This window comes from Carcharodon carcharias, chromosome 17 (genome assembly GCF_017639515.1).
Source record: "Carcharodon carcharias isolate sCarCar2 chromosome 17, sCarCar2.pri, whole genome shotgun sequence".
Taxonomy (NCBI): domain Eukaryota; kingdom Metazoa; phylum Chordata; class Chondrichthyes; order Lamniformes; family Lamnidae; genus Carcharodon; species Carcharodon carcharias.
Window position 1 is genome coordinate 31052646 of NC_054483.1, and position 139709 is coordinate 31192354.

General features: G+C 50.4%; 2 protein-coding genes across 3 annotated transcripts in view; both read left to right on the forward strand.

Annotated features, from left to right (window-relative positions):
• Positions 1-12268: 12268 nt before the first annotated feature.
• Positions 12269-121443, forward strand: sorbs3 (sorbin and SH3 domain containing 3). The gene is made up of 21 exons (XM_041210428.1): positions 12269-12444; positions 30454-30522; positions 31914-32174; positions 35153-35222; positions 35587-35699; positions 36556-36619; positions 37807-37848; positions 39064-39157; positions 39899-40013; positions 71440-71493; positions 72507-72605; positions 74076-74122; positions 103820-103956; positions 107636-107724; positions 109336-109382; positions 111412-111526; positions 111842-111967; positions 116314-117150; positions 118732-118838; positions 119549-119655; positions 121213-121443. The coding sequence occupies exons 2-21, from the start codon at positions 30511-30513 to the stop codon at positions 121272-121274; spliced, it is 2598 nt and encodes an 865-aa protein (XP_041066362.1). The 5' UTR covers positions 12269-12444; positions 30454-30510; the 3' UTR covers positions 121275-121443.
• A 15208-nt stretch (positions 121444-136651) lies between these two features.
• pdlim2 (PDZ and LIM domain 2 (mystique)) overlaps positions 136652-139709 on the forward strand; it is a 34482-nt gene continuing 31424 nt past the window's right edge. The window contains exon 1 of one of the 2 annotated variants that reach the window (XM_041209875.1): positions 136652-136879. In XM_041209875.1, the coding sequence (XP_041065809.1) occupies positions 136772-136879 (108 nt within the window). In that variant the 5' untranslated portion in view covers positions 136652-136771. The remainder of the gene's footprint in view (positions 136880-139709) is intronic. The other variant, XM_041209874.1, reaches the window with a different exon arrangement.

The window sequence follows — 139709 nt, forward strand, 5'->3', positions numbered from 1 at the left end:
TCTGATGCTGCCAGACCTGCTGAGTTTTTCCAGGTACTTTTGTTTTTGTTTTGGATTTCCAGCATCCGCAGTTTTTTTGCTTTTACCATTGGAAAATGAAACCAGCTTTGTAATTCCTCTGTTCCCTGCCACACCAAACTCTCGAACTGCAGCCTGCTGCAGAGTGTGATGTATAGGATAATCCTGAGGTTAAAGTGGCCACTGCGTATTGTGGCAGTGTTTGAGCTCGCAACCGTATGTTCGTATGTTCTTTGGCTGCAGGTCGCTTGGTATTTTCTCACCATTACAACTGCTCACAGTCCCTCAGTGCTCCAGGTATCTATCCCATGAGACATCTACTTTTCGGTTTTTTGATGACAGGTTACACTGAGGCTCTTTCTGCCTGTTCAGCTGAAGGCAAAAGATCCCACAGCTCAGGAAGAGCAAGAGAGATGTCTCCAAGCCAATAAGCTCCATCATTAAAAGCAGATGAGCTGATTGTTTTCACATTACTGTTTGTGGGAGCTTGCTGTGCAAAAGTTGGCTCCCAGATTTGGTGACAGCCCCAGTTCTATATACTACATTCCCAGTGCTTTTTCCTGTACACCCTGTGCTCTACATGATATACTCTGTTGTAAACTATACCCCCGGTGTTTTGCATTTCACAACCTCTGTTTTTAAATATGATGTTTTTTTATTGCCCACATTGTAAAGCTTCTCAGCTGTAAATCAGGTTTGGGCAGCAGAGAAACAAAATGCTATAAAAACACACGGATGCAGTCAATAGGAATTCAACACAGAAGACCCGGGCTCCGTGTCAAAATCTGGGAACCAAAACTGAAGTTTGGAACCACCCAGGGGAAGCCTTGGCCTGTTCACACAATCACAGAACTGTTACAGTGCAGGAGGAGGCCATTTGTCCCTTCATATCTGCAACCAGCTCTCCAAATGAGCGATTCACTTAGTGCCATTCTCCCACCTTCTCCCCGTAACCCTACACATTCTTTCTCTTCAGATAACAGCCTAATTCCCTTTTGAATGCTTCAGTTGAACACGATTCCACCACACTCTCGGTCAGTGCATTCCAGACCTTAACCACTCGCTGTGTGAAAAAGTTTTTCTCATGCCGCTTTTGCTTCTATTTACCAATTACTTTAAATCTGTGCCCACTCGTTCTCGATCCTTTCATGTGTGGGAAGTTTCTCCCTATCTACTCTGTCCAGAGCCTTCGTGATTTTGAATCCAAACCTCCTCTCAACCTTCTCTTCTCCAAGGATAACAGTCCCAACTTTTCCAATCTTTCTAGAAAAACTGAGATTCCTTACGCCTAGAGCCACTTTTGTGTCCCTCCAGTACCTTCGCATCTTTCCGAAATTGTGCTGCCCTGAACTGGATGCAGTACTCCAGCTGAGGCCTTATACAAGCTCAACATAATCTCCTTCTTTTGTACTCTATGCCCCTTTTAATAAAGCCCTGGATACTGTATGCTTTATTAACCGTGCTGTCAACCTGTCCTGTCACCTTCAATGACTGAGGCACATATACGCTCTGCCCCTAGAATTGTGCCTTTTATTTTATTATGTGTCTCCATGTTCTTCCTACCAAAATGAATCACTTCACATTTCTCCGCATTGAACTTCATCTGCCACCTGTCTGCCCATTTCACCAACTTATCCATGTCCTTTTGATGTTCTATGCTATCCTCCTCGGAGTTCACAACGCTTATGTGAAGTTGGTTCCACCTCCAAATCCTCCACAACTCAAAAGTCTGTGGCGGGGAGTTGAGCGAGCAGTATCACAGTGGACTCTGGGTATCAGAGAGCCAGTTAGTGCCCCCTGACAGAAATATGGCTAAAGATATGGGTTAACGGCTGGTTCTGTCATACTCCCTGCCAATGTAGGGCAGTGTGCAAGGGTCACAATCATGTCAGACAGGTGTAGAAAGAGGGAAAGAACCTGTATTTCTGCCTTGAGAGGACGGGGGAGAGAAAACAAATTCAAAATAGAAACAAAAACAAAAGTAGCTGAAAAAACTCAGCAAGTCTGACAGCATCTGTGGAGAGGAAGACAGGGTTAACATTTCGAGTCGGTATGACTCTTCATCAGAACTAAAGAGAAATTGAAATGAGGTGAAATATAAGCTGTTTAAGGAGGGTGGGACAGGTGGATCTGGGTAGAGGGCCAGTGATAGGTAGAGGCAAAGGAGAGATTGCCAAAGATGTCATAGACAAAAGGTCAAAGGGGTGTTGACGGTGGTGATATTAGCTAAAGGATGTGCTAATGGTGACAGTAAGCAGGATGAGCAAGTGACAGATGGCCCTAATGGGGGTGAGGTAGGGGGAAGGGATCGAAATGGGCTAAAAGGTAGAGCTAAAACAATGGATGGGAATAAATTAAAAAATAATAAAAGAAATAGATGAGAAAAGAAAAATACATTTTTAAAAATATAGTAATTATTAGAAAAAAGGGGGTGAGGATGGAGGAGAGAGTTCATGATCTGAAGTTGTTGAACTCAATGTTAAGTACGGAAGGCTGTAAAAGTGCCTAGTCGGAAGATGAGGTGCTGTTCCTCCAGTTTGCATTGAGCTTCACTGGAACATTGCAGCAGGCCAAGGAAGGACATGTGGGCATGAGAGCAGGGTGGTGTGTTGAAATGGCAAGTGACAGGGAGGTCTGGGTAATGCTTGCGGTCAGACCAAAAGTGTTCCACAACATGGTCACCCAGTCTGCGTTTGGTCTCTCCAATGCAGAAGAAACCTCATTGGGAGCAGCGAATGTAGTAGACTAAATTGAGGGGAGTGCAAGTGAAGCGCTGCTTCACTTGAAAGGAGTGTTTGGGCCCTTGGATGGTGAGGAGAGGGGGAAGTAAAGGGGCGAAATAGAAATTGTTCTGTAGTTTGTGAGGGGGAAAAGAATTGTTCTCTAACACCATCCATGACCTCTGAACGTACCAAGGCACTGCGCAGCCAATTACTGTGAACCTTAGAGTGTCATCACTGTTGGAATATTGGAAAGCAGTCACCAATTTTCACACAATATGCTCCCTGACACAGCAATGGAACTATTATCGTGATATTGATTGAGGGTTAAATATGGGCCAGGACATCAAGGAGAACTCCAATATCCTTCCAATAATGCTATGAGATATTTTGCTTCAACCTGAGAAGGCAGAAGGGGATGTAGTTTAACATTTCTGGAAAGATGGCATCTCAAACAATTCCACACTCCCACAGTGCTGCCCCATGGGCAATACAGCACTTGCTCTGTACTGGCTCTCAGACAGTGCAGCAGTGTCTCAGTACTGATGCTCTGACAGTATGGTGCTCCCGCTGTTCTGACACTCTGACAGTGCAGCGCTCCCTCAGTACTGACCCTCTGACAGTGCAGCGCTCCCTCAATCACTGACCTGTGTGCTCAGGCCTCTGGAGTGGGAAGCTCCTTTACTCAAGTCCACTCGCAATGAAGGCCTTCTTAACTGCTTGCTGCACCTGTATGCTTGCTTTCAGTGATTGATGTACAAGGACACCCAGGTCCCTTTATACATAAACATTTCCCAATCTATCACCATTTAAATAATATTCTGCCCTTCTGTTTTTCTTACCGAAGTGGATAACTTCACACTTAACTACACTGCATCTGCCATGTATTTACCCACTCACTCAACCTGTCTAAATCGCCTTGAAGCCCCTTAACACCCTCCTCGTCGCTCACATTCCCACCAAGTTTTGTGTCATCAGCAAACTTGGAAATATTACATTTGGTTCCCTCATCTAAATCATTGATATATATTGTGAATAGCTGGGGTCCAAGCACTGATCCCTGCGGTACCCCACTAGTCACCGTCTGCCACTCCGAAAAAGACCCATTTATTCCTACTCTCTGCTAACCAATTCTCAATCCATGCCAATATATTACCTCCAATCCCATGTGCTTTAATTTTACACACTAACCTCTTACGTGGGACTTTATCAAAAGCTTTCTGAAAATCCATATACACCACATCCGCTGGTTCTCCCTTATCTATTCTGCTAGTTACATTCTCAAAAATAACTCCAGTAGGTTTGTCAAACATGATTTTCCTTTCATAAATCCATGTTGCCTTTGTCTAATCCCGTTGATATTTTCTAAGTGTCCTGTTATCACATCCTTTATAATAGACTCTGGCATTTTCCCTACGATGGATGTTAGGCTAATCAGTCTGTAATTCCCTGTTTTCTCCATCCCTACTTTTTTGTCATCATTCAGACCGCCAATTTCCACTTCCATGATGTTCACCCGTCTTACCTCATTTGTTGTTGAAATCTTCACCCTTACCTTCATTATCTCTAGAATCAACTATTCCAACACACTCCAGGCTGGTCTCCCACATTCTAACCTCCATAAACCTGAGGGCATCCAAAATTACCTGTGTCTTAAGTCACAGCAAGTCCTGTCCCCCTATCGCCACTGTGTTTGCTGACCTACATTGGTTCTGGGTCAAGCAATATCTTGATATTAAAATTCTCATCTTTCTTTTCAAATCCTTCTGTGGCCTCACCCCTCCTTGTTTCTGTAATCTCCTCCAGCCCCACGACCTTCTGCGATAGCTGTGCACTTTCAGCTCTAGCCTCTTGTGCATCCCCAGTTTTAAGCCCTTCACCATTGACAGCCATGTCTTCAGCTGCCTTGGCTCCAAGCTCTGGAATTTCCCCCTTGGAAGGAGAATCTTATGGACTGGAAATGTTAACTCTTTCTCTCTCCACAGATGTGCCCAGACCTGCTGCATTTTTCCAGCATTTTCTACTTTTATTACAGTTCTGTACAGTGACTAATCCTTGACCTGCTGAATAAAGAGTGCCTCTATCGTTACAGCGTGTAACAGTTGAATCATGTGAACCTGCTGTCCTGGGCAGCTGAGTACAAGCAGCTCCTGTCCTAAAGCGGCAGATAGAAGGCATAGTACAGATATCAGGAATTAGAGGGGTAAGTGGGTTCCACCTTCTTCCTTAAGAAAAAATCGACCAGGAGATCAGGCTGAAAGAAAGACTTGCATTTATACAGCGCCTTCCATGACTTCAGGCAATCTGGAAGCGCTTTACAGCCAATCAAGTACTTTTTAAAGTGCCGTCGCTGTTGCAATGTAAGACAAGTAGCAACCGATTTGTGCACAGCAAAACCCCACATACAGAAAAATGCTAATGACCAGATAAACTGTTTTAATGATGTTGGATGAGGGATAAATGTTGTGTGGTGCTGAAAAAAGAGACATGTCTAAGCTTTTCGTCTTACACTCATCAGGACACTCGCAAGAATACCAAATATGAGGGGAAAACAACAGTTTATACCTTATGTGAAGAGGGTGCCGATTGTTTGGTAACTGGCATTACCATGGAAAATGCAGCACTGATGGTGATTGTCAGCTAACTGCCAAGCATTGTTCAAAATTTAAACCAGGCAGTTTGCTAAGAATTACGCTGACAACCAATTTAAGATTGTCATTCAGGCTTACAATATGGCGCACTTGCAGACAAAAGGAACATGTATACACATTGTGCCTGTTTCAGCAAAACAAAAGCCATCCTATGACTCATTCCCCAGGGCAATGCCTTGACCAATCAGGGTCAAACTGCCTGGTTTAAACGTCAAGCAATGTTGGCAGTTAACTGTCAGTCACCATGAATGGTGCATTCTCCATGTCAATGCCACTTGCCAATCAATCAGCACTCTTCACATATAGTGTAAATTATTCGCTTAGCGTCCTGATGATTGCAAGACGAAAAGCATAGACATATCTCTTTCTTCAGCAATGCTCAAGTTCTGTACTACCAAATGACAATTGAATAAATATTGTCCTCAGGACACCAGGGAGAACTCCACTGCTTTTCAAAATGGTGCCATGTGATCTTTTACATTCACCTGAGAGGCAGATGCCTCAGCTAAAAGACAGCACCTGTGCCAGTGCAGCTCTCCCATCAGTACTGCATTGGGAGAATCAGCCTGGATTAAATGCTGCACTTTGGACCAATTATTTGATGTTGAGAGTGCTGCCCCACTGAGCCACGCTTGGCAGCTTTTAATGTGTGAGTCATGAGTGTTGTGCTTTGACTTTGTGACACCTCCCTTTCTCTTATCGATCAAAGGTTTACAACTCTTGCCATCCTGATTGAACTTGACCCGTGTTGGGATGATTCCATTATTTTCTATTTTAATCAGTGACTCCACTTCCTCAATCTTGTTGCTTCGCCCTGCCTATTAATACACATACATTTACTTCTGCTTCCTTCATAGGGCATTTTTTTCCATTTCTGTCTGCCACATCATTCTTTCTAATTCCCATCGGCTCCCACTTTTCAGCCCTTTTACCTTCTTATTCCCTAACAACTGAAACCTCACCCTCCTCCTAGTCTCCTTCTGCATTTCCCTGCTTTGGATTCTTTTGAATTATTCGCCATCCGCCTCTGCACTGTCATCTGCCTGGCTGGAACTGCACTTGCCTGGTTCCATTCTTTTCTATTTCATTATAGCCAGAGAATCACTTGCAATGGCTTCTCTTCCTGATCCCACATGTTAACTCTGGTGTCCCCCAGGGATCAACCCTGGCCCCCCCCACCTCCTATTTCTCATTGAATACTGTCCCTCAGCAACATCCAAAAGCACACAATTGATTTTCACATGGATGCTGACAACGCCTAGCTCTACCTCACCGCCACCTCTGTTGACTTCTCCATGTTTCTAAATAGACAACCTGGTTACTTACCAGCCAGTACTGAACGAGTAGAGAATTCTTGGAATTAAGTATTGGAACTACTGAATCCATTGACACTGGTGACTGTCACAAACACTATTCCTAGCTACCAACTCCATCCCTGTTTGTGGCAACAGTCTGAGACTGAACCAGACTATTTGCAACTCTTTGGGCAAGACAGGAATGAGGAACGTGAGGAAGAACTTTTTCATGTGATGAGTGGTCACAACCTGAACCTTGCTGCCTGCAAGGGTGCTGGAAGCAGAGATGACCAATGATTGCTAAAGAAAATTGCAAGAGAAAAAGGGAAATAAACTTGCAGGGCTGGGGGATAGAACAGGGGAATGGGACTAAATTGGATTGGCCCACTGAGAGCTGGCATAGACCCCGTAGGCAAATAACCTCCTTCTGTGCCTCAAATAACTAAATAAACCTTGGTGTCATACTTGACCCCTACCGGAGCTTATACATCGTCAGTGCTGGAATACTCAGCCTTGTTAAACACATAGGCATGCTAGGACAGACCCAGACATGAGGTATATTTGCTAGCAGGCTACCTATTATGTGTTTACCCCATGCTTGGGTGAAGTAAATATATGGGAAGCTATGACCCAACTTATGTTTCAGCAGCGGCTTCACACATGGAAATCCTCACATCTTTCTTTTGTAGTGACGCGGTTTATACCTCGATCCTGGATCCACATCAACCAAGCTGGATTCAATTTACAATCAGCTTTCTCAGAAGAAACAGCTCTTGTTTGAATTAAGGGTGGTTTATGTATTTGAGATTAACTGTTTCCAGAATGAACCGGATAGCCAAATTGTTCCTGGATCTGATGCGTAAATGTAATGTAAGCATGGGACTGTTCACTAGGCAACAAGAAATTCCTGTCCAGCGGGAAAGCTCTGTCCACTGTGGGACTGAGAGAGTGATAACCCTGTCCAGTGTGGGACTGAGAGCAGGAGAAACTTGTTCAGTGTGGGACTGAGAGAGCAAGATCACTGTCCAGTGTGGGACTGAGAGAGCGAGAACCCTGTCCAGTGTGGGACTGAGAGAGCGAGAACCCTGTCCAGTGTGGGACTGAGAGAGCGAGAACCCTGTCCAGTGTGGGACTGAGAGAGCGAGAACCCTGTCCAGTGTGGGACTGAGAGAGTGAGAACCCTGTCCAGTGTGAGACTGAGAGAGCGAGAACCCTGTCCAGTGTGGGACTGAGATAGCGAGAGCCCGGTCCAGTGTGGGCCTGAGACAGCGAGAACCCTGTCCAGTGTGGGACTGAGAGAGCGAGAACCCTGTCCAGTGTGGGACTGAGAGAGCGATGTCCCTGTCCAGTGTGGGACTGAGAGAGCAAGAACCCTGTCCAGTGTGGGACTGAGAGAGCGAGAAGCCTGTCCACTGTGGGACTGAGAGGGCGAGAAGCCTGTCCTCTGTGGGACTGAGAGAGCGAGAACTCTGTCCACTGTGGGACTGAGAGAGCGAGAACTCTCTCCACTGTGGGACTGAGAGAGCGAGAACTCTGTCCACTGTGGGACTGAGAGAGTGAGACCCCATTCAATGTGGGACTGAGAGAGCAAGAACCCTGTCCAGTGTGGGACTGAGAGAGCGAGAACTCTGTCCAGTGTGGGACTGAGAGAGCGAGAACTCTGTCCAGTGTGGGACTGAGAGAGCGAGAACTCTGTCCAGTGTGGGACTGAGAGGGCGAGAACTCTGTCCAGTGTGGGACTGAAAGAGCAAGAACACTTTCCAGTGTTGGACTGAGAGAGCAAGAACCCTGTCCAGTGTTGGACTGAGAGAGCAAGAACCCTGTCCAGTGTTGGACTGAGAGAGCAAGAACCCTGTCCAGTGTTGGACTGAGAGAGCAAGAACCCTGTCCAGTGTTGGACTGAGAGAGCAAGATCACTGCCCACTGTGGGACTAAGAAAGCTATATCCCAGTACATTGTGGGACTGAGACAGTGAGACCCCTGTCCAGTGTGGGATTGAGAGAGGGAGACCCCTGACCAGTGTGAGAATGAGAGAGGGAGACCCCTGTCCAGTGTGAGAATGAGAGAGGGAGACCCCTGTCCAGTGTGGGAATGAGAGAGCGAGACCCCTGTCCAGTGTGGGAATGAGAGGGCGAGACCCCTGTCCAGTGTGGGAATGAGAGAGCGAGAACCCTGTCCCATGTGGGACTGAGAGAGCGAGAACCCTGTCCAGTGTGGGATTGAGAGAGTGAGAACTCTGTCCAGTGTGGGACTGAGAGAGTGAGACCCCTGTCCAGTGTGGGACTGAGAGGGCGATATCCCTGTCCAGTGTGGGACTGAGAGGGCGATATCCCTGTCCAGTGTGGGACTGAGAGGGCGATATCCCTGTCCAGTGTGGGACTGAGAGAGCGAGAAGCCTGTCCAGTGTGAGACAGAGAGCGAGAACTCTGTCCGGTGTGAGACTGAGAGAGCGAGAATCCTCTCTAGTGTGGGACTGAGAGAGCTAGACCCTTCTCCAGTGTGGGACTGAGAGAGCGAGAACTCTGTCCAGTGTGGGACTGAGAGAGCGAGAAGCCTGTCCAGTGTGAGACTGAGAGAGCAAGAACTCTGTCCAGTGTGAGACTGAGAGAGCGAGAATCCTCTCTAGTGTGGGACTGAGAGAGCAAGTCCCTCTCCAGTGTGGGACTGAGAGAGCGAGAACCTGTCCAGTGTGGGACTGAGAGAGCGAGAACCCTGTCCAGTGTGGGACTGAGATATCAAGAACCCTGTCCTGTGGGACTGAGAGAGCGAGAACCTTGTGCAGTGTGGGACTGAGAGAGCGAGAACCCTGTCCAGTGTGGGACTGAGAGAGCGAGAACCCTGTCCAGTGTGGGACTGAGAGAGCGAGAACCCTGTCCAGTGTGGGACTGAGAGAGCGAGAACCCTGTCTAGTGTGGGACTGAGAGAGCAAGAACTCTGTCCAGTGTGAGACTGTGAGAGTGAGTACTCTCTTCAGAGAAGTACTGAGAGAGCGAGAACCATGTCCATTGTGGGACTGAGAGCGAGAACCCTATCCCATGTGGGACTGAGAGAGTGAGAGCCCTGTCCAGTGTGGGACTGAGAGAGCGAGAACCCTGTCCCATGTGGCACTGAGAGAGCGAGAACCCTGTCCAGTGTGGGATTGAGAGAGCGAGACCCCTGTCCCGTGTGGGACTGAGAGAGCGAGAACCCTGTCCCGTGTGGGACTGAGAGAGCGAGAACCCTGTCCCGTGTGGGACTGAGAGAGCGAGAACCCCGTCCCGTGTGGGACTGAGAGAGCGAGAACCCCGTCCCATGTGGGACTGAGAGAGCGAGAACCCCGTCCCATGTGGGACTGAGAGAGCGAGAACCCCGTCCAGTGTGGGATTGAGAGAGCGAGACCCCTGCCCAGTGTGGGATTGAGACAGTGAGAACTCTGTCCAGTGTGGAACTGAGAGGGCGATATCCCTGTCCAGTGTGGGACTGAGAGAGCAAGAACCCTGTCCAGTGTGAGACTGAGAGAGCGAGAATCCTCTCCAGTGTGGGACTGAGAGAGCGAGACCCTTCTCCAGTGTGGGACTGAGAGAGCGAGAACTCTGTCCAGTGTGGGACTGAGAGAGCAAGTCACTCTCCAGTGTGGGACTGAGAGAGCGAGAATCCTGTCCAGTGTGGGACTAAGAGAGTGAGACCCCTGTCCAGTGTGGCACTGAGAGGGCAATATCCCTGTCCAGTGTGGGACTGAGAGAGAGAGAGAATCCTGTCCAGTGTGGGACTGAAAGAGCGATATCCCTGTCCAGTGTGGGACTGAGAAAGCGAGACCCCTGTCCAGTGTGGGACTGAGAGAGCAAGACCCCTGTCCAGTGTGGGACTGAGAGGGCGATATCCCTGTCCAGTGTGGGACTGAGAGAGCAAGAACCCTGTCCAGTGTGAGACTGAGAGAGCGAGAATCCTCTCCAGTGTGGGACTGAGAGAGCGAGACCCTTCTCCAGTGTGGGACTGAGAGAGCGAGAACCCTGTGCAGTGTGGGACTGAGAGAGCAAGTCTCTGTCCAGTGTGGGACTGAGAGAGAGAGAGAGAATCCTGTCCCGTGTAGGACTGAGAGAGCGAAAACCCAGTCCTGTGTGGGACTGAGAGAGCGAGAACTCTGTCCAGTGTGGGACTGAGCGAGCAAGTCCCTGTCCAGTGTGGGACTGAATGAGCGAGAATTCTGTCCAGTGTGGGACTAAGAGAGTGAGACCCCTGTCCAGTGTGGCACTGAGAGGGCGATATCCCCCCAGTGTAGGACTGAGAGAGAGGGAGAACCCTGACCAGTGTGGGACTGAGAGAGCGAGAACCCTGTCCAGTGTGGGACTGAGAACACGAGAACCCTGTCCAGTGTGGGACTGAGAGCACAAGAACCCTGTCCAGTGTGGGACTGAGAGAGCGAGAACCCTGTCCAGTGTGGGACTGAGAGAGTGAGAGAATCCTGTCCCGTGTGGGACTGAGAGAGCGAGAATCCTGTCCCGTGTCGGACTGAGAGAGCGAAAACCCTATCCAGTGTGGGACTGAGAGAGCGAGAACCCTATCCAGTGTGGGACTGAGAGATCGAGAACCCTATCCAGTGTGGGACTGAGAGAGCGAGAACTCTGTCCAGTGTGGGACTGAGCGAGCGAGAATTCTGTCCAGTGTGGGACTAAGAGAGTGAGACCCCTGTCCAGTGTGGCACTGAGAGGGCGATATCCCCCCAGTGTTGGACTGAGAGAGAGAGAGAACCCTGTCTAGCGTGGGACTGAGAGAGCGATGTCCCTGTCCAGTGTGGGACTGAGAGAGCGATGTCCCTGTCCAGTGTGGGACTGAGAGAGCGAGAACCCTGACCAGTGTGGGACTGAGAGAGAGAATCCTGTCCAGTGTGGGACTGAGAGAGCGATGTCCCTGACCAGTGTGGGACTGAGAGAGAGAGAGAGAGAATCCTGTCCAGTGTGGGACTGAGAGAGTGAGAAACCTGTCCAGTGTGGGACTGAGAGTGCGAGAACCCTGACCAGTGTAGGACTGAGAGAGCGAGAACCCTGTGCATTGTGGGACTGAGTGAGTGAGACCCCTGTCCAGTGTGGGACTGAGAACGGGCAAACAATGTACAGCGTGGCCATGAAAGTGGATGAACTCCATTCAGTGTGATTCGGACATCATAGCGCATAACCCCAAGGGGCAGTGCTGAGTTGCGGGAATCGCTATGAAGTGAAGAACTTGGTGCGAGTTGAAATTCAAACCTTCGATATCCCTTTTGTGTTTTCGCGAATGGTAAATCAAGTTAGCTATGATTTGCTCTCTGAGGGAGCTGATGCCCTCTCTGGTGCAGTTGACTTACTGATGCCGACTGCAGCGACTCCCACAGCGAATGGAGTCCTTAGAGCAGTGCAAAGAGCCTGGATCAACGCTAGCTTAGAGAAGAGGCCACAGACCCAAGGGGATCATAAGGAGCAGCCCGTGTCAACTGGGCCCTGAGAGGCACAGAGTGAGTTAATGTCCAGCTCATTGCCCTGAACATGGGCCAGATTGTATGCAAATAACTCCCCAAGCCTCTGTGCCTGCTCTCGCTAGTTGCTACGGATGCGATGTGCCTTACACACTCACATCCACTCACACGCAAACACACACACTCATTGACCTTCACAAGTAACAGGAAATAGCTCCAGTCAAAACCTGATCTTGAGAAGAGGACTTTAGACCAGCTGTTGAAGAGAGAGAGGGAGAGTCACACAGTCACCAACAGCAGTGCAGCTCATCTGAAACACGGCCAGATCGACAGTAAGTTCATTTTTAAACTGAATTCTTGTTCAGGGGAAATGTCTTTCTGGTTTCCACAGCTGCTTTGGGATAGACAATGTTTTTCAGGAGCCACCTCTGCTGCTTCCAGTGACTTTGTGCGAGTCTCGTGAACAAATGGTGTCTGATCAAACATCAAGCTGCTCTGTGGGTGTCTATGACCAAGCAACAGTGTGACTTGGAAGTGTGTTTCTGTCTGTGTCTCAGCATCAGTGTGTCTGAAAGTGTGTGACAGTGTGTGTTTGAGTCTGTGTTTTGTGTGTTAGTGTCTCTGAAAGTATGTGTCAGTGTGTCAGTGTCTGTTTCTACCTATATCACTGTGTTTGAAAGTGTCAGAGTGTCTGAAAATGTGTGTCAGTGTGTGTTTTGGTCTGTGTCAGTGTGTGTCTCTGTCTGTATCTTAATGTCACTGTCTGAAAGTGTGTGTCAGTATGTGTTTCGGTCAGTTTCTGTGTGTCAGTGTGTGTTGCGGTCTGTGTCAGTGTGTTCGGAAGTGTGTATCAGAGTGTGTTTCTGTCTGTGTCAGTGTCACTATGTCTGAAAGTGTCAATATGTGTTTCGGTCAGTTTATGTGTGTCAGTGTGTTGCTGTCTGTCAGTGTGTCTGGAAATGTGTGACAGTGTCACTGTGTCTGAAAGCGTGTGTCAGTGTGTTTCTGTCTCAGTGCGTGTCTGAGAGCATGGGGTCAGTGTGTGTTTCTGTCTGTGTCAGTATGTGTTTCTGTCTGTCTCAGTGTCAGTGTGTCTGAAAGTGTGTCAGTGGGTGTTTCTGTATGTCAGTGTGTCTGAAAGTGTGTGTTTCGGTGTGTGTTCATGTGTGTTTCTGTCTGTCAATTTGTCTGTAAGTGTGTCAGTGTATGTTTTGTTCTGTGTCAGTGTCATTGCGTCTTTGTCAGTGTATCTGAAAATGTGTGTCATTGTGTGTTTCTGACTGTGTCAGTGTGCCTGAAGCCCAAAAGACGTAGGAGCAGAAGTAGGCCATTTGGCCCATCGAATCTACTCCTCCATTCAATGAGATCCTGGCTGATCTGATAATCCTCAACTCCACTTTCCTGCCTTTTCCCCATAACCCTTGATTCCCTTACTGATTAAAAAAACCTGTCTATCTCAGCCTTGAATATACTTAACGACCCAGCCACTACAGCCCTCTGCGGTGAAGAATTCCACAGATTCACTACCCTCTGAATGAAGAAATTCCTTCTCACCTCTGTCTTAAATGGGCGACCGCTTACTCTGAGATTATGTCCTCTGGTCCTAGACTCTCCCACAAGGGGAAACAACCTCACAGCATCTACCCTGTTAAGCCCCCTAAGAATCTTATATGTTTCAATAAGGTCGCCTCTCATTCTTCTCGATCCCAATGAGTACAGGCCCAACCTACTCAACCTCTCCTCATAAGAAAATCCCTCCATACCCGGGATCAACTTAGTGAACCTTCTCTGCACTGCCTCCAATGTCAGTATATCTTTCCTTAGACAGGGGCTCCAAAACTGTCACAGTATTCTAGGTGTGGTATAACTAGTGCCTTGTATAGTTTTAGCAAGACTTCCGTATTTTTATACTCTATTCCCTTTGAAATAAAGGCCAACATTCCATTTGCCTTCCCTATTACCTGCTGAAATTGTATGCTAGCTTTTTGGGATTCATGCACAAGGACTCCCAAATCCCTCTGTGTTATTACTTTCTTCAGTCTTCCTCCATTTAAATAATATTCAGCTCTATTCTTCCTGCCAAAGTGCATAACCTCACATTTTCCCACATTATATTCCATCCGCCAAGTTTTTGCCCACTCACTTAACCTGTCTATATCCCTCTGTAGACTCTTTGTGTCATCCTCACCACTTGTCTTCCCACCTACCTTTGTGACATTTGCAAACTTCACGATAGTACATTTATTTCCTTCATCTAAGGCATTAATATATACAGTATATAACTGTGGCCCCAGCATTGATCCCTGCAACACTCCACTAGTTACAGGTTGCCATCCTGAAAATGCGCCCATTATCCCAACTCCCTGTCTTCTATTAGTTAACTAATCCTCTCTCCATCCCAATATACAGCCCCCAACACTACGGGCTCTTACCTTATTAAGTTATGTGCCGTACTTTATCAAACACCTTTCAGAAATCCAAATATATTACATCTACTGGTTCTCCTTTATCTGTTCTGCTTGTTACCTCCTCAAAGTTTTCTAATAAATTTGTCAGGTATGATTTCCCCTTCATGACGCCATCCTGACTCTGCTTGATTATATTATGTATTTCTAAATGCTCTGCTATTACATCCTTCATAATAGACTCTAACATTTTCCCAATGACAGATGTTATACTAACTGGCCTATTGTTACCTGTTTTTTGTCTGCCTCCCTTTTTGAATAAGGGTGTTACATTGGCAGTTTTCCAGTCTTCTGGGACTTTTCTAGAATCTAAGGATCCTCTATTTGCGTAGCTACTTCCTTTAATATCCTAAGATGCAACCCATCAGGTCCAGGAGACTTATCAGCCTTTAGCCCCATTAGTTTCCCTAGTACTTTTTCTCTAGTGATAGTTATTGTAGTTATTTCCCTCCCCCAATGAATACTTTGTGTCGGTGTTCACAAGTGAGAGGGACAACATGGGTATGGAAATCAGGCAGAAGGACTGTGATACAATTTAAAAATTAGCATAGAAGGGGAGGAGGCTCTAAGTGGCCTAGCAGGCTTAAAAGTAGATAAATCTCTAGGCCTGGATGAAATGTATCCCAGGCAGTTGAGTGAAGCAAGGGAGAAATAGCAGGGGCGCTGGCAATAATTTTCAATACCTCTCTGGGCACAGGAGAGGTCCCAGAGGACAGCCATTGTGGTACCGTTATTCAAGTAGGGAGGAAAGGATTAACCAGGGAACTACAGGCCAGTGAGTCTAACCTCAGTGGTGGAGAAACTATTGGAAGCAATTCTGAGGGACAGAATTAAACTACACTTGGAGATGCAGGGATTAATCGAGGACAGTCAGCATGGTTTTGTTAAGGGGAGGTCACGTCTGACCAATTTGATTGAATTTTTGGAAAAAGTGACCAGGTGTGTAGATGAGGGCAAAGCATTTGACATAGTCTACTTGGACTTCAGCAAGGCTTTTGATAAGGTCCCACATGGGAGACTGATAACGAAGGTAAGAGCCCATGGGATCCAAGGCAAATTGGATCCAGAATTGGCTGAGTGGCAGGATGCAGAGGGTGATGGTTGTGGGGTGTTTTACTGACTGGATGCCTGTGTCCAGTGGGGTTCCACAGGGATCGGTGTTGAGTCCCTTGCTGTTCGTGGTATATATAAACAATTTAGACTTGAAAGTAGGAGGGCTGTTCAGTAAATTCGAGGATGACACGAAAATTGGTGGGGTGGTAAATAATGAGGAGGATAGCCTTATATTACAGGAGGATATAAACGGGCTGGTCAGATGGGCTGATCAGTGGCAAATATAACAATCCAGATAAGTGTGAGGTGATGCACTTGAGCAGGACAAACAAGGCATGGGAATACATGATAAATGGTAGGGCCCTGGGAAGTACAGAGGATCAGAAGGACATTGGCGTGAATGTCCATCGGTCACTTAAGGTAGCGGGACAGATAGATTAGGTGATTAAGAAGGCACAAGGGATACTTGCCTTTATTAGCTGAGGCATAGAACATAAGAGCAGGGTGGTTATGCTGGAACTGTATAAAACACTGGTTAGGCCACAGCTAGAGTATTGTGTAAAGTTCTGGAATCTGCATTATAGAAAGGATGTGATTGCACTAGAGAGAATGCAGAGGAGATTTACCAGGATGCTTAGGTATGTGGAGAGATTGGATAGACTGGGGCTATTTTCTCTGGAGCAGAGGAGATTGAGGGGGGACATGATTGAGGTGTATAAAATCATAAGGAGCATAGATAGGGTAGACAGGAAGTAACTTTTCCCCTTGGTGGAGGGATCAATAACCAGGGGGCATAGATTTAAGGTCAGGGGCAGGAGGTTCAGAGGGGACGTGAGGAAGAATTTTTTCACCCAGAGGATGGTGGGAATCTGGAACTCACTGCCTGAAAGGGTGGTAGAGGCAGAAACCCTCATAACACTTAAGAAGTATTTGGATGTGTACTTGCAATGCCATGGCATACAAGGCTATGGGCCTAGTGCTGGAAAATGGGATTAGAATAGTTAGATTCTTGTTTGACCGGTGCAGACCTTTTTCTGTGCTGTAGACCCCTATGACTATGATCTCCCCCCCCACCCCCACCAACTTTTTCCCCTTGATTATTTAGTACTTTTGGAATGCTATTAGTGCCTTCTACTGTGAAGACTGATGAAAAGTATTTATGCAACTCCTCTGCCATTTCCTGGTTCCCCATTATTATTTCTCCAGCCTCATTCTCTAAGGGGCCTATGTTCACTTTGGCCTCTCTCTTCCCTTTTATATATTTAAAGAAGCTCTTACTGTCCGTTTTTTTAATTATTTGTTCGTTTATCCTCAAAGTTTATTTTCTCCTTTATTATGTGTCTGTGTGTTTCTATCTGTGTCAGTGTCAGTGTGCCAGAAACTGTGTCAGTGTGTGTTTCAGTCTGTCTCTGTGCCACTGTGTCTGAATGTGTGTGCCATTGTGTGCCCTGTCTGTGTCTCAGCATCAGTGTGTGTCTCTGTCTGTGTCTCTGGAAGTGTGTGTCAGTGTGTGTTTCGGTCTGTGTCAGCATGCCTGGAAGCCTATGTTCTAGTCAGTGCGACTGAAAGTGTGTGCTAGTGTGTGTTTCTGTCTGTGCTTCAGTGTCAGCACGTCTAGAAGTGTATGTCAGTGTGCGTTCTGGTCAGTATGTCTGAAAATGTGTGTCAGTGTGTGTTTCTGTTTATGTCTCAGTGTCAGTGTGTCTCAAAGTGTGTCAGTGTACCTGAAAGTGTGTGTTTCTGTCTGTGTCTCAGTGTCAATGTGCCTGAAAGTATGTGTCAGTATGTATCTAATAGTGGGTGTGATTGTCTGAGTCTGTTTATTCAGATGTGTGTAAGCATTAATGTCAGTCTGCATATGTATATTGTGTACACCTGCTTGTGGATGTACCACTGTGTATCTGTTTTTGTGTATGTGCATATGTCTGCCTGTGCTTCTGTGCGTTTGTGTGATCCTGTTGGTGTGTTGATGCATTTGTATGCATTTAGCTGTGTGTTTATTTATGTGTGCATGTTGCTGTTCTGTGTGGGTGTGTACTTATGCATGTGCCTGCCTGTTTGTGTCATGTGTCAGTCCATCTGTTTGTGCTAAATGAGTGGGCACATGTACATATGTGTGTGTGTGTGCATATACGTGCAATGGGATTTGTGCATGATTGTGTGTATGTGTTTGTGTGTCTCTGTGTGTGCTTGTATATTCACTGGCATGTGTTCATGCTTTTATCTGCATTTGTGTGCGCACTCGTGTGTTGCATGTGGATTTGTGTGTGATTATGCGAATGTGTGTTCATTAGTGTGCATTCAGGCATGTGTCTGCATTTGTATGTGTTTTTGTGTATGTGTTTCCATGTTGGCATGCTTTTGTTTGCATTTGTGCATTGTGCGTTGCATGTTTGTGTGTGCATGTATTATACAAAATGTCCAGTTCACGCCATCCCATTTTGTTTCTGTCCTTCTCATTAGTGTGTTTACCTTGTCTGGGATTAGTGATGTGAGACGAGAAGTTTGTGGTGGCTCACCACCACCTTCTCCAGGCCAATTAGGGGTGGGCAATAAATATACTGGTCTAGCCAGTGATACCTTTGTCCCTTGACAGAATAAAAAGAAAGGCAAAGTTGTCAGATTAGTGATAGATCCTTAACCAGTGTTTGTTTCAGATTAACTTTGGTGAGAAAGTAGTGGTGAGCAGAAACAGCCCACAGCATTTCTGGATCTGTAAGTAGCCTGCCCATTGAGGTAATGGTGCCTGGGTATCCTTGTCAATGTTTGGGGGAAGGGGAAAGCAACAATTGAAATAATTGTGGAGCAGATTTGTAAACTGTGTTGGTGAAGCTCAAAGCAAAATACTGCAGATGCTGGAAATGTGAAAGAGAAACAGAAAATGCTGGAAAAACTCAGCAGGCCTGACAGCATTTGTGGAGAGAAAAATAGAGTTAACATTTCGAATCCGTATGACTCCTCTTCAGAGCTACAAAGAAGAAAGTGGTGTATGCACTCGAAATGTTAACTCTGTTTTTCTCTCTCCACAGATGCTGTCAGACCTGCTGAGTTTTTCCAGCTTTTACTGTTTTTGTTGGTGAAGCTGAAGCTGTTTGAACTCTGAGTGCAAACAGGTTTCATTGGAGGGAATTTGCAGGTGGCACTGACAGATTCCAAGAAAGAGAGAAAGAAAGCAGAAACTGCATTTCTCTAGAGCCTTTCACAGCCATAAGACATACTGTAACCCAGAGCCATTGACAGACAATGAAATACTTGTGAAGTGCAGTCATAGTTATAATTCAGAAAATATGGAAGCCAATTTACACACAGTACAATTCCAAATAAAACAGTGTGATAACGGACAGATAATCTGTTTAAGTGATGTTGTTTGAGGGGTAAATATTGGCCAGGACACCAGGGAAAACTTTCTGCTCCTCTTCAAAATAGTACCATGGGATCTTTTACAACCACCTAAGAAAGAAGATGGCGCCTCGGTTTGATGTCTCATCCAATGGACAACACTTCTGACAGTGCAGCACTCCTTCAGTACTGAACCCCTGATAATGCAGCACTGCCTCAGTACTGACTCTCTGACAGTGCAGCACCCCCCTCAGTACTGACCCATGGACAGTGCAGCACTCCCTCAGTATTGACCCCCTGACAGTGCAGTGCACCCTCAACGCTGACCCTCTGACAGTGCAGCACTCCCTCAGTACTGACCCTTTGATAGTGCAGCACCCCCCTCAGTACTGATCCTCTGACAGTAGTGCGCTCCCTCAGTACTGACATTAGTAGTGTCCACCTGCATTATATGCTCAAGTCTCTTATGTGGGACTTGTACCCATAAGTGTTCAACTCTGGGTTCTCGCTGAGCCATAACTGACACCCTTTTGGATATGACTTCCAAATCACAGCACTGGATGGAACAGCAGAGAGAGAAGGAGAGCCTCTACCTGCTCCATTAAACCTGTTCCATAAAAGGATTTTCTTCTCCCAAGGTAGTACTTTGACAGCTTCTCCCCAATCCACCAGCTCATATAACCATCTTTATCAAGCGCCTTGATTTTGGATATTGGACTTCTAGAGAGGCAGCACATTAGGTGTCCAATCCTGTCTTCCCTTGGTCTGCATTCCAGTAGTAATCAGGAACAGGAGAATTTCAGCTCTGAAGAGGGGTCATACAGACTCGAAACGCTGATTCTGTTTCTCTCTCCTCAGATGCTGCTAGACCTGCTGAGTTTTTCCAGCATTTTCTGTTTTTGTTGCAGGTGAGTCCCTGTTCATCCCTCAGACCAACCCACCTACTCCACTCCCCAGCACACTCTCTCCACTCCTCGTCCATCTCTTCCCCACCCCATTCATTGTGCCATTCCACCCCCTCGGTACTGCCATCATCCTGCCTTGATTGATGTCACACACACTTCAGTGCCTGTGTAAAGATTAAACCCGATGCTCTTTTTATAAGGAGCCTCTTGCATGCAGCTTACGTGAGCCCCATACAATAAGACCAGTTATGCAGCTAACAACTGTCCATGAATTACACTCCTGCCCTTTGCCTAATTCTCCCTCTCACTACTACCCGCATCTATCAATAGTAGTGCTGGGGCCTGAGGACCTGCCTTATTCTCGATCCCACTCACAGCCACGGCTCTCTCCAACAAAGCGGGGACTTCACACTTTGTGAAGTTTGAGTGGAGTTGTTGCCAGGAACAGCTCAGAGGCTGCACAGGAACTGAGAGTGAGTCACTGATCCCTCGAGCTACAGCAGCACAACATTGAGTGGACACACAAATCCCAGTGAACTGGCAGTCTCTGCTTTAACTCTTAACTAGCCCAAGGGTACAGAGAGAGTTTGGAAGTGAGTTACAGACTGGAACCTAATTCGTGGGGAGTGTAGTGGTAGGTTGGGGGATTTTATATATACAATAACAGATACCCAGGAGTGAGTTACAGACTGGAATCTAATTGGGGAGTTTTGGGTAGTTTATATATAGAATAACAGATACCCACGAGTGAGTGAGTGGAATCTAATTAAGAGGTTCGGGTCGACGGGGTGTTTAGGGGGGCAGCGGTTTAAACATAGAATAACAGATTCCCGGAGTGAGTGACAGGCTGGAATCTAATCAAGGTGTTTGGTGAGGGTTAATATAAAAAATAACAGATACCCAGAAATGAGCTACAGTCTGGAATCTGATTGAGGATTTTGCTGGTTTTTTTCTATAGAATAACAGATATCTAGGAGTGAGTTACAGGCTGGAAAGTAAGGCGTGATTTTGGATGGGTTATCTGTGGAATAACATACCTGTGCGTGAGTTACAGACTGGAATTTAATCAAGGGGTTCAGGGGTGGGGGGCATGGAGTTGGGGTTTATATTTAGAATAATACAGACCCCAGAGTGAGTTACAGACTGCGATCTAATAGTCTCAGGGGGTTTGATTGTAAATATTTCAGTGTGTGCAAAAAAATGCTCAGTAATGACTCTTAGTCTGATGCTGTTAAACAAATATAAATACGATTCAGCAAAGGAGTAGGCCATTCAGCTCCTCGAGTATGCCCTGCTATTTGACAAGATCATAGATAATCTGATTTGTGGTCTTAACTCCACTTTCCTGTCTACCTCCGAAACCCTTTGTCAATCAGTAATCTATCTAACTCAGCCTTAAAAATGTTCAATGACCCAGCCTCCATTGCTCTTTCGGGGAAAAAAGAGTTTCACAGACTAATGACCCTCTGAGAGAAAAAAATCCCCCTCATCTCTGTCTTTACTGGGAGACCCCTTACTTTTAAAGCGAACATTCTGTGAACTGCTTCAAATGCAATTAGATCCTTCCTTAAGTAAGGAGACCAAAACTGTACACAGTACTCCAGATGTGGTCTCACCAACACCCTGTATAACTGTAGCAAAACTTCTCTACTTTTATATTCCATTCCCCTTGCAATAAACACCAACATCCCATTTGCCTTCTAATGATTTACTCTACCTGCATATTAACTTTTTGTGATTTGTGTACCAGGACAGTCAGATCCCTCTGTACTTCAGAGTTCTACAATCTCTCTCTATTTAAATATCACATTATTTTTCTATTATTCCTGACAAAGTGGACAAGTTCACATTTTCCCACATTATACTCCATTTGTCTAATTTCTGCCCACTCATTTAACCTGTCTATGTCCATTTCCAGACTCCTTATGTCCTCCTTGCAACTTTCTCTTCTACCTATCTTTGCGTCATTTGCAAATTTACCTACAATACATATAGTTTTCTCATCCAGGTCATTCATGTAGATCATAAATAGTTCAGCACTGTTCCATGTGGAACTCCAGGAGTTACAGCTTGCTAACCTGGAAAAGATGCATTTATCCTTCTTCTTTGCTCCCTGTTAGCTAACCAATCCTTTATCCATGTTAGTATGTTACCCCCTCCACCTTAGTTTGTGCAGTAATCTTTGATGTGGCACCTTGTTAAATGCCTTCTGGAAATCTAAGTATGCCACATCTACAAGTTCCCCTTTATCAATTGTCAATGCCTTCATGAGATATCAGCTGTTTAGTGGGCAATGATGTGGTGATAAGTTAATATAGATTAATTAGTTACCTAGTTTGCAAGATTGGGATTGCTGTGGGCTGAAGACACTTTTTGGTTAACTGTGTGCCAATAACTTGAACTAATAATCAAATTGCAGTTTGAGCTGTGAATTGTTTGAAGTGTGGCAGGACAGCAAAGTGTGGCCTCGCACCTGCTAGCTGATGCATCTCCCAACATCGTTTCTGGATTGTAGGCAGTTGCAGCTAATCAACTGTGTCAGGCATAATGATCAAGACCAGTCGAATCCTCACTCTAAGGTCATGGCTTCAAGTCCCACACAAGAAACTTAAGCACCTAATCTTGACTGACACTCCCAGTGCAGTTCTGAGGGAACACTGCACTGTCAGAGGGTCAGTACTGAGGGAGTGCTGCACTGTCAGAGGGTCAGGACTGAGGGAGTGCTGCACTGTCAGAGGGTCAGGACTGAGGGAGTGCTGCACTGTCAGAGGGTCAGGACTGAGGGAGTGCTGCACTGTCAGAGGGTCAGGACTGAGGGAGTGCTGCACTGTCAGAGGGTCAGGACTGAGGGAGTGCTGCACTGTCAGAGGGTCAGGACTGAGGGAGTGCTGCACTGTCAGAGGGTCAGTACTGAGGGAGTGCTGCACTGTCAGAGGGTCAGGACTGAGGGAGTGCTGCACTGTCGGAGGATCAGTGCTAAGGGAGTGCTGCAGGGTCAGAGGTTCAGGACTGAGGGGGTGCTGCACTGCCAGAGGTTCAGTGCTGAGGGAGTGCTGCACTGCCAGAGGGTCAGTGCTGAGGGAGTGCTGCACTGCCAGAGGGTCAGTGCTGAGGGAGTGCTGCACTGCCAGAGGGTCAGTGCTGAGGGAGTGCTGCACTGCCAGAGAGTCAGTGCTGAGGGAGTGCTGCACTGCCAGAGAGTCAGTGCTGAGGGAGTGCTGCACTGCCAGAGGGTCAGTGCTGAGGGAGTGCTGCACTGCCAGAGGGTCAGTGCTGAGGGAGTGCTGCACTGCCAGAGGGTCAGTGCTGAGGGAGTGCTGCACTGCCAGAGGGTCAGTGCTGAGGGAGTGCTGCACTGCCAGAGGGTCAGTGCTGAGGGAGTGCCGCACTGCCAGAGGGTCAGTGCTGAGGGAGTGCCGCACTGCCAGAGGGTCAGTGCTGAGGGAGTGCCGCACTGCCAGAGGGTCAGTGCTGAGGGAGTGCCGCACTGCCAGAGGGTCAGTGCTGAGGGAGTGCCGCACTGCCAGAGGGTCAGTGCTGAGGGAGTGCCGCACTGCCAGAGGGTCAGTGCTGAGGGAGTGCCGCACTGCCAGAGGGTCAGTGCTGAGGGAGTGCCGCACTGCCAGAGGGTCAGTGCTGAGGGAGTGCCGCACTGCCAGAGGGTCAGTGCTGAGGGAGTGCCGCACTGCCAGAGGGTCAGTGCTGAGGGAGTGCCGCACTGCCAGAGGGTCAGTGCTGAGGGAGTGCCGCACTGCCAGAGGGTCAGTGCTGAGGGAGTGCCGCACTGCCAGAGGGTCAGTGCTGAGGGAGTGCCGCACTGCCAGAGGGTCAGTGCTGAGGGAGTGCCGCACTGCCAGAGGGTCAGTGCTGAGGGAGTGCCGCACTGCCAGAGGGTCAGTGCTGAGGGAGTGCCGCACTGCCAGAGGGTCAGTGCTGAGGGAGTGCCGCACTGCCAGAGGGTCAGTGCTGAGGGAGTGCCGCACTGCCAGAGGGTCAGTGCTGAGGGAGTGCCGCACTGCCAGAGGGTCAGGACTGAGGGAGTGCTGCACTGTCAGAGGGTCAGGACTGAGGGTGTGCTGCACTGTCAGAGGGTCAGTGCTGAGGGAGTGCCGCACCGCCAGAGGGTCAGTGCTGAGGGAGTGCCGCACCGCCAGAGGGTCAGTGCTGAGGGAGTGCCGCACCGCCAGAGGGTCAGTGCTGAGGGAGTGCCGCACCGCCAGAGGGTCAGTGCTGAGGGAGTGCCGCACCGCCAGAGGGTCAGTGCTGAGGGAGTGCCGCACCGCCAGAGGGTCAGTGCTGAGGGAGTGCCGCACCGCCAGAGGGTCAGTGCTGAGGGAGTGCCGCACCGCCAGAGGGTCAGTGCTGCGGGAGTGCCGCACCGCCAGAGGGTCAGTGCTGAGGGAGTGCCGCACCGCCAGAGGGTCAGTGCTGAGGGAGTGCCGCACCGCCAGAGGGTCAGTGCTGAGGGAGTGCCGCACCGCCAGAGGGTCAGTGCTGCGGGAGTGCCGCACCGCCAGAGGGTCAGTGCTGCGGGAGTGCCGCACCGCCAGAGGGTCAGTGCTGCGGGAGTGCCGCACCGCCAGAGGGTCAGTGCTGCGGGAGTGCCGCACCGCCAGAGGGTCAGTGCTGCGGGAGTGCCGCACCGCCAGAGGGTCAGTGCTGCGGGAGTGCCGCACCGCCAGAGGGTCAGTGCTGCGGGAGTGCCGCACCGCCAGAGGGTCAGTGCTGAGGGAGTGCCGCACCGCCAGAGGGTCAGTGCTGAGGGAGTGCCGCACCGCCAGAGGGTCAGTGCTGAGGGAGTGCCGCACCGCCAGAGGGTCAGTGCTGAGGGAGTGCCGCACCGCCAGAGGGTCAGTGCTGAGGGAGTGCCGCACCGCCAGAGGGTCAGTGCTGAGGGAGTGCCGCACCGCCAGAGGGTCAGTGCTGAGGGAGTGCCGCACCGCCAGAGGGTCAGTGCTGAGGGAGTGCCGCACCGCCAGAGGGTCAGTGCTGAGGGAGTGCCGCACCGCCAGAGGGTCAGTGCTGAGGGAGTGCCGCACCGCCAGAGGGTCAGTGCTGAGGGAGCGCCGCACCGCCAGAGGGTCAGTGCTGAGGGAGCGCCGCACCGCCAGAGGGTCAGTGCTGAGGGAGCGCCGCACCGCCAGAGGGTCAGTGCTGAGGGAGCGCCGCACCGCCAGAGGGTCAGTGCTGAGGGAGCGCCGCACCGCCAGAGGGTCAGTGCTGAGGGAGCGCCGCACCGCCAGAGGGTCAGTGCTGAGGGAGCGCCGCACCGCCAGAGGGTCAGTGCTGAGGGAGCGCCGCACCGCCAGAGGGTCAGTGCTGAGGGAGCGCCGCACCGCCAGAGGGTCAGTGCTGAGGGAGCGCCGCACCGCCAGAGGGTCAGTGCTGAGGGAGCGCCGCACCGCCAGAGGGTCAGTGCTGCGGGAGCGCCGCACCGCCAGAGGGTCAGTACTGAGGGGAGCACTGCACCCTCAGAGGGTCAGCACCGAGGAAGTGCTGCACCGTCAGAGAGTCAGTACCGAGGGAGTGCTGTATGGTCAGAGGGTCAGTGCTGAGTAGGCACTGCACTGTCAGAGGGTCAGCTGTGAGGCGTTGGCTACCCTCTCTGGTGGATGTAAAAGACAGTATGGCACTATTTAGAAGAAGAGCAGGGGAGTGCACTCTGTTTTCTCTCAACTACCATCACTAAATCAGATTATCTGGTTATTATCTCATTGCTGTTTGTGGGAGCTTGCTGTGTACTAATTGGCTGCTGCATTTCTTACATACAAACAGTGAATGCACTTTAAAAAGTACTTCATTGGCTGTAAAGAGTTTTGAGACTTGCAGAGGCTGTGAAAGGCCCTATAAAAATGTAAATTCTGTCTGTGTTTCCTAACACTCGCCACTGATCTGGAGAGAGGACTGGGTACACACTAGTGTAACGCAGTCTTTCATCAACCCACCCCCTCCTCTCTCCAAGATAGCAAAGGCCTTTAGCAACAGGGGAGTGAGTGGTTTGGCTCAGTGTAATGGAAAAGACTGAGTAATATTGGCCATTTGGAAAATGGCACACAATTCCCGGATCCAAGCAGTGGCTGCTCGAGCTTATGACTGAGGCTCAGCGAGAAACAGTACACACTACATTAACATGTTGAATGCAGTGTGTCAGCCACTGAGTAACTTCACAGGGCCGCCTGTATTAATCGACTATTTCTTCTGAAATTTGCCGTATTAAACCTGGAATACACTGTATTAAACCTGGCATACACAACATTAAACCTGGCATACACAACATTAAACCTGGAATAATTAGTAATACACAGAATTAACCCTGTAATATACACTGTTAACTTCATTATGATCAGTATTACTCCTGAAAAACACAGAATTAGCCCTGTAATACAAAGAATGAAGAAAAGTACAGCACAGGAACAGGCCCTTCGGCCCTCCAATCCTGCACCAATCATGTTGCCCATCAACTAAAACATTTTGCACTTTGGGGGTCCGTATCCCTCTATTCCCATCCTATTCATGTATTTGTCAAGCTGCCTCTTAAACACCACTATCGTACCTGCTTCCACCACCTCCTCTGGTAGCAAATTCCAGACACTCAGTACCCTCTGCATAAAAACTTGCCCCACACATCTCCTGTATAGTTTTCTCCTCTCACCTTAAATCTATGTCCCCTAGTAATTGACTCTTCCACCCTGAGAAAAAGCTTCTATCTACTCTGTTCCTGCCACTCATAATTTTGTAAACTTCTATCAAGTCGCCCCTCAATCCCCATCGCTCTAATAATCAGTATTAACCCTGGAATACACAGTATGAACCTTGTAATACACAGTATTCCCCCTGAAAGACGGTATTAACCCTGTGAAATTCAGAGACAACACTGAAATACAGGAAGATATCTGTAATATACTGTTTTAAACCTTTAATCAACAGTGGAATACAAAGATTAAGCCAATTGCCCTCTTAACTCTGAATATATAGTCAGTAACCCTGTATTTCAGGGTTAATCAGTCAGTAACCCTGAACAGCCCTATGATATTCTTTGCTTGACCCTGCAATTTACAGTGTGGACTAGTTAATGCTTTCATCTGTCACCGAACCTGCCTCCTTCCTGATAATTTCGTTCTTCTGGTCAGTTGACAGTATAATCCTTTCGTGCTGCCCTCAGAATGAGTTGTGTCCCATCCTACAGCTAGGAGACTGGGCCACAGAGTGAAGAATGTTGTGCACCCAGGAGTTGAGGGATGTTAATTAACTGTGTGAGCCTATGGTAAGCTGCCCAAATGACCCAGCCAGTTTATGAGAGAGAGAGAGACCGATGTCTAATGAGCTGATTTGACTGAGGAAAGCACATTTGTATTCCTGTCCACTTAATCACTTCACATGCACTTCATAAATAATCAATTCCTTTTGAAGTAAAGTGTGGTCACTGCTGTGATGTAGCCAGGACCAGCAGTGAGATGGACAGCCTGTAGATCTGTGTTTGTTTTTATCCCCGAGCGGCAATCCTTCAGAAGTATGTAAAAGCTTGGAAACTTTCACCAACTAAAATGTTATCATACCCAACATGTGATTTTAAAACAAATAAATGATTCAGCTTACCTATTGAATCATCTTGGCATCTTTTCATTCAATTGTTCAAGTTTTTCTTTCAAGGCTTCAGCTTCACCCAAAGACCTGGGACTTCACTGGGTATTTTGAACACTCAACAGTTTAGATTTCAGAACAATCACTTGTATTTATATAGCTCCTTGACCTTGGAAAATGTATCAAGGCATTTTTTTTTAAATTCTACCATGGGATGTGAGCATCACTGGCTGGGCCAGCATTTATTGCCCATCCCTAATGGCCCTTGAGAAGGTGGTGGTGAGCTACCTCCTTGAACTGCTGCAGTCCATATGGTGTAGGTACACCCACTGTGCTGTTCGGGAGGGAGTCCCAGGATTTTAACCCAGTGACAGTAAAGAAACGGCGATATATTTCCAAGTCAGGATGGTTTGTGGCTTGGAGGGGAACTTGCAGGTGGTGGTATTCCCATGCATCTGCTGCCCTTATCCTTCTTGTAGTAGAGATCGTGGATTTGAAAGTTGCTGTTGAAGGAGCCTTGGGGAGTTGCTGCAGTACAGCTTCATAGAAATATTACTAAACAAAACGTGACACAGAACCACAGAAGGAGACATTAGGGTGGATGACCAATTGGTCAGAGTGTCAGGGAGTTCGGGACAGGCCAGATGGATTGCAGTCTTGTTTTGTACAATGTTAGAGTCACTATGACTGGAGGTACAGCTGGCTCCTGGTGGTTTGGTTCAACTAGAAAGAGACCCTGTTAAAAGACTATGCTAATCTCCCATGTCTGATAACATGGGTCCATTTTAACACTTCAGGTTATTGATTTATCATCTGAAGCACTTTATTCATCATCAGTTGCATTGAACAACTCTGTAATTTCCAGCAAGCGATAAATGGATTTTTCAACTTCTCTTTGCAAAGAACTTGCAAAGAGATTAATGACTAAATTGAAGCAGCAACTTAATCCATTACTAATTTCTGTCAGTAATAATTGTGCATTCAGTCAGCCACTAACTCAATAATTACACTGAGTCAGTCATTTAATTAGAAAATTCTTTCATTGTTGCAAAGTATTAATAACCTCTAGGTCCTGATTGAGCATATCCCAATCCTACTAATCATCATGCATCTTAACATCTACGTCAGTTCCTCTCAATGCTAACTCTATTAATTAAGTTCACCACAGGGTTGATGTATTTTTAAATTATTGTAATCTGCAAAGGTCATTGGTCCTTTACAGAGCAACTTTGGTGGAAAATGTCCCAAAAATGTAGAGCTCACATCTTCATTTAATGCATGTAAAATGTTTTCTGGAAGTTGCATGTTCATTTAAGAGGAATTTTTCTCCATTAAAGCTGATAGAACAACTGGATATTGGAAAGGAGAATCTCAGTGATTTTCTTCATCTTTAGAATTGTTAGGTTGCTTCACCAGGAAGGTGTGAAATCAAAACTAAAGGTTGTTGCTCACTGTGCCCCTGTCCTGTGCTAACATGCCTGGTGCACAGAGACCCTCTTCGAATGGTCCAGCTAACAAGGAGTGCTTGCTTGTGTGGTTATCAAATCTGTCTGGTTGCAAGGCACGATCTATTAGAAACTGCAGAATCCAGTCTTCTTCACTGTATCCTCATCAGTTTGAGAGCAGGCTCAGAAGTAACTTTCTCATTCGTAGTAGTTGATAAACTGACTGAGTGGGAGAGTTGATGTTTACACTCTGATGCGGATCTCTTTTCTATGCTGATGATGATCACCAACTCACCATCAGGGAGATACAGCATTTCTGGTGGGAGAGCCTCAGATTATGTCAAGAGTGTGGAGAACTGTTGAAACAAATCCTCCAACCAAATTCCCACCCTCCCTAATAACAGCCCCTGTTTCTTAGCTTAATAATCTTACATAGTCAGTCAGAAGCATCTGTTTTACGCTGTGAATCCCAATCGCAGCAGAGATTATTTTGAAGAATGGAGGGTTTGAGATTGTGCATGTGTGTGTGTGTATGAATCACTGTTTGTGTCAGTATGTTCGTGTGTGTATGAATCACTGTTGTGTCAGTATGTTTGTGTGTGTATGAATCACTTTTTAATCAGTATGTTCGTGTGTGTATAAATCACTGTGTCACTACGCTCACGTGTGTGTATGAGTCACCATTCGTATCAGTATGTTCGTGTGTGTGTAAGAATCACTTTGTGTCAATGTGCTTGTATGTGTATGTGTCTCTGTGTCAGTGTCAATATGTTTATGTGTGTGGATCAGTGTGAGTGTCAGTATGTTAGTGTGTGCAGATCGCTGTGTGTGTCAGTATGTTCGTGTCCATGTGTCTGTGGGTCAGTGTGTGTGTCAGTGTGTGAATGTGTGTGCGCACACATGGATAAACATCAGCTTTGGTGTGCTCGCTTTGAACTTACTGAGATGAATTTTGACTGCACTCTGCCTGCCATATTGAATTGGACACTTTTTCTGGATTGAAGGCCATTACTGGAATGCAGGTTCATGGTCATGGAGTGGGAGATCCAGAGGTGGCAGATTGTTTTTTAGATTCACTTCTGCTGCTCTGAGGCTTATGAATATATCACATTGCCAACAGTGTGTGTTCAGCCTGGGAACTCCTGGTAAAGTCTTTACATCTGAGCACATTCAGAATGTATACACACAGTGACTGGTGTCTGTCGGTGTGACACTTAAGCATATGTTTCCACGACACTGAAAGAGGACTTTGAGTTACAGGGTAACAACACCAGTTGGATTCACAAGCACCTTGTTAGTTTGCTGGTTTATATTATGTGAGCTGTAGTGACTGGGATTAAGTAACTGAGCAGAGGCTGAGCTGGGCAATGGGACCTTTAGGGCAGTCAGTGTGTCTGTCTGGGTGCTTTAGTTTTTCTGCTGTTAGTTTCCTTTACTGTGTCTGATTTGTCTTTGAATGTGGTTGGGGAAGAGGGTAAACAAGTTCATGGGCCTGAAGCATGTGACTAGCTGTCATGTTCTCACATTTAACCCTTCAATGTCCCTCTGTATAGATCTGTAAAGGAAGCTGGGGTCTGGAACTGAAGCAAACATTCCCCACAGTTGACAGAATGGAGTCAACGGTAAGTGGACCTCTTGTAACCAAGGCCAAAACAGTCATTAACTGGTGTCACTCCACACTGATAAAGACAATAATTTGTTTTAACCTTCTCCTGAATGTACACTGCCACTTCCAGTCCCAGGCTTGAATGTTGTTGGACCGTGCTGAATACTGTTGTGTTTGCAATTTAATTCTGAACTTTGAGAGTATAGTTGTGTCGGTCACTGACCCCTGTCTCTCAGTACAAGCCTGTCTCTCACTCACTGGGAATGAGCTTTGTCCTTTGACAGTCCAGCAGCTTTCTTCTGTCTCTCTACTTTGTTCTTTCCTCTGATCTTTGCCCTTTTCTCAGTTTGAATTTCCTAATTCTCCATTCAACACTCTTTCTCCTGTCATCACCACTGTGTTGGAATTTAGACTCTCTGTCCTGTCTCCTTTCAATGCTTCATACTGTACTCTGATCCCTTCTCATTGCCATCATCCTGTAATGGGCAACCTTGGAAAACACAAGCTTCCAGTTTGCTAACAACATTTGTTCATTTACCTCGTCTTTTAACCATATGACTGACCCAACACAGCCCTGAACCCATTCCCTGGGATCTCTTGGTAAAGCATGCTGCCTGTCCATCTAAGTCTCTCCCATACTCCTCGAGGAACAGGCAGGAAGAGGCCATTGAGCCCCTTCAGCCTGTTGCATAGGAAGAGGAGGGGGCCATTCAACACTGGTTGCAAGTATCATGGGATGTGTGATCACATGCTCTGCCACCTCCAACCAGCCGTATGTTTTCACTTAGTTACTCAACATCTCCGATCATTTGTATGAAGTTAATTTATGTCAAAGAAAATGAAAAAAGTACATTTTTAAAAATCCTTCCTGATTTGATTCTTGCATTACTCACACCAAGGTCCTGTAAAAATAAGACTTGCCTTTCACAGCCTCGCCTTAAACTAAACCAATTAAATAATTTTTGAAGTGCATTCATTTTTGTATTGTAGGACATGCAACAGCGAATTTCAGCAGAAAGATCGCACAAGCAACAAAAGCCAAATAGTCTGTTTTTAAGTGAAGTTAGTTAGGGGATAAATAATGCCTGAGACACGGTGAGGTACTCACCTGCTCTTCTTTTACATCTACATGGTAGGCAGCCAGGGCCTCAGTTTAATGACTCAGCGAAAAGATGGCACCTCTGACAGTGCAGCACTCCCTCAGTACTGCCTGAGAGCATTGGCTTGTATTATGGACTGAGTAATTTTTAATTCCTGGTCCTCCAGGACAATGAAAGATAGCAACACCCAGGAGCCTCCTTCAAGGTCAGCACCTTTGATCACAAGTCTCTCCCATGGGTTGTGGTGCAGGAGGTGCTACAGACTCTTGTCAACACTCATCCTGTCTATGATCCTTGTTTCCCTCAGGATGGTCCCATATTCCAGCCCAAAATCTTCCTGGTTTCCAAGCACACAAGCGTCCAGCTGGCAGAGCAACCGAGTGGGACATTCCGGAAGAGGACTCCGCCACCACTGAAAGATGTAACAACTCCCCCGTCTGACTCCATCAATTCTCCCGCACTGAAAGACTTCATCCCTTCTCACCTTCAGAATCAGCTGACCACTGAGCTCCTCTCAACTCCAGAAACCGCCATCAATGGTTGGAATGAACCATTGGAGCCTGTGATGGTAATGAATTCAGGCTGCAGTACCTCTGGCAACAGGCTTGTCCCTGTATAACACTGGCTTACAGTATCTAGGAGCAAAGTTAGAGCTCAGGAATCAAAGGGACAGCAGTGACATGGATATGAAATTGGCTGAGTGACAGGAAGCAGAGTATTGGCTCATGGATGTTTTTTTGACTGGAGAAAGGCTTATAGTGGAGCTGCTCATGGGTCAGTATAAGGACCCCTGCTCTTCCAGACATATGTTTATTCACCTCGACCTTGATGTACAGGGCACAAGTTCAAAATTTGTGGCTGATACAGAACTTGGAAGTATTGTACAGTGAGGAGAATAGTGTAGATGGAGAACATCAAAAGGACCTAGACAGCTTGGTTAAATGGGTGGACAAGTGGCAGGCAAAATTTAATGCAGAGAAGTGTGAAATGATTCATTTTGGTAGGTAAAACACAGAAAGACAATATAAAATAAAGAGTACCACTCTAAATGAGGTGCTGGAGCAGAAGGGTCTGCGTGTGTGTGTGCATAAATCATTAAAGGTGGCAGGCCAGGTTGAGAGTATGGTTGATAAGACATGTGGCATCCTGGGCTTTATGAATAGGGGCACAGAGTTCAAAACCAAGGAAGTGATGTTTAACTTGTGTAAAACATTGGTTCAACCTCAACTGGAGGATTGAGTCCTATTCTGGGAACCACACTTCAGGAAGGATGTGAAGGCATTAGAGAGATTCACAAGAATAGTCCCAAGGATGAGGAACTTAAGTCATGGAGATAGATTGGAGAAACTCGGAATGTTCTCCTTGGAGAAGAGAAGGTTGAAAGGAGATTTGGAGAGGTATGAGAAAGCATGAAGGGTCTGGACAAAGTGGGTAGGGAGAAAGTTCCCATTGTTGGGAGGATCGGGAACCAGATAGCACAGGTTTAAGGTGACTGGCAAAAGAAGCAGTGGAGACATGAGGATAACCTTTTTCACATAGCGAGTGGTTAGGATCTGGAAAGCACTGCCTGAGAGTGTGGTGGAGGCAGAGTCAACCAAGGCATTCAAGAGGGAATTAGATTATTATCAGAAAAGGAAGGATGTGCAGGGCTATGGAGAGAAAGCAGGGCAGTGGCATGAGGTGAATTGCTCTAGTAGAGGGCCAGCACAAACATGATGGACTGAATGGCCTCCTTCTGTGCTATAACCACCTGTGATTCTATGTTGGGCACAGTTCTGTTGCTGTCATACACTGGGGTACAGTATTCGTGAATACAAGGCCTTTACTGTGGGCTGTACCTCACTATATTAAGGTGTGATTCTGTCTTTGCTTCCACCGTGCTGGTACCAAAACAGTTAGTAAATCTGGAGATGTGCTTTGGGAGGTGTGAACCAGGGGTCTCTGTTTTTCAATTGTTAGTACTTCACATAATCTGGCTCACATTCTCTCTTTTTATTCTTTTGCTTTTCTTTCTGCTGTCTGCATATCATTCCCTCTTTCCCCTTGTGTACCTGTCCTTCCCTCTCCCTTTGTTCTGTTTCTCCTATCTCTCAATCTTGCTCTCTCACAATATGTCTTTCGGTATCCACTCTCCCTCTGCTTTTCATTTGTTTCTGCACATTACACGTTCTCTCTCTCTCTCTGTTCTCTCTCTTTTCCCCCTCTTTCCCTCATCTCCTTCCCCACCCCCATCTGCCCTCTATTTGATGGATCTGTCCATCGCTCTCCCCTTTCTCTCTCTCTCCTGTCGCTCCCTCTCATCCCTGCCCCTCTCTCTCTGCCCTCTCCTTTCTTTGCCTTCTTTTTCACTCCTATCTTTCTCCCTTCCTCCCTCTGTCTCCCTCTCCCTACCTCCCTCTCTCTCTCCCCTCTCTCCCACCCCACCCTCTCTCTTTCTTCTCCTTTTCACTCCCCACTCTCTCTCCCTCCCCCTCTCTCTGTCCTCCCCTTCCCCTCTCTCTCCCTTCCTCCTCTCTCCCTTCACCTTTCTCTCCCTTCATCTCTCTCACTCTCTTCTCTTTCTCTCTCCCTTGCTCACCCTCTCTCTTTCTCTCTCTCTCTTTCCCTCTCTCCCCCTCTCTCCCCCCTCTTTCTCCCTCACCCCTCTCTCTCTTTCCCTCGCCCCTCTCTCTCTCTCCCTCGCCCCTCTCTCTCTCTCTCCCTCTTGCTCTCTCGCCCCCCACTCTTACTCTCCCTTCCTCCCTCTTTCCCTTCATCTCTCTCTCCTTCCCTTCATCATTCCCCCTTCCTCTCTCACACTCACTTTCTTTGCCTTTCTCCCTGCCTCCCTCTCTCCTTCTCCCTTCCTCCATCTATCTCTCCCCTTGCTATTGTGTTCTCCCTTCATCTCTCTCCCTCCATTCATCTCTCTATCTCTCTCTTCATCTCTCTCCCTTCATCTCCCTCTTACCATTCCTTCCCCCCTTTCCCTCTCTCTCCCTTCCACTCTTGCTCCCCCTTCCTATCTCTTCCTCCCTCTCTCTCTAATTTCCTCCCTCACCCTCCCTCTCTCTGCCCCATCCTTGCTCCTCTCTCTCCCCTTCTCACATTCTCCCCCTCTATCACTCTCTCCCTTCCTCTCTCTCCCGTCCCTCTCTCTCTCCCTTCCCCCTCTCTCTCCTTCCCCTCTCTCTCCTTCCCCCTCTTTCTCCTTCCCCCTCTCTCTCCTTCCCCCTCTCCTTCCCCCCTCTCTCTCCTCCCCCCCTCTCTCTCCTCCCCCCCTCTCTCTTTCCCCCTCTCTCTCTTTCCCCCTCTCTCTCTTTCCCCCTCTCTCTCTCTTTCCCCCTCTCTCTCCTTCCCCCCCTCTCTCCCTTCCTCTCTGACCCCGCTCTCTCTCTGCCCTCCTCTCTCTCTTGCCCCTCTCCCCTCTTTCTCTCCCCACATCTTGTGCTCTCCCGCCTCTCTCTTCCTTCCCCCTCTCTCCCCCTCCCTCTCTCTCCCCCTCTCTCTATCCACTCTCACGCTCTCCCTCTCCTTTCTCTCTCCCTCCTCCCCCTATTCCCTCAGGTCCCCCTGATCAATGGAATTAAAAGACACTCTGGATGTCCAGATGCAGCACTCACCCATCATCCCAGGGGTAAGTCATCATTTACACATCAAACTCCGAACAAAGTGTGTAAGGGGAGAGAGATAATACAGTGTCAGCACACAAAACAGGGCTATCTAATTGCACCTAACATTTCAGAGGAAGAGGGACCTTTACTATGTACCCGTACCATACCTGCCCTGAGAGTGTTTGATGGGGACAGTTTAGAGAGAGCTTTACTTTGTATCTAACCCTGCGCTGTACCTGCCCTGGGAGTGTTTGATGGGGCAGTATAGAGGGAGCTTTACTCAGTATCTAACCCTGCGCTGTACCTGCCCTGGGAGTGTTTGATGGGGACAGTGTAGAAGGAGCATTACTCTGGTTTATGTACAATTTGTCCCAAACTCTATTGTAGTGGATACTGGAACAGCTCAGGATGAAAGTAGAGCTCGACGGGAAAAGATCTGGATAAAGTACGACGGTGTTGGTCCAATGGATGAAGTGGGAATGCCTATAGCTTCCAGGCCGGTAAGTGAAGATACTGAGCTAGAAAGTTACTGACTCACTGTGACTCTGTATTTCATGAAGGTACAGTCAGCAGGACAAACACAAGGTACTTTACAAGACTCAGAGCAAAACCACCCACTTGAAACACTGAACACAGACTCTGAAATACTGCCTGTTCCCAATCCCCCAGACTCTAGAGTACTGCCTGTTCCCAAACCCCCAGACTTGGGATTACTGCCTGTTCCCAATCCCCCAGACTCTGGATTACTGCCAGTTCCCAATCCCTAGACTTGGGATTACTGCCTCTTCCCAATCCCCCAACCTCGGGATTACTGCCTCTTCCCAGTCCCCCAGACTCGGGATTACTGCCTGTTCCCAATCCCCCAGACTCTGTATTATTGCCTGTTCCCAATCCCAGGATTTGAATTCCTGCCTATTCCCAATTCCCTTGTCGGGGAGATGTCCCTGTTGAGATACCACCTGTACAGGGAGACTCAATGGAAATGCTCAGTGCATGAAACTATCTCCCAAAATATATGTCAAAACCTTTGTGGAAGGCAATCCCAGTACCGTTTGTTATCAGCAATGGACTTGAATTTGAATAAGATTTTGCGTGACGTTCCTTTCATAGCTATGAGCAATGAATCTTATCAGCAATCCTGAGTGAAAGGTGAATGTATTTTGGCACAGTTTTGTTCCTGCATCAGATATTGTGAGTAAAGGTTCCTGTTCTGTTTTCCAGAAATGGCAAAGATGCAGAGATTGTGCTAGACCCTGACTCATGTCATCAGAGTCTGCATGCTTGCTGGAGCTGTTTCTTTTTCTCTCTCTCTCTCTCTCTCACTCACTCGTCTGACTCTTCCTGTGTTTTGAGCAGAGTGTGAACAAGCCAAGGGATTGGTACAAGAGAATGTTTCAACAAATTCACAGTAGACCCACAGGTAACTGCTCATCATTGCTCTCAGGGCCCCGTAGAGTGTGGATGGACGAGAAGGGAGAAGAGGGCAATGGGACGGGAGAAGCAGGGTAAAATAGGGGAGAAGTATGAGGGAAAAGAGAGGAGGTGGGAGGATGAAAGGGGTTGGCGAGAGGAGGTGGAGGAGACAGTCACGGTGGGAGGCTGAGGTCTAAAAGTAGAAAGAAAGACTGGCATTCATACAACACCCTTCCCAATCATAACATCCTGAACACTTCACAGCCAATTTGCTCTCAGCAAGCTCCCACAAATAGACATGAAAAATTACTCGATCATCTTTGTTCATGGGTCAGGGATAAATATTGAGCAGGATACTGGATGGAATTCCCCTGTTCAGTAGTGCCATGGGGTCCTTACATCACCCAAGAGGGCAGATGGGCCTCAACTTAACTTCTCATTCAAAGATGGCACCTCCGACAGAGCAGCACCCCGTCACTGACACTGGGTGTGTTGGCTGAGGTTTTGTGTTCAACTGTTTGCATTGGTGTTTGGATCCACAAGCCTTTGACTCAGAGTTGAGAATGCAACCCACCGAGTCACAACTGGTGTTATCTGGGAATATTAAAATCATGAAACAGCTGAACTTTGATTCTGGGCTTTGTTGATTGGCTTATTAAAGAAAATCCTTCTTGCGGAATATTGAGGGACAAAAGCTTTCCCTGAGGGAGGGGATTCCAGGGGGGAGGGGATTCCAGGGGTGGGAACTGTTGAGCGAGTGGATTCCAGGGAGAGGAGGTTCTGAGGGAGTATATTACTGTGGGACAAGATTCCTGGAGGTGTGGATTCCCTGGGGTGGAGTGATTCTGGGGGAGGAGATTCCGGGGGGAGGGGGGTTCCTGAGGGAATAGATTGCTGTGGGACAAGATTCCTGATGGAATGGATTTTGGGGTGAAGGGATTCCTGGGCAATGAGATTCCTGAGGGGGGGGGATTTCTGAGGGAGGGGATTACTGTGGGAGGAGATTCCTGGAGCTGTGGATTCCCTGGGGGGAGGGGATTCCAGGGGATGAGATTTGAGAGAGCTTGGAGGGGCATTGCATGCCCTGAGGATGTGAAAGGGGCTATATAAATCAAAGTTGTTTCTGAGTTGAATTGCTATTTTGCTGATTTCACAATAAAATGTCAGATTGAATTGATTAATGTTTTACTCCAGGTTATGAATTTGGCACCTATGATGTCACAGACCAGTCAGACAGTAAGTTTCCTGATACATTGCACTTTAAAACTTGCCAACCTCATTCCAGTGTTCAAGGCTGAAATTGATTGATTCATGGAGGGGAAGTGGAATAAAGATGGGTAAATGAGGTTGAGGCGCAGATCCACCATGATCTGATTGACTGTCAGAACAGGCTTGAAGGGCTGAATGGCCTCCTCCTGTTGCTGTGCAACAGGCTTGAGAATCTGAACAGCCTCCTCCCCTTCCTATGCTCCTACCCATTGTATTTGGTGAAAGCTTTTTTGTGGATTTTAGCTCAGGGTTGTCATGTTTAGTTTTATTTGTTCTGGGGATGTGGATGTGACTTGCAAACTCAGCATTGGTCACATAACACATTTGATAAAAGAGATTTAAGACAAGCCAGGGAGAAGTTTTTTTATACAGAGAGTTGTGAGCCTGTGGAATTCACCCCCAGAGTTTGTTTTTGGAGCAGCTACCAGGGCAATATTTAAGAACAGGTTAGATAAGCACCTGAAGGAAAGGAGGATCAAGGAATATGGGAACAAGATGGGTACAATGGATTCAGGATAAACACCAGCACGGAGTGGATGGGATGAATATTGTTGTTTTGTGACCCTTGTGAAGGACAACTGTTCCATGGTGCATTCTTCATGGCAACGACTTGATTAATCAGAGTCGACTTGCCAACCAATCAGTACCCTTTTCTCAGGCAGTATAAATTGTTGTTCCCTTTGAAATGTGGTATTCTTGTAATTTTGTCCTGATGAGTGCTAAACAAAAAGCTTCAACTTTTCAGCAATGTCAATATTTGCCAATGACGCAGGGACATGCAGTGTTGTAGGCAGTGTGGATAGAAGTTTGACATGACAAAGAGATATTGATAGATTAAGTGAATGGGCAACACTGTGCCAACTCTATAAATATGTGAGGTCATCCACTTGGACCTAAAAAGCATCAAACAGGATATTTTATGAAAGGAAAAAGCTCAAAACAGTGGCGGTCCAGGCATATAGATTATTGAAATGTCGTGATAGGTACAGAAAATGATCGAAAAGGTGAATGGAATGCTGGCCTTTACCTCAGCAGGCCCAGAATTCAAGGCCTTAGAAGTCATTGTTCAGCGAAACAAAGCCCTGGGTAGATAACATGCAGAATACTGTGAGCAGTTCTGGGCATGACCCCTGTGGAACGAGATATTGGCCTTGATCCCTATTTCGGCCTTTTCTCTTTCAGGAGAGTCCCTCTCAAGTGACCTGCCTCATGGTTTGACAGAAGTGGAGGTTCCAGAATCTGATATTCTGCAGCCAGATTTCACCCTGAGCCACTGGTAAGCAATGATGGTGAAGTTTGATATCACTGGAGATTCAGAACAGGAAGGGTTAATTTCTCCTCCCTTTGCCAAACACAAATTCCTTTCAAATGACAGCCGCTGTCATTCTGTCTGTTGTGTTGTCGAATGAACATTACTGAAGAGGCCAGACATAACGGGGTGGGAAGTTTACTCCAGATGAAATTAGATTGAGGGTTAAGCTCCAGAGATAACTCAGGCCATTCTGCCTGAGTGCTCCTTTTCTCAGTAGCAATCCTTCAACAGCACAATGCCCCCAAACCAGGGATGAGACATACGGACCCTGTAGCTAATGGAGACTGTGGCAAGACTCTCACTTCCCCTATGCCATTCCCTCCTTGGCCTTCTTCCCTCTCCCTTTTCCTCCCATTCTGCCTCAATCACACAAAGGGGTTAAATGGCCTCCCCTCGATCCTGTGTTCACGCCCACAGAAAGAGGAGGCATAGAGGCCAAGTTCCCTTTCAGAATCCATGCAGGACAAGCTGTTAGAATAGAGAGAGCTGCAAGAAGATGTTGCTTTCTTTGCTGTGAGTGAACGATGAAATAGTGTGTGTGGAATGTGAGCGATGTGTTTGTATTCAGTCCAGCCACAGACTGGAGTCTCAACATGTTGTGGGATGTGGAGTTTCACCAAGAAACACTCAGAGTCAGCTCTACTCAGCTCTCATCCCCCTGAGCAACCAGAAGATTTCATTTGGCATTTCCTTTCTGGACTGTAGGAAGGAGCTAGAACTTAGAGGGGTGCAGAGTGAAGGCCACAGGCTGCAGGCTCAGCACAGGAGCATCTTCAACTATGAGCCACAGGACTGCACAGCCCAGGAGCCTGAGCAACAGGTCAGTTCCTTCTCTCTGTGTTTCACTGACTCGATTTCTCACTTCAATCACTGCCTATCCCTCTCTCGATCCATTTCTCTCTGTATCTATCTCTCTCTATATATATATATATATATCTCTTACTCTCTGTCCTCTCTATCCCACACTGTATCCATCTCTCTCTCTCTCTCCCTCTCTCTCTCTATCCAATTCCCCTTCTCCCCCTTTCTCTCCCTATCTCTTTAGCCACCCCTCTCTCTATCCCACACTTTCCCTCTCTCATTCACTATTCATCCCTCTTTCGGTCTCTCGTATACCTATCCCTCTATCCCTCCCTCTCTCTTTCTCTCCCAGTCTTAATCTTTCCCTCTCCCAATTCTTCTCTAAATCCCTCTCGCTATCTTCCCCAATTTCTCCCCCCATCAAATCTCCCCATCTGTATCTCGCCCCCTTCTATGCCCCCCTTCCCCCCCCCCCCCCCCACTCCCCCCCGGTCTGTCCCCCGCAACTGTCACCCCATCACTGTCAGCACCCCAACCACCTCCCACCATCTCTCTCCCATCCCACCTCTTGCTGCCTCCCCCACCCCCTCGGTGTCGTCCCCCCCAACCCCGGTCTCCCTGCTTTGCCATCCCCCACCTCCCCTTTGTCTCTTCCCCGGCTCTGCCCCACCACCGTCTCCCCGCTTTGCCACCCCCCATCTGCCTCCCCCTCCCCCCACACCCGCTCTGCCTAACTCGCTTTGTCTACCCCCTCCCTGCCTCCCTGCTCTGTCTGTTCCCCCAGCACTGTCTCGACGCCCCCCCCATCTCTCCCCTGCTGTCTCACCCCCGCTGTATTCGTCCTTTGCTCTCACCTCATCCCCCCATCTCTCTCCAACACCCCCTCACTCTCTTCATCCCCCTCTGTCTCTCTCCCAATCCCCCTCTCTGTCTCTACATCACTCTCTCTCTCCATCCCTCCTCTCTCTCCATCCCCCTCTCTCTCCATCCCCCATCTCTCTCCATCCCCCCTCTCTCTCCATCCCCCCTCTCTCTCCATCCCCCCTCTCTCTCCGTCCCCCTCTCTCTCTCCGTCCCCCTCTCTCTCTCTCCGTCCCCCTTTCTCTCTCTCTGTCCCGCCCTCCCTCGCTCTCCGTCCCCCATCTCTCTCCATCCCTCCCTCTCTATCCGTCCCCCTCTCTCTCTCTGTCCCCCTCTCTCTCTCTCCGTCCCCCCTATCTCTCTCTCTGTCCCACCCTCCCTCGCTCTCCGTCCCCCATCTCTCTCCATCCCTCTCTCTCTCCATCCCTCTCTCTCTCCATCCCTCTCTCTCTCCATCCCTCTCTCTCTCCATCCCTCTCTCTCCCCATCCCTCTCTCTCCCCATCCCTCTCTCTCCCCATCCCTCTCTCTCCCCATCCCTCGCTCTCCCCATCCCTCGCTCTCCCCATCCCTCGCTCTCCCCATCCCTCGCTCTCCCCATCCCTCGCTCTCCCCATCCCTCGCTCTCCCCATCCCTCGCTCTCCCCATCCCTCGCTCTCCCCATCCCTCGCTCTCCCCATCCCTCGCTCTCCCCATCCCTCGCTCTCCCCATCCCTCTCTCTCCCCATCCCCCCTCTCTCTCCAGACCCCCCTCTCTATCCCACCTCTTTCTCCATCCCCCCTCTTTCTCCATCCCCCCTCTTTCTCCATCCCCCCTCTTTCTCCATCCCCCCTCTTTCTCCATCCCCCCCTCTCTCTCCATCCCTCTTTCTCTATCCCTCACTCTCTCTCTATCCCTCACTCTCTCTCCACCCTTCTCCCTCTCTCCATCCCTGACTCTCTCTCTCTCTATCCCTGTCTCTCTCTCTCTCTCTCTCCATCCCTCTCTCTCTCCATCCATCTCTTTTTCACCATCCCTCCCTCTCTCTCCATCCCTCTTTCTGTCCCCATCCCTCTCTCTATCCATCCCCCTCGCTCTGCACCCCCTCTCTCCATTCCCTTCTCTCTCCATCACCTCTCACTCTCTCCATCCCTCTCATTCCCTCCCCATCCCTCTTGTTCCCTCCCCATCCCTCTTGTTCCCGCCCCCCCTCTCTCTCCATCCCTCCCTCTCTCTCCATCCCTCCCTCTCTCTGCATCCCTCTTTCTGTCCCCATCCCTCTCTCTCTCCAATCCCCTCTCTATCTCCATTCCCCTCTCTCTCCATTCCCCTCTCTCTCCATCACCCCTCTCTCTCTCCATCCCCCCCCTCTCTCCGTCCCTCTCTCTCTCTCTCTCTCCGTCCCTCTCTCTCTCTCCGTCCGTCCCTCTGTCTTTCTCCATCCGTCCCTCTGTCTCTCTCCATCCGTCCCTCCATCTCTCTGCGTCCGTCCTTCCCTCTCTCTGCGTCCGTCCCTCCCTCTCTCTGCGTCCCTCCCTCTCTCTCTCTGCGTCCGTCCCTCCCTCTCTCTGCGTCCCTCCCTCCCTCTCTCTGCGTCCCTCCCTCCCTCTCTCTGCGTCCCTCCCTCCCTCTCTCTGCGTCCGTCCTTCCCTCTCTCTGCGTCCGTCCCTCTCTCTCTCTGCGTCCGTCCTTCCCTCTCTCTGCGTCTGTCCTTCCCTCTCTCTGCGTCCGTCCCTCCCTCTCTCTGCGTCCGTCCCTCCCTCTCTCTGCGTCCGTCCTTCCCTCTCTCTGCGTCCGTCCTTCCCTCTCTCTGCGTCCCTCCCTCCCTCTCTCTGCGTCCCTCCCTCCCTCTCTCTCCATCCCTCCCTCTCTCTCCGTCCGTCCCTCCCTCTCTCTGCGTCCCTCCCTCCCTCTCTGTGCGTCCCTCCCTCTCTGTGCGTCCCTCCCTCTCTGTGCGTCCCTCCCTCTCTGTGCGTCCCTCCCTCTCTCTGTGTCCCTCCCTCCCTCTCTCTGCGTCCCTCCCTCTCTCTGCTTCCCTCCCTCTCTCTCCGTCCCTCCCTCTCTCTCCGTCCCTCCCTCTCTCTCCGTCCCTCCCTCTCTCTCCATCCGTCCCTCCCTCTCTCTGCGTCCCTCGCTCCCTCTCTCTGCGTCCCTCCCTCTCTCTGCGCCCGTCCCACCATCTCTCTGCGTCCCTCCCTCTCTCTCCGTCCCTCCCTCCCTCTCACTGCATCCCTCCCTCTGCGTCCGTCCCTCCCTCTGCGTCCGTCCCTCTCTCTGCGTCCCTCCCTCCCTCCCTCTGCATCCCTCCCTCTCTCTCTCTGCGTCCATCCCTCCCACTCTCTGCGTCCCTCCCTCCCTCTCTCTGCGTCAGTCCCTCCCTCTTTCTGCGTCCCTCCCTCCCTCTCTCTGCGTCCCTCCCTCACTCTCTCTGCGTCCGTCCCTCCCTCTGCGTCCCTCCATCCCTCCCTCTCTCTCCGTCCCACCCTCCCTCTCTCTGCGTCCCTCCCTCTCTCTCTGTCCCTCCCTCCCTCTCTCTGCGTCCATCCCTCCCTCCCTCTGCATCCCTGCCTCTCTCTCTCTGCGTCCATCCCTCCCTCTCTCTGCATCCCTCCCTCCCTATCTCTGCGTCCGTCCCTCCCTCTTTCTGCGTCCGTCCCTCCCTCTCTCTGCGTCCGTCCCTCCCTCTCTCTGCATCCGTCCCTCTCTCTCTCTCTGTGTCCCTCCCTCCCTCTCTCTGTGTCCCTCCCTCTCTCTCTCTGCGTCCATCCCTCCCTCTCTCTGCGTCCGTCCCTCTCTGTCTCTCTGCGTCCATCCCTCCCTCCCTCTGCGTCCCTCCCTCACTCTCTCTGCGACCGTCCCTCCCTCTGCGTCCCTCCGTCCCTCCCTCTCTCTGCGCCCGTCCCTCTCTCTCTCTGCGTCCCTCCCTCCCTCCCTCTGCGTCCGTCCCTCCCTCTGCTTCCCTCCCTCTCTCTCCGTCCGTCCTTCTCTCTCCGTCCGTCCCTCCCTCTCTCTCTCTGCGTCCGTCCCTCTCTCTGCGTCCGTCCCTCTCTCTGCGTCCGTCCCTCTCTCTGCATCCGTCCCTCTCTCTGCATCCCTCCCTCCCTCTCTCTGCGTCCCTCCATCTCTCTGCGTCCGTCCCTCTCTCTGCGTCCCTCCCTCTCTCTCCGTCCCCCCTCTCTCTCCGTCCCCCCTCTCCTTCCGTCCCCCCTCTATCTCCGTCCCCCCTGTCTGTCCGTCCCCCCTGTCTGTCCGTCCCCCCGTCTCTCCGTCCCCCTCTCTCTCTCCGTCCCTCTCTCTCTCCATCCTTCTCTCTCTCTCCATCCATGTCTCTCTCTCTCTCCACCCCTCTTTCCCTCTCTCTCCGTCTCGCTCTCTCTCTGTCTCGCTCTCTCTCTGTCTCGCTCTCTCTCCGTCTCGCTCTCTCTCCGTCTCGCTCTCTCTCCGTCTCGCTCTCTCTCCATCTCGCTCTCTCTCCGTCTCACTCTCTCTCCATCCCTCTCTCTCTCTCCATCCCTCTCTCTCTCTCCATCCCTCTCTCTCTCTCCATCCCTCTCTCTCTCTCCATCCCTCTCTCTCTCTCTCCATCTCTCTCTCTCTCTCTCCATCCCTCTCTCTCTCTCTCTATCCCTCACTCTCGCTCTCCACCCTTCTCTCTCTCCATCCCTGACTATTCCTCTCTCTCTATCCCTTTCTCTCTCTCTCTCTCTCCATCGCTGTCTCTCTCCCCATCCCTCTTTTTTCACCATCCCTCCCTTTCTTTCCATCACTCTTTCTGTCCCCATCCCTCTCTCTATCCACCCCCCCTCTCTCTGCACCCCCTCTCTCTCCATTCCCCTCTCTCTCCATCGCCTCTCTCTCTCTCTCCATCCCTCTCTTTCCCTCTCCATCCCTCTTTCTCCATCCCCCCCTCTTTTTCCATCCCACTCTCTCTCCATCCCCCTTCTCTCTCCATCCCCCTTCTCTCTCCATCCCCCTTCTCTCTACATCACCCCTCTCTCTCCATCCCCCTTTCTCTCCATCCCCCACCCTCTCCATCCCTCCCCCTCCATCCCTCCCTCTCTCTCCATCCCCCGTCTCTCTCCATCCCCCCTCTCTCTCCATCCCCCCTCTCTCTCCGTCCCCCTCTCTCTCTCCGTCCCCCTCTCTCTCTCTCCGTCCCCCCTTTCTCTCTCTCTGTCCCGCCCTCCCTCGCTCTCCGTCCCCCATCTCTCTCCATCCCTCCCTCTCTCTCCGTCCCCCTCTCTCTCTCTGTCCCCCTCTCTCTCTCTCCGTCCCCCCTATCTCTCTCTCTGTCCCACCCTCCCTCGCTCTCCGTCACCCATCTCTCTCCATCCCTCTCTCTCTCCATCCCTCTCTCTCTCCATCCCTCTCTCTCCCCATCCCTCGCTCTCCCCCATCCCCTCGCTCTCCCCATCCCTCGCTCTCCCCATCCCTCGCTCTCCCCATCCCTCGCTCTCCCCATCCCTCGCTCTCCCCATCCCTCGCTCTCCCCATCCCTCGCTCTCCCCATCCCTCGCTCTCCCCATCCCTCGCTCTCCCCATCCCTCGCTCTCCCCATCCCTCGCTCTCCCCATCCCTCGCTCTCCCCATCCCTCGCTCTCCCCATCCCTCGCTCTCCCCATCCCTCGCTCTCCCCATCCCTCGCTCTCCCCATCCCTCGCTCTCCCCATCCCTCGCTCTCCCCATCCCTCGCTCTCCCCATCCCCCCTCTCTCTCCAGACCCCCCTCTCTATCCCACCTCATTCTCCATCCCCCCTCTTTCTCCATCCCCCCTCTTTCTCCATCCCCCCTCTTTCTCCATCCCCCCCTCTCTCTCCAACCCTCTTTCTCTATCCCTCACTCTCTCTCTATCCCTCACTCTCTCTCCACCCTTCTCCCTCTCTCCATCCCTGACTCTCCCTCTCTCTATCCCTGTCTCTCTCTCTCTCTCTCCATCCCTCCCTCTCTCCATCCATCTCTTTTTCACCATCCCTCCCTCTCTCTCCATCCCTCTTTCTGTCCCCATCCCTCTCTCTATCCCCCTCTCTCTGCACCCTCTCTCTCCATTCCCTTCTCTCTCCATCACCTCTCACTCTCTCCATCCCTCTCGTTCCCTCCGCATCCCTCTCGTTCCCTCCCCATCCCTCTCGTTCCCTCCCCATCCCTCTTGTTCCCTCCCCATCCCTCTTGTTCCCGCCCCCCTCTCTCTCCATCCCTCCCTCTCTCTCCATCCCTCCCTCTCTCTGCATCCCTCTTTCTGTCCCCATCCCTCTCTCTCCAATCCCCTCTCTATCTCCATTCCCCTCTCTCTCCATTCCCCTCTCTCTTCATCACCCCTCTCTCTCCATCCCCCCCCTCTCTCCGTCCCTCTCTCTCTCTCTCTCCGTCCCTCTCTGTCTCTCCGTCCGTCCCTCTGTCTTTCTCCGTCCGTCCCTCTGTCTCTCTCCATCCGTCCCTCCCTCTCTCTGCGTCCGTCCTTCCCTCTCTCTGCGTCCGTCCCTCCCTCTCTCTGCGTCCATCCCTCCCTCTCTCTGCGTCCGTCCCTCCCTCTCTCTGCGTCCGTCCCTCCCTTTCTCTGCGTCCCTCCCTCACTCTCTCTGCGTCCCTCCCTCCCTCTCTCTGCGTCCCTCCCTCCCTCTCTCTGCGTCCGTCCCTCCCTCTCTCTGCGTCCCTCCCTCCCTCTCTCTGCGTCCCTCCCTCCCTCTCTCTGCGTCCCTCCCTCCCTCTCTCTGCGTCCGTCCTTCCCTCTCTCTGCGTCCGTCCCTCTCTCTCTCTGCGTCCGTCCCTCTCTCTCTCTGCGTCCGTCCCTCTCTCTCTCTGCGTCCGTCCTTCCCTCTCTCTGCGTCCGTCCTTCCCTCTCTCTGCGTCCGTCCCTCCCTCTCTCTGCGTCCGTCCTTCCCTCTCTCTGCGTCCGTCCTTCCCTCTCTCTGCGTCCCTCCCTCCCTCTCTCTCCATCCCTTCCTCTCTCTCCGTCCGTCCCTCCCTCTCTCTGCGTCCCTCCCTCCCTCTCTCTGCGTCCCTCCCTCTCTCTGCGTCCCTCCCTCTCTCTGTGTCCCTCCCTCCCTCTCTCTGCTTCCCTCCCTCTCTCTGCTTCCCTCCCTCTCTCTCCGTCCCTCCCTCTCTCTCCATCCATCCGTCCCTCTCTCTGCGTCCCTCCCTCTCTCTCCGTCCCCCCTCTCTCTCCGTCCCCCCTCTCCTTCCGTCCCCCCTCTATCTCCGTCCCCCCTGTCTGTCCGTCCCCCCTGTCTGTCCGTCCCCCCGTCTCTCCGTCCCCCTCTCTCTCTCCGTCCCTCTCTCTCTCCATCCTTCTCTCTCTCTCCATCCATGTCTCTCTCTCTCTCCACCCCTCTTTCCCTCTCTCTCCGTCTCGCTCTCTCTGTCTCGCTCTCTCTGTCTCGCTCTCTCTCCGTCTCTCTCTCTCTCCGTCTCTCTCTCTCTCCGTCTCTCTCTCTCTCCATCTCGCTCTCTCTCCGTCTCTCTCTCTCTCCATCCGTCTCTCTCTCTCTCCATCCGTCTCTCTCTCTCTCCATCCGTCTCTCTCTCTCTCCATCCGTCTCTCTCTCTCTCCATCCGTCTCTCTCTCTCTCCATCCGTCTCTCTCTCTCTCCATCCGTCTCTCTCTCTCTCCATCCGTCACTCTCGCTCTCCACCCTTCTCTCTCTCCATCCCTGACTATTCCTCTCTCTCTATCCCTTTCTCTCTCTCTCTCTCTCCATCGCTGTCTCTCTCCCCATCCCTCTTTTTTCACCATCCCTCCCTTTCTTTCCATCACTCTTTCTGTCCCCATCCCTCTCTCTATCCACCCCCCCTCTCTCTGCACCCCCTCTCTCTCCATTCCCCTCTCTCTCCATCGCCTCTCTCTCTCTCTCCATCCCTCTCTTTCCCTCTCCATCCCTCTTTCTCCATCCCCCCCTCTTTTTCCATCCCACTCTCTCTCCATCCCCCTTCTCTCTCCATCCCCCTTCTCTCTCCATCCCCCTTCTCTCTACATCACCCCTCTCTCTCCATCCCCCTTTCTCTCCATCCCCCACCCTCTCCATCCCTCCCCCTCCATCCTTCCCTCTCTCTCCATCCCCCTCTCTCTCCATCCCCCCTCTCTCCATCCCCCTCTCTCTCCATCCCCCCTCTCTCTCCGTCCCCCTCTCTCTCTCCGTCCCCCTCTCTCTCTCTCCGTCCCCCCTTTCTCTCTCTCTGTCCCGCCCTCCCTCGCTCTCCGTCCCCCATCTCTCTCCATCCCTCCCTCTCTCTCCGTCCCCCTCTCTCTCTCTGTCCCCCCTCTCTCTCTCTCCGTCCCCCCTATCTCTCTCTCTGTCCCACCCTCCCTCGCTCTCCGTCCCCCATCTCTCTCCATCCCTCTCTCTCTCCATCCCTCTCTCTCTCCATCCCTCTCTCTCTCCATCCCTCGCTCTCCCCATCCCTCGCTCTCCCCATCCCTCGCTCTCCCCATCCCTCGCTCTCCCCATCCCTCGCTCTCCCCATCCCTCGCTCTCCCCATCCCTCGCTCTCCCCATCCCTCGCTCTCCCCATCCCTCGCTCTCCCCATCCCTCGCTCTCCCCATCCCTCGCTCTCCCCATCCCTCGCTCTCCCCATCCCTCGCTCTCCCCATCCCTCGCTCTCCCCATCCCTCGCTCTCCCCATCCCTCGCTCTCCCCATCCCTCGCTCTCCCCATCCCCCCTCTCTCTCCAGACCCCCCTCTCTATCCCACCTCATTCTCCATCCCCCTCTTTCTCCATCCCCCCTCTTTCTCCATCCCCCCTCTTTCTCCATCCCCCCCTCTCTCTCCAACCCTCTTTCTCTATCCCTCACTCTCTCTCTATCCCTCACTCTCTCTCCACCCTTCTCCCTCTCTCCATCCCTGACTCTCCCTCTCTCTATCCCTGTCTCTCTCTCTCTCTCTCCATCCCTCCCTCTCTCCATCCATCTCTTTTTCACCATCCCTCCCTCTCTCTCCATCCCTCTTTCTGTCCCCATCCCTCTCTCTATCCCCCTCTCTCTGCACCCTCTCTCTCCATTCCCTTCTCTCTCCATCACCTCTCACTCTCTCCATCCCTCTCGTTCCCTCCGCATCCCTCTCGTTCCCTCCCCATCCCTCTCGTTCCCTCCCCATCCCTCTTGTTCCCTCCCCATCCCTCTTGTTCCCGCCCCCCTCTCTCTCCATCCCTCCCTCTCTCTCCATCCCTCCCTCTCTCTGCATCCCTCTTTCTGTCCCCATCCCTCTCTCTCCAATCCCCTCTCTATCTCCATTCCCCTCTCTCTCCATTCCCCTCTCTCTCCATCACCCCTCTCTCTCCATCCCCCCCCTCTCTCCGTCCCTCTCTCTCTCTCTCTCCGTCCCTCTCTGTCTCTCCGTCCGTCCCTCTGTCTCTCTCCATCCGTCCCTCCCTCTCTCTGCGTCCATCCCTCCCTCTCTCTGCGTCCGTCCCTCCCTCTCTCTGCGTCCGTCCCTCCCTTTCTCTGCGTCCCTCCCTCCCTCTCTCTGCGTCCCTCCCTCCCTCTCTCTGCGTCCCTCCCTCCCTCTCTCTGCGTCCCTCCCTCCCTCTCTCTGCGTCCGTCCCTCCCTCTCTCTGCGTCCCTCCCTCCCTCTCTCTGCGTCCCTCCCTCCCTCTCTCTGCGTCCGTCCTTCCCTCTCTCTGCGTCCGTCCCTCTCTCTCTCTGCGTCCGTCCCTCTCTCTCTCTGCGTCCGTCCCTCTCTCTCTCTGCGTCCGTCCTTCCCTCTCTCTGCGTCTGTCCTTCCCTCTCTCTGCGTCCGTCCCTCCCTCTCTCTGCGTCCGTCCTTCCCTCTCTCTGCGTCCGTCCTTCCCTCTCTCTGCGTCCCTCCCTCCCTCTCTCTCCATCCCTCCCTCTCTCTCTGTCCCTCCCTCCCTCTCTCTGCGTCCATCCCTCCCTCCCTCTGCATCCCTCCCTCTCTCTCTCTGCGTCCATCCCTCCCTCTCTCTGCGTCCCTCCCTCCCTATCTCTGCGTCCCTCCCTCCCTATCTCTGCGTCCCTCCCTCCCTATCTCTGCGTCCGTCCCTCCCTCTTTCTGCGTCCGTCCCTCCCTCTTTCTGCGTCCGTCCCTCCCTCTTTCTGCGTCTGTCCCTCCCCTCTTTCTGCGTCTGTCCCTCCCTCTTTCTGCGTCCGTCCCTCCCTCTCTCTGCGTCCGTCCCTCCCTCTCTCTGCATCCGTCCCTCTCTCTCTCTCTGTGTCCCTCCCTCCCTCTCTCTGTGTCCCTCCCTCTCTCTCTCTGCGTCCATCCCTCCCTCTCTCTGCGTCCCTCCCTCTCGTCTCTCTGCGTCCATCCCTCCCTCCCTCTGCGTCCCTCCCTCACTCTCTCTGCGTCCGTCCCTCCCTCTGCGTCCGTCCCTCCCTCCCTCTCTCTGCGCCCGTCCCTCTCTCTCTCTGCGCCCCTCCCTCCCTCCCTCTGCGTCCGTCCCTCCCTCTGCGTCCGTCCCTCCCTCTGCGTCCCTCCCTCTCTCTCCGTCCGTCCTTCTCTCTCCGTCCGTCCCTCCCTCTCTCTCTCTGCGTCCGTCCCTCTCTCTGCATCCGTCTCTCTCTCTGCGTCCGTCCCTCTCTCTGCGTCCGTCCCTCTCTCTGCGTCCGTCCCTCTCTCTGCGTCCGTCCCTCTCTCTGCATCCGTCCATCTCTCTCTGCGTCCGTCCCTCTCTCTCTCTGCGTCCGTCCCTCTCTCTGCATCCCTCCCTCCCTCTCTCTGCGTCCCTCCTTCTCTCTGCGTCCGTCCCTCTCTCTGCATCCCTCCCTCCCTCTCTCTGCGTCCCTCCATCTCTCTGCGTCTGTCCCTCTCTCTGCGTCCCTCCCTCTCTCTGCGTCCCTCCCTCTCTCTCCGTCCCCCCTCTCTCTCCGTCCCCCCTCTCCTTCCGTCCCCCCTCTATCTCCGTCCCCCCTGTCTGTCCGTCCCCCCTGTCTGTCCGTCCCCCCTGTCTGTCCGTCCCCCCTGTCTGTCCGTCCCCCCGTCTCTCCGTCCCCCTCTCTCTCTCCGTCCCTCTCTCTCTCCATCCTTCTCTCTCTCTCCATCCATGTCTCTCTCTCTCTCCACCCCTCTTTCCCTCTCTCTCTGTCTCGCTCTCTCTCTGTCTCGCTCTCTCTCCGTCTCGCTCTCTCTCCGTCTCGCTCTCTCTCCGTCTCGCTCTCTCTCCATCTCGCTCTCTCTCCGTCTCACTCTCTCTCCATCCCTCTCTCTCTCTCTCCATCCCTCTCTCTCTCTCCATCCCTCTCTCTCTCTCCATCCCTCTCTCTCTCTCCATCCCTCTCTCTCTCTCTCCATCCCTCTCTCTCTCTCTCCATCCCTCTCTCTCTCTCTCTATCCCTCACTCTCGCTCTCCACCCTTATCTCTCTCCATCCCTGACTATTCCTCTCTCTCTATCCCTTTCTCTCTCTCTCTCTCTCCATCGCTGTCTCTCTCCCCATCCCTCTTTTTTCACCATCCCTCCCTTTCTTTCCATCACTCTTTCTGTCCCCATCCCTCTCTCTATCCACCCCCCCTCTCTCTGCACCCCCTCTCTCTCCATTCCCCTCTCTCTCCATCGCCTCTCTCTCTCTCTCCATCCCTCTCTTTCCCTCTCCATCCCTCTTTCTCCATCCCCCCCTCTTTTTCCATCCCACTCTCTCTCCATCCCCCTTCTCTCTCCATCCCCCTTCTCTCTCCATCCCCCTTCTCTCTACATCACCCCTCTCTCTCCATCCCCCTTTCTCTCCATCCCCCACCCTCTCCATCCCTCCCCCTCCATCCCTCCCTCTCTCTCCATCCCTCCCTCTCTCTCCATCCCCCATCTCTCTCCATCCCCCCTCTCTCTCCGTCCCCCTCTCTCTCTCCGTCCCCCTCTCTCTCTCTCCGTCCCCCCTTTCTCTCTCTCTGTCCCGCCCTCCCTCGCTCTCCGTCCCCCATCTCTCTCCATCCCTCCCTCTCTCTCCGTCCCCCTCTCTCTCTCTGTCCCCCTCTCTCTCTCTCCGTCCCCCCTATCTCTCTCTCTGTCCCACCCTCCCTCGCTCTCCGTCCCCACTCCCCATCCTCTCTCCCATCCCTCTCTCTCTCCACCCCTCTCCCTCTCCATCCCTCTCTCTCTCCCATCCCTCTCTCTCCCCATCCCTCGCTCTCCCATCCCCGCTCTCCCATCCCTCGCTCTCCCATCCCTCGCTCTCCCCATCCCTCGCTCTCCCCATCCCTCGCTCTCCCCATCCCTCGCTCTCCCCCATCCCTCGCTCTCCCCATCCCTCGCTCTCCCCATCCCTCGCTCTCCCCATCCCTCGCTCTCCCCATCCCTCGCTCTCCCCATCCCTCGCTCTCCCCATCCCTCGCTCTCCCCATCCCCCCTCTCTCTCCAGACCCCCCTCTCTATCCCACCTCATTCTCCATCCCCCTCTTTCTCCATCCCCCCTCTTTCTCCATCCCCCCTCTTTCTCCATCCCCCCCTCTCTCTCCAACCCTCTTTCTCTATCCCTCACTCTCTCTCTATCCCTCACTCTCTCTCCACCCTTCTCCCTCTCTCCATCCCTGACTCTCCCTCTCTCTATCCCTGTCTCTCTCTCTCTCTCTCCATCCCTCCCTCTCTCCATCCATCTCTTTTTCACCATCCCTCCCTCTCTCTCCATCCCTCTTTCTGTCCCCATCCCTCTCTCTATCCCCCTCTCTCTGCACCCTCTCTCTCCATTCCCTTCTCTCTCCATCACCTCTCACTCTCTCCATCCCTCTCGTTCCCTCCGCATCCCTCTCGTTCCCTCCCCATCCCTCTCGTTCCCTCCCCATCCCTCTTGTTCCCTCCCCATCCCTCTTGTTCCCGCCCCCCTCTCTCTCCATCCCTCCCTCTCTCTCCATCCCTCCCTCTCTCTGCATCCCTCTTTCTGTCCCCATCCCTCTCTCTCCAATCCCCTCTCTCTCTCCATTCCCCTCTCTCTCCATTCCCCTCTCTCTCCATCACCCCTCTCTCTCCATCCCCCCCCTCTCTCCGTCCCTCTCTCTCTCTCTCTCCGTCCCTCTCTGTCTCTCCGTCCGTCCCTCTGTCTTTCTCCGTCCGTCCCTCTGTCTCTCTCCATCCGTCCCTCCCTCTCTCTGCGTCCGTCCTTCCCTCTCTCTGCGTCCGTCCCTCCCTCTCTCTGCGTCCGTCCCTCCCTCTCTCTGCGTCCGTCCCTCCCTCTCTCTGCGTCCGTCCCTCCCTTTCTCTGCGTCCCTCCCTCCCTCTCTCTGCGTCCCTCCCTCCCTCTCTCTGCGTCCCTCCCTCCCTCTCTCTGCGTCCCTCCCTCCCTCTCTCTGCGTCCGTCCCTCCCTCTCTCTGCGTCCCTCCCTCCCTCTCTCTGCGTCCCTCCCTCCCTCTCTCTGCGTCCCTCCCTCCCTCTCTCTGCGTCCGTCCCTCCCTCTCTCTGCGTCCGTCCCTCTCTCTCTCTGCGTCCGTCCCTCTCTCTCTCTGCGTCCGTCCCTCTCTCTCTCTGCGTCTGTCCTTCCCTCTCTCTGCGTCTGTCCTTCCCTCTCTCTCCGTCCGTCCCTCCCTCTCTCTGCGTCCGTCCTTCCCTCTCTCTGCGTCCGTCCTTCCCTCTCTCTGCGTCCCTCCCTCCCTCTCTCTCCATCCCTTCCTCTCTCTCCGTCCGTCCCTCCCTCTCTCTGCGTCCCTCCCTCCCTCTCTCTGCGTCCCTCCCTCTCTCTGCGTCCCTCCCTCTCTCTGTGTCCCTCCCTCCCTCTCTCTGCTTCCCTCCCTCTCTCTGCTTCCCTCCCTCTCTCTCCGTCCCTCCCTCTCTCTCCATCCGTCCGTCCCTCTCTCTGCGTCCCTCCCTCTCTCTCCGTCCCCCCTCTCTCTCCGTCCCCCCTCTCCTTCCGTCCCCCCTCTATCTCCGTCCCCCCTGTCTGTCCGTCCCCCCTGTCTGTCCGTCCCCCCGTCTCTCCGTCCCCCTCTCTCTCTCCGTCCCTCTCTCTCTCCATCCTTCTCTCTCTCTCCATCCATGTCTCTCTCTCTCTCCACCCCTCTTTCCCTCTCTCTCCGTCTCGCTCTCTCTCTGTCTCGCTCTCTCTATGTCTCGCTCTCTCTCCGTCTCGCTCTCTCTCCGTCTCGCTCTCTCTCCGTCTCGCTCTCTCTCCATCTCGCTCTCTCTCCGTCTCACTCTCTCTCCATCCCTCTCTCTCTCTCTCCATCCCTCTCTCTCTCTCCATCCCTCTCTCTCTCTCCATCCCTCTCTCTCTCTCCATCCCTCTCTCTCTCTCCATCCCTCTCTCTCTCTCTCCATCCCTCTCTCTCTCTCTCCATCCCTCTCTCTCTCTCTCCATCCCTCTCTCTCTCTCTCCATCCCTCTCTCTCTCTCTCTATCCCTCACTCTCGCTCTCCACCCTTCTCTCTCTCCATCCCTGACTATTCCTCTCTCTCTATCCCTTTCTCTCTCTCTCTCTCTCCATCGCTGTCTCTCTCCCCATCCCTCTTTTTTCACCATCCCTCCCTTTCTTTCCATCACTCTTTCTGTCCCCATCCCTCTCTCTATCCACCCCCCCTCTCTCTGCACCCCCTCTCTCTCCATTCCCCTCTCTCTCCATCGCCTCTCTCTCTCTCTCCATCCCTCTCTTTCCCTCTCCATCCCTCTTTCTCCATCCCCCCCTCTTTTTCCATCCCACTCTCTCTCCATCCCCCTTCTCTCTCCATCCCCCTTCTCTCTCCATCCCCCTTCTCTCTACATCACCCCTCTCTCTCCATCCCCCTTTCTCTCCATCCCCCACCCTCTCCATCCCTCCCCCTCCATCCCTCCCTCTCTCTCCATCCCCCCTCTCTCTCCATCCCCCTCTCTCTCCATCCCCCCTCTCTCTCCATCCCCCCTCTCTCTCCATCCCCCCTCTCTCTCCGTCCCCCTCTCTCTCTCCGTCCCCCTCTCTCTCTCTCCGTCCCCCCTTTCTCTCTCTCTGTCCCGCCCTCCCTCGCTCTCCGTCCCCCATCTCTCTCCATCCCTCCCTCTCTCTCCGTCCCCCTCTCTCTCTCTGTCCCCCTCTCTCTCTCTCCGTCCCCCCTATCTCTCTCTCTGTCCCACCCTCCCTCGCTCTCCGTCCCCCATCTCTCACCATCCCTCTCTCTCTCCATCCCTCTCTCTCTCCATCCCTCGCTCTCCCCATCCCTCGCTCTCCCCATCCCTCGCTCTCCCCATCCCTCGCTCTCCCCATCCCTCGCTCTCCCCATCCCTCGCTCTCCCCATCCCTCGCTCTCCCCATCCCTCGCTCTCCCCCATCCCTCGCTCTCCCCATCCCTCGCTCTCCCCATCCCTCGCTCTCCCCCATCCCTCGCTCTCCCCATCCCTCGCTCTCCCCATCCCTCGCTCTCCCCATCCCTCGCTCTCCCCATCCCTCGCTCTCCCCATCCCTCGCTCTCCCCATCCCTCGCTCTCCCCATCCCTCGCTCTCCCCATCCCTCGGTCTCCCCATCCCTCGGTCTCCCCATCCCTCGGTCTCCCCATCCCTCGGTCTCCCCATCCCTCGCTCTCCCCATCCCTCGCTCTCCCCATCCCTCGCTCTCCCCATCCCTCGCTCTCCCCATCCCCCCTCTCTCTCCAGACCCCCCTCTCTATCCCACCTCATTCTCCATCCCCCCTCTTTCTCCATCCCCCCTCTTTCTCCATCCCCCCTCTTTCTCCATCCCCCCCTCTCTCTCCAACCCTCTTTCTCTATCCCTCACTCTCTCTCTATCCCTCACTCTCTCTCCACCCTTCTCCCTCTCTCCATCCCTGACTCTCCCTCTCTCTATCCCTGTCTCTCTCTCTCTCTCTCCATCCCTCCCTCTCTCCATCCATCTCTTTTTCACCATCCCTCCCTCTCTCTCCATCCCTCTTTCTGTCCCCATCCCTCTCTCTATCCCCCTCTCTCTGCACCGTCTCTCTCCATTCCCTTCTCTCTCCATTCCCTTCTCTCTCCATCACCTCTCACTCTCTCCATCCCTCTCGTTCCCTCCGCATCCCTCTCGTTCCCTCCCCATCCCTCTCGTTCCCTCCCCATCCCTCTTGTTCCCTCCCCATCCCTCTTGTTCCCGCCCCCCTCTCTCTCCATCCCTCCCTCTCTCTCCACCCCTCCCTCTCTCTGCATCCCTCTTTCTGTCCCCATCCCTCTCTCTCCAATCCCCTCTCTATCTCCATTCCCCTCTCTCTCCATTCCCCTCTCTCTCCATCACCCCTCTCTCTCCATCCCACCCCTCTCTCCGTCCCTCCCTCCCTCTCTCTGTGTCCCTCCCTCCCTCTCTCTGCGTCCCTCCCTCCCTCTCTCTGCGTCCGTCCCTCCCTCTCTCTGCGTCCGTCCCTCCCTCTCTCTGCGTCCCTCCCTCCCTCTCTCTGCGTCCCTCCCTCCCTCTCTCTGCGTCCCTCCCTCCCTCTCTCTGCGTCCGTCCTTCCCTCTCTCTGCGTCCGTCCCTCTCTCTCTCTGCGTCCGTCCTTCCCTCTCTCTGCGTCTGTCCTTCCCTCTCTCTGCGTCCGTCCCTCCCTCTCTCTGCGTCCTTCCTTCCCTCTCTCTGCGTCCGTCCTTCCCTCTCTCTGCGTCCCTCCCTCTCTCTCCATCCGTCCCTCCCTCTCTCTCCATCCCTTCCTCTCTCTCCGTCCGTCCCTCCCTCTCTCTGCGTCCCTCACTCCCTCTCTCTGCGTCCCTCCCTCTCTCTGCGCCCGTCCCACCATCTCTCTGCGTCCCTCCCTCTCTCTCCGTCCCTCCCTCCCTCTCACTGCATCCCTCCCTCTGCGTCCGTCCCTCCCTCTGCGTCCGTCCCTCTCTCTGCGTCCCTCCCTCCCTCCCTCTGCATCCCTCCCTCTCTCTCTCTGCGTCCATCCCTCCCACTCTCTGCGTCCCTCCCTCCCTCTCTCTGCGTCAGTCCCTCACTCTTTCTGCGTCCCTCCCCCCCTCTCTCTGCGTCCCTCCCTCACTCTCTCTGCGTCCGTCCCTCCCTCTGCGTCCCTCCATCCCTCCCTCTCTCTCCGTCCCACCCTCCCTCTCTCTGCGTCCCTCCCTCTGCGTCCCTCCCTCTCTCTCTGTCCCTCCCTCCCTCTCTCTGCGTCCATCCCTCCCTCCCTCTGCATCCCTCCCTCTCTCTCTCTGCGTCCATCCCTCCCTCTCTCTGCGTCCCTCCCTCCCTATCTCTGCGTCCCTCCCTCCCTATCTCTGCGTCCCTCCCTCCCTATCTCTGCGTCCGTCCCTCCCTCTTTCTGCGTCCGTCCCTCCCTCTTTCTGCGTCCGTCCCTCCCTCTTTCTGCGTCCGTCCCTCCCTCTTTCTGCGTCTGTCCCTCCCTCTTTCTGCGTCTGTCCCTCCCTCTTTCTGCGTCCGTCCCTCCCTCTCTCTGCGTCCGTCCCTCCCTCTCTCTGCATCCGTCCCTCTCTCTCTCTCTGTGTCCCTCCCTCCCTCTCTCTGTGTCCCTCCCTCTCTCTCTCTGCGTCCATCCCTCCCTCTCTCTGCGTCCCTCCCTCTCTGTCTCTCTGCGTCCATCCCTCCCTCCCTCTGCGTCCCTCCCTCACTCTCTCTGCGTCCGTCCCTCCCTCTGCGTCCGTCCCTCCCTCCCTCTCTCTGCGCCCGTCCCTCTCTCTCTCTGCGTCCCTCCCTCCCTCCCTCTGCGTCCGTCCCTCCCTCTGCGTCCCTCCCTCTCTCTCCGTCCGTCCTTCTCTCTCCGTCCGTCCCTCCCTCTCTCTCTCTGCGTCCGTCCCTCTCTCTGCATCCGTCTCTCTCTCTGCGTCCGTCCCTCTCTCTGCGTCCGTCCCTCTCTCTGCGTCCGTCCCTCTCTCTGCATCCGTCCATCTCTCTCTGCGTCCGTCCCTCTCTCTCTCTGCGTCCGTCCCTCTCTCTGCATCCCTCCCTCCCTCTCTCTGCGTCCCTCCTTCTCTCTGCGTCCGTCCCTCTCTCTGCATCCCTCCCTCCCTCTCTCTGCGTCCCTCCATCTCTCTGCGTCTGTCCCTCTCTCTGCGTCCCTCCCTCTCGCTCCGTCCCCCCTCTCTCTCCGTCCCCCCTCTCTCTCCGTCCCCCCTCTCCTTCCGTCCCCCCTGTCTCTCCGTCCCCCCTGTCTCTCCGTCCCCCCTGTCTCTCCGTCCCCCCGTCTCTCCGTCCCCCCAACTCTCTCCATCCCTCTCTCTCTCCGTCCCTCTCTCTCTCCATCCTTCTCTCTCTCTCCATCCATGTCTCTCTCTCTCTCCACCCCTCTTTCCCTCTCTCTCCGTCTCGCTCTCTCTCCGTCTCGCTCTCTCTCCGTCTCGCTCTCTCTCCGTCTCGCTCTCTCTCCATCCCTCTCTCTCTCTCTCCATCCCTCTCTCTCTCTCTCTCTCCATCCCTCTCTCTCTCTCTCCATCCCTCTCTCTCTCCATCCCTCTCTCTCTCCATCCCTCTCTCTCGCTCTCCACCCTTCTCTCTCTCTCCATCCCTGACTCTTCCTCTCTCTCTATCCCTTTCTCTCTCTCTCTCTCTCCATCGCTGTCTCTCTCCCCATCCCTCTTTTTTCACCATCCCTCCCTTTCTTTCCATCACTCTTTCTGTCCCCATCCCTCTCTCTATCCACCCCCCCTCTCTCTGCACCCCCTCTCTCTCCATTCCCCTCTCTCTCCATCGCCTCTCTCTCTCTCTCCATCCCTCTCTTTCCCTCTCCATCCCTCTTTCTCCATCCCCCCCTCTTTTTCCATCCCACTCTCTCTCCATCCCCCTTCTCTCTCCATCCCCCTTTCTCTCCATCCCCCACCCTCTCCATCCCTCCCCCTCCATCCCTCCCTCTCTCTCCATCCCTCCCTCTCTCTCCATCCCTCCCTCTTTCTCCATCCCCCTCTCTCTCCATCCCCCATCTCTCTCCATCCCCCATCTCTCTCCATCCCCCCCTCTCTCCATCCCCCCTCTCTCCATCCCCCCTCTCTCTCCGTCCCCCTCTCTCTCTCTCCGTCCCCCCTTTCTCTCTCTCTGTCCCGCCCTCCCTCGCTCTCCGTCCCCCATCTCTCTCCATCCCTCCCTCTCTCTCCGTCCCCCTCTCTCTCTCTGTCCCCCTCCCTCTCTCTCCGTCCCCCCTATCTCTCTCTCTGTCCCACCCTCCCTCGCTCTCCGTCCCCCATCTCTCTCCATCCCTCTCTCTCTCTTTCTCTCCACCCCTCTTTCCCTCTCTCTCCGTCTCGCTCTCTCTCCGTCTCACTCTCTCTCCATCCCTCTCTCTCTCTCCATCCCTCTCTCTCCATCCCCCTCTCTCTCTCCATCCCCCTCTCTCTCTCCGTCCCCTTCTCTCTCTCTCTCCGTCCCGCCCTCTCTCTCTCTCCGTCCCCCCCTCTCTCTCTCTAGGTCCCCCTCTCTCTCTCTCTCCATCCCCCTCTCTCTCTCACCATCCCCCTCTCTCTCTCAGTCACCCCCCCTCTCTCCGTCCCACTCTCTCTCCGTCCCACTCTCTCTCCGTCCCCCCTCTCTCTCCGTCCCCCTCTCCCTCTCCGTCCCTCTCTCTCTCTCTCCGTCCCGCCCTCTCCCTCTCCGTCCCTCTCTCTCTCTCTGTCCCCCTCTCTCTCTCTCCATTCCCCTCACTCTCTCTCCGTACCCCACTCTCTCTCTCCGTCCCCCACTCTCTCTCTCCGTCCCCCTCTCTCTCTCTCCGTCCCCCCCTCTCTCTCTCCGTCCCTCCCTCTCTCTCCATCCCTCCCCCTCTCTCCGTACCCCCCTCTCTCCGTCCCTCCCTCTCTCCGTCCCATCCCCCTCTCTCTCTCTCTGTCCCGCCCTCTCTCTCTCCGTCCCTCCCTCTCTCTCTCCGTCCCTCCCTCTCTCTCCATCCGTCCCTCCCTCTCTCTGCGTCCCTCCCTCTCTCTGCGTCCCTCCCTCTCTCTGCGTCCCTCCCTCCCTCTCTCTGCGTCCCTCCCTCCCTCTCTCTGCATCCCTCCCTCTGCGTCCGTCCCTTCCTCTGAGTCCGTCCCTCTCTCTGCGTCCCTCCCTCCCTCTCTCTGCGTCCATCCCTCCCTCCCTCTGCATCCCTCCCTCTCTCTGCGACCCTCCCTCCCTCTCTCTGCGTCCGTCCCTCCCTCTCTCTGCGTCCGTCCCTCCCTCTCTCTGCGTCCGTCCCTCCCTCTCTCTGTGTCCGTCCCTCACTCTCTCTGCGTCCGTCCCTCCATCCCTCTCTGTCTCTACGTTCATCCCTCCCTCTCTCTGCGCCTGTCCCTCTCTCTCTCTGCGTCCATCCCTCCCTCTGCATCCCTCCCTCTCTCTCAGTCCCATCCTCCCTCTCTCTGCGTCCCTCCCTCTGCGTCCGTCCCTCCCTCTGCGTCCCTCCCTCTCTCTCTGTCCCTCCCTCCCTCTCTCTGCGTCCATCCCTCCCTCCCTCTGCATCCCTCCCTCTCTCTCTCTGCGTCCCTCCCTCCCTCTCTCTGCGTCCGTCCCACCCTCTTTCTGCGTCCCTCCCTCCCTCTCTCTGCGTCCGTCCCTCCCTCTCTCTGCATTCGTCCCTCTCTCTCTCTCTGCGTCCCTCCCTCCCTCTCTCTGTGTCCCTCCCTCCCTCTCTCTGTGTCCCTCCTTCTCTCTCTCTGCGTCCATCCCTCCCTCTCTCTGCGTCCCTCCCTCTCTCTGCGTCCGTCCCTCTCTCTGCGTCCCTCCCTCCCTCTCTCTGCGTCCCTCCATCTCTCTGCGTCCGTCCATCTCTCTGCGTCCCTCCCTCTCTCTCCGTCCCTCCCTCTCTCTCCGTCCCTCCCTCTCTCTCCGTCCCCCCTCTCTCTCCGTCCCCCCTCTCTCTCCGTCCCCCCTCTCTCTCCGTCCCCCCGTCTCTCCGTCCCCCCTGTCTCTCCGTCCCCCCGTCTCTCCGTCCCCCCTGTCTCTCCGTCCCCCCGTCTCTCCATCCCCCCGTATCTCTGTTCCCCCAACTCTCTCCATCCCTCTCTCTCTCCGTCCCTCTCTCTCTCCATCCCTCTCTCTCTCCATCCCTCTCTCTCTCTCCATCCTGCTCTCTCTCCATCCTTCTCTCTCTCTCCATCCCTGTCTCTCTCTCTCTTCACCCCTCTTTCCCTCTCTCTCCGTCTCGCTCTCTCTCCGTCTCACTCTCTCTCCATCCCTCTCTCTCTCTCCATCCCTCTCTCTCCATCCCTCTCTCTCTCCATCCCTCTCTCTCTCTCTACATCCCTCTCTCTCTCTCCATCCCTCTCCCTCTCTCTCCATCCCTCTCTCTCCATCCCTCACTCTCGCTCTCCACCCTTCTCTCTCTCTCCATCCCTGACTCTTCCTCTCTCTCTATCCCTTTCTCTCTCTCTCTCTCCATCGCTGTCTCTCTCCCCATCCCTCTTTTTTCACCATCCCTCCCTTTCTTTCCATCACTCTTTCTGTCCCCATCCCTCTCTCTATCCACCCCCCCTCTCTCTGCACCCCCTCTCTCTCCATTCCCCTCTCTCTCCATCGCCTCTCTCTCTCCATCCCTCTCTTTCCCTCCCCATCCCTCTCTCCATCCCTCTTTCTCCACCCCCCCTTTCTCCATCCCACTCTCTCTCCATCCCACTCTCTCTCCATCCCACTCTCTCTCCATCCCACTCTCTCTCCATCACCCTTCTCTCTCCATCCCCCCTCTCTCTCCATCCCCCTCCCTCTCCATCCCTCCCTCTCTTCGCATCCCCCCTCTCTCTCCATCCCCCTCCCCCTCCATCCCTCCCTCTCCATCCCTCCCTCTCTCTCCATCCCCCATCTCTCTCCATCCCTCCCTCTCTCTCCATCCCCCCTCTCTCTCCATCCCCCCTCTCTCTCCGTCCCCCTCTCTCTCTCCGTCCCCCTCTCTCTCTCTCCGTCCCCCCTATCTCTCTCTCCATCCCGCCCTCCCTCGCTCTCCGTCCCCCATCTCTCTCCATCCCTCCCTCTCTCTCCGTCCCCCTCTCTCTCTCTGTCCCCCTCTCTCTCACTCCGTCCCCCCTATCTCTCTCTCTGTCCCGCCCTCCCTCGCTCTCCGTCCCCCATCTCTCTCCATCCCTCTCTCTCTCCATCCCGCTCTCTCTCCATCCTTCTCTCTCTCTCCATCCCTGTCACTCCATCCCTCTTTCTCTCCATCCCTCTTTCTCTCCATCCCTCTCTCTCTCCATCCCTTTCTCGCTCCATTCCTCTCTCTCCATCCCTCTCTCTCTCTCTATCCCTCTCTCTCCATCCCTCTTTCTCTCCATCCCTGACTCTTCCTCTCTCTCTATCCCTTTCTCTCTCTCTCTCTCCATCGCTGTCTCTCTCCCCACCCCTCTTTTTTTCACCATCCCTCCCTTTCTTTCCATTGCTCTTTCTGTCCCCATCCCTCTCTCTATCCACCCCCCCTCTCTCTGCACCCGCTCTCTCCATTCCCTTCTCTCTCCATTCCCCTCTCTCTCTCTCTCTTCATCCCTCTCTTTCCCTCCCCATCCCTCTCTCCATCCCTCTTTCTCCATCCCCCCTCTTTCTCCATCCCCCCTCTTTCTCCATCCCCCCTCTTTCTCCATCCCACTCTCTCTCCATCCCCCTTCTCTCTCCATCCCCCTTCTCTCTCCATCCCATTTCTCTCTCCATCCCCCCTCTCTCTCCGTCCGCCCCCTCTCTCTTCGTCCCCCCTCTCTCTCTCCATCCCCCTTCTCTCTCCATCCCCCCTCTCTCTCCATCACCCTCCCTATCCATCCCCCTCCCTCTCCATCCCTCCCTCTCTTCGCATCCCCCCTCTCTCTCCATCCCCCTCTTTCTCCATCCCCCTTTCTCTCCATCCCCCTCCCTCTCCATCCCTCCCTCTCCATCCTTCTCTCTCCATCCGCCCTCTCTCTCCATCCGCCCTCTCTCTCCGTCCCCCCTCTCTCTCTCTCCGTCCCCCCTCTCTCTCTCTCCGTCCCCCCTCTCTCTCTCTCCGTCCCCCTCTCTCTCTCTCCGTCCCCCTCTCTCTCTCTCCGTCCCCCTCTCTCTCTCTCCGTCCCCCTCTCTCTCTCCTTCCCCCCCATCTCTCTCTCCGCCCCCCCCCCCTCTCCGTCACCCCCTCTCTCTCTCCATCCCTCCCTCTCTCCATCCCTCCCTCTCTCTCCGTCACCCCCTCTCTCTCTCCGTACCTCCCTCTCTCCATTCCTCCCTCTCTCTCTGTCCCCCTCTCTCTCTCTCTCTCTCCGTCCCGCCCTCTCCCTCTCCGTCCCCACCCCCCTCCGTCCCTCCCTCTCTCTCTCTCTGTCCCTCTCTCTCTCCGTCCCTCCCTCTCTCCATCCCTCCCTCTCTCTCCGTCACCCCCTCTCTCTCTCCGTCCCTCCCTCTCTCCGTCCCTCCCTCTCTCCGTCCCTCCCTCTCTCTCCGTCCCTCCCTCTCTCTCCGCCCCTCCCTCTCTCTCCGTCCCTCCCTCTCTCTCCGTCCCTCCCTCTCTCTCCGTCCCTCTCTCTCTCTCCGTCCCCCCCTCTCTCCATCCCTCCCTCTCTCCGTCCCTCCCTCTCTCTCCGTCCCTCCCTCTCTCTCTCTCTCTGTCCCTCTCTCTCTCTCTCCGTCCCCCTCTCTCTCTCTCTCCGTCCCCCTCTCTCTCTCTCCGTCCCCCTCTCTCTCTCTCTCCGTCCCCCTCTCTCTCTCTCCGTCCCCCTCTCTCTCTCTCCGTCCCCCCCTCTCTCTCTCCGTCCCCCCCTCTCTCTCTCCGTCCCCCCCTCTCTCTCTCCGTCCCCCTCTCTCTCTCTCCGTCCCCTCTCGCTCTCTCTCCGTCCCCCCTCTCTCTCTCTCCATCCCCCCTCTCTCTCTCTCTCCGTCCCCCTCTCTCTCTCTCTCGTCCCCCTCTCTCTCTCGTCCCCTCTCTCTCTCCGTCCCCCTCTCTCTCTCTCCGTCCCCCCTCTCTCTCTCTCCATCCCCCCTCTCTCTCTCTCCGTCCCCCTCTCTCTCTCTCCGTCCCCCTCTCTCTCTCTCCGTCCCCCCTCGCTCTCTCTCCGTCCCCCCTCTCTCTCTCTCCGTCCCCCCTCTCTCTCTCTCCATCCCCCCTCTCTCTCTCTCCGTCCCCCTCTCTCTCTCTCTCCGTCCCCCTCTCTCTCTCTCTCCGTCCCCCTCTCTCTCTCTCCGTCCCCCCTCTCTCTCTCTCCGTCCCCCCTCTCTCTCTCTCCATCCCCCCTCTCTCTCTCTCCGTCCCCCTCTCTCTCTCTCCGTCCCCCTCTCTCTCTCTCCGTCCCCCTCTCTCTCTCCGTCCCCCTCTCTCTCTCTGTCCCCCCCTCTCTCCGTCCCCCCCCTCTCTCCGTCCCCCCCCTCTCTCCGTCCCTCCCTCTCTTTCCGTCCCGCCCTCTCTCTCTCCGTTCCCCCCCCCCATCCCTCCCTCTCTTTCCGTCCCTCCCTCTCTCTCCGTCCCTCTCTCTCTCCGTCCCTCCCTCTCTCCGTCCCTCCCTCTCCCTGACTTCCTCTCTGTCCCACCCTCTCCGTCCCTCCCTCTCTCTCCGTCCCTCCCTCTCTCTCTCCGTCCCTCCCTCTCTCTCTCCGTCCCTCCCTCTCTCCGTCCCCCCATCTCTCTCCATCCCCCTCTCTCTCCGTCCCCGTCTCTCTCCGTCCCCGTCTCTCTCCGTCCCCCCCGTCTCTCCGTCCCCCCCGTCTCTCCGTCCCCCCCGTCTCTCCGTCCCCCCCGTCTCTCCGTCCCCCCCGTCTCTCCGTCCCCCCCGTCTCTCCGTCCCCCCTGTCTCTCCGTCCCCCCTGTCTCTCCGTCCCCCCTGTCTCTCCGTCCCCCCTGTCTCTCCGTCCCCCCTGTCTCTCCGTCCCCCCTGTCTCTCCGTCCCCCCTGTCTCTCCGTCCCCCCTGTCTCTCCGTCCCCCCTGTCTCTCCGTCCCCCCTCTCTCTCCGTCCCCCCTCTCTCCCCGTCCCCCCTCTCTCCCCGTCCCCCCTCTCTCTCCGTCCCCCCTCTCTCTCCGTCCCCCCTCTCTCTCCGTCCCCCCTCTCTCTCCGTCCCCCCGTCTCTCCGTCCCCTCGTCTCTCCGTCCCCTCGTCTCTCCGTCCCCCCGTCTCTCCGTCCCTCCGTCTCTCCGTCCCCCCGTCTCTCTGTCCCCCCGTCTCTCCGTCCCCCCAACTCTCTCCATCCCTGTCTCTCTCTCTCTCCACCCCTCTTTCCCTCTCTCTCCGTCTCGCTCTCTCTCCATCCCTCTCTCTCTCCATCCCTCTCTCTCTCCATCCCTCTCCCTCCATCCCTCCCCCCTCCATCCCTCTCTCTCTCCATCCCTCTTTCACTCCATCCCTCTTTCTCTCCATCCCTCTTTCTCTCCATCCCTCTCTCTCTCCATCCCTTTCTCGCTCCATTCCTCTCTCTCTCCATCACTCTCTCTCTCTCTCCATCCCTGCCTCTTCCTCCCTCTCTATCCCTTTCTCTCTCTCTCTCTCTCCATCGCTGTCTCTCTCCCCATCCCTCTTTTTTTCACCATCCCTCCCTTTCTTTCCATCACTCTTTCTGTCCCCATCCCTCTCTCAATCCACCCCCTCTCTCTGCACCCCCTCTCTCTCCATTCCCTTCTCTCTCCATTCCCCTCTCTCTCCATCACCTCTCTCTCTCTTCATCCCTCTCTTTCCCTCCCCATCCCTCTCTCCATCCCTCTCTCTCCATCCCCCTTCTCTCTCCATCCCCCTTCTCTCTCCATCCCCCTTCTCTCTCCATCCCCCTTCTCTCTCCATCCCACTCTCTCTCCATCCCACTCTCTCTCCATCCCCCTTCTCTCTCCATCCCCCTTCTCTCTCCATCCCACTCTCTCTCCATCTCCCTTCTCTCTCCATCCCCCCTCTCTCTCCATCCCCCTCCCTCTCCGTCCCTCCCTCTCTTCGCATCCCCCCTCTCTCTCCATCCCCCTTTCTCTCCATCCCCCTCCCTCTCCATCCCGCCCTCTCCATCCCTCCCTCTCCATCCCCCATCTCTCTCCATCGCTCTCTCTCTCCATCCCCCCTCTCTCTCCATCCCCCTCTCTCTCTCCGTCCCCCTCTCTCTCTCTCTCCGTCCCCCCTCTCTCTCTCTAGGTCCGCCTCTCTCTCTCAGTCCCCCCCTCTCTCCGTCCACCTCTCTCTCTCCATCCCTCCCCTCTCTCCGTCGCCTTCTCCCTCTCTCCATCGCCCCCTCTCTCACCGTCCCCCTCTCTCTCTCTCGTCCCCCTCTCTCTCTCTCCGTCCCACTCTCTCTCTCTCTCCGTCCCCCTCTCTCTCTCTCCGTCCCTCCCTCTCTCTCCGTCCCTCCCTCTCTCTCCGTCCCTCCCTCTCTCTCCGTCCCTCTCTCTCTCTCCGTCCCTCTCTCTCTCTCCGTCCCCCCCTCTCTCCATCCCTCCCTCTCTCCGTCCCTCCCTCTCTCTCCGTCCCTCCCTCTCTCTCTCTCTCTGTCCCTCTCTCTCTCTCTCCGTCCCCCTCGCTCTCTCTCCGTCCCTCCCTCTCTCTCCGTCCCTCTCTCTCTCTCCGTCCCCCCCTCTCTCCATCCCTCCCTCTCTCCGTCCCTCCCTCTCTCTCCGTCCCTCCCTCTCTCTCTCTCTCTGTCCCTCTCTCTCTCTCTCCATCCCCCCTCTCTCTCTCTCTCCGTCCCCCTCTCTCTCGTCCCCCTCTCTCTCTCGTCCCCTCTCTCTCTCCGTCCCCCTCTCTCTCTCTCCGTCCCCCTCTCTCTCTCTCCGTCCCCCCTCGCTCTCTCTCCGTCCCCCCTCTCTCTCTCTCCGTCCCCCTCTCTCTCTCTCTCGTCCCCCCTCTCTCTCTGTCCCTCTCTCTCTCTCTCTCGTCCCCTCTCTCTCTCCGTCCCCCTCTCTCTCTCTCCGTCCCCCTCTCTCTCTCTCCGTCCCCCCCTCTCTCTCCGTCCCCCTCTCTCTCTCTGTCCCCCTCTCTCTCTCTGTCCCCCTCTCTCTCTCTCCGTCCCCCTCTCTCTCTCTCCGTCCCCCCCCCTCTCTCCGTCCCCCCCCTCTCTCCGTCCCCCTCTCTCTCTCTGTCCCCCCCTCTCTCCGTCCCCCCCCTCTCTCCGTCCCCCCCCTCTCTCCGTCCCTCCCTCTCTTTCCGTCCCTCCCTCTCTCTCTCCGTTACCCCCCCCCATCCCTCCCTCTCTTTCCGTCCCTCCCTCTCTCTCCGTCCCTCTCTCTCTCCGTCCCTCCCTCTCTCCGTCCCTCCCTCTCCCTGACTTCCTCTCTGTCCCTCCCTCTCCGTCCCTCCCTCTCTCTCCGTCCCTCCCTCTCTCTCTCCGTCCCTCCCTCTCTCTCTCCGTCCCTCCCTCTCTCCGTCCCCCCATCTCTCTCCATCCCCCTCTCTCTCCGTCCCCCCCGTCTCTCCGTCCCCCCCGTCTCTCCGTCCCCCCCGTCTCTCCGTCCCCCCGTCTCTCCGTCCCCCCGTCTCTCCGTCCCCCCGTCTCTCCGTCCCCCCCGTCTCTCCGTCCCCCCCGTCTCTCCGTCCCCCCCGTCTCTCCGTCCCCCCTGTCTCTCCGTCCCCCCTGTCTCTCCGTCCCCCCCTGTCTCTCCGTCCCCCCTGTCTCTCCGTCCCCCCTCTCTCTCCGTCCCCCCTCTCTCCCCGTCCCCCCTCTCTCCCCGTCCCCCCTCTCTCCCCGTCCCCCCTCTCTCTCCGTCCCCCCTCTCTCTCCGTCCCCCCGTCTCTCCGTCCCCCCGTCTCTCCGTCCCTCCGTCTCTCCGTCCCCCCGTCTCTCCGTCCCCTCGTCTCTCCGTCCCCTCATCTCTCCGTCCCCCCGTCTCTCCGTCCCTCCGTCTCTCCGTCCCCCAGTCTCTCTGTCCCCCCGTCTCTCTGTCCCCCCGTCTCTCCGTCCCCCCAACTCTCTCCATCCCTGTCTCTCTCTCTCTCCACCCCTCTTTCCCTCTCTCTCCGTCTCGCTCTCTCTCCATCCCTCTCTCTCTCCATCCCTCTCTCTCTCCATCCCTCTCCCTCCATCCCTCTCCCTCCATCCCTCCCCCCCTCCATCCCTCTCTCTCTCCATCCCTCTTTCACTCCATCCCTCTTTCTCTCCATCCCTCTTTCTCTCCATCCCTCTCTCTCTCCATCCCTTTCTCGCTCCATTCCTCTCTCTCTCCATCACTCTCTCTCTCTCCATCCCTGCCTCTTCCTCCCTCTCTATCCCTTTCTCTCTCTCTCTCTCTCCATCGCTGTCTCTCTCCCCATCCCTCTTTTTTTCACCATCCCTCCCTTTCTTTCCATCACTCTTTCTGTCCCCATCCCTCTCTCAATCCACCCCCCCTCTCTCTGCACCCCCTCTCTCTCCATTCCCTTCTCTCTCCATTCCCCTCTCTCTCCATCACCTCTCTCTCTCTTCATCCCTCTCTTTCCCTCCCCATCCCTCTCTCCATCCCTCTTTCTCCATCCCCCCTCTTTCTCCATCCCACTCTCTCTCCATCCCCCTTCTCTCTCCATCCCCCTTCTCTCTCCATCCCCCTTCTCTCTCCATCCCACTCTCTCTCCATCCCACTCTCTCTCCATCCCCCTTCTCTCTCCATCCCCCTTCTCTCTCCATCCCCCTTCTCTCTCCATCCCCCTTCTCTCTCCATCCCCCTTCTCTCTCCATCCCCCTTCTCTCTCCATCCCCCTTCTCTCTCCATCCCCCTTCTCTCTCCATCCCCCTTCTCTCTCCATCCCACTCTCTCTCCATCCCACTCTCTCTCCATCCCCCTTCTCTCTCCATCCCCCTTCTCTCTCCATCCCACTCTCTCTCCATCTCCCTTCTCTCTCCATCCCCCCTCTCTCTCCATCCCCCTCCCTCTCCGTCCCTCCCTCTCTTCGCATCCCCCCTCTCTCTCCATCCCCCTTTCTCTCCATCCCCCTCCCTCTCCATCCCGCCCTCTCCATCCCTCCCTCTCCATCCCCCATCTCTCTCCATCGCTCTCTCTCTCCATCCCCCCTCTCTCTCCATCCCCCTCTCTCTCTCCGTCCCCCTCTCTCTCTCTCCGTCCCCCCTCTCTCTCTCTAGGTCCGCCTCTCTCTCTCAGTCCCCCCCTCTCTCCGTCCACCTCTCTCTCTCCATCCCTCCCCTCTCTCCGTCGCCTTCTCCCTCTCTCCATCGCCCCCTCTCTCTCCGTCCCCCTCTCTCTCTCTCGTCCCCCTCTCTCTCTCTCCGTCCCACTCTCTCTCTCTCTCCGTCCCCCTCTCTCTCTCTCTGTCCCCCCCTCTCTCTCCGTCCCCCCCCTCTCTCCGTCACCCCCTCTCTCTCCATCCCTCCCTCTCTCCTTCCCTTCCTCTCTCTCCGTCACCCCCTCTCTCTCTCCGTCCCTCCCTCTCTCCATCCCTCCCTCTCTCTCCGTCCCTCCCTCTCTCTCCGTCCCTCTCTCTCTCTCCGTCCCCCCCCTCTCCATCCCTCCCTCTCTCCGTCCCTCCCTCTCTCTCCGTCCCTCCCTCTCTCTCTCTCTCTCCCTCTCTCTCTCTCTCCATCCCCCTCTCTCTCCGTCCCTCCCTCTCTCCATCCCTCCCTCTCTCTCCGTCACCCCCTCTCTCCGTCCCTCCCTCTCTCCATCCCTCCCTCTCTCTCCGTCCCTCCCTCTCTCTCCCTCCCTCTCTCTCTCTCCGTCCCCCCCCTCTCCATCCCTCCCTCTCTCCGTCCCTCCCTCTCTCTCTCTCTCTGTCCCGCCCTCTCTCTCTCCGTCCCCCCCCTCCATCCCTCCCTCTCTCTCTCTCTGTCCCTCTCTCTCTCTCTCAGTCCCTCTCTCTCTCTCTCAGTCCCCCTCTCTCTCTCTCCGTCCCCCTCTCTCTCTCTCCGTCCCCCTCTCTCTCTCTCCGTCCCCCTCTCTTTCTCTCCGTCCCCCCCTCTCTCTCTCCGTCCCCCTCTCTCTCTCTCCGTCCCCCCTCTCTCTCTCTCCATCCCCCCTTCTCTCTCTGTCTAGGTCCCCCCTCTCTCTCCGTCCACCTCTCTCTCTCCATCCCCCCTCTCTCTCCGTTCCCCTCTCTCTCTCTCCGTCCCCCTCTCTCTCTCTCTCGTCCCCCTCTCTCTCCGTCCCACTCTCTCTCTCTCCGTCCCACTCTCTCTCTCTCGTCCCCCCCGTCTCTCTCTGTCCCCCCCTCTCTCCGTCCCCCCCTCTCTTCCGTCCCGCCCTCTCTCTCTCCATCCCCCCCCCTCCATCCCTCCCTCTCTTTCCGTCCCTCCCTCTCTCTCCGTCCCTCCCTTTCTCTCCGTCCCTCCCTTTCTCTCCGTCCCTCCCTCTCTCTCCGTCCCTCCCCCTCTCTCTCTCTGTCACCCCCTCTCTCTCTCCATCCCTCCCTCTCCCTCTCCGTCCCTCCCTCTCCCTCTCCGTCCCTCCCTCTCTCTCTCCGTCCCTCCCTCTCTCCGTCCCGTCCCTCTCTCTTTCCATCCCCCCTCTCTTTCCATCCCCCCTCTCTTTCCATCCTCCCTCTTTCTCCATCCCCCCTCTCTGTCCATCCCCCCTCTCTGTCCATCCCCGCTCTCTGTCCATCCTCCCTCCCTGTCCATCCCCCTCCCTGTCCATTACCCCTTCTCTGTCCATCCCCCCTCCCTGTCCATTCCCCTCTCTGTCCATCCCCCCTCTCTGTCCATTACCCCTTCTCTGTCCATTACCCCTTCTCTGTCCATCCCCCCTCTCTGTCCATCCCCCCTCTCTGTCCATCCCCCCTCTCTGTCCATCCCCCCTCCTCTCCATCCCCCCATCTCTCCATCCCCCTTCTCTCTCCAGCCCCCTCTCTCTCCATCCACCTCTCTCTCCATCCACCTCTCTCTCCATCCCTTACTCTCTCTCCATCCCTTACTCTCCCCATCCCTTACTCTCCCCATCCCTTACTCTCCCCATCCCTTACTCTCCCCATCCCTTACTCTCTCCATCCCTTACTCTCTCCATCCCTTACTCTCTCCATCCCTTACACTCTCCATCCCTTACTCTCCCCATCCCTTACTCTCCCCATCCCTTACTCTCCCCATCCCTTACTCTCCCCATCCCTTACTCTCCCCATCCCTTACTCTCTCCATCCCTTTCTCTCTCCATCCCTTTCTCTCTCCATCCCTTTCTCTCGCTTTCCCTCTTTCTCTCTCTTTCCCTCTTTCTCTCTCCATCCCTCTCTCTCCATCCCTCTCTTTCTGTCCCCATCCCTCTCTCTCTCTCTCCATCCTTCTCTCTCTATTCCTCTCTTTTGCTCTCTCACTCTAGTGTTCTGTGTGCTGGTCTCTCGTTGTTGATAATCGGTCCTCTATCTCGCGAGAGGGAGACATGTCATTATGTCCAGCTGTGACCCCGCACTCCCTCTCTCTCTGCAGTCAGTCAGTCTGAGCTTGTGAAACCAGGAGGCTATAGGATTTTCTCAATACGAGCTCACCTTCTGCTCTGACCCAACTTATGTCAGATTGAATAAACAAAAAATCCTTCATCCACCCTGAACAGGTCTTGCTACTGGAAAAGTCTGATTGACCAGAGGCCAATAAGAAGCCAAGGATCTGCAGAGCTTTGCAAACTGTAACACCAAATCTTCCAGCTGGTTACTGAGTGAGAGATACAGTAGTAACACAGGCGCTGGGGGAAGAGGGGCATTCCTGAGTGACAGTGTGAGGGAGCTGGGTTAACATCGGCAGAGATACAGTCAGTAACACAGGGGGCTCGGGGAAGAGGGGGCTTACTGAGTGACAGTGCGAGGGAGCTGGATTTACATCAGTAGAGATACAGTCAGTAACACAGGGGGCTCGGGGAAGAGGGGGGTTACTGAGTGACAGTGTGAGGGAGCTGTGTTAACATCAGCTGAGATACAGTCAGTAACACCAGACGTTGCAGGAAGAAGGGGTCAGTCAGTAGCTGCTCTTTGTCAGTCTCCCGTTGCATTCACTAATGTTATCCATTTTCCCAATTATTTAGGCTGAGTCTTCAATTCTGAGCTCTTCGACCAGGAGACTCTCAAACTCAGTTGAGGTAAGGGACTGTGTTGAATATTTTGTCTGCCTTCACCCCTGCCCGCAGCTCCAGCCTCAATCTGACCTTCGAATCGGATGAGTGGACTATGGGTCTTGTTTATCTCAGGGCTCATCCAGAGACAGTGATGGTGAAGGGGGAGTCGGAATGAAGATGTTCCAATTGGCTCATAGGATCTGGAAACAAACCCAACCTCTACTCTGCAGCACACACTGAACACCCAGTTCCACCTTGTGCTGTTGCACCTGACTCTTGCTCTCTGCCCACTGTAGGCACTAATTCTCAAGGCAGTTTATCACAAAGAGCGAGCTCGGTGGTTGGGAAAGGAGGGCTGATAGAGCGAGTTGAGCTGGTGGAAGGTAGGAGTGGAGCAGAGAGAGGCTGCTTACGCTGTACCTGTGGCAGGAATATCTCCTTGAGGCAGAAAGAGGGACAGAGATATGGAGAGAGAGAGAAAGAGCTGAAGACAAATGGAGACAGAGACAGTTACAGACAGAGATGCAGGTGGAGAGAATAAAATAACTCACATGAAAAAAAGATAGAGAATCAGAAAGATGGAGAGACTGGGTGAGAATGAGAGAGGGAGGAGAGGAAGATGGTGTGAGGGAGAGAGACAGGGATAGAGAGAGATAGATGGAAAAAGGTATAGAGAGAGAGAGAGATGCAGTGAGAAAATTGGAGTGAGAGACAGAGATGAAGACAGGTAAATAGAGAGAGAGGCAGAGCGAGATGGTGGGAAGGGGGTGCAGAGACAGAGGGAGAACCAGTCCCATACAAAAACCCATCTACTCAAAGAGCAGTGGGGTTGCCAAGAGATGGGGCTGTGAACGCACTGGCACCTGGAGGTGAGGAGCAACAATAAGAACAGGTACATCATTGCTCAGTGTCTGAGAGTGTCTCCAGCCTTTTCCCTGTGTCACTATCATGACCCAGTGCTGCTGAAAGCTAGTGTTGTCCAGCCTGGAGTATTCTTAATGATATCTCTCCTTCTGCTCTCCTGTTTATTGGTGCAGATCTCACTCGAGAAAGAGCTGAGCCAGTTGGAAGCTGAGTTAGATTCCGATCTGCAGAACCTCGAGCTGCGGCTGGCAGAGAGAGACAGGACACATCAGGTACTGATTTCCCTGCTGACAGTCACCATGACTGCAGACAGCTTTGCACTCAATCCTGAACACTAACTTAGCTCATCCACTTAGTGTTTCCAACACGCTCCTGGCTGACCGCTTGTCTTCCACCTTCCTGATGCTTCATCTCCTCTGAAACTATGCTGTCTATATCCTAACTCATACCAAGTCCTCTTCACACTTAGGGGGCAGTAGGGGTATTGTTGCTGGACTAATAATCCAGGGACTCAGGGTAATGCTCTGGGGACCCAGGTTCAAATCCCAGGAGATGGTGGAATTTGAATTCAACAAAAATCTGGAATTAAAAGTCTTTTTTTTATTGTTCATGGAATGTGGGCATCACTGGCTAGCCCAGCATTTATTTCCCATCCCTAATTGCCCTTGTTTAGAGGGCATTTAAGAGCCAACCACATTGCTGTGGGTCTGGAGTCACATGTAGGCCAGGCCAGGTAAGGACAGCAGATTTCCTTCCCTAAAGTGAACCAGGTGATTTTTTACAACAATGGTTTCAATGTCATTATTAGACTTTTAATTCCAGATTTTTATTGAATTCAAATTCTACCATCTGCTGTGGCGGAATTCGAACTTTGGATTATTAGTCTAATGACAAGACCATTACACCATCACCTCCCTCTACACTGTTTCCATCAAACACTCCCAGGGCAGGTACAGCTCGGGGTTAGATACAGAGTAAAGCTCCCACTACACTGTCCCCATCAAACACTCCCAGGACAGGTACAGCACGGGGTTAGATACAGAGTAATGCTCCCTCTACACTGTCCCCATCAAACACTCCCAGGGCAGGTACAGCACAGGGTTAGATACAGAGTAAAGCTCCCTCTACACTGTCCCCATCAAACACTCCCAGGACAGGTACAGCACGGGGGTTAGATACAGAGTAAATCTCCCTCTAGACTGTCCCATCAAATACTCCCAGGACAGGTACAGCACGGAGTTAGATACAGAGTAAAGCTCCCTCTACACTGCCCCATCAAACACTCCCAGGACAGGTACAGCACGGGGTTAGATACAGAGTAAAGCTCCCTCTACACTATCCCATCAAATACTCCCAGGACAGGTACAGCACGGGGTTAGATACAGATTAAAGCTCCCTCTACACTGTCCCATCAAATACTCCCAGGACAGGTACAGCACGGGGTTAGATACAGAGTAAAGCTCCCTCTACACTGTCTCCATCAAACACTCCCAGGCACAGCACAGGCAAGGCAGGGCCTGAGGACAGTGCCTGCATGACATGTTGACAGCTTTTTAACCAGGAATTCTGATGGTTCGAAGATGAGACGATATCAGGTGGAGTTTAGGACCCAGTGTTGACTTGCTGACTAAGTGTTACGAACTGACAGCTTCCAAGAATTCTCCATTCCGATCATTCCATCCTGTCTCCTCCTGGGTTCCGGACTCAGATCTTTCAACACTTCTCTGTCTGCTCTTTTTCAGGAAAGATCGGGAAGCTGGCAGCTGGGAGGGCAGCCTCTGAGAGTCAGGTGAGTGGGAAGCAGTAGAATGTGGAGGAGGAGAGGGACGGAAGGGGTATGAATGCAGGTCAGGCTTCATCTGGGATCATTCAACATTTGACGACATTTCGGGTGGAATTCTCCCAGCTACTGCCTCACTTCAAGATGTCTCTGTGAGTTTGCAGCAGTCCCAGTCTCATTCGTGCATCAAGAAATCAACAAAGAAATTCTGTGATGCAATTTACCTCCCATCGGGTCACTGCCTGTCGATTGGGCTGGGATTCGAACCCAGGTGCTGAAGACTGTTACAGTGAGGGGTGTGGGATATATCAGAGTGTTACATTGAGGGGTGTGGGTTATATCAGAGTGTTACAGTGAGGGGTGAGGGTTATATCAGAGTGCTACAGTGAGGGGTGTGGTGTATATCAGAGTGTTACAGTGAGGGGTGTGGGATATATCAGAGTGTTACAGTGAGGGGTGTGGGTTATAACAGACTGTTACATTGAGGGGTGTGGGTTATATCAGAGTGTTACAGTGGGGGTGAGGGTTATATCAGAGTGTTACAGTGAGGGGTGTGGTGTATATCAGAGTGTTACAGTGAGGGGTGTGGGTTATATCAGAGTGTTACATTGAGGGGTGTGGGTTATATCAGAGTGTTACAGTGAGGGTTGTGGGTTATATCAGAGTGGTACATTGAGGAGCGTGGGTTATATCAGAGTGTTACAGTGAGGGGTGTGGGTTATATCAGAGTGTTACAGTGAGGGGTGTGGGGTCTATAAGGGTGTTACACTGAGGGATGTGAGGGTTATTAGTGTGTTACAGTGAGGGGTATATCGCTGTGTTACAGTTAGGGGTGTAGTACATATCAGACTGTTACAGTGATTGTTGTGGGGTATATTAGAGTGTTACAGTGAGTGGTGGTGTGTGTTAGAGTGAGGGGTGTGGCTATATCACAGTGTTAGAGTGAGGGGTTTGGGGCATATCAGAGTGTTACAGTGTGGGATGTGGGGTATATCAGTGTGTTACAGTGAGGGGTGTGGGATCTATCAGAGTGTTACAGTGAGGGGTTTGGGGTCTATCAGGGTGTAACACTGTGGGATGAGGGATATATCAGTGTGTTAAAGTGAGGGGTATATCAGTGTGTTACAGTGAGAGATGTGGGTATATCCGAGTGTTAAAGTAAGGTGTGTGGGTATATATCAGTGTGTTACAGTGAGGGGTGTGGGGTATATCAGAGTGTTACAAGAGGGGTGTGGGATATATCAGTGTTACAGTGAGGGGTGTAGGATATATCAGAGTGTTACATTGAGGGGTGAGGGTTATATCAGAGTGTTACAGTGAGGGGTGTGGGTTATATCAAAGTGGTACATTGAGGAGTGTGGGTTATATCAGAGTGTTACAGTGAGGGGTGTGGATTATATCAGAGTGTTACAGTGAGGGGTGTGGGGTATATCAGAGCGTTACAGTGAGGGGTGTGGTGTATATCAGAGTGCTACAGTGAGGGATATGGGGTATATCAGAGCGTTACAGTGAGGGGTGTGGGATCAATCAGAGTGTTACAGTGAGGGGTGTGGGTTATATCAGAGTGTTACAGTGAGGGGTGTGGGGTCTATAAGGGTGTTACACTGAGGGATGTGAGGGTTATTAGTGTGTTACAGTGAGGGGTATATCGGTGTGTTACAGTTAGGGGTGTAGTACATATCAGACTGTTACAGTGATTGTTGTGGGGTATATTAGAGTGTTACAGTGAGTGGTGGTGTGTGTTAGAGTGAGGGGTGTGGCTATATCACAGTGTTAGAGTGAGGGGTTTGGGGCATATCAGAGTGTTACAGTGTGGGATGTGGGGTATATCAGTGTGTTACAGTGAGGGGTGTGGGATCTATCAGAGTGTTACAGTGAGGGGTTTGGGGTCTATCAGGGTGTAACACTGTGGGATGAGGGATATATCAGTGTGTTAAAGTGAGGGGTATATCAGTGTGTTACAGTGAGAGGTGTGGGTATATCCGAGTGTTAAAGTAAGGTGTGTGGGTATATATCAGTGTGTTACAGTGAGGGGTGTGGGGTATATCAGAGTGTTACAAGAGGGGTGTGGGATATATCAGTGTTACAGTGAGGGGTGTAGGATATATCAGAGTGTTACATTGAGGGGTGAGGGTTATATCAGAGTGTTACAGTGAGGGGTGTGGGTTATATCAAAGTGGTACATTGAGGAGTGTGGGTTATGTCAGAGTGTTACAGTGAGGGGTGTGGATTATATCAGAGTGTTACAGTGAGGGGTGTGGGGTATATCAGAGCGTTACAGTGAGGGGTGTGGTGTATATCAGAGTGCTACAGTGAGGGATATGGGGTATATCAGAGCGTTACAGTGAGGGGTGTGGGATCAATCAGAGTGTTACAGTGAGGGGTGTGGGGTATAACAGAGTGTTACAGTGAAGGATATGGGGTATATCAGAGCATTACAGTGAGGCGTGTGGGATCAATCAGACTGTTACAGTGAGGGGTGTGGGTATATCCAAGTATTACAGTGAGGGGTGTGGTAAATATCAGAGTTTTACAGTGAGGGGTGTGGGGTCTATAAGGGTGTTACACTGAGGGATGTGAGGGTTATTAGTGTGTTACAGTGAGGGGTATATCAGTGTGTTACAGTGAGGGGTGTGGTATATATCAGACTGTTACAGTGATTGGTGTGGGGTATATTAGAGTGTTACAGTGAGTGGGGGTGTGTGTTAGAGTGAGGGGTGTGGCTATATCACAGTGTTAGAGTGAGGGGTTTGGGGCATATCAGAGTGTTACAGTGTGGGATGTGGGGTATATCAGTGTGTTACAGTGAGGGGTGTGGGGTATACCAGAGTGTTACAGTGAGGGGTTTGGGGTCTATCAGGGTGTTACACTGTGGGATGAGGGATATATCAGTGTGTTAAAGTGAGGGGTGTATCAGTGTGTTACAGTGAGAGGTGTGGGTATATCCGAGTGTTAAAGTAAGGTGTGTGGGTATATATCAGTGTGTTACAGTGAGGGGTGTGGGGTATATCAGAGTGTTACAAGAGGGGTGTGGCATATATCAGTGTTACAGTGAGGGGTGTGGGATATATCAGAGTATTACAAGAGGGGTGTGGGATATATCAGTGTTACAGTGAGGGGTGTGGGATATATCAGTGTTACAGTAAGGGTTGTGGGACATATCAGACTGTTACAGTGAGTGGTGGTGTGTGTTAGAGTGAGGGGTGTGGCTACATCAGAGTGTTAAAGTGAGGGGTGTGGGGCATATCAAAGTGTTAAAGTGTGGGATGTAGGGTATATCCATGTGTTACATTGAGGGGTGTGGGTATATCCGAGTGTTACAGTGAGGGATGTGGGGTATATCAGAGTGTTACAGTGAAGGGAGTGAGGTATATCTAGTGTGTTACTGTGAGGGATGTGGGATATATCAGAGTGTTACAGTGAGGGATGTGGGATATATCAAAGTCTTACAGTGAGTGGTGAGGGTTATATCAGAGTGTTACAGCGAGGGGTGTAGGGTATATCAGAGTGTTACACTGAGGGGTGTGGGGTATATCAGAGTGTTACAGTGAGGGGTGTGGCATATATCAGAGCATTACAGTGAGAAATGTGGGATATATCTGAGTTTTACAATAGGGGGTGCAGGATATATCAGAGTGCTACAGTGAGGGGTGTGGCATCAATCAGAGTGTTACAGTGAGGGGTGTGGGGTATATTAGAGTGTTACAGTGAGTGGTGGTGAGAGTTAGAATGGGAGGTGTGGCTACATCAGAGTGTTAAAGTAAGGGGTGTGGGGCATATCAGCGTGTTACAGTGTGGGATGTGGGGTATATAGTGTGTTACAGTGAGCGGTGTGGGATATATCCGAGTGTTACAGTGAGAGGTGTGGGTATATCTGAGTGTTACACTGAGGGGTGTGGGATATATCAGAGCGTTACAGTGAGAAGTGAGGGATATATCTGAGTCTTACAATCAGGGGTGCACGATATATCAGAGTGCTACAGTGAGGGGTGTGGGATATATCTGAGTCTTACAGTGAGGGCTGTTGAATATATCCGAATGTTACATTGATGGGTGTGGGACAAATCAGAGTGTTACAGTGATTGGTGTAGGGTATATCAGAGTGTTACAGTGAGGGGTGTGGGATATATCAGAGCGTTACACTGAGGGCTGTGCGATATATCAGAGTGTTACAGTGAGGGGTGTGGGATATATCAGAGTGTTACAGTGAGGGGTGTGGGACATATCAGAGGGTTACAGTGATTGGTGTGGGATATATCAGAGTGTTACAGTGAGAGGTGTGCGACATATCAGAGTATAACAATGGGGGGTGTGGGATATATCAGTGTGTTACAGTGAGGAGTGTGCGATATATCTGAATCTTACAGTGAGAGGTGTGGGATATTTCAGAGTCTAACAGTGATGGGTGTGGGCTATATCACAGTGTTACAGTGAGGCGTGTTGGATATATCAGATTGTTACAGTGAGGATTGTGAGATATATCAGTGTTACAGTGAGGGGTGTGGAATATATCAGAGTGTTACAGTAAGGGGTGTGGGATATATCAGAGTGTTACAGTGAGAGCTGTTGAATATATCCGAATGTTACATTGATGGGTGTGGGACAAATCAGACCGTTACAGTGAGGGGTGTGGGGTATATCAGAGCGTTACAGTGAGGGCTGTGTGATATATCAGAGTGTTACAGTGAGGGATGTGGGATATATCAGAGTGTTACAGTGAGGGGTGTGGGACATATCAGAGGGTTACATTGAGGGGTGTGGGACATATCAGAGGGTTACAGTAATTGGTGTAGGATATATCAGAGTGTTACAGTGAGGGGTGTGCGATATATCAGAGGGTTACAGTGATTGGTGTGGGAGATATCAGAGTGTTACAGTGATGGGTGTGGGATATATCAGTGTGTTACAGTGGGTGGTGTGGTAAATAGAGTGTTACAGTGATGGGTGTGGTGTATATTAGAGTGTTACAGTGAGTGATGGTGAGAGTTAGAGTGGGAGGTGTGGCTACATCAGAGTGTTAGAGTGAGGGATGTGGGGCATATCAGAGTGTTACAGTATGGGATGTGGGGTATATAGTGTGTTACAGTGAGCGGTGTGAGATATATCCGAGTGTTACAGTGAGGGGTGTGGTATATATCAGAGTGTTACAGTGAGGGGTTTGGTGTCTATCAGGGTTTTACACAGTATGTGGGGTATATCAGTGTGTTACAGTGAGGGTTGTGGGTATATCCGAGTGTTAAAGTGAGGGATGTGGTATGTATCAGAATGTTACAGTGAGTGCTGGTGTGTGTTAGAGTGAAGGGTGTGGCTACATCAGAGTGTTAGCGTGAGGGGGGTGGGGCATACCAGAGTGTTACAGTGTGGGATGTGGGGTATATCCGTGTGTTACAGTGAGTGGTGTGAGGTATATTAGTGTGTTGCAGTGAGGGATATATCAGTGTGTTACAGTGGGTGGTGTGGTAAATAGAGTGTTACAGTGATGGGTGTGGAGTATATTAGAGTGTTGCAGTGAGTGATGGTGAGAGTTAGAGTGGGAAATGTGGCTACATCAGAGTGTTAGAGTGAGGGATGTGGGGTATATCCGTGTGTTACATTGAGGGGGGTGGGTATATCCGAGTGTTACAGCGGAGGGGGTGGTATCTATCAAAGTGTTATAGTGAGGGGTGTGAGGTATATCAGAGTGTTACAGTGACAGGTGTGGGACATATCAGAGTGTTACAGTGAGGGGTGTGCGATATATCAGAGTATAACAATGAGGGGTGTGGGATATATCAGTGTGTTATAGTGAGGAGTGTGCGATATATCTTGAGTCTTACAGTGAGGGGTGTGGGATATTTCAGAGTCTAACAGTGATGGGTGTGGGCTATATCACAGTGTTACAGTGAGGGGTGTTGGATATATCAGAGTGTTACAGTGAGGATTGTGAGATATATCAGTGTTACAGTGAGGGGTGTGGAATATATCAGAGTGTTACAGTGAGGAATGTGGGATATATCAGAATGTTACAGTGAGGAGTGTGGGATATATCAGAGTGTTACAGTGAGGGGTGTGGGATATATCAGAGCGTTACAGTGAGGGCTGTGCGATATATCAGAATGTTACAATGAGGGGTGTGGGATATATCAGAGTGTTACAGTGAGGGGTGTGGGATATATCAGAGTGTTACAGTGAGGGGTGTGAGACATATCAGAGGGTTACAGTGATTGGTGTGGGATATATCAGAGTGTTACAGTGAGAGGTTGCGACATATCAGAGTATAACAATGGGGGGTGTGGGATATATCAGAGTGTTACAATGAGGGGTGTTGGATATATCCGAATGTTACATTGAAGGGTGTGGGACATATCAGAGGATTACAGTGATTGGTGTGGGATATATCAGAGTGTTACAGTGAGAGGTTGCGACATATCAGAGTATAACAATGGGGGGTGTAGGATATATCAGAGTGTTACAATGAGGGGTGTTGGATATATCCGAATGTTACATTGAAGGGTGTGGGACATATCAGAGGATTACAGTGATTGGTGTGGGATATATCAGAGTGTTACAGTGAGGGGTGTGGGATATGTCAGAGTGTTACAGTGAGGGATGTTGGTTATATCAGAGTGTTACAGTGAGGGGTGTGGGATATGTCAGAGTGTTACAGTGAGGGATGTTGGTTATATCAGAGTTTTACAGTGAGGGGTGTGGGATATATCAAAATGTTACAGTGAGGAGTGAGGGTTATATCAGAGTGTTACAGTGAGGAGTGAGGGTTATATCAGAGTGTTACAGTGAAGAGTGGGGGTTATATCAGAATGTTACAATGAGAGCTGAGGGTTATATCAGAGCATTGCAGTGAGGATTGTGGGGTATATCAGACGGTTACAGTGGGGGGTGCGGGGTATATCAGAGTGATGGAGTGGGGGGTTTAGCGTATATCATGATGTTATAGTGAGGTGTGTGGGATATTTCAGTGTGTCACTGTGACGAGTGTGAGATATATCTCAGTCTTACAATGAGGGGTGTGGGGTACTTCAGGGTGTTACAGTGAGAGGTGTGTGATACAGTAAGGTATGTGGGGTGTATCAGGGTGTTACACTGAGGGATGTGGGGTATATTAGTGTGTTACAGTGACGATTGTGGTATATATCAGAGTATTAAAGTGATGGGTGTGGGGTGTATTAGAATGTTACAGTGAGTGGTGGTGTGCGTTAGAGTGAGGTGTGTGGCTACATCAGAGTGTTAGAGTGAGGGGTGTGGGGCATATCAGAGTATTACAGTGTGGGACGTGGGGTATATCAGTGTGTTACAGTGAGGGGTGTGAGGTATATCCGAGTGTTACAGTGAGGGATTGGGATATATCAGAGTGTTATAGTGCAGGGTGTGGGATAAATCAGAGTCTTACAGTGAGGGATGTGAGATATATCTGAGTCTTAAAGTGAGTGGTGATGTTATATCAGAGTGTTACAGTGAGGGGTGTGGGATATATCAAAGTGTTACAGTGACAGGTGCGGGGTATATCAGAGTGTTCCAGTGAGGGGTGTGGGATATATCAGAGTGTTAGTGTGGTGTATATCAGAGTGTTGCAGTGAGCGGTGTGGGTATAACCGAGTATTAAAGTGAGGGGTGTGGTATATATCAGAGTGTTACAGTGAGGGGTGTGGGGTATATCCGAGTATTAAAGTGAGGGGTGTGGTATATATCAGAGTGTTACAGTGAGGGGTGTGGGGTATATCAGTGTGTTACAGTGAGGGATGTGGGGCATATCCGAGTGTTACAGTGAGGGATGTGGGATATATCAGAGTGTTACAATGCGGGGTGAGTGGTGGTGTGTGTTAGAGTGAGGGGTGAGCCTACATCAGAGTGTTACAGTGAGGGATGTGGGGTATATCAGTGTGTTACAGTGAGGGACGTGGGGCATATCCAAGTGTTACAATGAGGCATGTGGGATATATCAGAGTGTTACAATGCGGGGTGAGCGATATATCAGAGAGTTACAGTGAGTGATGTGGGATATATCTGAGTCTTACAGCGAGTGGTGAGGGTTATATCAGAGTGTTACTGTGAGGAGTGTGGGATATATCAAAGTGTTACAGTTAGTGGTGTGGGCTATATCAGAGTGTTACAGTGCGGGGTGAGCGATATATCAGAGAGTTACAGTGAGTGATGTGGGATGTATCTGAGTCTTACAGTGAGTGGTGAGGGTTATATTAGAGTGTTACAGTGATGGGTGTGGCTATATCAGAGTGTTACAGTGATGGATGTGGCTATATCAGAGTGTTACAGTGATGGGTGTGGCTATATCAGAGTGTTAGAATGAGGCATGTGGGGCATATCAGAATGTTACCGTGTGCGAAGTGCTGTATATAAAGGTGTTACATTGAGGGGTGTGGGCTATATCAGAGTGTTATAGTGAGGGGTGTGGGGCATATCAGAATGTTACCGTGTGCGATGTGCTGTATATAAAGGTGTTACATTGAGGGGTGTGGGCTATATCAGAGTGTTAGAGTGAGGGGTTTAGCGTATATCAGGGTGTTATAGTGAGGGGTGTGGGATATTTCAGGGTGTCACCATGAGGACTGTGAGATATATCGCAGCCTTCAAGTGAGGGATGTGGGGTATATCTGAGTGTTACATTAAGGGGTGTGGCTATATCAGTGTGTTACACTGAGGGATGTGCGATTTATCAGAGTGTTTCACTGAGGGGTATGCGGTCTATCAGGGTGTTACACTGAGAGGTGTGGAGTATATCAGAGTGTTACTGTGAGTGGTGGCAAATATCAGAGTGTTACCGTGAGGGTTGTGGCTATATCAGAGTGTTAGAGTGAGGGGTGTGGGGCATATCAGAGTGTTACAGTGTGGGTGTGGGGTATATCAGTGTTTTACAGTGAGGGGTGTGAGGTATATCCGAGTGTTACAGTGAGGGATGTGGGGTATATCAGTGTGTTACAGTGAGGGGTATATCAGTGTGTTACAGTGAGGGGTGTGGTATAGATCAGTGTGTTACACTGAGTGGTGCGGGTATATCCGAGTGTTACAGTGAGGGATGTGGGGTATAACAGAGTGTTACAGTGAGCGGTGTGGGATATATCAGAATGCTACAGTGAGGGGTGTGGGGTATATCAGAGCGTTACAGATAGGTTTGAGGGTTATATCAGAGCGTTAGAGTGAGGGGTGTGGGGAATATCAGAGGGTTACAATGAGGGGTGTGGGGTATATCAGAGTGTTACAGTGAGGGGTTTAGCATATATCAGGGTGTTATATTGAGGGGTGTGGGATATTTATGGGTGTCACTGTGAGGAGTGAGATATATCTCTGTCTTAAAGTGAGGGGTGTGGGGCACTTCAGGGTGTTACAGTGAGTGGTGTGGGATTTATCAGAGTGTTACAGTGAGGGGTGTGGAATATATCAGAGTGTTACCGTGAGAGGTGTGGAATATATCAGAGTGTTACAGTGGGAGGTGTGGGATACATCTGATTCTTACTGTGAGAGGTGTGGGATATATCAGATGTTACAGTGACGGGTTAGGAATATATGAGAGTGTTACATTGTGCGGTTTGGGATATATCTGAGTGTTACAGTGAGGGGTTTGGGATATATCAGTGTGTTACAGTGAAGGGTGTTGGATATATCAGAGTGTTACAGTGAGGGGTGTGGAATATATCAGGGTGTTACAGTGGGGGGTGTGGGATATATCAGAGCATTACAGTGAGATGTGTGGGATATATCGGAGCATTATAGTGAGGGGTGTCGGATATATCTGAGTCTTACACTGAGGGGTGTGGGATATATCGGAGTGTTATGGTGAGGGGTCTTGGATATATCAGAGTGTTACAGTGAGGTGTTTGTGTTACATCAGAGTGTTACAGAGAGGGGTGTGGGATATATCAGAGTGTTACAGAGAGGTGTTTGGGTTATATCAGAGTGTTACAGAGAGGGGTGTGGGATATATCAGAGTGTTACAGAGGGGTATGGGATATATCAGAGCATTACAGTGAGCAGTGTGGGATATATCAGAGCATTACAGTGAGGGGTGTGGGATATATCAGAGTTACAGTGAGGGGCGTGGGATATGTCAGAGTGTTACAGTGAGGGATGTTGGATATATCAGAGTGTTACAGTGAGGGGTGTGGAATATATCAGAATGTTACAGTGAGGAGTGAGGGTTATATCAGAGTGTTACAGTGAGGAGTGAGGGTTATATCAGAGTGTTACAGTGAGGGGTGTGGGATATATCAGAGCATTGCAGTGAGGATTGTGGGGTATATTAGAGGTTTACAATGGGGGCTGTGGGGTATATCAGAGTGTTGGAGTGGGGGGTTTCGCGTATATCAGGGTGTTATAGTGAGGGGTGTGGGATATTTCAGTGTGTCACCGTGATGAGTGTGAGATATTTCTCAGTCTTAAAGTGAGGGGTGTGGGGAACTTCAGGGTGTTACAGTGAGGGGTGTGTGATATATCAGAGTGTTTCAATGAGGGTTGTGAGATACTTGAACGTTACAGTGAGGGGTGTGAGGTATATTAGAGCGTTACAGTGAGGGGTTTGAGGTATATTAGAGCGTTACAGTGAGGGGTGTGGGGAATATCAATGTTACAATGAGGGGTGAGGGTAATATCAGAGAGTTACAGTGAGGGGTGTGGGGACCTTGGTGTGCATGTCCGCTGGTTCCTGAAGATAGCAGGACAGGTGGATAAGGTGGTTAAGGAGGCATATGGGATACTTGCCTTTATTAACCGAGGCACAGAATATTAGAGCAGGGCGGTTATGCTGGAACTGTATAAAATGCTAGTTAGGCTACAGCTAGAGTACTGTCTGCAGCTCTGGAATCCGCATTATCGGAAGGATGTGATCGCACTAGTGAGAGTACAGAGGAGATTTATCAGGATGCTGCCTGGGCTGGAAAGTTTTAGTTAGGAGAGATTGGATAGACAGGGGTTATTTTCCCTGGAGTAGACGAGATTGAGGGTGGGGGGGTGGTGCATGATTAAGGTGTATAAAATTATGGGGAGCATAGATAGGGTAGACAGGAAGGAACTTTTTCCCTTGGTGGAGGGATCAAAAACCAGGGGGCATTGATTTAAGGTAAGGGGCAGGAGGTTTAGATGGGATGTGAGGAAGAACGTTTTCACCCAGAGGATGGTGGGAATCTGGAATTCACTGTCTGAAAGGGTGGAAGACGCTGGAACCCTCATAACATTTAAGAATTATTTGGATGTGCACTTGCGATGCCATGGCATACAAGTCTATGCGCCTAGTGCTAGAAAATGGGATTAGACTAGATGGGGACTTGTTTGACTGGCACAGACTTGATGGGCCGAAGGGCCTTTTTCTGTGCTGTAGACCTCAATGTCAGTGTTACAGTGAGGGGTGTGGGGCATATCAGAGTGTTACAGTGAGTTGTGGTGTATATCAGAGTGTTACATTGAGGGGTGTGGCTATATCAAAGTGTTACAGTAAGGGATGTGGGGAATATCAGGGTGTTACAGTGAGGGGTGTGCAATTTATCAGAGTGTTTCACTGAGGGCTGTGGGGTATATTAGTGTGTTACAGTGACGATTGTGGTATATATCAGAGTATTAAAGTGATGGGTGTGGGGTGTATTAGAGTGTTACAGTGAGTGGTGGTGTGTGTTAGAGTGAGGTGTGTGGCTACATCAGAGTGTTAGAGTGAGGGGTGTGGGGCATATCAGAGTATTACAGTGTGGGACGTGGGGTATATCAGTGTGTTACAGTGAGGGGTGTGAGGTATATCTGAGTGTTACAGTGAGGGATTGGGATATATCAGAGTGTTATAGTGCAGGGTGTGGGATATATCAGAGTCTTACAGTGAGGGATGTGAGATATATCTGAGTCTTAAAGTGAGTGGTGACGTTATATCTAGGTGTTACAGTGAGGGGTGTGGGATATATCAAAGTGTTACAGTGACGGGTGTGGAGTATATCTGAGTGTTCCAGTGAGGGGTGTGGGATATATCAGAGTGTTACAGTGTGGTGTGTGGTGTATATCAGAGTGTTGCAGTGAGGGGTGTGGGGTATATCCGAGTATTAAAGTGAGGGGTGTGGTATATATCAGAGTGTTACAGTGAGGGTGTGGGGTATATCCGAGTATTAAAGTGAGGGGTGTGGTATATATCAGAGTGTTACAGTGAGGGGTGTAGGGTATATTAGAGTGTTAAAGTGAGTGGTGGTGTGTGTTAGAGTGAGGGGTGAGCCTACATCAGAGTGTTACAGCGAGGGATGTGGGGTATATCAGTGTGTTACAGTGAGGGATGTGGGGCATATCCGAGTGTTACGGTCAGGGATGTGGGATATATCAGAGTGTTACAATGCGGGGTGAGCGATATATCAAAGAGTTACAGTGAGTGATGTGGGATATATCTGAGTCTTACAGTGAGTGGTGAGGGTTATATCAGAGTGTTACAGTGATGGGTGTGGCTATATCAGAGTGTTACAGTGAGGGGTGTGGGGCATATCAGAATGTTACCGTGTGCGATGTGCTATATATAAAGGTGTTACATTGAGGGGTGTGGGCTATATCAGAGTGTTAGAGTGAGGGGTTTAGCGTATATCAGGGTGTTATAGTGAGGGGTGTGGGATATTTCAGGGTGTCACCATGAGGACTGTGAGATATATCGCAGCCTTCAAGTGAGGGATGTGGGGTATATCTGAGTGTTACATTAAGGGGTGTGGCTATATCAGAGTGTTACAGTGAGGGATGTGGGGTATATCAGTGTGTTACAGTGAGGGGTATATCAGTGTGTTACAGTGAGGGGTGTGGGTATATCCGAGTGTTACACTGAGGGGTGTGGTATAGATCAGTGTGTTACACTGAGGGGTGCGGGTATATCCGAGTGTTACAGTGAGGGATGTGGGGTATAACAGAGTGTTACAGTGAGCGGTGTGGGATATATCAGAATGCTACAGTGAGGGGTATGGGGTATATCAGAGCATTACAGATAGGTTTGAGGGTTATATCAGAGCGTTAGAGTGAGGGGTGTGGGGAATATCAGAGGGTTACAATGAAGGGTGTGGGGTATATCAGAGCGTTACAGATAGGTTTGAGGGTTATATCAGAGCATTACAGTGAGCAGTGTGGGATATATCAGAGCATTACAGTGAGGGGTGTGGGATATATCAGAGTTACAGTGAGGGGCATGGGATATGTCAGAGTGTTACAGTGAGGGATGTTGGATATATCAGAGTGTTACAGTGAGGGGTGTGGGATATATCAGAGTGTTACAGTGAGGAGTGAGGGTTATATCAGAGTGTTACAGTGAGGAGTGAGGGTTATATCAGAGTGTTACAGTGAGGGGTGTGGGATATATCAGAGCATTGCAGTGAGGATTGTGGGGTATATTAGAGGTTTACAATGGGGGCTGTGGGATATATCAGAGTGTTGGAGTGGGGGGTTTCGCGTATATCAGGGTGTTATAGTGAGGGGTGTGGGATATTTCAGTGTGTCACCGTGATGAGTGTGAGATATTTCTCAGTCTTAAAGTGAGGGGTGTGGGGAACTTCAGGGTGTTACAGTGAGGGGTGTGTGATATATCAGTGTTTCAATGAGGGTTGTGAGATACTTGAACGTTACAGTGAGGGGTGTGAGGTATATTAGAGCGTTACAGTGAGGAGTGTGAGGTATATTAGAGTGTTACAGTGAGTGGTGGTGTGTGTTAGAGTGAGGGGTGTGGCTACATCAGCGTGTTAGTGTGAGTGGTGTGGGGCATATCAGAGTGTTACAGTGTGGGATGTGGGGTATATCCGTGTGTTACATTGAGGGGTGTGGGTATATTCAAGTGTTACAGTGAGGGGTATGAGGTATATCCGAGTGTTACAGTGAGGGATGTGGGATATATCTGAGGCTTACAGTGAGGGGTGTGGTATATATCAGAGTGTTACAGTGAGGGGTGTGGTATATATCAGAGTGTTACAGTGAGGGGTGTGGGATATATCAGAGTGTTACAATGAGAGGTGTGTCGTATATCAGAGTTACAGTGAGGGCTGTGTGATATATCAGAATGTTACAGTGAGGAGTGAGGGTTATATCAGAGTGTTACAGTGAGGGGTGTGGTATATATCAGAGTGTTACAGTGAGTGGTGTGGGATATATCAGAGTGTTACAATGAGAGGTGTGTCGTATATCAGAGTTACAGTGAGGGCTGTGTGATATATCAGAATGTTACAGTGAGGAGTGAGGGTTATATCAGAGCATTACAGTGAGGGGTGTGGGGTTTATCAGAGGGTTACAGTGAGTGGTGTGGTGTATATCAGAGTGTTCCAGTGGGGGGGGTTTAGCGTATATCAGGGTGTTATAGTGATGGGTGCGGGATATTTCAGGATGTCACCGTGAGGAGTGTGAGATATATCTCAGTCTTAAAGTGAGGGGTGTGGGGTACTTCAGGGTGTTACAGTGAGGGGTGTGGGATATATCGGAGTGTTACAATGAGGGGTCTGTGGTATATCAGAGTGTTACAGTGAGGGGTGTGGGATATATCAGCTTGTTACATTGAGGGGTGTGGGCTATATCAGAGTGTTACAGTGAGGGGTTTAGCGTATATCAGGGTGTTATAGTGAGGGGTGTGGGATATTTCAGGGTGTCACCATGAGGACTGTGAGATATATCGCAGTCTTCAAGTGAGGGATGTGGGGTATATCTGAGTGTTACATTAAAGGGTGTGGCTATATCAGAGAGTTACAATAAGGGATATGGGGTATATCAGAGTGTTACAGTGAGGGGTGTGGGGTATATCAGAGCATTACAGTCAGGACTGTGGGATATATCAGAGTCTTACAGTGAGGGATGTGGGATTTTTCTGAGCCTTACATTGAGGGTTGTGGGATATAACAAAGTGTTACAGTGAGTGGTGAGGGTTATATCATAGTGTTACAGTGAGGAGTGTGGGATATATCAGAGTGTTACAGTGAGGGGTGTGGGGTATATCAGAGTGTTACACTGAGGGATGTGCGATTTATCAGAGTGTTTCACTGAGGGGTATGGGGTGTATCAGGATGTTAGACTGAGAGGTGTGGAGTATATCAGAGTGTTACTGTGAGTGGTGGCATATATCAGAGTGTTACAGTGAGGGGTGTGGCTCTATCAGAGTGTTAGAGTGAGGGGTGTGGGGCATATCAGAATGTTGCAGGGAGGGGTGTGGCATATATCAGTGTGTTACAGTGAGGGATGTGGGGTCTATCAGCGTGTTACACTGAGGGATGTGGGGTATATTAGTGTGTTACAGTGAATGGTCTATCAGTGTGTTACAGTGAGGGTTGTGGTATATATCAGAGCGTTACAGTGATTGGTGTGGGGTATATTAAAGTGTTACAGTGAGGGGTGAGGGTTATATCAGTGCGTTACAGTGAGGGCTGTGGGAATTCTGAGTGTTACAGTGAGAGGTGTGGGATATATCAGAGTGTTACAGTGAGGGGTATATCAGTGTGTTACAGTGAGGGGTGTGGGTATATCCGAGTGTTACAGTGAGGTTGTTTGGTATATATCAGTGTGTTACAGTGAGGGTTGTGGTATATATCAGTGTGTTACAGTGCAGCGTGTGGGATATATCGGAGTGTTACAGTGAGGGGATGTGGGATATATCTGAGTCTTAAAGTGAGTAGTGAGGCTTATATCAGAGTGTTACAGTGAGGGGTGTGGGATATATCAAAGTGTTACAGTGACGTGTCTGTGGTATATCAGAGAATTACAAAGAGGGGTGTGTGGTATATCAGAGTGTTACAGTTAGGGCTGTGGGATATATCAGTGCGTTACAGTGAGGGGTGAGGGTTATATCAGTGCGTTACAGTGAGGGCTGTGGGGAATTCTGAGTGTTACAGTGAGTGGTGTGGGATATATCAGAGTGTTAGAGTGAGGGTGTGGGGCATATCAGAGTGTTACAGTGAAGGGTTTAGCGTATATCAGGGTGTTATAGTGAGGGGTGTGGGATACTTCAGGGTGTCACCGTGAGGACTGTGAGATATATCGCAGTCTTAAAGTGAGGGGTGTGAGGTACTTCAGGGTGTTACAATGAGGGGTGTGGGATATATCAGAGTGTTTCAATGAGGGGTGTGAGATATTTGAGTGTTACAGTGAGGGTGTGGGGAATATCAATGTTACAATGAGGGGTGAGGGTTATATCAGGGAGTTACAGTGAGGGGTGTGGGGACCTTGGTGTGCATGTTTACTGGTTCCTGAAGATAGCAGGACAGGTGGATAAGGTGGTTAAGAAGGCATATGGGATACCTGCCTTTATTAACCGAGGCACAGAATATTAGAGCAGGGTGGTTATGCTGGAACTGTATAAAACGCTGGTTAGGCTACAGCTAGAGTACTGTCTACAGCTCTGGAATCCGCATTGTAGGAAGGATGTGATTACCCTGGAGAGAGTACAAAGGAGATGTACCAGGATGCTGCCTGGGCTGGAAAGTTTTAGTTAGGAGAGATTGGATAGACAGGGGTTATTTTACCTGGAGTAGAGGAGATTGAGGAGGGGCGGGGGGTGCATGATTAAGGTATATAAAGTTATGAGGTGCATAGATAGGGTAGACAGGAAGGAACTTTTTCCCTTGGTGGAGGGATCAATAACCAGGGGGCATAGATTTATGGTAAGGGGCAGGAGGTTTTGATGGGATGTGAGGAATAACTTTTTCACCCAGAGGATGGTGGGAATCTGGAATTCACTGCCTGAAAGGGTGGAGGACACCGGAACCCTCATAACATTTAAGAATTATTTGGATATGCACTTGCGAAGCCATGGCATACAAGACTATGCGCCTAGTGCTGGAAAATGGGATTAGACTAGTTGGGCACTTGTTTGACTGGCGTAGACTCGATGGGCCGATGGGCCTTTTTCTGTGCTGTAGACCTCAATGTTAGTGTTACAGTGAGGGTTGTGGGGCTTATCAGAGTGTTACAGTGTGCTGTGGTGTATATCAGAGTGTTACATTGAGGGGTGTGGCTATATCAGAGTGTTACAGTAAGGGATGTGGGGTATATCAGGGTGTGACAGTGAGGGGTGTGGGGTATATCAGAGTGTTGCAGTGAGGGCTGTGGGGTATATCTGAGGCTTACATTGAGGGGTGTGGCTATATCAGAGTGTTGCAGTAAGGGATGTGCGGTATATCAGGGTGTGACAGTGAGGGGTGTGGGGTATATCAGAGTGTTGCAGTGAGGGGTGTGGAGTATATCAGAGTGTTACAGTGAGGGGTGTGGGGACCTTGGTGTGCATGTTCGCTGGTTCCTGAAGATAGCAGGACAGGTGGATAAGGTGGTTAAGAAGGCATATGGGATACTTGCCTTTATTAACCGAGGCACAGAATATTAGAGCAGGGTGGTTATGCTGGAACTGTATAAAACGCTGGTTAGGCTACAGCTAGAGTATTGTCTACAGCTCTGGAATCCGCATTGTAGGAAGGATGTGATTGCCCTGGAGAGAGTACAAAGGAGATGTACCAGGATGCTGCCTGGGCTGGAAAGTTTTAGTTCGGAGAGATTGGATAGACAGAGGTTATTTTACCTGGAGTAGAGGAGATTGAGGGGGGGGCGGGGGGTGCATGATTAAGGTATATAAAGTTATGAGGTGCATAGATAGGGTAGACAGGAGGGAACTTTTTCCCTTGGTGGAGGGATCAATAACCAGGGGGCATAGATTTAAGGTAAGGGGCAGGAGGTTTTGATGGGATGTGAGGAAGAACTTTTTCACCCAGAGGATGGGCGGAATCTGGAATTCACTGCCTGAAAGGATGGAAGATGCTGGAACCCTCATAACATTTAAGAATTATTTGGATATGCACTTGCGATGCCATGGCATACAAAGTCTATGCGCCTAGTGCTGGAAAATGGGATTAGACTAGTTGGGCACTTGTTTGACTGGCGCAGACTCGATGGGCCGAAGGGCCTTTTTCTGTGCTGTAGACCTCAATGTTAGAGTTACAGTGAGGGTTGTGGGGCATATCAGAGTGTTACAGTGTGTTGTGGTGTATATCAGAGTGTTACATTAAGGGGTATGGCTATATCAGAGTGTTACAGTAAGGGATGTGCGGTATGTCAGGGTGTGACAGTGAAGGGTGTGGGGTATATCAGAGTGTTGCAGTGAGGGGTGTGGGGTATATCTGAGGCTTACAGTGAGGGGTGTGGCTTATATCAGAGTCTTACTGTGAGGGATGCGGGATATATCTGAGCCTTACATTGAGGGTTGTGGGACATAACAAAGTGTTCCAGTGAGTGGTGAAGGTTATATTAGAGTGTTACTGTGAGGAGTGTGGGATATATCGGAGTGTTACAATGAGGGGTGTGTCGTATATCAGAGTGTTACAGTGAGGGGTGTGGGATATATCAGAATGTTACAGTAAGGAGTGAGGGTTATATCAGAGTGTTACAGTGAGGAGTGAGGGTTATATCAGAATGTTACAATGAGAGGTGAGGGTTATATCAGAGCATTACAGTGAGGGGTGTGGGGTATATTAGAGGGTTACAATAGGGGGTTTAACGTATATCAGGGTGTTATAGTGATGGGTGTGGGATATTTCAGGGTGTCACCGTGAGGAGTGTGATATATCTCAGTCTTAAAGTGAGGGGTGTGGGGTACTTCAGGGTGTTACAGTGAGGTTTGTGAGATATATCAGAGGGTTACAGTGAGGTTTGGCATATATCAGAGAGTTACAGTGATGGGTGTGGCTATATCAGAGTGTTACAGTAAGGGATGTGCGATAATCAGGGTGTGACAGTGAGGGCTGTGGGATATATCTGAACATTATAGTGAGGGGTGTGGGATATATCAGAGCATTACAGTGATGGGTGTGGGATATATCAGAGTCTTACAGTGAGGGATGTGGGATATATCTGAGCCTTACATTGAGGGTTGTGGGACATAACAAAGTGTTCCAGTGAGTGGTGAAGGTTATATTAGAGTGTTACTGTGAGGAGTGTGGGATATATCGGAGTGTTACAATGAGGGGTGTGTCGTATATCAGAGTGTTACAGTGAGGGGTGTGGGATATATCAGAATGTTACAGTAAGGAGTGAGGGTTATATCAGTGTTACAGTGAGGCGTGAGGGTTATATCAGAATGTTACAATGAGAGGTGAGGGTTATATCAGAGCATTACAGTGAGGGGTGTGGGGTATATTAGAGGGTTACAATAGGGGGTTTAACGTATATCAGGGTGTTATAGTGATGGGTGTGGGATATTTCAGGGTGTCACCGTGAGGAGTGTGATATATCTCAGTCTTAAAGTGAGGGGTGTGGGGTACTTCAGGGTGTTACAGTGAGGTTTGTGAGATATATCAGAGGGTTACAGTGAGGTTTGGCATATATCAGAGAGTTACAGTGATGGGTGTGGCTATATCAGAGTGTTACAGTAAGGAATGTGCGATAATCAGGGTGTGACAGTGAGGGCTGTGGGATATATCTGAACATTATAGTGAGGGGTGTGGGATATATCAGAGCGTTACAGTGATGGGTGTGGGATATATCAGAGTCTTACAGTGAGGGATGTGGGATATATCTGAGCCTTACATTGAGGGTTGTGGGACATAACAAAGTGTTCCAGTGAGTGGTGAAGGTTATATTAGAGTGTTACAGTGAGGAGTGTGGGATATATCGGAGTGTTACAATGAGGGGTGTGTCATATATCAGAGTGTTACAGTGAGGGGTGTGGGATATATCAGAATGGTACAGTGAGGAGTGAGGGTTATATCAGAGTGTTACAGTGAGGAGTGAGGGTTATATCAGAATGTTACAATGAGAGGTGAGGGTTATAGCAGAGCTTTACAGTGAGGGGTGTGGGGTATATCAGAGGATTACAGTGATGAGTGTGGGATATATCAGTGTTACAGTAGGGGGTTTAGCGTATATCAGGGGGTTATAGTGATGGGTGTGGGATATTTCAGGGTGTCACCATGAAGAGTGTGATATATCTCAGTCTTAAAGTGAGGGGTGTGGGGTACTTCAGGGTGTTACAGTGAGGGTTGTGAGATATATCAGAGCGTTACAGTGAGGGGTGTGGGATATATCAGAGCGGTACAGTGAGGTGTGTGGGATATATCAGAGTGTTACGGTGAGGGTTGTGGGATATATCAGAGTGTTACAGTGAGGGGTGTGGGATATATCGGAGTGTTACAATGAGGGGTGTGTGGTATATCAGAGTGTTACAGAGAGGGGTGTGGGATATTTCAGCGTGCTACAGTGAGGAGTGTGGGTTATATCAGTGTGTTACAGTGAGGAGTGAAGGTTATATCAGAATGTTACAATGAGAGGTGAGGGTTATATCGGAGCATTACAGTATGGGGTGTGGGCTATATCAGAGGGTTACAGTGATGGGTGTGGCTATATCAGAGCGTTAGAGTGAAGGGTGTGGGGCATATCAGAATGTTACCGTATGCGATGTGCTGTGTATAAAGGTGTTACAGTGAGAGGTGTGGGTTATATCAGGGTGTTACAGTGAGGGGTGTGGGCTATATCAGAGGGTTACAGTGAGAGGTGTGGGGTATATCAGAGTGTTACAGTGAGGGGTTTAGCGTATATAGGGTGTTATAGTGAGGGGTGAGGGATATTTCAGGGGGTCACCGTGAGGACTGTGAGATATATCGCAGTCTTAAAGTGAGGGGTGTGGAGTATATCAGAGTGTTACAGTGAGGGATGTTCAATTTATCAGAGTGTTTCATTGAGGGGGTGTGGGGTGTATCAGGGAGTTACACTGAGAGGTGTGGAGTTTATCAGAGAGTTACTGTGAGTGGTGGCATATATCAGAGAGTTACAGTGAGGGGTGTGGCTATATCAGAGTGTTAGAGTACGGGGTGTGGGGCATAGCAGAATGTTACAGTGAGGGATGTGGCGTATATCAGTGTGTTACAGTGAGGGGTATATCAGTGTGTTACAGTGAGTGGTGTGGGTATATCCAATTGTTACAGTGAGGGGTGTGGTATATATCAGTGTGTTACAGTGAGGGGTTTGGGGTCTATCAGGTTGTTACACTGAGGGATGTGGGGTATATTAGTGTGTTACAATGAGGGCTATAACAGTGTGTTACAGTGAGGGTTGTGGTATATATCAGAGTATTACAGTGATGGGTGTGCGGTATATTAGAGTGTTACAGTGAGTGGTGGTGTGTGTTAAAGTGAGGGGTGTGGCTACATCAGAGTGTTAGAGTGAGGGGTGTGGGGCATATCAGAGTGTTACAGTGTGGGATGTGGGGTATATCAGTGTGTTACAGTGAGGGGTGTGAGGTATATCCGAGTGTTACAGTGAGGGATGTGGGGTATATCATGTGTTACAGTGAGGTGTATATCAGTGTGTTACAGTGAGGGGTGTGGGTATATCCGAGTGTTACAGTGAGCGGTGTAGTATATATCACTGTGTTACACTGAGGGGTGTGGGTATATCCGAGTGTTACATTGAGGAGTGTGGGTTACATCAGAGTGTTACAGTGAGGAGTGAAGGTCATATCAGAATGTTACAATGGGAGGTGAGGTTTATATCAGAGCATTACAGTGAGGGGTGTGGGGTATATCAGAGGGTTACAGTGAGCGGTGGCATATATCAGAGTGTTACAGTGAGGGGTGTGGCTATATCAGAGTGTTGGAGTGAGGGGTGTAGGGCGTATCAGAATGTTACAGTGTGCGATGTGCGGTATCTAAAGGTGTTACAGTGAGGGGTGTGGGGTATATCAGAGTGTTACAGTGAGGGGTTTAGCGTATATCAGGGTGTTATAGTGAGGGGTGTGGGGTACTTCAGGGTGTTACAGTGAGTGGTGTGGGATATATCAGAGTGTTACAGTGAGGGGTGTGGAATATATCAGAGTGTTTCAATGAGGGGTGTGAGATATTTGAGTGTTACAGTGAGGGGTGTGGGGAATATCAGTGTTACAGTGAGGGGTGAGGGTTATATCAGAGTGTTACAGTGAGGGGTGTGGGGACCTTGGTGTGCATGTTCGCTGGTTCCTGAAGATAGCAGGACAGGTGGATAAGGTGGTTAAGGGGGCATATGGGCTACTTGCCTTTATTAACTGAGGTACAGAATATTAGAGCAGGGAGGATATGCTGGAACTGTATAAAACGCTGGTTAGGCTACAGCTAGAGTATTGTCTGCAGCTCTGGAATCCGCATTGTAGGAAGGATGTGATTGCTCTAGAGAGAGTACACAAGAGATGTACCAGGATGCTGCCTGGGCTGGAAAGTTTTAGTTAGGAGAGATTGGATAGACAGGGGTTATTTTCCCTGGAGTAGAAGAGATTGAGGGCGGGGGGGTGCCTGATTAAGGTATATAAAGTTATGAGGGGCATAGATAGGGTAAACAAGAAAGAACTTTTTCCCTTGGTGGAGGGATCAATAACCAGGGGGCATAGATTTAAGGTAATGGGCAGGAGGTTTTGATGGGATTTGAGGAAGAACTTTTTCACCCAGAGGATGGTGGGAATCTGGAATTCACTGTCTGAAAGGGTGGAGGACACCAGAACCCTCATAACATTTAAGAATTATTTGAATGTGCACTTGCGAAGCCATGGCATACAAGTCTATGCGCCTAGTGCTGGAAAATGGGATTAGACTAGTTGGGCACTTGTTTGACTGGCGTAGACTCGATGGGCCGAAGGGCCTTTTTCTGTGCTGTACACCTCTATGTCAGTGTTACAGTGGGGGGTGTGGGGCATATCAGTGTTACAGTGAGTTGTGGTGTATATCAGAGTGTTACATTGAGGGGTGTGGCTATATCAGAGTGTTACAGTAAGGGATGTGGGGTATATCAGGGTGTGACAGTGAGGGGTGTGGGGTATATAAGAGTGTTACAGTGAGGGGTGTGGGTATATATCAGAGTGTTACAGTGAGGGGTATATCAGTGCGTTACAGTGAGGAGTGTGGGTAAAGATCAGAGTGTTACAGTGAGGGGTGTGTGGTATATTAGAATGTTACAGTGAGTGGTGGTGTGTGTTACAGTGAGGGCTGTGAGGTTTATCCAAGTGTTACACTGAGGGATGTGGGGTATATCAGTGTGTTACAGTGAGGGGTGTGCGATTTATCAGAGTGTTTCACTGAGGGGTGTGGGGTGTATCAGGGTGTTACACTGAGAGGTGTGGAGTATATCAGAGTGTTACTGTGAGTGGTGGCATATATCAGAGTGTTACAGTGAGGGGTGTGGCTATATCAGAGTGTCAGAGTGAGGGGTGTGGGGCATATCAGAATGTTACAGTGAGGGATGTGGCGTATATCACTGTGTTACAGTGAGGGGTATGTCAGCGTGTTACAGTGAGGTGTGCGTGTATATCCGAGTGTTACAGTGAGGGGTGTGGTATATATCAGTGTGTTACAGTGAGGGATGTGGGGTATATTAGTGTGTTACAGTGAGGGGTATATCAGTGTGTTACAGTGAGGTTTGTGGTATATATTAGAGTGTTACAGTAATGGGTGTGGGGTTTTTTTTAGAGTGTTACAGTGAGTGTTGGTGTGTGTTAGAGTGAGGGGTGTGGCTACATCAGAGTGTTAGAGTGAGGGGTGTGGGGCTTATCAGAGTGTTACACTGAGGGTTGTGGGGTATATCAGAGTGTTAGAGTGAGGGGTGTGGGGCATATCAGAGTGTTAGAGTGAGGGGTGTGGGGCATATCAGAGTGTTACACTGAGGGGTGTGGTATATATCAGAGTGTTACAATGAGAGGTGTGTCGTATATCAGTGTGTTACAGTGAGGTTTGTGGTATATATTAGAGTGTTACAGTAATGGGTGAGGGGTTTTTTTTAGAGTGTTACAGTGAGTGTTGGTGTGTGTTAGAGTGAGGGGTGTGGGGCATATCAAATTGTTACAGAGAAGGGTGTGGTGTATATTAGTGTGTTACAGTGAGGAGTATATCAGTGTGTTACAGTGAGGGCTGTGGTATATCCGAGTGTTAAAGTGAGGGGTGTGGTATATATCAGAGTGTTACAATGAGAGGTGTGTCGTATATCAGTGTGTTACAGTGAGGTTTGTGGTATATATTAGTGTTACAGTAATGGGTGAGGGTTTTTTTTTTTAGAGTGTTACAGTGAGTGGTGGTGTGTGTTAGAGTGAGGAGTATGTGGCATATCAGAGTGTTACAGTGAAGGGTGTGAGGTATATCCGAGTGTTACAGTGAGGGGTGTGGGGTCTTTCATGGTGTTACACTGAGGGATGTGGGGTATGTCAGTGTGTTACAGTGAGGGGTGTGGGTTTATCCGAGTGTTAAATTGAGGGATGTGGTATATATCAGAGTGTTACAGTGAAGGGTGTGCGGTATATTTGAGTGTTTCAGTGAGTGGTGGTGTGTGTTAGAGTGAGGGATGTGGCTACATCAGGGTGTTGCACTGAGGGATGTGGTGTATATCAGTGTGTTACAGTGAGGGGTATATCAGTGTGTTACAGTGAGGGGTATGGGTATATCCGAGTGTTACAGTGAGGTATGTGGTATATATCAGAGTGTTACAGTGAGCGGTGTGGCGTATATTAGAGTGTTACAGTGAGTGGTGGTGTGTGTTAGAGTGAGGGGTGTGGGTATATCAGTGTGTTACAGTGAGGGGTGTGGGTATATCCGAGTATTACAGTGAGTGTTGTAGGATATATCAGAGTGTTACAGTGAGGGGTGTGAGGTATATCTGAGTGTTACAGTGAGGGATGTTGGGTATATCAGTGTTTTGCAGTGAGGGATGTGGGGTATATCAGTGTGTTGCAGTGAGGGGTGTGGGTATATCAGAGTGTTACAGTGAGGGATGTGGGGTATATCAGTGTGTTGCAGTGAGGGATGTGGGGTATATCAGTGTGTTGCAGTGAGGGGTGTGGGTATATCAGAGTGTTACAGTGAGGGATGTGGGGTATATCAGTGTGTTGCAGTGAGGGATGTGGGGTATATCAGAGTGTTACAGTGAGGGGTGTGGTATATATCAGAGTGTTACAGTGAGGCGTGTGGGGTATATTAGAGTGTTACAGTGAGTGGTGGCGTCTGTTAGAGTGGGAGGTGTGGCTATATCAGAGTGTTAGTGTGAGGGGTGTGGAGCATATCAGAGTGTTACAGTGTGGGATGTGGGGTATATATCAGAGTGCTACAGTGAGGGGTGTGGTATATATCAGAGTGTTACAGTGAGGCGTGTGGGGTATATCAGTGTGTTACAGTGAGGGTGTGGGTTATATCAGGGTGTTACAGTCAGGGTTGTGCGGTATATCCGACTGTTACAGTGAGGTGTGTGGAGTATATCTGAGAGATTTACAGTTTGGTGGTGAGATATTTCTCTCCACTTCTTGTCAGAGTGTATGGCAACCTCCCTCCGATCATTTTGCAGCCTGGAAAGGAATCGCACGGAGTCATGGTGAAAGCTTGGAGCCATCCTTTGGGGTCTTCCCCACTCCTGGTTTCACCCTCTTGGCCATCTCTGGAGAGACAGAGGGGTTTTGAATGTCCCCCTTTGATGGGATGGCTTAGGTGTATTTTAATTTTCTCTCTTCCCTGGCAAAGGTCCTGAATGCTTCAAACCCAGCACAAGAGTCCTCCTCATTGAAAACCAACCTCTTGGGGAGAAGGCAGAAGAATGGGGTTGAGAAACTTATCAGCCATGATTGAATGGCGGAGCCGACTCAATGGGCCGAATGGCCTAATTTCTGCTCCTATGTCTTATGGTCTCTTATCTCCTGCAATAGTTCCCTGGTGTTTGGATTCCTTCCACAAAAAACTGTGCAGCTGCCACAGATCCATGCCAAGGGTGCCTTTGAATGGGCGGTCATGACTGACCTCATGGGGTCATGGTCCAGGGGGAGGTAGGAGGAAGTGTCTGCGAGTTGACGCTCAGCCTCTGCGAGGTAGAGGTCAGTGCACCAGACAACAACAGCACCATCCTGGAAAAGAAAAACAGAATATTATTTAAATGGAAAGAGACTGCAAAATGCTGCGACACAGAGAGATCCAGATGTCCTTGTTCATGATAGACAAAAAGTTAGCATGTAGGTACAGTAAATGATTCAGAAGGCAAATGGAATGTTGGCCTTTATTGCAAGGGAAACAGAATATCAAAGTAGGGAAGTATTGCTTCAGTTACACAGGGCCTGAGTGAGAGCACTCCTGTGCACAGATTTGATCTACTCACTTGAAGGGGGTGATATACTTGATTTGGAAGCAGTTCAGAGAAGGTTCACTTGGCTGATTCCTGGGATGAAGGAGTTGTCTTTTGAGGGAAGGTTGAACAGGTTGGCCCTATACTCATTGGATTTTGGAAGATTGAGAGGTGATCTTACTAAAACGTAAGATTCTGAAGGGGCTTGATAGGGTGAGTGCTGGGATGATGCTTCTTCTTATGGGAGAGACTAGAACAAAGGGGCACAGTTTTAAAAAGTTTCCCATTTAAGATGGAGATGAGGAGGAATTTTTGTCTCAGAGAGTTGTTAAACTTCGGAATCCTCATTCCCAGGGAGGGATGGAGGCTGGGTCATTGAATATGTTCAAGGCTGAGTTGGCATATTTTTAACAGACAAGGGAATCAAACTTTATGGGGAGCAGACAGGAAAATGGAGTTACGGCCACAGTCAATCAGCCATGATCTGACTGAATGGCGAAAGAGGCTTGAGGGGCCGAGTGGCCTACTCTTGCTCCTATTTCTTATAATTTATGGCCTTCAAATGAGTTGTTTGAAAATTTGCAAATGAGCTTTGGTTTTCTCAAGTTCACCTAACTTCCCAATTCCACCCCTTCCCCTCAATTTAAAAAGCATGTGCCCTACAGAAACTCTCTACAAGGGTTCAGCACATCCATAATCCTGTTGCCAAATGGGACATTGGTCAAGCCAGCAATACCTCAAAGTCTGCAGTTCGCTCTGGACAGAGAAACCCCTCGTCGCTGTTTTGCCAATGTGTTGATCACTGAGGGAATAACGATAGAAGATGTAAATAAAGGTGCATGGTTGAATACGAGAGTGAGCCGGCACAGATTAGCCATAAGTGGGAACAAATAGGGGACAACGTCCAGTGCATCAGGAGGAGTTTGCGCTCCTTCATAGACACAGATACCTGGTCCTCATGGCAGGCCAGGAGCCAGTGTTAACATTCAACTGCTTGAACCTTGCGGAGAGATACAGTGAATTACACCTATGTAGAGTGCAGCGTCTGGACTCCAACTGTACTGTATGCCCTGGAGGGAGAGCGGCAGCTTTGAGGTCCTGAGGCCTAAGCTGAAACTTCGTTGCACCACCCCTCCCCTACTCCACTCTGACCTTGTCATAAGGAGATGTCATTAGAAATAAGCTGAAATCTCAGCCTGACCCTCAATGACATTGATTCTAAAGTCCACTTCTTATTTGTTCACTCCAACCCCAAGGGTGATCACCTCTGTCGCTGCTGCTGTGCAGTACTTTTTAATGATTTTTTTAAAAAAAATTCATTCAGCTTTACATTCATTCATTCATTCAGCTTTACATGGATGGTACCAGAATTGAAAGGTTTTTCTTTCAAGGGATGTGGGTGTTGCTGGCTAGGCCAGTATTTGTTGTTTATCCCTCATTACCTTGAGAAGGTAGTGGTGAGCTGCCTTCTTGAACTGCTGCAGTCCATGTAGTGTAGGTACACCCACAGTGCTGTTAGGAAGGGAGCTCCAGGATTTTGACCCAGTGACAGTGAAGGAACGGCGATATATTTCCAAGTCAGGATGGTGAGTGGCTATTGAGTGTGGATGCTTCTATCGGGAAAGGCTGAACAGGCTGAGGTTTCTTTCTCTGAGAAAGAGAATTCTGAGAATGTTTGAAAGAACAGATGTTGAGATGTTTCCACTTGTAGGGGAGACTTAAGCTAGAGGCCCTAAGATATTAATGAATAAATCCAAGAGGGAATTTGACAGAGAGCGGTGAGAATGTGGAACTCGCTACCACAGGGAGTGGTTGGAATGAGTTGTGTCGATACATTGCAGGGGAAGCTGGATAAACAAATGAGGCAGAAAGGGATAGAAGGAAATGTTTGATCAGGTGAGATGAAGAGGGTTGGGAAGAGGCTCAGATGGAGCATTAACACCGACATGGACTGGTTGGTCAGAATGGCCTCTTCCTGTGCTTTAAAATGTAGTATAAAGGGTTAATAGCTATAACTCTGATAGCTAACATACATGAGCAGTGATTTCAGATCACATGTTACTGGAACTCAGAGAGATGGTTCTGGAAGGAGCTTCATGCTTATCCATCTTGTACATAGTTATATGTAATTAATAAATGTTTCCAAGTTCCTGGAAAGCTTGTTTCCAGGCATCTGTGTTAACCGGGACCATTTATGATAAATACAATGCAATTCTCAGTTTGTGGCATCACTGGCAAGACCAGCATTTATTCCCTATCCTGTAAAGCCCTGAGATTGTGCTGCTGAGATTTCTCAATCAGTTTGATATGACTGACTGTCTTGCTGGGCCATTTGAGGAGGCAGCTAAGTATCATCCATGTTGGTGTGGGACTGGAGTCACATAAAGGCCCAGACAAGACAGGGGTGAGGCCCACAGCATATTAGTGAGCCAGCTAGGTTTTACAACAATGCTGGAGTTTTACTGATTCTCACAACTCCCACAGTGGGACTTAAACTTTTGTCCTCTGGATGAATAGTTCAGGCCTCCGCATTAATGATCCAGGAACACAATCACTGTCATTGCTGTGCTTCCCTGGGTTAGAGTGCTAATTCATCCCATTTTAAATTCAGCATCCTTACATATCAGAACCAGTGCTGAATGCTAAAAACTCATTGTAGACATTAGAGAGTGAGAGAGGTCGAGTGAGGGGCTAGAGAATGAAACTGAGAGAAAGAGAGTGTCAGCCAGAAGCAGAGTGAGGGAAAGAGAAGCATGGAACCAAAATGGGGGAGAGAAGAATGGGCAGAAAGGAGACCTCGTGAGATCCAGGAATGAGGAAATCTCCTTGGTGTAAAGAATCAGGAATTTGCAGGTCAGGCAATGGAATGCAGACAGGCTCATTAATATGCAGGACAAGCTGATTAGTATGCTGGACACGTCCCAGAAATGACTGAGGTTTCTTCGCTTTTTATGTGAGAGAATGGCCTGACAATGTTCAGCTCTGAAGGATAAGCTCCGTTCAGCAACAGCTGATAATGGGCTTGTTCTGTCCAGCCTGGGAGCTGTGTGGGAGCAGAGGGATTTGATGGTTCGAGTACATTATTAAAAGCAGCCCCTTGAGTGAAAGAGCTGGTTCACTATTGGCTTTCAGCCTGAGGTACAAAGTCTCCAAGTGAACATGAAGCAATGAATTTCTGTAAAGCCTTTGAGAGCACAGTTGGAGACAGTGTATAGGCTTGGGCTCCACACCATAACCGGATCTGGGAGTGAATTGTGAGACCACTGTGCACATTCACTGCAATATCTGAGCAAGTACAAATTGTTCTGAAGTTCAACTTGAAATGATAACTGTTTCTCTCTCCACAGATGTTGCAAGAGCTGCTGAGTATTTCCAGCATTTCCTGTTCTAATTATAAATTGTTCTGTTTCTACATTTTGTCCAAGTTATTGTGTCAGTTCTCATTCCATTGCCCCTGTTTGTTTGGTATCAAATACAAACTTAGTCATTTTACATTGAGTTTCTGAAAATAATTTGTGGAATGAATTGGGAGCAAAGTTCTTCATTCTGCCCAAGTTTTCAGTGCTCAAGAAGATCCAATGAATCAAAACTTGTCTTTGGGCGTTGTTTGGAGAGAAGGTTCCTGGGCTGAAATTTGATGATGGCTGTACGCAGAGCGATTCCTGATTTTAAATGCAACATTTTTCTCTCCTTCAGTGCGATGAACTCGCCTCCTGGGTGGGACCGGTCATCTGTCCATCTCCAACCTAATGGTCAACGCAGCGAGTTGCCCAGCAACGGGAGCATCCATGGAGATGTGAACGGGAGAGATCATCCAGGATCTTCTTCAGGAGGTCAGAAAGACTTGCATTTCTGTTGTGCCTTTCACAACCCCAGCATGTCCCAAAGTGCTTTCCAGCCAGTGAAGTACTTCTGAAGTGTAGTCACTGTTGTAATGTAGAAAATGCGGCAGCCAATTTGCACACAGCAAGCTTCCACAAACAGCAAAATGATAATGACCTGATAATCGGTTTTAGTGATGTTGGTTGAAGGATAACTATTAGCCCTAGGACACCTGGAAGAATTTCCCTGCCTTTCTTTGAAATCATGCCATGAGATCTCTTCCATCCAGCCGAGAGGCCATTCAGGTCCCTGGAACACATCATCCAGGCTGACATTCCCACACACTGAGGGGTGCTGCACTGTCACAGGTGCCATCTTTCAGCTGAATAGACAAACCACTGCGCTCCAATGTTTTAACAGAGCGCCAGAGCTCTCTATTTCTCGCTTGAATCTCCAAACCTGGGCCCCTTCAAAGATGCGGAGTGTGCCAGTTCTCAGTGTCCTTCTTTCTAGTGCAGGATCATTGGGTGAAACAAAACCCTTTTTTATTTTGGTGAGTCTTCATTCACTAACACACTGAGAAGATTTGGGACAGGTAAGTTGCTTTTCAGTGTGCTCGTGAATGAGCATGAGTGAGGTAAATGCGTAGGGTTCCATGTGACAAGATGATGGGGTTGGTAGGGTGCCAGCTATGTAGGGTGGTAGGGTGTTCAGGTTTGCTCAAGGGGAAGTTGGCAGGTCAGTAGGGAGTCAGAGGGTCGCGGGTTGGAGTCAGAAGGTCATGGGAGTCTGGAGATTCGCGGGGGGAGGTTGTTGGGGGGAGGGTGGGTGGGGCAGTGGGCAGTCAGCGGTGAGCCGGTCAGCGTGGAGCCGGGGGTGGTCAGCGTGGAGCCGGGGGTGTCAGCGTGGAGCCGGGGGTGGTCAGTGGGGAGTCGAATGTGTCAGTGGGGAGTCGAGTGTGTCATTGAGAGGTCAGAGGTGTCAGTGGGGAGTCGAGTGTGTCATTGAGAGGTCAGGGGTGTCAGTGGGGGGTCGAGTGTGTCAGTGGGGGGTCGAGTGTGTCAGTGGGGGGTCGAGTGTGTCAGTGGGGGGTCGAGTGTGTCAGTGGGGGGTCAGGGGTGTCAGTGAAGGGTCAGGGGTGTCATTGGGGAGCCGAGTGTGTCAGTGGGGAGTCGAGTGTGTCATTGAGGGGTCAGTGGGGAGTCGAGTGTGTCAGTGGGGAGTCGAGTGTGTCAGTGAGGGGTCAGGGGTGTCAGTGAGGGGTCAGGGGTGTCAGTGGGGAGCCAAGTGTGTCAGTGGGGAGTTGATTGTGTCAGTGAGGGTTCAGGGGTGTCAGTGGGGAGTCGAGTGTGTCATTGGGGAATCGGGTGTGTCATTGAGGGGTCAGGGGTGTCAGTGGGGAGTCGAGTGTGTCAGTGGGGAGTCGAGTGTGTCATTGAGAGGTCAGGGGTGTCAGTGGGGAGTCGAGTGTGTCAGTGCGGAGTCGAGTGTGTCATTGAGAGGTCAGGGGTGTCAGTGGGGAGTCGAGTGTGTCAGTGGGGAGTCGAGTGTGTCATTGAGAGGTCAGGGGTGTCAGTGGGGAGTCGAGTGTGTCATTGAGAGGTCAGGGGTGTCAGTGGGGAGTCGAGTGTGTCATTGAGAGGTCAGGGGTGTCAGTGGGGAGTCGATTGTGTCAGTGAGGGGTCAGGGGTGTCAGTGGGGAGTCGAGTGTGTCATTGAGAGGTCAGAGGTGTCAGTGGGGAGTTGAGTGTGTCAGTGGGGAGTCGAGTGTGTCATTGAGAGGTCAGGGGTGTCAGTGGGGAGTCAAGTGTGTCAGTGGGGGGTCGAGTGTGTCAGTGATGGGTCAGGGGTGTCAGTGAAGGGTCAGGGGTGTCAGTGGGGAGTCGAGTGTGTCAGTGGGGAGTCGAGTGTGTCAGTGGGGAGTCGAGTGTGTCATTGAGGGGTCAGTGGGGAGTCGATTGTGTCAGTGAGGGGTCAGGGGTGTCAGTGGGGAGTCGAGTGTGTCAGTGGGGAGCCGAGTGTGTCAGTGGGGATTCGAGTGTGTCATTGAGAGGTCAGGGGTGTCAGTGGGGAGTCGAGTGTGTCAGTGGGGAGTCGAGGGTGTCATTGAGAGGTCAGGGGTGTCAGTGGGGAGTCGAGTGTGTCATTGAGGGGTCAGGGGTGTCAGTAGGGAGTCGAGTGTGTCAGTGGGGAGTTGAGTGTGTCATTGAGAGGTCAGGGGTATCAGTGGGGAGCCGAGTGTGTCAGTGGGGAATCGAGTGTGTCATTGAGAGGTCAGGAGTGTCAGTGGGGAGTCGAGTGTGTCAGTGGAGGGTCGAGTGTGTCATTGATAGGTCGGGGTGTCAGTGGGGAGTCGATTGTGTCAGTGAGGGGTGAGGGGTTTCAGTGGGGAGTCGAGTGTGTCAGTGGGGAGTCGAGTGTGTCAGTGGGGAGTCGAGTGTGTCAGTGGGGAGTCGAGTGTGTCATTGAGAGGTCAGGGGTGTCAGTGGGGGGTCGAGTGTGTCAGTGGGGGGGTCGAGTGTGTCAGTGGGGGGGTCGAGTGTGTCAGTGGGGAGTCGAGTGTGTCAGTGGGGGGTCGAGTGTGTCAGTGGGGGGTCGAGTGTGTCAGTGGGGGATCGAGTGTGTCAGTGGGGAGTCGAGTGTGTCAGTGGGGGGTCGAGTGTGTCAGTGGGGGGGTCGAGTGTGTCAGTGGGGGGTCAGGGGTGTCAGTGAAGGGTCAGGGGTCAGGGGTGTCATTGGGGAGCCGAGTGTGTCAGTGGGGAGTCGAGTGTGTCAGTGGGGAGTCGAGTGTGTCATTGAGGGGTCAGGGGTGTCAGTGGGGAGTCGAGTGTGTCAGTGGGAGGGTCGAGTGTGTCAGTGGGGGGTCAGGAGTGTCAGTGGGGAGTCGAGTGTGTCATTGAGGGGTCAGGGGTGTCAGTGGGGAGTCGAGTGTGTCAGTGGGGAGTCGAGTGTTTCATTGAGGGGTCAGGGGTGTCAGTGGGGAGTCGAGTGTGTCAGTGGGGAGTCGAGTGTGTCAGTGGGGAGTCAAGTGTGTCATTGAGGAGTCGAGTGTGTCATTGAGGGGTCGGGGGTGTCAGTGGGGAGTCGAGTGTGTCAGTGGGGAGTCGAGTGTGTCATTGAGGGGTCAAGTGTGTCATTGAGGGGTCAGGGGTGTCAGTGGGGAGTCGAGTATTTCAGTTGGGAGTCGAGTGTGTCAGTGGGGAGTCGAGTGTGTCATTGAGGGTTCAGGGGTGTCAGTGGGGAGTCAAGTGTGTCATTGAAGGGTCAGGGGTGTCAGTGGGGAGTCAAGGAGTCAATTGTTTTGTTCCCAGGAGGTAGATGTTTTTTTCCTGGATAACTATCCGGGTCAGTAAGTTGGAATCCTCCAAAGCCTTCGACTCACTCAGATTTGGGGACTTTTCCGGAGGGCTCCGTGCGCTGGGGGATTGCCCAGTGGAGTTTGGAACTTCCCATGCAATTCCCATTGAGTTGTTGCATTGGAACTTCCAAGGTGTCCCGTAATGTATCTCCCAGGAAACCTCTGGGGTCCAACTATCTGGAAACTGGAATACCTGGACCAATGCTTCATACATCACCACAGTGACTATGCTTCAAACCGCATTTTATTGGCTGAAAAGCATTTTAGGACATCCTATGGTTGTGAAAGGTGCTAATGAAATGCAAAACCTTTCCTTTCTCTTTAATTTATAGATTCTTGGAACTCTGGGAATAACGAGAGCAGTCCTGACAGGAAACAGGACAGAGGGTCGGATCAGTCACACAACACAGAAATGGCAAAGGTAAGCTTGGACTCCTGGCTGGGCAGAAGGGACATATCAGTAGTTATTTAGTGCAGCGTTTCGTGCTATTCCTTCCTGACTGATAGTACCTGAGCTCCCATGACTGATGAGTATAGTCATGAGTGGTGATGGGGTGGGACAAGCAACTCTCTGCTCCTGAGTTCAGGTCTGGCCACAGCAAATGAGAAAGACAAATCCTGGTAGTGTTTGGCCAGGGAAATTTCCGAGAACTTGCCCCTGGTTCAACAATTCTGTTCATGGAAAGAACCTGACTAACACCGTTCCCTTTAATAAAAACAAAAAAAACTGCGGATGCTGGAAATCCAAAACAAAAACAGAATTACCTGGAAAAACTCAGCAGGTCTGGCAGCATCGGCGGAGAAGAAAAGAGTTGACGTTTCGAGTCCTCATGACTCTTCGACAGAACTTGCGTTCGAGTCCAAGAAAGAGTTGAAATAGTTCAACTCTTTCTTGGACTCGAACGCAAGTTCTGTCGAAGAGTCATGAGGACTCGAAACGTCAACTCTTTTCTTCTCCGCCGATGCTGCCAGACCTGCTGAGTTTTTCCAGGTAATTCTGTTTTTGTTACCGTTCCCTTTAAACTGGGCGGGTGTGTGTCCTGCAGATATACAGAATGTACCACACAGAAAACCAGGCTGAATAGAAGCTATGTTCCTTTTAAAATGTGCTTCAGAGTCAGAAGGTCCATCGCCCACTGCGGAGCCTTGAGCTGGCACTTGATCTAAAGGCAGGATTTTGGGAGTGCTGCACTCCCTACAACACCTGTTTTCAGATGAACGATTAAAGTGAAACGCCAGTCTGTCCTGTCAGGTAAATACCAAAATTCCCGAGGTACTGTTTATAATGAAGAGTAGGACAGTGTAGAGGGAAACAAAAACAAAAATACCTGGAAAAACTCAGCAGGTCTGGCAGCATCTGTGCAAGGGAGCACAGTTAATGTTTCAAGTCCGCATGACTCTTCAACAGAACTAAGGGAAAATAGAAAAGGGGATATTTACTCTGTTTCTAACCCCGTGCTGTACCTGTCCTGGGAGTGTTTGGTGTGGACAGTGTAGAGGGAGCTTTGCTCTGTATCTAACCCCGTGCTGTACCTGTCCTGGGAGTGTTTGGTGTGGACAGTGTAGAGGGAGCTTTGCTCTGTATCTAACCCCGTGCTGTACCTGCCCTGGGAGTGTTTGATGGGTCGGCGTAGAGGGAGCTTTACTCTGTATTTAACCCCGTGCTGTACCTGTCCTGGGAGTGTTTCATGAGGATAGTGTAGAGGGAGCTTTACTCTGTATCTAACCCCATGCTGTACCTGTCCTGGGAGTGTTTGATGGGGACAGTGTAGAGGGAGCTTTACTCTGTATCTAACCCTGTGCTGTACCTGTCCTGGGAGTGTTTGATGGGGACAGTGTAGAGGGAGCTTTACTTTGTATCTAACCCTGTGCTGTACATGTCCTGGGTGTGTTTGATGGGGACAGACCTTCCCTTCCACAGCTGAATTTGGTTTAATCCATTCTGTCCAGTTGGGAACTGGGAACCTGGCCAGGACTGTGATCCCAGAGCAGATTCCTCTCTCATCCTGACTTGTCCTTATTATTTCCACAGATGAAGGCTGCCCGTGCAAAGTTTGATTTCCAGGCTGAATCTCCGAAGTAAGTTGAGCAAACGGAAACCAGTGGGACGGGTGGGTTGCGTTAAGATGATTAAGTGTTGTGATACCACCGTGGTTGAATAGTTATATATTGAATAGGGCCCCAGTTATGCCTGTCTCCTTAAGGGGTATGTGGAACATTCCTTGTTCCAGTCCTACTCCGGTCCCCTCCCACAGCTCTTTCTCCGGTACACTGATGACTGCTTTGGAGCTGCTTCATGCTCTCGCCTGGACCTGGAAAAATTTATTAATTTTGCTTCCAATTTCCATCCCTTCACATGGTTCATCTCTGACACTTCCTTTCCCTTAGCCTACCGACTCTCACAGCTACCTCGACTACAGCTCCTCACACCCAGCTTCCTGTAAGGACTCCATCCCATTCTCTCAGTTTCTTCACCTCCATCGCATCTGTTCTGATGATATCACTTTCAAAAACAGTTCCTGTGATATGTCTTCCTTCTCCTTTAACTGAGGTTTTCCACCCATGGTGGTTGACAGGGCCCTCAATCATGTCCGGCCCATCTCCCGTGCATCCACCCTCACACCTTCCTCTCCCTCCCAGAACCATGATAGGGTCCCCTTGTCCTCACTTATCACCTCACCAGCCTCCACATTCAAAGGATCATCCTCCACCATTTCTGCCAACTCCAGCATGATGCCATCACCAAACACATCTTCCCTTCACCCCCACCCCCCCAGCAGCATTTCGCAGGGGTCGTTCCCTCCAGGACACCCTGGTCCACTCCTCCATTACCCCCTACACCTCAACCCCCTCCCACGGCACCTTCCCATGCAACCGCAGAAGGTGCAACACCTGCCCCTTTACTTCCCCCCTCCTCACCGTCCAAGGGCCCAAACACTCCTTTCAAGTGAAGCAGCATTTCAGTTGCACTTCCTTCAATTTAGTCTACTGCATTCACTGCTCCCAACGTGGTCTCCTCTACATTGGAGAGACCAAACGCAGACTGGGTGACCGCTTTGCAGAACACCTTTGGTCTGTCCGCAAGCATGACCCAGACCTCCCTGTCGCTTGCCATTTCAACACACCACCCTGCTCTCATACCCACGTGTCCATCCTTTGCCTGCTGCATTGTTCCAGAGAAGCTCAACGCAAACTAGAGGAACAGCACCTCATCTTCCGACTAGGCACTTTACAGCCTTCCGGACTGAATATTGAGTTCAACAATTTTAGATCATGAACTCTCTCCTCCATCCCCACCCCCTTTCCAATCCCCCTTTTTCCAATAATTTATATATATTTTTCTTTTCCCACCTATTTCCATTATTTTTAAATGTATTTCCATCCATTGTTTTATCTCTACCTTTTAGCCTATTTCAATCCCTTCCCCCCACCGCACCCCCACTAGGGCTATCTGTACCTTGCTCGTCCTGCTTTCTACCCTTAATGTCACCATTAGCACATTTTTTAGCTAATATCACCACCGTCAACACCTCTTTGTCCTTTTGTCTATGACATCTTTTGGCAATCTCCACCTATCACTGGCCCTCTATCCAGCTCTACCTGTCCCACCCCCCCTTAAACCAGCTTATATTTCACCTCTCTTCTATTTTCCCTTTGTTCTGTTGAAGAGTCATATGGACTCGAAACGTTAACTGTGTTCCTGTCTGCAGATGCTGTCAGACCTGCTGAGTTTTTCCAGGTACTTTTGTTTTTGGTTGAATCGTTTGTTTGCCAGTGTTTAATTGATCAGTGGATCAGTTACTGGAGGGCATGTGGAATCTATGCTACTGTATCCAATGGGAGTCAATGCTTTGGAGTTGTGTGTGTGTGGGTAGGAGGTCTGTTAGGGTCCCATTCTCTCTCTCTCAGGAATACACTCTCTAGGAGCAATGTTGTCACCTTATTGGATAGCCCCAGGATTTGCTTTGTATACAACAGTGTATTCGAGAGGAAAGGTCTTAATGTTGGCTGCTAAGTGTCTGTGCTGCAGTCATTGCTATTGGCATTAAGGGGTATCCAATGTACTTTGACCATTCCTTTCACCTTATCCCTGTGCTTTGCTCTCCAGGGAACTCACTCTTCAAAAGGGAGATGTTGTCTACATCCACAAAGTGCTCGACCAGAACTGGCTGAAAGGGGAGCACCATGGGAGGCTCGGAATCTTTCCTACATCTTATGTTGAGGTAGGACTTGTCTCTCCTCAATTTGGTGTTTGCTATTGCACGAGGACAGGTCTGGAGATGACTGACAACCCAGGTGGAGCACTGGCTCCATGTTGGGAGGGCTGAGAACTCCACTAGAATTTTGGACTCCTGCTGGGGGGAACTGGCATCTCTCAAGTAGAAGGTTGGATTCTTGCTGGGAGGGCTGGGATCTGCCCAGTAGAATATTGGACTCCTGCAAGGAGGACTAGGACCTCTCCAGTAGAGGATTGGGACTCGACTAGACTGTCAGCCCTGAACCAATTGCTGTTCCCATCTCTTGTTTTCCTATTTCAGTTTATTCCTGCTACTGAGAGACCGACTCCGATTAAAAGCCCGCCCATTCAAGTCCTGGAGTATGGAGAAGCTATTGCCGTATTCACTTTCAAAGGGGACCTAAGTGTGGAGCTCTCCTTTCGCAAGGTGCGTGTGTGAACAGCTTCGATTGAACTAAAGCACGAGCAAATCTTGATAGTTACTAAAATTACAGCCTATAGGATTAAAGTAACAATATCACTGTTCAAATGAAAATTGGCTAAGGGACAGAAAACAGGAGCTTGCACAGTCGTGATGGGCTGAATGTGGTCGCCCTGTGCTGTATTTTCTAGAATTCTAATTTAACATGTGTCTGTCTCTCTCTCTTTTGCTGTCTGTATGTGTGGGTGTGTCTGGCTCTGTTTCTCTGCCTGTCTTGCTCCCTCTCCCTGTTTCTCTCTGTCTCTCACACTTGTGCTCTCTCCTGCACCCTAGGCTATCCTGGCCTGAGTTTCAGCACCATCTTGTGGAAATGTGGAGATTTACAGAGGGATCCTGAGCCAATTAAGGCAGCAGGAAGTTACAAAGGAGCATTCACAGATTCAGTGAGTGGGTAGAGCAATCTTCTATTCACTGCATTTCTCCAGTTCTTTGACAACATTTCCAACTTACGCACTGTCCTATTAATCTAGTCGGTACTGAGCCTGTAGAGTATAACACTAATTTACATTGTAATATTGGAAGAACACTGTCACTGAGGAAGCTCTAGACACCACAGAAAGTCTGCCTGTCATGACAGAGCTGGATATCGAATCCACACTGGAGGAGCTTAGCAAAGCTATTGACCCACTTGCCATAGGCAAAGTTCCAGATGCTGATGCTAGCCCGCCTGAACTCATCAAACAGGGGAAACCGGCACTCCTGCTGCATCTTCACAAACATTTCTGTCTCTGCTGGAGGGCGGAGGCAGTGGCCCAGGGTATACATGATGCAAAGATTGTGACCCTGTACAAGAATAAAGGTGAGCACAGCAAATGCAACAACTATCAAGGCATCGGCCTGCTGAGCAGTGTGGGAAAGGATTTGCCCGTGCTACCCTTGTCAGACTGCAGATGCTGCCTGAACACATCTACTTGGAAACCTAGCGTGGTTTCAGAACTGGAAGATCTACAACTGACAAGATCTTCTCGGTCTAGCAGCTGCAAGAGAAATGCTGTGGACTAAGCAGATCACAGTATATTGCCTTCATCAATCTCATCAAGGCATTTGACCATGTGAGCAGACATTGTCTATTGAAGCTGCTGGAGAAAATTAGTTACCCATTGAAGCTGCTCAATGTGATCTCTTCTTTCCATGGTAACATGATGGATAAGGTCAACTATGACAGAGCAACATCAGAACCCTTTGAGACTCACAGTGGGGTCAAACACAGTTGCGTTTGGACACCGACACTTTTTGACATCTCTTTGCTGCTATCATTTGCCTTCATATCATCTACTGAGAGTGTCTATTTAGATACCCGAACAGGGAAAACTGTTCAGTCTTGCTCACCTGAGATCCAAGACGAAGGTACCCCAAGTCTTCATCAGAGAGTGGCTCCAAGCTGACAATGCCTCTCTAACATTCCATACCGAGGAACACCTTCAACGGCAAATGGACAGACTCTCACTCCTGTAAAGAATTTGGTTTGACCATCAGCATGAGGAAGACAAATGTCGTGGTCCAGGATGTTGTCATATCGCCATCTATCAGCATTGAAGGTTGTTGACAGCTTCATATATCTCAACTCCACAACCACCAGCAATCCGTCACTTGATGCTGAAATCAACACATGCATTGCAAAAGCTGGAGCTGTTCTGTCCAAGCTGAGTAAGAGAGTGTGGACCAATAGCAACCTGACTGAGAACACCAAACTTTGAGTCTGCCAAGCCTGTGTCCTCAGTGTACCCTTCTACAGTGGTGAGACACAGACAACATAGCCTCAGAAGGAGAAAAGGCTGAACGGTTTCCACCTTCACTGTCTCAGACCTATCCTCATCATCTCTTGGCAGGACAAGGTCACCAACTCAGAGATCCTGGAGTGTGCTCATTCCATCAGCATACACTCATTGCTAAGCCATTGATGTCGGTGCTGATTCAGCCACTTTCATCCGATGGATGACGGCCATACACCCAGAGACCTTGTGTACGATGAGCTGGCCACTGGGTCATGACCTTCTGGGCATCCAATGCCTCTACTCTAAGGATACCTGCAAGCAGGATATGAAGATGGTGGACATTGACATTGACAACTGGGAGACAGTCGCTGATGGCTGTGACTTCTGGAGGCTGACTGTTCAGAGGGGCATTGGAAGAGGCGAGCGGAAACAGAAAGCTCAGCTGGGCAAGAAGAGGGCCCAGAGAAAACAGGGGCCAGTGAATCGTGCACCTTCTCAGCCACTGTCTTCCTCTGCAGCAGGTGGGACAGAGACTGCAACGTCAGGGTGGGGCTCCTGAGCAGTGAGTGAGTTTCAGGAGCAGGAGAACCCTCGACTGTCTGGGACTGAGGCCCTCAAAGTGATAGGGTGTCTTGGTACTGAAGTAGATGTGCAGGGAGGCAGTATTGTTGCCTCGTGTGAGCTGTTTGTGAAAATGCCAGGATGACACAGAAAGCTGAGCTCCCCATTCAGGTTCACCCTGGCGTGAGTGATCCACAACGAGTACTCGTGGTTTAGGTACCATTGGTAGAACCTCTGACTTATCCCAGATTTCATTTGAGAGAGGATTGGTTGCCACCATAAAATAATTTTTTTTCAGCACAGAAATGGGCCATTCAGCCCAGCTGCTCTGAGCTTGCATTTCTTTTATTTTTATTCATTCACAGGATGTGGGCTTCACTGGCTGGCCCAGTGTTTATTGCCCATCCCTAGTTGCCCTTGAGAAGGTGGTGGTGAGCTGCCTTCTTGAGCCGCTGCAGTCCATGTGGTGTAGGTACACCCACAGTGCTGTTAGGAAGGGAATTCCAGGACTTTGACCCAGCGACAGTGAAGGAATGGTGATACATTCCCAAGTCAGGATGGTGAGTGGCTTGGGAGAGGAAATTCCACACAAGCCTCCTTCCACCCTCTCTTCATCTCATCCCGACCAACAGTCCCCTATATTCCTTTCTCTCTCAAGTGTTTATCAGGCTTCCCCTTGAATACAGCTATGGCTCCAGTCTGTTCAGCATTTCCTGATGGGTATAACCTCTCAGTCCTGCTCTGCTAAATCTTTTTGCAACCTCTCTGATGCCACAATCTCTATCCTTTTTATAATATGGAGACCAGAACTGTGTACATTACTCCTAAGTATGGTCTAGCAAGGTTTTCAAGAAGCTTTGCATAACCTCCTCCTCTTCACTCTGTCTCTCTTAGAAATAAAGTGCAATGTTTGGTTTGTCAGTGGTGGAGGATTCAGTCCCGTTCACTTGGTTCTAGACTGATGCAGTTTTAGAATGGGGCTTTAAGACAACTCTCTGGATTGAGGCTATTTCCTGTTTTAGGCTGCAGATTTGTTTTTTTTATTTATCCAAGGGATGCGGGCTTCGCTGGCTGGGCCAGCATTTATTGCTCATCCCTAATTGCCCTTGAGAAGGTGGTGGTGAGCTGCCTTCTTGAACCGCTGCAGTCCATATGGTGTAGGTACACCCACAGTGCTGTCAGGGAGGAAGTTCCAGGGTTTTGACCTAGCGACTGTGAAGGAACGGCGATATATTTCCAAGTCAGGATGGTGAGTGGCTTGGAGGGGAACTTCCGGGGAGGAGCAGGTGTTAATGGCATCTAGTGGAGCCGTCAACAGTTAGGCTAACAAGAACTTGTATTTATAAAGCACCTTTACCCAGTAAAACCTCCCAAGGCTTCATCACAGGAACAATTATCAAAAAAATGTTTTGGCACCAAGCCACATAAGGAGGTATCGGAACAGATGATCAAAAGTTTATTCGAAGAGGTTGGATTTAGCGAATGGTTTCAAGGAAAAGAGAGAGGTGCAGAAGTTTAATGAGGAAATTCTAGAGCTTCAGAGCCAGACATCTGAAGGCACGGCTCAGTAAGAGGCCAGAATTAGAGATCTTAGAGGGTTGTAGGGCTGGAGAAGATTACAGGGATAGTGAGGTGTGAGGATCTGGAGAGATTTGAATATAAGGATGAGAATTTTAAAATGGAGATGTTACTTAAACTGATTCCAATATTGGTCATTGAATACAGAGATAATGAATGAATGGAACTTAGTGTGAGTTTGAGTATAGACAGCAGAGTTTTGGATGAGCTGGAATTTATGGAGAATGGAAGATGGGGGACCATCTTTGAGACCATTGGAATAGTTTGGAGGTAACAAAGGCTTGGATGATGTGTTCAGCAACAGTTGAGCTGAGTTAGGGTTGGAGCCAAATGATTTTACAGAGGTGGAAATTAGTGATCTTGGTTATGTGGATGGCAGCTCAACACAGTCAAATATCATACAAGGATACCGCAGCTCATTGTTTGTTTGTGGCTCAGGGTGAAACCATCTCACTGATCCGAAGAGTTGATGACAACTGGTTGGAGGGAAGAATAACAGGCACCAATCGACAAGGGATCTTTCCAGCCAATTATGTACAGGTGGTGAAAAGTCCAAAGGTGAAAAATGCTAGTGAATATGCCACTGGTCCAGCCCCAATGTCCCAAAATCACCACTACCCCAATACATCATCCAGCCCCCCTATCCAGCAACCCCCTAAAAACTCACAACCCCCCAGAACCCAGCAATACCCCACAACCTCGCCGGCCTCCACAATCCAGAAATACCCCAATACTTCACCAACTGCTCCAACCCAGCAATATCAAAAAACCTTACTGAGTCCCCCAACCCCAGATCGTTACAATCCTTCAAACCCCATAACCCAGCCATACCCCAAAGCCCCACCAATCACTCCAACCCAGCAATACCCCAATATTTCACCCACCCCAATAACCCAGCCATACCCCAAAGCCCCGCCAATCGCTCCGACCCAGCAATACCCCAATATTTCACCCACCCCAATAACCCAGCCATACCCCAAGATGTCATCAACTCTGCCAACCCAGCAATGCTCCACATCCTCACCAACCTCCACAAAACGGGAGCGCTCGGATTCATTGACTAGACTCCCAGACAAACATTACTCAGTACCAATGCCATCCATCAATCAGCAGACAGTTCTGGCATCAAGCACCAATCAGCACTTATTGCCAGCTTTGTCGACCAATCAGCACAAAGACAGTTCAGCCGCCCCTCTCACCTGGCACCTGCAGTCGCCACCTCCTCAGCCGGGCCTAAGCTCAGTAACCGTGCCAACTGCTTCCTCCGTTCAGCAGGTAAGATGCAACAAAACTTCTATTTTTTACAGCATTTTTAATGTAATGAACGTGTCATGGCGAATTACGAGAGCATGATAAAAGTATGATAGCGAGCCACAAAAGGTGATATGAGGAACAGATGACCAAAAGCTTGGTCAACAAGGCTGCTTTTAAGGAGCGTCTTAAAGGAGGAAAGGAAGTTGAGGAATTTGAGGGAGCCTATTCCAGAGCTTAGGGCCCAGGCAACGCAGGAGCAATTAAAATCAGGGAGGCACAAGAGGCCAGAATCAGAGAAGTGCAAATATCTCGGAAGGTTGTGAGGTTGGAGGAGATGACAGTCATAGGGTGGGGTGAGGCCATGGAGGGATTTGAAACAAAGATATCAGAATCTTAAAATCAAAATGTTGTTTGACCAAGAGCCATAAATTTTTAAGAAATGATTAATTACCAATAACACCCACCATAGCTCCTCAGGGTGATTCAGGACATCAGCTCGCCAGCGATGCCCACAACCCAAGAATATATACAACAAAAGAGCTGAGTTCATTCTGGAATGTTCCACAAGGAGCAGCAAGTGCAATGAAAGGAGCCTCATGGTGATTTCCCATTCCAGAATGAGGCACAAACACTTCCCTTCTACTGTGTCCCTGAGGGAAAAGCTGGGCTCCCACAGTGACTGGACCTGTTGATGGTTCCCTTGGCTTGACACAGGAATAGTCCCACCATGAGGTGCCTGACTGTACCACTCCCTCTGCAGAAATGGAGGAAGAGGGGCTGCAGCCTCTCCTGCCGTATGTATACATCAAACAGGGACTCCTCCAGGTGGCAGGACTTACAGGCACCCTGGCAATCCCTGAATCTCTTTAAAAATAGGATCGACCAAAGCAACACCCTCCATCCCAGAATCTCCCAAGGAAACAGAGAGGATAGGCACATAGAGAGATCTCCACTGAGGTGCGCAGGCCATGCCTGAATACGGAATGGGAACGCCAGGCCGTGTCCGGCCGCGGAGCGGGAACGCCAGGCCCTGTCCGGCCGCGGAGCGGGAACGCCAGGCCGTGTCCGGCCGCGGAGCGGGAGCGCCAGGCCGTGTCCGGCCGCGGAGCGGGAGCGCCAGGCCGTGTCCGGCCGCGGAGCGGGAGCGCCAGGCCGTGTCCGGCCGCGGAGCGGGAGCGCCAGGCCGTGTCCGGCCGCGGAGCGGGAGCGCCAGGCCGTGTCCGGCCGCGGAGCGGGAGCGCCAGGCCGTGTCCGGCCGCGGAGCGGGAGCGCCAGGCCGTGTCCGGCCGCGGAGCGGGAGCGCCAGGCCGTGTCCGGCCACGGAGCGGGAGCGCCAGGCCGTGTCCGGCCGCGGAGCGAGAACGCCAGGCCGTGTCCGGCTGCGGAGCGGGAATGCCAGACCGTGCCTTTGAGTCTCCAGCTCCCAAGGGAGAATTTGGGGTCTTGGTCCAATCCCAGTGATAAATTTGGCCCCACAAGTCAATCAGTCCCCAAGTCCTGAGCCTTCTCGACACACTAAGCAGAATCAGGGCAGAGTGTAGATCTTACTATTACTGCTCCTGTTTCTGTAACTAAACTCTTTCCCCTCTGCTCATTGGACAGTTCCAGATGACTTCTGACCCCGGTCTGCAGTCGGGCAGAATTTACACTGAACCAATAGGATCCCAGATGGTTCCCTCAGGCAATGTGCTTGGTGCAGGCTGGAGTCCGTGAGTAACAGTTTAATTCACTGAGTCTCTATGGGGTGATGTCGGGGTAAGATGGGGGAGTCAGTAGCGTTCAGTTTATCCTGACCCTGTCCGCCTGTACCTGAAGTGTTTACTCCTTCGCTCAAGAGAAGGGAACGTTCCTAGGAAGATCGGGATCAAAGGTTGAGGTACTGACAGGAATGAAAATCAGATCCCACTCAGATGAAAGTGGGAGCAAGTCCTGGGGAGAGGATCGGCATCCTATTCCAGGGGGTCTAAAGGGAGGAACTGGATCCCATTCCAGAGGGTCTGGGGGGCCGGGGCTGAATCTCATTCCAGAGAGTCCAAGGGGTGGAGCTGGATCCCATTCCAGAGGGTCGGGGGGGCCGGGGCTGGATCCCATTCCAGAGGATCCAAGGGGAGGAGCTGGATCCCATTCCAGAGGGTCCGGGGCGCCGGGGCTGGATCCCATTCCAGAGGGTCCGGGGGGGCCGGGGCTGGATCCCATTCCAGAGGGTCTGAGGGGAGGAGCTGGATCCCATTCCAGAGGGTCCAGGGCAAGGGGCTGGATCCCAGTCTTTTATTCGGGTTACATGCATGGGCTGCTCACCAAGTTTGCAGATCTCAAGGGAGTGGAGATTCCCTAAAAATGGAGGAATGCTTTCCAATTTCTGTATGGATGAATGTTCTGTTTTCTGAAGTAGGCCCACTGAATTCTCTCTCTGTTTCAGGTACAGGGCATTGTATAACTACCACCCTGTGAATGGGGACGAATTGGAGTTGATCGAAGGTGACCTTGTGGATGTCATGGAGAAATGTGATGATGGCTGGTTTGTAGGTAAGGCTTCTCCCACTAAGCATCAGGGTGAAGGAAGGAACCTGGGTGTCCTAGTGCATGAATCACAAAAGGTTAGTATGCAGGTTCAGCAGGTCATTAGGAAAGCTAATAGAATATTATCATTTATTGTGAGGGGAATTGATTATAAAAGTGGGGAGGTTATGCTTCAGTCATACAGGGCACTAGTGAGTCCACATCTGGAGTGTTGTGTACAGTACTGGTCTCCTTATTTAAGGAAGGATGTAAATGCATTGGAAGCAGTTCAGAGAAGGTTTACCAGACTAATACCAGGAATGTGCGGGTTGTCTTATGAGGAAAGGTTGGATAGGCGAGGCTTGTAACCACTGGAGTTTAGAAGAGTAAGATTGAAACATATAAGATCCTGAGGGGTCTTGACAGGGTGGATGTGGAGAGGATGTTTCCTCTTGTTGGAGAATCTAGAACGAGGGGCCACTGTTTATAAGTAAGGGATTGCCCATTTAAAATAGAGATGAGGTGAATTTTTTTTCACTCAGAGGGTTGTGAGTCTTTGGAACACTCTTCCTGAAAAGGTGATGGAAGCAGGGTCTTTGAATATTTTTAAGGCAGAGGCTTCATAGAATCATAGAGGTCTACAACACAGAAAATGGCCCTTCGGCCCGTCAAGTCTGCGCCGGTCAAACCAGTACCTAACTATTCTAATCCCATTTTCCAGCACTAGGCCCATAGCCTTGTATGCCATGGCATCGCAAGTGCACATCCAAATACTTCTTAAATGTCATGAGGCAGTGAGTTCCAGATTCCTACCACCCTCTGGGTGAAAAAATTCTTCCTCACATCCCCTCTAAACCTCCTGCCCCTTACCTTAAATCTATGCCCCCTGGTTATTGATCCCTATGCCAAGGGGAAAAGTTCCTTCCTGTCTACCCTATCTTTGCCCCTCATAATTTTATACACCTCAATCGTGTCCCCCCTCAATCTCCTCTTCTCCAGGGAAAATAAGCCCAGTCTATCCAATCTCTCCTCATAACTAAAACTCTCCAGCCCAGGCAACATCCTGGTAAATCTCCTTTGCATCTCTCTAGTGCAATCACATCCTTTCTATAATGTGGATTCCAGAACTGCATGCAATACTCTAGCTGTGGCCTAACCAGCATTTTATACAGTTCCAGCATAACCTCCCTGCTCTTATATTCTCTGCCTCAGCTAATAAAGGCAAGTATCCCATATGCCTTCTTAACCACCTTATCTACCTGTCCCGCTACCTTAAGGGACCGGTGGACATGCACACCAAGGTCCCTCTGATCCTTGGTACTTCCCAGGGCCCTATCATTCATCGTGTATTCTCGTGGATAGATTCTTGGTAAGCAAGGGTATCGGGAGTAGGTGGGATAAAGATTTGAGGTTACTATCATATCAGCCATGATTTTATTAAATGTTGGAGCAGGCTCAAGGGCCTGAGTGGCCTACTCCTGATCCTTGTTCGCATGTTCTGAGCGTGTCGTGTCAGTACTTACTGTTCATCCAGTGGAGAGAACTCCATCTTATTCACTCAGCCATTCTGTCTCTCCCTTGTAGGTACATCTCGACGGACCAACAATTTCGGAACATTCCCCGGGAACTATGTGCAACCGGCATAAACTTTACCACCAGCATGAGAACCTCCATCACAGTATTCCAGGCCTGAGTCCTCTCTCTCTCTCTCTCTCTCTCTCTCTCTCCCTCTGTTTTTTGCTATGCCTTGTTTATCTTGCTCTCTCTTTCGCTCGCGTTCTCTGTCACTGTTGCTGCTTTTCTCTCTCCCTTTGATTTTGTTGCTCTCTCTCTGTCCTCTGTCTCTCTCTGTTTCTCTCTGCCTCTCCCAGTCTGTCTCCATTCCTCTGTCTCTCTCTCTCTACTCTTGCTCTGCCTGTCTTGTTCTATCTCTCCCACTGTCTCTGTCTCTCTTGCTATCTCTCTCTCCTGCTTTGTCTCTCTTGTGCTCTCTCTCTCTCTGTCTCTCTCTGTTTCTCTCTCTGTCTCTCCCACACTGTCTCTCTCCATCCCTCTGTCTCTCTCTACACTTGCTCTGCCTGTCTTGCTCTGTCTCTCTCACTGTCTCTGTCTCTCTTGCTATCTCTCTCCCCTGCTTTGTCTCTCTCTCTCTCTGTCTGCTTTTGCTCCCTCAAGCATTTTTCCTCTCGTGAGCAGTGATCTCTCCAGTCACTGTAATCTGTGACCTGACCCTGGACTGCTGCTTGTCTCTCAGTTTGGACTCGACGCTGATGTTGAGCTTATCGGAATGGATCAGCTGATGGCATCCCCAAATCTTAGTGTAAATCCATGCAGAGTCGGAGGTGAAGTCGGGATTGTTGTGAGGTGGGGGGTTAGGAAGGAGCGGAATTAAGAAATATAAGGCCCCTCCTAATTCCAGGCACGACCGTCCTGTTGGAGCGGGTGCTGAGTGCGTCCAGGACACGGCTCAGTCTTCCTGACATAGAGAGGTCACTTGCTAACGGGATTGTGCCCTGGGGAGAGGGGGTGTGCTCAGGGAGCCCCTCACACAGTGAGACAGACATGAGGGCCATTCACCTGCTGCAGCACATTCCCAGTCATGTTTCATCAGGGACTCACTGCCCTCCAGTGAAGGTTTGAAGCTTTGCTAGATTTCGTAAGAAGCACAATCTGAACTGCTGCACCAGATATAGAGCCAAGGTTGGCCCGAGTCAATCAGTGAGAGTCCAGACTCATTACTGCTGAGATCAGCTGAGGGCTGGCGGAGGATGGGAGAGTGGGGAGCAAGCTGCTGACTTTCTGGGGCTGGGGCTGTGAGGGTGGAGCGGGATAACTAAGAGTTGGTGAGTGGCAGTGCAGATTCAAACAGCATTGCACTGAGCGGGAACCCGGATGCAGAAAGGCAGTCGATGATCCCAACCAGTTGGAGCAGGTGGGTCTCAATGTGGAAAAGTGACAGGCTGCAGTCTCTGGATGGATCTAGCTGTTAACCACTCTTTGTATCTCAGCTGCATGCCAGGGCTGCGTACCTGAGCTGCATGCCAGTGCTGTGTACCAGGGTTGTATTCCTGTGCTGCGTATCTGTGTTTTGTTTCTGAGCTATGTGCCATGGCTGCATTCCTCAACTTCATAACAGGGCTGCCTTCCTGAGTTGTGTACTAGGGCTACATTCCTGATTTGTGTACCAAGGCTGCGTTCCTGAGTTGCATACCAGGGCTGCGTTCCTGAGTTGCGTACCAGGGCTGCGTTCCTGAGTTGCGTACCAGGGCTGCGTTCCTGAGTTGCGTACCAGGGCTGCACTCCTGAGTTGCATACCAGGGCTGCGTTCCTGAGTTGTGTACCAGTGCTGCGTTCCTGAGTTGCATACCAGTGCTGCGTTACTGAGTTGCGTACCAGGGCTGCGTTCCTGAGTTGCGTACCAGGGCTGCGTTCCTGAGTTGCGTACCAGGGCTGCGTTCCTGAGTTGCGTACCAGGGCTGCGTTCCTGAGCTGTGTACCAGGGCTGCGTTCCTGAGTTGCGTACCAGGGCTGCGTTCCTGAGCTGTGTACCAGGGCTGCATTCCTGAAATGCACACCAGGGGCTGCCTTCCTGAGCTATGCACCAGAGCCTCATATCTATGTACCAGGGATGTGCTTAAGTCAGCCTGTCACCTATGTCACTGTTCATGAATCAAATATTTGTATAAATTTCCCATTCTTTCAAATAAAAAGATATCACAGACACACAGCGTCTTTCCTTTCATAGTAATGTGACTACTGAACTCAGTTAGCGGGAATTCCTGATCTTCCTGTGTAAACGAACTGGATCACTGCCTCAGTATGTAACACACAACAACTTGTATTTACATTATGCATTTAACAGAGCTGCATTTCCCAAGGTGTTTCTTAGGGTGGGTGATCAAAGAAAGCTACACCAAATCTCATAGCAATGTCTGGGTAGCTGATCAAAGGCTTGGTCAATGAGGACTGATTTAAGGCATGTCTTAAAGGAGAGAGCTCAAGAGGTTTAGGGAAGGAATTGCAGAGCTTAGGGCCCAGGCAACTGAAGGCACTGCCACCAATGGCAGAGTGATTAAAATCTGGGATGCTCAAGAGGCCAGAATTGGACAAGCTCACCACCTGACTCCCCAAAGCCTGTCCACTATCTACAAGGCACAAGTCAGGAGTGTAACGGAATACTCTCCACTTGCCTGGATGAGTGCAGCTCCAAGAACAGTCTAGAAGCTCAACTCCGTCCAGGACAAAGCAGCCCGCTTGATCGGCACCGCATCCACAAACATTCACTCCCTTCACCACCAACGCACAGTTTTAGCAGTGTGTACTATCGACAGCATCTTCCAAACCCACAACCACTACCATCTAGAAGGCCCAGGACAGCAGACACATGGGAACACCACCACCTGGAAGCTGCCCTTGAAGTCAATCACCATCCTGACTTGGAAATATATCGCCGTTCCTTCACAGTCGCTGGGTCAAAATCCTGGAACTCCCTCCCTAACAGCACTGTGGGTGTATCTACACCATGTGGACTGCAATGGTTTAAGAAGGCAGCTCACCACCACCTTCTCAAGGGCAACTAGGGATGGGCAATAAATGCTGGCCCAGCCAGCGAAGCTCACATCCCGTAAATGAGTAAAAAGAATTTTGAAGGGGTGTCAGGGCTGGAGAAGGTTACACAGATTTTGGGGGGGTTGTAGGGCTGGTGAAGGTTACAGAGACAGGGAGGGACAAGGCCATGGAGGAATTTGAATGATTTTATGATGTCAGTGTTGGAGCAATGTACATCAGCAAGTGCAGGGTTAATAGGCTCCCTCCTCAGCTCTGCAGCTTGTGACTATTAACAACCAGCATGTGGCAGCTGAAGACTGAAAATTCCAGAATGCTTGCCAGAAACAATTCCCAAAAACAGTGTAAAAACTCACAAATCCAAATGACACAAGCTTTCCCTATCATCGTCATTGTACGATCTTACAGAACAGCAAGAGGCTATTCAGACCACCTTTGCTGCCTTTTACTACAGACCACCTTTGCTGCCTTTTACTAGAACAATCCAAGTAATCCCATTCCACTCTGTTCTTTCTCCATAGCCCTCTCATTTTCTCTCCAAGTATTTATCCAATTCTCTTTTGAAAGATCCTATGGAATATGCTTCCACTGCCCTTTCAGGCAGCACCTTCCAGATCACAACAACTCACTGTGGGGAAAAAAATTCTCCTCATTTCCCCTCTGGTTCTTTTGTCAACGATCTTGAATCTATGTCCTCTGCATCCACACCTTCCTGCCACTGCAACAGTTTCTTCCTAACTGCCCTTCATGATTTCAAACACCTCCATTCAATCTCCCGTAAAGCTTCTCTGCTCAAAGGAGAACAACCCCAGCTTCTCTAGCCTCTGTACATACCTAAAGGCCCTCATCTCTGGTACCATTCCAGTATATCTCCTCCCACTCTCTCCAAGGTTTTGATATTCTTCCTAAAGTTTGGTGGCTATAATTGGACACACTATTCCAGTTGAGGCCTAACTAGTGATGTTTATCGTAACTTCCTTGCTTTTGAATTCTGTGCCTCTTAGCATATGGAATCCATGACTTGATTATTGTGAGCAACCTGCTCATTTTGTTGTCATCTTCAAAGATTTTTGCACAAGTGCCAGGTTTCTCTGTGCCTGCACCCCCTTTAAAAATATACCATTTGGTTTACAAACTATGAAATAGGAGCAGAAGTAGGCCATTCGGCCCCTTGAGTCATTCAATAACATTATGACACAGTAATTGGGAAAGGCTGAGTTGTTTAAATCCCAGAGGGAAACTTGAACAACTGTCATAATCTATATTTTCAATTGGTATGTTTGAGGTGCAGATCTGAATTCAGTAATAAAACCACCAGGCCATTTAACAATAAATTTAAACACATACACACATCTACAAATTACTGCCGTAATAACTTTTAAACAAATCCCCAAATTAATCACTCCCAGGTAAATCTTCACCAAGGCAACAATAACCCATAGACTTTAAACGGACACCAGGCAAAGCACATTTGATCCTACGAATTCAAAATGAGCTTCCTTTCAATTTGGTTTCTTTGCAGACACCGTTGTAGGTTTATAGGCTGGTTAGATCTTAACATGGCTGATCTATACATACAAACTTCTTTCTGTTTATACCTAGCTCCCCCTAGGGATGTTTTTGTAAATTTTACCTCTCCTAACAATAATCCTATCATTCCACCAGCTTTATTAGTAATATAAACACATTGCTTGGTGCCTCCCAGCTGGTGCAAGATTTTACCCATTCTTTTGAATGGTTTATTCAACAAATGCAAATTGCACTTTACCTTTTACTCCTTACGTTTATCTAATTAACATCTCAAACTGTTACACATTAAAGCTAGCTGGTTTTAAACCAATTAAGCCACACACAGACACAGACCCTACTACAAGTCCAATTTAAAAATAACTTCTAATAACATTATACATATTAATATCTCTTCATGGCTGATCTGTTTGTGTTCCAATTTCCACATTCTGATCTACCAAAGATAACCTTTGATTCCCTTGTCTAACAAGAATCTATCCACCTCCACCTTAAAAATATTCAATGACCCCACTTGCACCGCCTTCTGAGGCAGAGAGTTCCAAAGTCGCACAACCCTCTGAGAGAAAAAATTCTCCTCATCTCTGTCCTAAAAAGGTGACTCCTAATTTTAAAACAGTGCCCGCTAATTCTGGACTCAAGATGAAATATCTTTTCCACCTCCACCTTGTCAAGACCATTCAGGATTTTATATACTTCAATCTAGTCACCCCTCACTTTTCAAAACTCCAGTGGAAACAAGCCCAGTCTGTCCAACCTTTCCTCATAAGACAACCAGCTCATTCCAGGTATCAATCTAGTAAACCTCTTCTGAACCGCCTCCATGTACATCCTTCCTTAAATAAGGAAACCAAACTGCACACGTTGTTGGAGATCTGGTCTCATCAGTGCCCATATAACTGAAACACGACATCCTTACCCTTATGAAAGCAAAATACTGCGGATGCTGGAAATCTGAAACAAAAACAAAAATAGCTGGAAAAACTCAGCAGGTCTGACAGCATCTGCGGAGAGGAACACAGTTAACGTATACGGACTCAAAACCTGCTGTCAGACCTGCTGAGCTTTTCCAGCTATTTTTGTTTTTGATCCTTACTTTTATGTTCAATTCCTCTTGTAATAAAGGATAGCATTCAATTTGCCTTCTTAATTACATGCTGTACCTGCATACTAACTTTGTGACTCATGCACAATAACTCCTAGGTCCCTCTGCATCTCGGAATTCTGCAGTTGTTCCCCATTTAAGTAATACTCTGCTTTTTTATTCTGCCTGCCAAAGTGAACAAATTCACATTTTCGCACATTATACTCCATCTGCCAGATTTTTGCCCACTCACTCAATTTATGTACGTCAGTCTGCAAACTCCTTGTCTTCTTCACAACATACTTTTCCACCTATCTTTCTGTCGTCTGCAAATTTAGCTACCATACCTTCACTCCCCTCATCTAAGTTATTGATGTGAATTGTAAAAACCTGAGGCCCCAGCACAGACCCCTGCGTGAGACTCCACTCGTCACATTCTGCCCAATCAGACAACGACCCATTTCTGCATACTCTCTGTTTTCTGCCAGCCAGCCAATCTTCTATCCAGACTTATATGTTACCCCCTACACTATGAGCTTTTATTTTCCGCAATAACCTTTGATGTGACAGTTTATCAAATACCATCTGGAAATCTAAGAACATCTAGTATGTCTACATATCCAAGTACATCAATAGGCTCCTCTTTATCCATAGCATGTTACTCCTTCAAAGAACTCTAACAAATTGGTTAAACATGATTTCTCTTTCACAAAATGCTGACTTTTCCTAAGTAACTTGAGTTTCTCTAAATATCCAATTATAAACTTTTTTATGATTGATTCTAACACCTTTGTCACACCAGACATCAAGTTAACTGGCCTATAGTTTCCTGTTTTCTGCCTCCCTCCATTCTTGAATGAGGGGTTATATTTGTTATTTTCCATTCTGATGGAAGCTTTCCAAAATCTAGTGAATTATGTAAAATTAATACCAGCGCATGAGTACCACCTCATCAGCCATTTCTTTTAAGATCCCAGGATGAAGTCCATCTGGACCTGGAGACTGGTCAGCCCACAGCTCCATCAATTTGCTCAGTACTGCTTCCTCAGCGAATGTAATTTCACCAAGTTCCTCTCTCCCTTCCACCTTCTGATTTGCAGCTATTACTGGAATGCTTTTTGTATCCTCTATAGTGAAGGCAGAAGCAAAATATTTGTTCATTTCATCTACCATTTTCTTATTATCTACTATTAACTCTGCACTGTCGCTCTCTAGAGGGCCAACACTCACTTTACCTACTCTTTTCCTTTTTAAATACCTGAAGAAGCTCTTGCTATCCATTTTTATATTTCTAGCTAGCTTCCTCTCATACTCTAATTTCTTTCTCCTGATTAATCTTTTCGGCATTCCCTACCGTTTTTTATATTCTGACCAATCATCTGACCTGCTACTCATCTTTGCGCAGTTATATGCTTTTGCCTTAAGTTTGATTCTTTCCCTAACTTCTTTAGTTAACCACTAATGGTGGGTCTACCCCTTAGAATTTTTCATAATCGTAGGAATATACTTATTCTGAATGCTTTGGAATATCCTTTCAAATCTGCCACTGCTTATATATTGATCTATCCTCTAGCCTAGTATCCCAATTTACTTCAGCTAGTTCAGCTTTCATGCCCACGTAGTTGCCATTATTTAAATTTAAAATACTAGCCTGAGACACACTCTTCTCCCTTTCAAATTGGAAGTAAATTTCAATCATATTGTGGCTGCTGCCCCCTAGCGGTACCTTTACTCTGAGGTCATAAATTAATCCTGTCACATTACACAACACCAAGTCTAATATAACCTGCTCCCTGGTTGTTTGAATGTGCTGCTTTCAAAAAGCTCTCTTGAAAGTATCATATGAACTCCTCATCCAGGATACGACTGCCAATCTGATCTTTCCAGTTTGTATGTAGATTTAAGTCAGCCATGATTCTTGACGGCCCTTTATCACAAGCACCCAATATTTCTTCTTGTATACTTTGTCCCACATTGTGGTTAATGTTAGGGGGCCTGTAGACTACTCCCACTAGTGATTTCTTTCCCCTACTATTCCTCATCTCCACCCAAACAGACTCTATATATTGCTCTCCTGAACCAAGATCATCTCTAACTGTTGCACCAATGCTATCCTTGATTAACAGTGCGACCCCTCCACCTTTACCTAGCTTCCTATTCTTCTTGAATGTCATATATGCCTCAATATCCAGCACCCAATCATTGTCTTCCTGCAGCCATGTCTCTCTAATGGCTATCAGATCGCACTTATTTATTTCAATGTGGGCTATCAATTCATTTACTTTGTTACAAAGTATTACACGCATTCAGATAGCAGGCCTTCAGTTTTGTCTTCTTGTTATCTTTGTAACCTCTAGACTTGATTGTTGGTGTATTCTTAGGTTTTTTCCCTCTGTCCATTCCTGCTATTCTCTGAACATCATGTCCCATGTTACTATTTTCCTCTCTTACCTTGTCTCTCCTCTTTGATACACCACATCTTTCCACATTTGATCCCTGGCTCCCACCATTTAGTTTAAAACCCTCTCTACTTCCTTAGGTTTGCAAGAACACTGGTCCCAGCACAGTTTAAGTGTAGACCATCCCAACTTTCCCCAGTACTGGTGCCAGCTCCCACAAACCGGAACCCACTTCTCCCGCACCAGTCTTTGACCCATGTGTTCATCTCTCTAATTTTTTTGTACCCTATGCCAATTTGCACGTGGCTTAGGTGATAATCCAGAGTTTATAGCCCTTGAGGTTCTGCTTTTTAATTTAGTGCCTAACTGCTCATACTCTCTAATCAGAACCCATTTCCTAGTTCTATCTATGTCTTTGGTACCTACATGGACCACAACAACTGGATCCTCCCCTCCCACTGCAAGTTTACATTGTCTTCAGTGTGATTCAATTTTAACATAATACCTTCTGACTTGGATAGGGAGAGAGAGAGAGAGAGTAATCCCAATTAAGTCATGTCTGGTGACAGATTCCAGAGCAAAGAGCGGAGCAGGTTAGAGGATCAGGTTATCGGTCCATGTGCTAGATTCGCTCTCCTGCAGAATCTCACTTGAACTGATAGGGTTGGTGAGTAAACCTTGTCTTTGTGTGTGTGTTTGTGTGAGTGGGACAATAAGCTGCCTCCCTGTCACTGATCTGACCCACACTCTGTGAGCATGGCAGGATAAGGCAGTCAAATGGAGGGAGTCTTCCTTTTCATTGTGCTCCAAAGGGAAGGTGGATGGTATGGAGGTGAAAGAAACAACTGAATAAATGGTCTCAGTATTCACGACAATGAAAGTGAGGGTGCAGGAGGAGAGAGTTAACTATGAAGAGCTTATCTTGTGAAGAAAAGTTAAGCAGGTTAAGTCTATACCCATTAGAGTTTAGGAGAATTTAAGGTGACCTTAATGAAACAGAGGAGATCTTGAGGGAACTTGATAAGGTCAATACTGGGAGGATGTTTCCTCTTGTTGGGCAGACTAGAACCAGGGGAACATAGGATCAGGAATAGGCCATTCAGCCCATTGAGCCTGCTCTACTATTCAATATGATCATGGCTGATTGTCCACTTCAATGCCTTTTTGCCACACTATCCCCATTTCCCTTTGTCATTGGCATTTAGAAACCTGTCAATCACTACTTTAAACATACTCAAAGACTGAGTTTGCAAGCCCTCTGGAGAATTTCAAAGATTCACAACCTTCTTAGTAAAGAAAATTCTCCTCATTCAGTTCTAAGTGGCTTCACTCTTACTTTGAAATTGTGTCCCCTGGTTCTAGACTCCCCAGCCAGGGGAACCATCTTACCTGCATCTACCCTGTCTATCCCTTTAAGTATTTTGTAGGTTTCAATGAAATCACCTTTCATTCTTCGAAACTCTTGAGAATACAGGCCCAGCTTCCCCAACCTCTGTTCATAAGACACAGTTTAAGAATGAAAGGTCTTCCATTTAAGACAGAGGTGTGGATAATATTTTTCTCTGAGGGCCAGCAGTGGAGGCTGGGTCATTGTTTTTATTGAAGACTGGGTTAGATTTTTGATAGGCAAGGGAGTCAAGTGTTATGGGGTGGGGACAGGAAGGTGGAGCTGAGACCACAATCAGATCAGCCACGATCTCTTCGAATGGGGGAGCAGGCCTGAAGGGCCAAATGGCCAGCTCTTGCTGCTAAGTCCAATGTTCCTAACTGGGTGAAATTCACTCACCCTCTTGCCTGAGTTAAAAGATTGTGAATTCAAACCCCACTCTAGAATTTTGACCATATAATGTAGGCTAATACTCCCAGTGCAGTACTGAGGACGTGATGTAAAATATCCCCCGGTCCGTATTAGAAGAAGAGCTGGGGAGTTCCTCTGGTGTCCTGGGACCAATATTTATCCCTCAATCAACATCACTAAAGCCTGATCATCTGATCATTCTTACATTGTTATTTGTACAATTGCCAGCTCTGTTTCCTTCATTACAACAGTGGCAGCACTTCAAATTCCATTGGCTGTAAAGCACTTTGGGAAAGGTGCTCTAGAAATGCAGACCTTTTTCCTTCCTTTCAGTAAAAAGCAGAGACCCTGGTGCTCAGTTGATCTTGGGACCCGATATCCTGTTCACTTGCCATGGCTTCTTCAACAATAGCTGCCGAAGGGGCTGCAGGGGTTGACAGATGGGTTGAGTGGATAACCAAAAACACGGCAGATGCGGTACAATTTGTTGAAGTGTGAAATTATCTACTTTGGGTATTCAGTTGAATGGTGAGTGACTGATAAGTGTTTACTTTCAGAGGGACCTAGGTATCTTTGTCAGTGAATCATAGAAATTTAACATGTAGATGCAGCAGGCACTTAGGAAGGCAAATTGTATGTTAGCTTTTGTTACAAAGGGATTGGAGTATACAAGAAATCTTGCTACAATTATACAGAGCATTGGCGAGGTTGCACCTGGAGGATTGTGTGCAGTTTTGGGCTCCTTACCTAAGGAGTTCATAAAAATGAGAGGTGATCTTATTGAAGCATAAGATTATTCAGGGGCTTGTCAGGGTAGATGCTAGGAAAATGGGGAAGCTGGGGAATATGGAACTCAAGGTCACAGACTGAGAATCAGGGATTTAGGACTGAGCTGAGAAATTTTCTCAGTCAAAGGGCTGCAAATCTTTGGAATTCTCAAACCCAGAGAGGTGTGGCTGCTCAGTTATTGAGGATATTCAAGGCTATGATTGATAGATTTCTGGGTGCTAAGTGAATTAAGGGATATGGGATAGTGCAGGAATCTGCAGGTAAGGTCGATGATGAATCGTGATCATATTGAATGGTGCATCAAGCTCAAAGAGCCATATGGTTTATTTCTGGTCCTATTTTTAATGATCTGATGGGAATTCAAATCCAACCATTAGCCTTTGAGAATTGGAATTCTTTTGGAAAAACAACCAGGAAACTGCCATTTTTTAACAAGTAAAAGTGACCACGAAGCTCTTGGATTGCCATTAAATCCCAACTAGTTCAATGATGTCCTTTTTGGGAAGGAAACCTGCCTTCCTTAACAAGTCTGGGCCGGCTCCAGTGTAACTCCAGTCCTATGTCAATGATGTTCTCTTTTAACACCATTGTTAAATCGGCTGCATCAACCCCACTATCAGAAGCTCAAGAAGGCATCTCGCTGTCACCTTCTCAGGGTAATTAAGGATGGGCAATAAATCGTGGCTTTTCCAGTGGCGCTCACATCCTGAATTCACTCGCACCGTTCTATCGCTAGAATGACTGTCAGGATTAGGAGGTCTTGTGACATCGTGGGTAACGACCTGGCCTTGGACTCAGAAGCTCTGTGTTCACTCCAGTACTTAATGACCACAGATAGTGTGTTGATAACACAGCCAGACAGGTTGAGTATTAAATTGTAAATCCTTCCAAAGCATGCCAATGACAGGCAGTAAGAATGGGAGGGATTCCTGGTAAGCCATGTGATGGAAAGAAAATTAGAGCCTCTACCATCGCTATCAATAGTGGTAAAAGTGGTTATTGCCACAGCAAATGGGACTCCTTGGTTGTGGGGAGCTGGACGGCTGGTGTGGATCAGATTGGTGCTAACAACATGGGCTTCAGTGCCCGTTCTGGCTGGGGTGGATTCGGGATTTGCCCCCTCGCCCTACATGTGGTGGAGGTCATGGTGCTGTGGGGTCAGACTGCAGAGAAGTACAAACGAAGCAACAGATGAGGTGCTCCCTGCTCCTTCCCATCTGGAATAAACAGAAGGAACAGCAGCATCTGAGAGAGATTCTCTGCCTGTCCTTCCACAGTGAGGGAGGAATGGAAACATACTGATTCTGCTCAGACAGGATGTGGTCAAACTGCAATGACAGGCAGCACTGGTTGTGGTGAGAAAAACAGACTCGTTCAGCATGGCCGTTTGTATCTTCCTTCCTCTTCAGTCTAGAAGCTTCTCCATTCCCCCAGCACGCCAATTCTCCACCCTTCTGCTCCGTTGCCTGAATATTGCAGACAATCGATAATCATAAGACAAAGCAAACTTGCAATTATGTGGCACCTTTCACCAGCCCTGAGCATCTCAAAGTGCTTTAAAGCCACTAAAGTGTTTTAAAATGTTTTCACTTGTGGGAAATATGTCAGCCAGTTTGTGCTCAGCAAGATCCCACAAACGGTAAAGTGATCATGGCGGGTGCTTGTGGAAGGATCCTGTGTGAGCTTGTATCAGATCATTTTTTCCACTGCTTATCTAAGGAGCCACATCCCTTTTCCAGCTCACATTTTAGGCAAAACTCTTCACATGCAAGAACATTTACTTAATATGCTTTGTGGAATGACAGAATGATAGTGCACAGAGGTCATTCAGCCCATCATGCCTCTGCTGGCTCTTTGAAACAACTATGAATCAGTTCCACTCTGCAAAAATTTCCATCGAAGTATTTGTCCAATTCCCTTTTAAAAGTTCTTTTTGAATCTGCTGCACCTGCCCTTTTAGGCTGTGCAATCCAGATGTGGAAAATAAAATCTCCTCATCTTCCCTCTGGTTCTTTTGCCAATCATCTTAAATACAAACAAATGAATTAGGAGCAGGAGCAGGCCACTCAGTCCTTTGAGCCTGCTCTGCCATTCAATAAGATCAACCTCAACTTTACATTCCCATCTACCCCCAATAACCTTTAAACCCCTTGTTTAACAAGAATCTATCTAGCTCTGCCTTAAAAATATTCAAAGACTCTGCTTCCACTGCCTTTTGAGGAAGAGAGTTCCAAAGACTCACAACCCTCTGAGAGAAGACATTTTTCATCTCTGTCTTAAATGAGCGATCCCTTATTTTTAAACAGCAACCCCTAGTTCTAGATTCTCCCACAAGAGGAAACATCCTCTCCATATCCAACCTGTCAAGACTCCTCAGGATCTTATATGTTTCAATCAAATCTGTGTCCTCAGGTTACTAACCCTCCTCCCACTGGAAACCATTTCTCCTTACTTACTCTATCAAGCCCCTTGATTTTGAACACTTCCATCAGTTCTGGTGAGGTGACTAAAATCAGGAATGCTCAAGTGGCCAAATATGGAGGAGAGTAGATACTTCAGAAGGTTGTGGGGCTGAAAGAATTTCAAGTCAGTGAGAGGCAAGGCCAGTCGAAACCAATTATGAGATTTTTAAAATTCAAGGCATTGTTTAGTCACAATCATGATGAATGAGCAATTCAGCAGCAGATGAGCTGAGATCAAGACAGAGTCAGGCGATGGTACAGAGGTGGCTATGAGAACCTGCCCAGGACCTCGCTACGCCTGCCTTTTCATGAGATATGTGGAACATTCTTTGCTCCTGTCCTACTCAGTGCTTTTGCCAGTACATTAATGACTGTATCAGTGCCATTTCCTGCTCTCACCCAAATCTCATCAACTTTGCCCGAATTTCTACCCATCGCCTCTGCTTCCTTCACTCCTCTCCCTCCACTTCTGAAGATGGGCTGCTGACTATTCTGAAGTCCCACTCCCTGTCTGACCTCTCTGTCCTTGATTTCTGACACTGTTTCACTGAAGCTCGAGGAACAGCACCTCATCTTTCCATGAGGCACTTTACAGCCTCTGGGACTGGAGATGGGGTTCAACAATTTTGGATTATCACCACCCCATTTGGTTTCTCAATGACAGCTGTTGGTGACAATTCTGCTATTCCCATATACATCTTCTCTAAAACATTTTTTATTTCTTTCATTCTCCCACTATCTTCTCCTTTTGCTTTGCATCATCATCCTTTTTGCCACTTTGTCTCTCCTACCTTCCACCCATCCACAGACCTTCCCTTCTGTCCTTTGCACTTCTAATGAAAGTTCATTGCCCTGAAAGGTGAACTCTGTTTTTCTCTCTCTGTGGATGCTGCCTGACCTGCTGAGTATTTACAGCATTTTCTGTTTATTGTTCTGAGACAAGCCTGGTTTCCCAGCGTTTGGTTTTAATTGGCGTTTGGAATGTGGATGGAACTGGCAAAGCCACATTCATTGCCCCTCCCGAGCTGCCCTAAGGGTATCAGGATGGAGTCAGCCACATCGCGTGGTGCTGGAGTCAGGTGTGGCCCGGGATTGGCACATTTTCCTTCATTGAAGGATGCACTTGGAAGGGAGCTGGCTGGGCTTTCACAGCAAAATGATCAGGAGGCCGCCCACAATTGACCAGCATTATTGAAATGCTGGGATCCGAGCTGAGGATTTCTGGTCCCAAAGCAATCTCAGTGGTGAGGTGGGGGCAGCTAGTGAGAGACTTTGGGGAGGGGATTACAGGGGTGCGAATGAGGAGTGATGTGCCAGAGAAGCTGGGAGCTGCTGACAGGTGGAATGGGCTGACCTTGATCCTGAGCGTTCCTCGTAGCTCCTGCTGCTGCTGACTCATCGTTAAATACTGAGCCAAAGAGTAAGGTGCCAGGATTGGTGACCAAAAGCTTGGTCAAGGAGCTGTGTTTTAAGGATGGTGGAGAAGCTTAGAGAGGTTGCTGAAGGCATGCCCCCCCCCCCCCCCCCCCCCATAATAATAGAGTGAAGGAAGGAAGAAGAAATGGAGGAAGAGAGAGCGGCTGGACAGGTGTTGGAGAGTTGGGGGTAAGGGAGCAGAGATGGGAAGGGGGATGGAGGGATTTCAGCAAGAGGACGAGATGTTTAGAATTGGGGAATTGCCAGAGCAGGAATCAAAGAACTGCCTTCAGTTTTTCAAGTGATTCCTGAAACATTGAAGGGCTTTGTGTGTTGATGAAGATGCTTCACCTGCAATAGATACTCAGTGTTTCACTGCTGTGGGTTTGCATCTGACTCCAGTTCTGATGAATGAATCCCTCTTGAGAGTAAGCAGGAACTTGCCAGAGAAGCTGTATTTTGTTAAACCAGGCTAACCTGAGTGCTACAGAATTCACACTGAATTCTATTCCTGTAATAAACTTGGAATGCAGAGCTGGTTTCTTGGAAGAAAGAGTGAACTTTATTTACAGACTCCTGAGGAGGTGATATACTTGTCCCTAAACCAAGGCTAAAAAACTCTGCTCCTAAGACTCCCGGTGCTTAGGGTTGATTCATCTGTACAGTCACACGGTCCCCAGAACAGTAAGAAAAGGTTTAACTCACAATTACTACAATTCCCCTTACAACACTTTTACAGAATGTCCCTGAATTGGAGGGCTATTCGACTGCATGTGGCGGCACAGCTGAGCTCAGTCCCTTCCCTCCAGTAGGGTGAGCTATGAGCAGCAGAGATACCTGAGGTGCCTCGCTCAGTACTGGGGCTGAGGGCTGTGATATGCCAGGGCTCGGTTTGCTTTCTGAGTCAGGGACCTGGCAGTGGGGGGCTGATGTGCCTGGCAGCAGGGGAAGATTGCCAGATTTGGGAGGAGCCTCTTTCAGGTGAACAGCAGCAGCAGCGAGTGGGTGAGTGAGTGAGGCGTGTTGCAGAGTGAAGCGGGTGGGGCTGCTGCTTTGAAAGGGGCGGGAGCTTGTGTTGAAGCGGCTGCTGCCCTTTGGGCTGATGAGCTGCAGGACGATGTCTCGGGTTGTGAGACTGGCGGCTCCTGGCCCCTGGGGTTTCCGCATTACCGGCGGCCGAGACTTTAACAAACTCATCACAGTGACCAAGGTGAGCGCTTGGGACCGGGACGGGCGGAGTGGGCGCTGAGCACGGCGGGGGGGTGGGGGGGAGGAGAAGTGAGTTTGTAGCTGGATTAAGTTGGGCGAAGGTTAAATTCATGGGGCATTGGGTTCAGGCTTGTTGCTGCTGTGAGACTGTGAGAAATGCTGGCTCCAGACAAGTGCATAGCCTGCAGTGTTAGGCAGGATGATGGGGGGGTGGGGGGTGGGGGGGGTTGTGGAGGGGGGAAGCATTTGCTTAAACAGCGATGATCAGTCTGCGTGAGAAAATGTTGACAGGTTGTTTCAGAGCCTGCTCAGGTCCAGTTGTATAGAGGCTGGCTGGAGGGGTTGGGGTGTTGTCGAGGTGCTGGCTTGCGAAAGGGTTGACGTTCCTTAGGCTGTCTGAGTGAGCTGAGTGTCACCTTGCAGCACCTGCAGAGTGAACTAGGACGGGCACTGGAATAGGATCTCATCAACTTCATCCTTCAGACAAACGGAGCCAAGTCTTTTCGGGAGCAATAAGGAGGCTCAGCAAGTTCCATTCCAGTGGCATAGAGTTATGCAGCACAGAAACAGGCCCTTCAGCCCATCATGTCCGTGCCAGCCATCAAGCACCTATCTATTCTAATCCCATTTTCCAGCGCTTGGCTGGTAGCCCTGTGGCGTTTCTCTGTATTGTGAGGTCTGTCTGAATCCAGAGCATAAATACTTTTAGCATGTATGAAAAGGGAGGAATCTTCCCTGCGCTGGAGGATTGATTCAGACACAAATGAAACCCTCTGGAATCTCAACTTTACTTCTCTGTAACTTGCAAGCTCCATCTCTTCTTGGCTTGGCCCCTGGGCTCCAACCCTCACCACAGGGAGATCGATATAGAGAATAAGATGGGTGACATTTGGTCAAACCATCTCCGAATGCCAACAATCTATTCAGTGAGCTCTGGTTTGGTTTGGCAGACAGTGTGACGAAGGTGGATAAGTCCCCAGGGCCAGATGGGATCTACCCCCGAGTACTGAGGGAGGCAAGGTAGGAGATTGCTGGAGCCTTGACAGAAATCTTTGTATCCTCACTGGCTACGGGTGAGGTCCCAGAGGACATGTGAATGGCCAATGTTGTTCCATTATTTAAGAAGGGTAGCAGGGATAATCCAGGAAATTACAGGCTGGTGAGCCTTACGCCAGTGGTAGGGAAATTATTGGAGAGGATTCTTCGTTACAGGATTTACTACCATTTGGAAGCAAATAGGCGTATTAGTGAGAGGTAGCATGGTTTTGTGAAGGGGAGGTTGTGTCTCACTAACCTGATCGAGTTTTTCGAGGAAGTGACAAAGATGATCGATGATGGAAGGGCAGTGGATGTTATATACATGGATTTCAGTAAGGCCTTTGACAAGGTCCCTTATGGCAGACTGGTACAGAAGGTAAAGTCGCACAGGATCAGAGGTGAGCTGGCAAGATGGATACAGAATTGGCTTGGTCATAGAAGACAGAGGGTTGCAGTGGAAGGGTGCTTTTCTGAATGGAGAGCTGTGACTAGTGGTGTTCCGCAGGGATCAGTGCTAGTACCTTTGCTGTTTGTAGTATACATAAATGATTTGGAGGAAAATGTAACTGGGCTAATTAGTAAATTTGCAGACAACACTAAGGTTGGAGGAGTTGCAGATAGTGAAGAGGATTGTCAAAGGATACAAGGGATATAGATCCTTTGGAGACTTGGGCAGAGAAATGGCAGATGGAGTTTAATCCGGACAAATGCGAGGTAATGCATTTTGGAAGGTCTAATACAGGCAGGAATTGTACAGTAAATGGCAGAACCCTTAAGTGCATCGACGGGCAGAGGGATCTGGGTTTACAGGTCCACAGGTCACTGAAAGTGGCAACGCAGGTGGATAAGGTAGTCAGGAAGGCATATGCCATGCTTGCCTTCATCGACAGGGGTATTGAGTATAAAAACTGGGAAGTCATGCTGCAGCTGTATAGAACCTTGGTTAGGCCACATTTGGAATATTGCGTGCAATTCTGGTCACCACATTACCAGAAGGATATGGAGGTGTTGGAGAGGGTGCAGAGGAGGTTTACCAGGATGCTGCCTGGTCTGGAGGTTATTAGCTATGAGGAGAGGTTGGAGAAACTCGGATTGTTCTCACTAGAGCGACGGAGATTGAGGGGCAACTTGATAGAAGTTTATAAAATTATGAGTGGCGTGGACAGAGTAGATAGTCAGAAGCTTTTTCCCAGGGTGGAAGAGTCAATTACTAGGGGACGTAGATTTAAGGTGAGAGGAGAAAACTATAGAAGAGATGTGCGAGGCAAGTTCTTTACACAGAGGGTAGTGAGTGTCTGGAATTCGCTGCCAGAGGAGGTGGTGGAAGCAGTTACAATAGTGGTGTTTAAGAGGCAGCTTGACAAATACATGAATAGGATGGGGATAGAGGGTTATGGACCCTGGAAATGCAAAATGTTTTATTTGACGGGCAATATGATCGGTGCAGGTTTGGAGGGCCGCAGGGCCTGTTCCTGTGCTGTACTTTGCTCTTTGAAGTGGGAAAGATTTCAGGAATTGTCTATGTCTGTAATCAGTACTGAGAGAGACTTTAGACAAGCCGCCAGGGAATCTCCATACATACTGAGCATCCCAGAAGAATTCGCGAGCTGCAGGTCCAGTGACATAGTTTTGCCTTTTTTTCATTGAACTTGTCGATGATTTTTTAAAAATCCAATGGAAAAATTTGGAAGAACCAGAGAATCTTCTCGTACAGAAGGAGACTCTTGGCCCACTGTACCTGTACCAGCTTTTTGAAAGCGTGACCCAATGAGGCTCACTCCCCTGGCTTTCAC

Coding starts and splice junctions, on each gene's coding strand:
- sorbs3 (XM_041210428.1), top strand. Junction 32,175..35,152: donor AACCATTGGAGCCTGTGATG/GTAATGAATTCA, acceptor CTATTCCCTCAG/GTCCCCCTGATCAATGGAAT. Junction 36,620..37,806: donor AATTCACAGTAGACCCACAG/GTAACTGCTCAT, acceptor GTTTTACTCCAG/GTTATGAATTTGGCACCTAT.